At 43.9% G+C, this 144179-nt stretch overlaps 1 protein-coding gene and 1 long non-coding RNA gene across 2 annotated transcripts; both read right to left on the minus strand.

Annotated features, from left to right (window-relative positions):
• Window positions 1–38719: 38719 nt before the first annotated feature.
• LOC127526126 (uncharacterized) lies at window positions 38720–44877 on the minus strand. The gene is made up of 2 exons (XR_007933746.1): window positions 41685–44877; window positions 38720–40578 (listed from the first exon to the last, which is right to left on the minus strand). It is a non-coding gene; the product is annotated as an uncharacterized LOC127526126 (long non-coding RNA).
• A 42-nt stretch (window positions 44878–44919) lies between these two features.
• minar1 (membrane integral NOTCH2 associated receptor 1) lies at window positions 44920–103633 on the minus strand. Its single transcript, XM_028823140.2, has 4 exons — window positions 101665–103633; window positions 97517–99800; window positions 77477–77725; window positions 44920–46043 (listed from the first exon to the last, which is right to left on the minus strand). Exons 2-4 carry the CDS (start codon window positions 99764–99766, stop codon window positions 45846–45848), a joined length of 2697 nt encoding a protein of 898 aa, XP_028678973.1. The 5' UTR covers window positions 99767–99800; window positions 101665–103633; the 3' UTR covers window positions 44920–45845.
• Between the last annotated feature and the right edge of the window lie 40546 nt (window positions 103634–144179).

Consider the following 144179-nt stretch of genomic DNA (forward strand, 5'->3'; position numbering starts at 1 on the left):
GGAGGAGGAGTATAGGGACCTAATCAATTACTTTGTTAAATGGTGCGACTCAAACCACCTACAACTGAACACCAGCAAAACCAAGGAGCTGGTGGTGGATTTTAGGAGGCCCAGACCCCTCATGGACCCCGTGATTATCAGAGGTGACTGTGTGCAGAGGGTGCAGACCTATAAATACCTGGGAGTGCAGCTGGATGATAAATTAGACTGGACTGCCAATACTGATGCGCTGTGCAAGAAAGGACAGAGCCGACTATACTTCCTTAGAAGGCTGGCTTTCTTCAACATCTGCAATAAGATGCTGCAGATGTTCTATCAGACGGTTGTGGCAAGCGCCCTCTTCTATGCGGTTGTGTGCTGGGGAGGCAGCATTAAGAAGAGGGACGCCTCACGCCTGGACAAACTGGTGAGGAAGGCAGGCTCTATTGTTGGCATGGAGCTGGACTGCTTGACATCTGTGGCAGAGCGACGGGCGCTCAGCAGGCTCCTGTCAATTATGGAGAATCCACTGCATCCACTAAATAGTGTCATCTCCAGACAGAGGAGCAGCTTCAGCGACAGACTGCTGTCACCGTCCTGCTCCACTGACAGACTGAGGAGATCATTCCTCCCCCAAACTATGCGACTCTTCAGTTCCACCCGGGGGGTAAACGTTAACATTATTCAAAGTTATTGTCTGTTTTTACTTTCATTTTTATTACTCTTTAATTTAATAGTGTTTTTTATCAGTATGCTGCTGCTGGAGTATGTGAATTTCCCCTTGGGAAAGTATCTATCTATCTATCTATCTATCTATCTATCTATCTATCTATCTATCTATCTATCTATCTATCTATCTATCTATCTATCTATCTATCTATCTATCTATCTATCTATCTATCTATCTATCTATCTATCTATCTATCTATCTATCTGTCTAACAAAGTATAAGATCCACTCTGGCCTGTCCACCCATTCCTCAGTTTTCCAAGCCCCTTAATCCACTGCCAGGCTCCCACCTGGCAAACGTGACCTTTGGCGGGGGGGGGTCAGAGTGCAGGGTCAGCCATTGTGCAGCAATTTTTCTTCAGGTTCAGAGCCTTGCTGACAGGCCCAACAGAGTATAAGGTCCCTTCTGGCCTGTCCACCCAATCCTCAGTTTTCTAAGCCCCCTTTAATCCGCTCCAAGGCTCCAACCCCAAACGTGGTACCATTTGTTTCCTTGGTCTACACCAGCTTTGTTGCTGTAAAGCATATTGTTGATATCTGTTTAGATCACTTAATAAGCCCCTGATAAAAATACACGGAGCACGTGAGAATCCCACCTTTACAACTGTCTCTGCAGCTGCTTCACATTTTTTTTATTCTCCTTTCAATGCCACGACAGTGTTTCATTAAGCAAGTGTACGTCAGGATGGCACCTTTGTACGTGGTAATTGCTCCTATTGTGGAACCTGCCTTTCTAAATGAGGCGCTGTGGCGGGCTGAACGCCGCTCTATTTTTACCAGCAGCTTCACATTCACAGCACAAGGAGAAATCACAACAGCTCATCTCACTCCGGAGGTCTAATGAGCCCAACAACAGTTTCAAGGGCTGAGAATTTTCACTCTGTAGCACACATAAAAAAAAATGTTGTCACAAGTTGTGCAGAATTTCCTGAGGCTCCGGTGTCACCTTGTGTTTCTATTTTATGGGCTTTTGGGCGGCATAACCAACCAAGAAATTTCTTAAGGAACTAGGGCTGCTTCTTGGTCCTGGGACCTGTATGGCTGGCAAAAATGAGAACAAGAGGCCAAGTTTAAACCAGAGTTAAGGGGGTGTGGGACAAAGTGGGCTTTTTTAGTGGCACACCAGCCCTGTTAAGAGAGCAGATTTAACAGGGGTGCAGAAATGCAGGTTCACCAAACCCACACATACATCCTAAACTAACCAGCTGAACTGCAAAGGTGGCCCTTTGTCGCCAATTCTGTTCATCACTTTTATGGACAGAATTTCTAGGCGCAGCCATGGCGTTGAGGGGGCCCGGTTTGGTGGGCTCAGGATTGGGTCACTGCTTTTTGCAGAAGATGTTGTCCTGTTTGCTTCATCAGGCCGTGATCTTCAGCTCTCTCTGGATCGGTTCGCAGCTGAGTGTGAAGCAGCTAGGATGGGAATCAGCACCTCCAAATCCGAGACCATGGTCCTCAGTTGGAAAAGGGTGGAGTGCCATCTCAGGGTTGGGAGCGAGATCCTGCCCCAAGTGGAGGAGTTCAAGTATCTCGGGGTCTTGTTCACGAGTGAGGGAAGAATGGAGCGTGAGATCGACAGGTGGATCGGTGCGGCATCCGCAGTAATGCGGGCTCTGCATCGGTCTGTTGTGTTGAAAAATGGAGCTGAGCCGTAAGGCAAAGCTCTCAATTTACCGGTCAATCTATGTTCCTACCCTCACCTATGGTCATGAGCTATGGGTAGTGACCGAAAGAACGAGATCGCAATTACAAGCAGCTGAAATTTCCTCCGCTGTGTGTCTGGGCTCTCCCTTAAAGATAGAGTGAGAAGCTCAGTCATCCAGGAGGGGCTCAGAGTAGAGCCGCTGCTCCTCCGCATCGAGAGGAGTCAGATGAGGTGACTCAGGCATCTGATCAGGATGCCTCCTAGACGCCTCCCTGGTGAGGTGTTCTGGGAACATCTAACCGGGAGGAGGTCCCGGGGAAGACCCAGGACACGCTGGAGGAACTATGTCTCCCGGCTGGCCTGGGAACAACTTGGGGTTCACCCGGAAGAGCTAGTAGAAGTGGCCGGGGAGAAATGGAAATCTGCGCATCTCTGCTCAAGCTGCTACCCCCGCGACCCGATCTCGGATAAGCGGAAGAGGACGGATGGATGGATGGATGAATGGATGGATGGATGGATGTATGGATGGATGGATGCATGGATGGACTGCAGGTGGCACCAATCTCGGCCTGTACTTCACCGGATAAGAAAGGTGTAAATCCGAGAAGAACGGACATCTTTACACCAGAAGGCCTCAGATAGACACTGTCACACACATGCATTGGAAAAAAGCTTAAGGGCTTGAGTGAGTGTAATTCTCCACCAAGACACGAGGTGGCGCTGTCTAATAACAATCTCTCTTCTCGTCCTTCCGTAGACAGGAAGGGTGGCATCATCTACAACATCACTTCTGGGGTCCGGCCACCTGGACCCGCTTCTTCCTCCCAGAATTCCTTGTCAACGATTTTGGCCAGTCTTCCTGATTCACCAGTCAGAACGACACATTTTGCATTTTACCATTTTTTCAGTTGTTCAACTATACAGGGTTGGCCGCAAGGTCCTGTCTTTATTTTACAGTGGCGTAGTCGGCAGGATCATAGACGGGAGAAGATGGTCTCTGAAACCCAAGACGGAACTGAAGATTAACAATTCATTTGCGCATTGTGATGAGCGCTGCAACAGTGAAGACAGACAAACAACCAGACCAGTAGACCACATGCATTTGAGAAGTCTGCTACGATATCTTTCTGGCATTTTAAATATTTGTAGCAAGAAGATTATCTGAAATTTATTTCACAAATCTAGGTAATTCAGCTGAGATAGAGAGAGAGACAGCCAGGGAGGTTGACAAATGACAACTATAAGTCAGGTTAGGGACATAAGCAGAAAACATGTGAAGGACACTAACATGTTGTTTTAGGAAGTGCTGATGTCCGCTTAAACCAATATGGTTACAGAACCCATCGTGTGTGAAGGTATTAATAACCCGCTGGTTCTGACATGAATTCTATGAATATGTCATTATGTGAGTATTTATAATAATGAAGATCCAGCATGACGTCAGAGGCGTCACTATGCCACCGACATTCTCGCTGCTGGATGGGACATCTGATTTGCCAGCATTCTCCCACTTGGCTGTGATCAGTGGCGTAGCTAGGGGAGGGTGGAGGGGGTGGTCCGCCCCGGGCGGCACATTTTAGGGGGCGGCATTATTAGCCAAAAGGCTCAGAACACTTCACATGTAAGCAGCAGGGTTCGGAAAAATATCACTCATGAATGAATTCTCTGATTTTCATCCACAAATGCTTCAAAAATCATTTTCAGACGGTCCTTCTGTGACGGCATCAGACACGGCAGTTGAAATTTATGAGGCAATAACAAAAATAAACAGAAACATTAGATAGATAGATAGATAGATAGATAGATAGATAGATAGATAGATAGATAGATAGATAGATAGATAGATAGATAGATAGATAGATAGATAGATAGATAGCGTAGTAGGCAAGATTAAAAATTCAGATAAATTTACAAGAAAGATAGATAGATAGATAGATAGATAGATAGATAGATAGATAGATAGATAGATAGATAGATAGATAGATAGATAGATAGATAGATAGATAGATAGATAGATAGATAGAAAGGCACTATATAATAATATAGATAAACAACTAATTCACAATGTATAATTTCGTTTCATTATCAATCCGAATGTGTTCTTGCTCATTCTCACCTATCACTTGTACACCACACCGGTTCTGGTTTTCGCAGCGTAATTATATTAAACTAATAATCAGAACACGGCTTATCAGTGCGTCTATAGTATATTCTTGTCTAGTTGATCCTTATAAATATTTATATGTGAAAAAAATATTGCTGTTTCTCTATATATAAATAAATCTATGCAAAATATATCTTAATTTTTCTCTATACGTCATTTTCTATTTAAATAGGTTAACATATTCAGATACGTTGGAGGGCGGCAAATTGAAGCCCCGCCCTGAGTGGCGCGAACTCGAGCTACGCCACTGGCTGTGATGTCCCAATTCTTCTCTCCGGCCTAAATACATATGTATATAGGGTTAAACGTTATACTTCTGGGAATGAATGTCACCTGTTAAGGCAAGTTAAATACATATATCTCTTATTGTACCATATTTCTCTCTTTTCTAATCATTTTCCGCCGGGTACAAAAGATACAAAGAGCGCTTTCTGCTTAGATGAGCGTTGTGGTCTGTGGATATACGAAATGTTAAAATGCCACAGTTATATTCTGTCATGACATGTTTGCTTATCCAATTAGACACTAATGTTAACTTCTTTTAATTATTCATTTAGACAAGCAGTCAGAAATGCATCCGCACTTTACTGGTGTCGTTAGCCAGAGTTGTGAAGTCCTGAGGCTTTTCGTTATCCGCTCTCTTAACGGCAGTCCTTCTCACTGGGGTTGGCACACCATTTACTTCAAATGCAGTCCATACTTTCACGGTCATAGCTGTCAATTCTTTCAAGCGTGCATCGACTCCGACACCACTGTCGTAACAACAAACAACAGAGAGCACGCACGGCGCCTGTAATCGTCCACATTTAACTCTCGTCCATTGATGCCGTCGATTGCCGACGTATAATCTGATGCTACAGAAAGATTTCCCCTTGCTTCAAATTATGGTGCACACGTGACACACATTTAAATATGGTGGTGGATGGCTGGGGATCCTGCCCAGCTGGGACACCTGGAAGGACCGGGATAGGGACAATACCTCCCCTGGACCTCGAGAGGGCAGCCGCCCTGGTCTGCATTGGGGGCCACGGGATCAGAGCTTAAAAACTCAACCCGGTTGGTGCCCGTGGCCAGGGGGCACATGGAGGATTGTGGAGTCCCGAATGGCAGCACTTCCGGGCAGACTCAGAAGTGCTGCTAGAAGAAATTCCAGGCACACCCGGAGTGCTTCCAGTTTCTCATGCGGCACTTCCACCACACTAGGAAGAAGCACCTGGAGCATTATGCAAGGGGCCGCCTCACTCCATTAGTCGAGCCGGAGTTGGGAGGAAGAGGACGGAGCTTGCGTGTGGAGGAGTGAGGGGGGCAGAAAGAGGAGAAGAGAAAGAACGAAGGGACTGATGTTGGCTATTTAAAGCATTGTGTGGTGTTGTACGTTGAAGAATACGATTGAACGTATGTGTTTTGGACATTTGGTGTCTGTCTGTGTTCGGGGGGCTGAACTTCCACAATGTCTAACATTTGTTTTTAGGAGACAGTTCATCGTAATCGGAAGCTTGCTTTCCATGTTAAGGAGGGCACCTCTGAGCCTTACAGTCCTATATGAGGCGTTGGATTGGTTTAGACATGTGTCACTCAGAGAGCCTCCTATTTGTCCCCGCCCAGTCCACTCAGGGTTGTCTCCAGACGTATCTATGAACTGCATGAGTCAAGCCACTTTTACACGTCCCTCACATGTCTTTGGTTGTTCCCCGTTGTCCTTTTGCGTCACCCTCTTCCCAGCATCACTCCAGGTACAGAGAGAGAGAGATTCTCCACACATGCGTAACGTCTGTTTCAAATTTATCATAATATCCTCCGTACGTTTTCTTCCCGATAAGAATATTACTGAAATCTATAACAGTTACTCCAACTGTTCAAGCAGCAAATTGTTAAACATTAATGATAATTAATTCAAGGGCGCTCTGGTTCTGAGCCGGCGACATTTTTATTTTATTATTTCATTTATTTATTTTTTTGTAATAAGTTACTCAAGAGACAGTGATTTAAGCTCTGCTTATTTTATGTCTTAATTAACCGGACCACACACAAGTAGAGCTCAGTTGGAGACGAGCGCGGCATCCATTAGTATGACAGCCGCGCTTCTTCTCCCGCTGAATCCTCACGGGCCGGCACGTGTGCGCTCGATAGACGGAACATTTCATTCCCTCCTGCGCCAGGTATGAAGATTCTGCCGACAAACGCACCTTCGACTAAATGTCTAAGCAGCATGGGTCACATTAAAACATCGGCGCGGTATTTCACTCTGTAATGCTCTTTTGTCTTTTACTGGAATCCATCAGTTACGGATTTTGTCCTGAAGACATCTAGTGGACCCGTTAAAAACAAAAAAAAAAGAAAAAAATAGAAATAGAAAGGCGTATGTTTCATTTTTTGTTATCAGAGTTGAGTTATTTTTTTAGCTAGATGAATAGTCAACATAATCCAGCCAGCCATTACCACGGGGGTCTGCTGGAGCCAATCCCAGCCATCACAGGGCAGGAAACAAACCGCGGGCATGGCGCCAGTCCACCACAGGGCACACACACACACACCAAGCACACACTAGGGACAATTTAGGATCGCCAGTGCACCTAACCTGCATGTCTTTGGACTGTGGGAGGAAACCCACGCAGACACGGGGTGAACATGCAAACTCCATACAGGGAGGACACGGGAAGCGAACCTCAGGTTTCCTTACTGTAAGGCAGCAGCACTACCCACTGTGCCACCGTGCCACCCAGTCAACATAATCAGTTGTGGTAAATAATCGAGCCTTGACGCAATAAAAAGTTTCAGGGTAGTTTCCTGTATACTGGAAAGTTGGCGGCACGTCCCCAAACTCTGCCCTAAAATTCGTCAGTTATAGTCTTAAAGACTCGCGAGTGTCTTTAAACATGAAAGCTTCTCACCAATGAAACACTACAACAACAACAACAACATTTATTTATATAGCACATTTTCATACAAAAAATGTAGCTCAAAGTGCTTTACATAATGAAGAAAAGAAAAATAAAAGACAAAGTACAGTGGAACCTCAGTTCACGACCAGAATTCGTTCCAAAACTCTGGTCGTAAACCAATTTGGCTTGCCATAAGGATTGCATGTAAATACAATTAATCTGTTCCAGACCATACGAACTGTAAGTAAATATATATATTTTAAGTTTTTAAGCACAAATATAGTTAATTAAACCATAGAATGCACAGTGTAATAGTAAACTAAATGTAAGAACATTGAATAACACTGAGAAAACATTGAACAACAGAAAAAACTAACACTGCAATAGTTTGCACTATAGCGCTACCAACCGCTGGCTAAAAACACTTTTTTTAAATGAGTTTTAAGCACAGGGGAAAAAATGAACATGTGAAAAAAATCCGTAATTTAATAAACCACCAAGAAAAGTAACATTGCAACAATGCAGGCTACTGCCTGTGTGTGTGCGCCCGTCTCTGTCTCGCGCTGCCTGTGTGTGCGCGCCCATCTCTCTCTCCCGCTGCTTGTGTGTGCGCGTCCTTCTCGCGCTGCCTGTGTGTGTGCGCGTTTCTCTCTCGCGCTGCCTGTGTGTGCGCGCGTCTCTCTCTCGCGCTGCCTGTGTGTGTGCGCGCGTCTCTCTCTCGCACTGCCTGTGTGTGTGCGCGTCTCTCTCGCGCTGCCAGTGTGTGTGCGTGCTCGTCACACTCGCACTGCCTGTGTGTGTGCACGCGTCTCTCTCTCGCACTGCCTGTGTGTGCACGCGTCTTTCTCTCGCACTGCCTGTATGTGTGTGCGCGTCTCTATCTCGCACTGCCTGTGTGTGTGCGCCCGTCTCTATCTCGCACTGCCTGTGTGTGTGCGCCCGTCTCTTTGTCGCACTGCCTGTGTGTGTGCGCGCGTCTCTCTCTCGCGCTGCCTGTGTACGTGCGCCAGTCTCTGTCTCGCACTGCCTGTGTGTGTGCACGCGTCTTTCTATTGCACTGCCTGTGTGTGTGCGCCTCTCTCACGCTGCCTGTGTGTGAGCACCCGTCTCTCTCTCCCGCTGCTTGTGTGTGTGCGCGTGTCTCTCTCTCGCACTGCCTGTGTGTGTACGCCGTCTCTCTCTCACACTGCCTGTGTGCGTGCACCCGTCTCTGTCTCGCACTGCCTGTGTGTGTGCTCGCGTCTCTCTCTCGCACTGCCTGTGTGTGTACGCCCTTCTCTCTCGCACTGCCTGTGTGTGCACGTGTCTCTCTCTCGCACTGCCTGTGTGTGCACCCGTCTCTCTCTTGCGCTGCCTGTGTGTGTGCGAGCTCATCACTCTCGCACTGCCTGTGTGTGTGCGCCCGTCTCTCTCTAGCTCTGCCTGTGTGTGCACGTGTCTCTCTCTTGCGCTGCCTGTGTGTGTGCGAGCTCATCACTCTCGCACTGCCTGTGTGTGCACGCGTCTTTCTCTCACACTGCCTGTGTGTGTGCGCCCGTCTCTCTCTCCCGCTGCTTGTGTGTGTGCCCGTCTCTGTCTCGCGCTGCCTGTGTGTGTGCGCCAGTCTCTCTCTCGCACTGCCTGTGTGTGTGTGTCTCTCTCTCGCACTGCCTGTGTGTTTGCGCCCGTCTCTCTCTCGCACTGCCTGTGTGTGTGCGAGCTCATCACTCTCGCACTGCCTGTGTGTGTGCACGCGTCTCACTCTCGCACTGCCTGTGTGTGTACGCCCATCTCTCTCTCGCACTGCCTGTGTGTGTGCGTCTCTCTCGCGCTGCCTGTGTGTGTGCGTCTATCTCTCTCTCCCGCTGCTTGTGTGAGTGCGCGTGTCTCTCTCTCGCGCTACCTGTGTTTGTGCGCCTCTCTCTCTCGCACTGCCTGTGTGTGTGCGCCCGTCTCTGTCTCGCGCTGCCTGTGTGTGTGTGCCCGTCTCTGTCTCGCGCTGCCTGTGTGTGTGCGCCAGTCTCTCTCTCGCGCTGCCTGTGTGTGTGCGCATCTCTCTCGCGCTGCCTGTGTGTGCGCGCCCGTCTCTCTCTCGCGCTGCCTGTGTGTGTGCGCGCGTCTCTCTTGCGCTACCTGTGTGTGTGCGAGCTCATCACTCTCGCACTGCCTGTGTGTGTACGCCCCTCTCTCTCTCGCACTGCCTGTGTGTGTGCACGCGTCTCTGTCTCGCGCTGCCTGTGTGTGTGTGCCCGTCTCTGTCTCGCGCTGCCTGTGTGTGTGCGCCAGTCTCTCTCTCGCGCTGCCTGTGTGTGTGCGCATCTCTCTCGCGCTGCCTGTGTGTGCGCGCCCGTCTCTCTCTCGCGCTGCCTGTGTGTGTGCGCGCGTCTCTCTTGCGCTACCTGTGTGTGTGCGAGCTCATCACTCTCGCACTGCCTGTGTGTGTACGCCCCTCTCTCTCTCGCACTGCCTGTGTGTGTGCACGCGTCTCTCTCGCACTGCCTGTGTGCGTGCGCCCATCTCTGTCTCGCACTGCCAGTGTGTGTGCGCGCGTCTCTGTCTTGCACTGCCTGTGTGTGTGCGTCTCTCTCGCGCTGCCTGTGTGTGTGCGTCCGTCTCTCTCTCCCGCTGCTTGTGTGAGTGCGCGTGTCTCTCTCTCGCGCTACCTGTGTTTGTGCGCCCGTCTCTGTCTCGCGCTGCCTGTGTGTGTGTGCCCGTCTCTGTCTCGCGCTGCCTGTGTGTGTGTGCCCGTCTCTGTCTCGCACTGCCTGTGTGTGTGCGCCCGTCTCTGTCTCGCGCTGCCTGTGTGTGTGCGCCAGTCTCTCTCTAGCGCTGCCTGTGTGTGTGCGCATCTCTCTCACGCTGCCTGTGTGTGCGCGCCCGTCTCTCTCTCACGCTGCCTGTGTGTGTGCGCGCGTCTCTCTCGCGCTACCTGTGTGTGTGCGAGCTCATCACTCTCGCACTGCCTGTGTGTGTACGCCCCTCTCTCTCTCGCACTGCCTGTGTGTGTGCACGCGTCTCTCTCTCGCACTGCCTGTGTGCGTGCGCCCGTCTCTGTCTCGCACTGCCAGTGTGTGTGCGCGCGTCTCTGTCTCGCACTGCCTGTGTGTATGCACGCGTCTCTCTCTCGCACTGCCTGTGTGTGTGCACGCGTCTCTCTGTCGCGCTGTCTGTGTGTGTGCGCCTCTCTCTCTCGCACTGCCTGTGTGTGTGCGCCCGTCTTTCTCTCGCACTGCCTGTGTGTGCACGTGTCTCTCTCTCGCGCTGCCTGTGTGTGTGCGCCCGTCTTTCTCTCGCACTGCCTGTGTGTGCACGTGTCTCTCTCTCGCGCTGCCTGTGTGTGTGTGCGCCCGTCTCTGTCTCGCGCTGCCTGTGTGTGTGCGCCAGTCTCTCTCTTGCACTGCCTGAGTGTGCGCGTGTCTCTCTCCCGCTTCTGTGTGTGTGCGTCTGTCTCTCTCTTGCACTGCCTGTGTGTGCGCGCGTCTCTCTTCCGCTTATGTGTGTGCGTCTGTCTCTCTCACGCTGCCTGTGTGTGCTGCCTGTGTGTGTGTCGCTCTCTTTCGCTCTCTCTCGCTCTCTCTCTCTTGCTCCTGCACAGGAACTGCACAGTGAGAGACTGAACATGTACAAACCAAAAGGGAACCTGGCTTGTTCGTATACCGAGTGTGTGGTCGTGAACCGAGGCAAAAGTTTGGCGAACTTTTTGGTCATAAACTGATTTGTACGTGTACCGAGACGTTCATGAACCGAGGTTCTACTGTAATAATTAAAATAAGACAACATCAATTAACATTAGAATAAGATTAAGGTCCAATGGCCTGGGGGGCCAGAAAAAAACAAAAAAAAAACTCCAGACGGCTGGAGAAAAAAATAAAATAAAATGTAAACTAGCATTACATTAGTTTGTCTAAATTACAAATAAAGACATACAATGTACAAAATTTCACACCACAATAAAAGTCTTCCTGCGGTGGGCTGGTGCCCTGCCCGGGGTTTGTTTCTTGCCTTGCGCCCTGTGTTGGCTGGGATTGGCTTCAGCAGACCCCCATGACCCTGTAGTTCGGATGTAGCGGGTTGGATAACGGATGGATGGATAAATGTCTTCATTTCGAAAACTGGTCATTTCAAATACCTTGGAACGCTTCAGCTGTCACACTACAGCAAGTGACCGAGTGACGCCATTTCATCCCGACAGTGTCAAACTGCTAGAGAAGAAGATGGGCTCGGTGAAAGCCCTGACGCCGATGTTTTAGAAGAGAACTTTTAATGACGGCTTTTGTGAATTAGTAATGCGCTCATAGACCTGAAATGTAAGCAGAAGAAAGAAACACTTAAGAGATGACAGGGAAATAAACGCAGCCAAGTTGCTGACATAACCAGAATGCAGAAAGCAGGTGTTGATCGAATGGTCTTTGTATTGAAACAAGATGAGAACTGCAATAAAAAACAAAAAAAATAAAACGGCTTCACCGACACACCGTATGCCAGTCATAATACTCGGGTAATGAGTGCCCAGGGGAGACGAGAAATGCACACGTTAGGTGGTGAGTGTGGAGGAGGTCACCTCCTTCGTGCCCTCTGGTTAATCTCGCAGAAATCATCAGTTCTTTGGCATGTTAGGAGCGCTCTACCTTGGAATCGCTCTTCATTTACTGATGATGTCATGCAGGGTGAAAAACAAGTAGCTAGAAACAGATGATTGTTCGTTAATCAATCGGGAGCGGACAGAGGGGTCTATTCAATGAGTGAGGTGATGGCGTCGATCCCCTCGGCTCATTGCATTCATTGTCATTTTCTTAAAATTTGTGATGAGCTACTTGCTATGAGCCTATGATATGAACTCTGTCTAAACCGTTGTTTAGACACAACTTAAAATTTGACAACATGCTTAGAAAATAAATTTAATGAAAAATAAAAATTTAGTAACACGGCTTACACGTTATCAGAGGTCATGTCCAAGTGCGGGCGGCACGGTGGCGCAGTGGGTAGCGCTGCTGCCTCGCAGTTAGGAGACCTGGCTTCACTTCCTGGGTCCTCCCACAGTCCAAAGACATGCAGGTTAGGTGCATTGGCGATCCTAAATTGTGCTTGGTGTGTGTGTGTGTGTGTGTGTGCCCTGTGGTGGGCTGGCACCCTGCCCGGGGTTTGTTTCCTGCCTTGCGCCCTATGTTGGCTGGGATTGGCTCCGGCAGACCCTGTGTTAGGATACAGCGGATTGGATAATGGATGGATGTCCAAGTGCCAGTAGGCTAGTAGCTTACACAGTTCGCTGCTTTTAGCAGCCACATCATCATCATCATCAATACTAGATACTTTTCTCCACCGACATCAACATGAACACCTCGAGATGTTCTTGCCTCATTGTGCTTCTCAGGTGGCTTTAGATTCTCTTCACCACAGAGAATGATCTTTCACACTGCACTTGTAACACAGACAGCATTATCACTGAAAAAAGTATAACCTCCATTCAACTTAAAATAATGAAGCGAATGATTCACACTCTGCGGTGGGTTGGCGCCCTGCCCGGGATTGTTTCCTGCCTTGTGCCCTGTGTTGGCTGGGATTGGCTCCAGCAGACCCCCGTGACCCTGTGTTCGGATTCAGCGGGTTGGAAAATGGATGGATGGATGGATTCACACTTAATATTTTCAATCTGAACCAATATAATTCTTTTTATCTTATTGAACCTACAATTTTTAAGTTAGGCAAATCATTTAGAGTGATTGGGGGCAATTCACTTGTTTTATACTGAAGTAAATCTATTTTTTAAGTTGTTACAATTTAAAATGGTTTATTATTCGAAACCTGTTTTTATGCTATTAGAAATATTCTGAACATAACACATTCCAATGCTGTACTTTTTACATTTATTTAAAAATCTAGTGAAAATACACAAGCATTTTTGCAGTGCAAATCTTAAATATATAAAAAAATGATTAAATGTTTCTACAGCTTTCTTGAAAGTATGTTTTATTACGAGTTCTTATACTTAAAATTAACAGTTGAGAAACAGGGTTACTTACCAGAAATCCTCCATTATAAAAGTCTGCTGCTGTAAATGACCAGACCTGTAGAGCCACCACGTCCACTCCACTCGGGAAAGTGTTCTTCTTTTTTGGCAGTCGGAAAGCCAACACGCTGGAAAGTTCGACCGGAGGAATATACAAAAGGACCCTCGCACACAGCACACGAACAACCTAAAATATTAGGTTAACTGAAATAGGATTTTTACATTTATTCCCTCCACCATAACTTATATGTACAAACAAATTTATTTACTTTCATTGAGAACTGAAACCAAATATTTCAAGCTACAACACTAAATGACTAATCTTAAGTTGTTTGAAAGAGAAAATTTACGTTGAATGAACAACATCAATGTTATACAGTGGAACCTCGAGTCACGACTGTAATTCGTTCCAAAACTCTGGTTGTAACCCGATTTGGTTGTGATCCGAAGTAATTTCCCCCATAGGATTGTATGTAAATACAATTAATCCATTCCAGACAGTACGAACTGTATGTAAATATATCTTTTTAAAGATTTTTAAGCAAAAAAATAGTTAATTATACTATAGAATGCACAGTGTAATAGTAAACTAAATGCTAAACCATTGAATAACACTGAGAAAACCTTGAACAGAGAAAAGTAACATTGCAAGAATTCACGCTACAGCCTTACGAACCGCTCGCTGTAAACCCTTTTTTTAATGAGTTTTAAGCACAGAGAAAACATGAACATTTGAAAAATCCATAATTTAATAAACAACCAAGAAAAGTAACATTACAACAATGTATGCTGTGAACCGATCGCTGTAAACAGAAATGAAGTGGAAGTTAAAATCCAATAGAGAAAAGTCTTCATTAAATACAACGAGGTTAAAACAATGCTGGAATCAGTCTCTTTAAAAACCAGCCCGGTGCGTTCTTTAACTGCCATCTCGGCCTTAGGCGGGCAGCCCTCTCTCTCTCTCTCTCTCTCACATGCGCGTCTCTCTCTCTCTCTTGTGTCTCTCTCGCTCTCTCACGCTCTCTCTCTTGCTTGCTCTCTCACACGTGCGCATCGCTCTCTCTCTCTCTCGCTCTCTCACACTCTCTCTCTTGCTTGCTCTCTCTCTCTCACACTCTCTCTCTCGCTTGATCTCTGTCTCTAGAACTCTCTCTCTCGCGTGCTTGTCTCTCTCGTGTCTCTCTCGCTCTCTCACGCTCTCTTTCTCTCGCTTGCTCTCTCTCTCTCTCGCTTGCTCGCTCTCTCTAGCTCTCTCTCTCACACGCATGTCTCTCTCTCTCACTCTCTCGCGCTCTCTCTCTCTTGCGTGCACATCTCTCTCTCTCGCACTCTCTCTCTCGCTAGCTCGTTCTCTCTAGCTCTCTCTCTCATGTCTCTCTTGCTCTCTCGCACTCTCTCTCTCTCTCGCGCTCTCTCTCTCTCGCTTGCTCACTCTCTCTAGCTCTCTCTCTCTCTCTCGTGTCTCTCTCGCTCTCTCATGCTCTCTTTCTCTCGCTTGCTCTCTCTCTCTCTCGCGTGCGCGTCTCTCTCTCTCGCTTGCTCGCTCTCTCTAGCTCTCTCTCTCATACGCATGTCTCTCTCTCTCTCTCTCTCGCGCTCTCTCTCTCTAGCTCTCTCTCTCTCGCATGCACATCTCGCTCTCTCGCTCTCTCGCTCTCTCGCGCTCTCTCTCTCGCTTGCTCTGTCTCTCTCACACGCGTCTCTCTCGCTCTCTCACGCTATCTCTGTCTCTCTCTCTGTCTCTCTCTCTCTCGCTTGCTCGCTCTCTAGCTCTCTCTCTCGCGCGCGCTCTCTCTTTCTCTCTCACGCTCTCTCTCTCTCTCTCGTGTCTCTCTCACTCTCTCGCGTGTGTCTCTCTCTCTTGCTTGATCGCTTTCTCTATCACTCTCTCTCTCGTGTCTCTCTCACTCTCTCGCGCTCTCTCTCTCGCTCTCTCTCTCACTTGCTCGCTCTCTCTCTAGCTCTCTCTCTCTCTCTCGTGTCTCTCTTGCTCTCTCGCGCTCTCTCTCTCTCTCTCTCGCTTGCTCGCGCTCTCTAGCTCTCTCTCTCTCGTGTCTCTCTCGCTCTCTCTCTCTCGCTTGCTCTCTCTCTCTCTCGTGCTCTCTCTCTCACTTGCTCGTTCTCTCTAGCTCTCTCTCTCTCTCGTGTCTCTCTCGCTCCCTCACGTTCTCTCTCTCTCGCTCTCTAGCTCTCTCTCTCACACATGTTTCTCTCTCTCGCTTTCTCATGCTCTCTCTCTTGCTTGCTCGCTCTCTCTAGCTCTCTCTCTCGTGTCTCTGTCACTTGCTCGCTCTCTCTAGCTCTGTCTCTCTCGTGTGTGTGTCTCTCTCTCTCTCTCTCGTGTCTCTCTCACTCTCACACTCTCTCTCTCGCTTGCTCGCTCTCTCTAGCTCTGTCTCTCTCGTGTGTGTGTCTCTCTCTCTCTCTCTCGTGTCTCTCTCACTCTCACACTCTCTCTCTCGCTTGCTCGCTCTCTCTAGCTCTCTCTCTCTCTCGTGTGTCTCTCACTCCCTCGTGCTCTCTCTCTCTTTCGCTCTCTAGCTCTCTCTCTCTCGCGCATGTCTCTCTCTCTCGCTTTCTCGCACTCTCTCTCGCTTGCTTGCTCTCTCTAGCTCTCATGTCTCTCTCTCTCTTGCTCGCGCTCTCTAGCTCTCTCTCTATCGCGTGCGCGTCTCTCTCTCTCTCTCGTGTCTCTCTCACTCCCTCGTGCTCTCTCTCTCTCTCTAGCTCTCATGTCTCTCTCTCTCTTGCTCGCGCTCTTGCTCTCTCTCTCACTTGCTCTCTCTCTCTCGTGTGCGCGTCTCTCTCTCTCGCTTTATCACGCTCTCTCTCTCTCACTTGCTTGCTCTCTCTAGCTCTCTCACCCTCTCGTGTCTCTCTCGCTCTCTTGCGCTCTCTCTCTCTCGCTTGCTCGCTCTCTCTATAGCTCTCTCTCTCTCTCTCTCTTGCTCGCTCTTGCGCTCTCTCTCTCTCTCACTCGCTGTACAGGGAATGCACAAGGAGAGACTGAATGCGTGCGGAAATCATCGGTGCACAAACCAAAGGGAAACTGGCTTGTTCGTCACCCGAGTGTGTGGTCGTGAACAGATGCAAAAGTTTGTCAAACTTTTTGGTCGTAACCCGATTTGTACGTGGTCCGAGACATTTGTGACCCGAGGTTCCACTGTACTTTTTTCAGTGTAGCCGGAGCTTGTAGGCAAACCCAATGCTCTTCTGAGCAATCAGTTAAGAGGTTCAACCGGAGTAGCACCTTGTAGCAGCAGAGAGGACACTCTTTACAAGACTTGCAAGCTGACCTAGTTGTCCCATCTTGTTCACGGTCACTGTCATTGTTATCCTCCGCAGTATAAGTGTCTGCTACTGACTGTTTACGTGTTGACCACTGCTATCCAAAGCTTTGCAGTTCTGTTTGTAGTTGTTCAGCAGTGACGCCATCATCAAATCTGAGCAAATGTCTATGCAGCTCTTCCATAGCTCCCAATGGAAATGGTGTCACCCCCAAATCTTTACCTTTGTCTCTGTTACAATATATATGGACAGCGGAGGACAACAGATGTTTGTTACCCGGCCAGGAGGCCAGGATAATGGGTGGCACATCCTGCCCGGGTGTGTTGATGTTCCATTTTGCCAGTCAGGAAGCCAAAAGAAATGAGAGGTGGTGGGTCTTCAAGTCATTCCCCAGCACACTGGGGTGGTGGGAGGGGCAGCATCATTTGAATGCTTGTTGGGTAGCAGGGGAGTTGTGGTTTCATAGGGTGGCCCTGTTGGGGGAAGCTTTCGGAAAGGGGGATCTCATGTCCCACGGTGGTTCTGCCCAACCTGGAAGTGCTTCCTGGAGATTATGGTTCAGCACTGGAAGCACTTCCAGGTGTGGAGTCCTCCATGTCACTCAGAGAGTCCGAGTTGGGTGTGGAGGAGGGCCAGAGCCCACCAGGGAGGAGTGGAGGAGAAAGAAAAGAAAAGAAGGCCATTGTATTGTGGAAGTCACCTGTGACAAAAGGTATTTTCTGTTCAATAAAAGGGGATGATTAATCCCAGGACTGTTTCCTTTGTATTCGTGTCATGGGTTTGGGGCTCCGTTATGCCCCCTAGTGGCCACCATATATTCTCTTAGCTCCCTGTTTATGTATTTAATTTTGCACAAATGGTATTCCATACTGTTGTCTGGTGTTCTTTGTATTTTAGCTTTTGTTTTTTTGTTTTTTTTTTTTAACTAAGGCTTCATTATAAAATTCTATTTTTACTGCCTACATCAAATGCCCAACCCCCCCCCAACCCGCTTGTCATCCTGTAGACTTACTTTTATAACCACCCACCCCACATTTTGCGACTGTATCCATCTCTGGTCTATTTGTGTGGTGACAGACCCTTGTGTCATCTCCCAAGTCTTCCTCACTCTGTGACGTCTATGATTCATTCCATATCTTAACCGACCCTTTCTCCTTTCCAAGATCATCCAGACTGATTTTCTGAAACATTTGGTAAAGGCTGGAAGTCATTAATCCCACCACTGAGCTGGCATAAGCTTGCAGGTCTTTTAAGAACTAATAGGATCGGGCAGATTGATGGTGAAGCTGCCAGGATGGAGCTCTAGATCTGAGCAGATTGGACTTTTCACTCGCCTTTCTCATTCCCACACCCCCACCCCCAGTGACAAATGAATAAGCGTTAATCCAGTTGAGTTAAAATTTGAAAAGATTGGTCGGCGAGTCTCCAAGATGTTCTGCAAGTTTACGTTTTAAGGAAGACAGACGTTTCAAGGTGAGGTAGTGAGACTGGCCAAGTGTGGCCCGTGTCGCTGTGAGACTGCAGTCAGATTGCTCCCCTGGCTGGTGGTCAAATTCTCTTTTTGGTTCATTTTTGATTCTTTTGTTTATGTAAATATTATTACTTATGCTAACAGTTTGCATTATTCTGTGCTCTTATTTATGTTTATTAATTAATTTCTAGGTAGGTTGTAGGAGAAGAACGGGCATCCCGGCCAGACTGGAGCATAATTCATTACCTGGATGGGAAGCCAGTGCGACAACGCAGACGGATTGGCTGGTGGAACAAGAAAATCATTTATAGTCCGACTGATATAAAATAATGGAAGGGCCAGCTATAGCCAGGAGTCGGAAGCAATTGAAGAGCTCAGTTCCAAAATCAGCTAAGTACAAAAGATAAATATTGGAGATAAATAGGAAAATCTGGGTCCGTAAGCAGATTTTGAAACTAAATCCCTAAAACTATAGCGCTACACTGTTGCAATTAGCAGGTTTTGAAGCTCAAACATATTTTCGGCGCATGACCAACTGCATGAAAAGTCACAATCACGTGTTCACTAAATTTTACCAAACGGTGTAATTAGCAGATTTTGGAACTCACATCTTCAATTCTATGCCCATACACTAGGTGGCAGTGGTCCTCACTTGGGAGGGTGCTTGGGATTTGGAGTACAGAAACACAGCCCTGTTGGGGTTCCATACGTAACAATAGAGAACGCTGTCTTAGGGTGGGGAAGGGGGGGGGGGGTGAGATCATTTTTTAATTATTTCGGGAAGGAGCAAAACTATCATAGCCACCAGTATTTCATTTAAGTCAGGACTTTAATAATTTTGGACTCCGTTTATTTCATTTATTTCAATGGCAGTTTGTTTTTGATCTGTGTTCTGTGTTTCATGTTCTGTGTTTATTCATTTATTGTTTAGAGGCAAGGGAGGGCTTTGTATTATTTTGATATATTTGTGTGCTTGTTATAATTAAGAGATATATATATTGTTTTTCAATGGTGTCTTTGGGATAGTGGGGAATTGTGTGTATATATATATATATATATATATTGTGAAGGACAGCCGGGTCCCATGCCCAGCAGGGACACCCCTGCTGCATCTGTTCCGGGGGAGCAGCCATGGACACTTCAATACCTCCCCCCGGGACACTTGGTGGCAGCCTCCCTGGAGGACGATGATTCCCCAACCTGGCGCATGGCTCCATGGGAGATGGAGTCATCCACAGCCTGGTTGGGGGCTCGGATGGCCGCTAGGGGGAGCTGCCAGTGCAGGATTTACGTATAAGCTACACAAGCTATAGCTTAGGGCCCCCGCCTTCTTGGGGGCCCCCAAAACAAATTGTCTGAGTGAGCAATTGTCATATATACTTAAATATACTACAGCATTATTTGTCCCAATCAGGCCGGCCTTAGGCATAGGCGAAGTAGGCGACCGCCTAGGGCCCCGGCGTCCGGGGGGCCCCGGATCGACTCCTTGGTCTAATTTTCACGCATTCCACAGAGCTTCCAGGGGGGCTCTGCCCCCCTCAGGGGGCCCCATAATACCTAAGACCGGGCCTGGGAGCTGCATGGAGTCTGCAGCCCGGCTGGTTGAATCTTCAGCCCCACCCGGAAGTGCAATTAGAACCAGGTGGTCAAGCACCTAGAACGCTTCCGGGTGGGTTATAAAAAAGGGCCAGCCACCACCACTCAGAGAGCCAGAGTTGGGAGGAAGGAGACAACGCTTGTGGAGGAGTGGTGGGAGAGGAGAAAAGATTGTTGTGTGGAAAAGAGTGCTTTTGGGACTGTGTATTGCCTGTGGGTCACAGGGAAGACGTGCGCCCACAGGTGAAGAAGAAAAATAAGAAGTCCTTGGCTTATACGTGCCTCTGTGTCCTTCTGTGCCGGGTCAGGCGCCTATATAGCACCTTTTCTACAATATATACAGTGGAACCTCGGTTCATGAACGTCTCGGTACACGTACAAATCGGTTTACAACCAAAAAGTTTGCCAAACTTTTGCCTCGGTTCACGACCGCACACTCGGTATACGAACAAGCCAGTTTCCCTTTCGGTTTGTGCGCGCCGATGATTTCCGCACGTATTGCATTATTCTCGGTCAGACGTGCGTGCTTGCACGTGTGTGCGTGCTTTCGCTGTGAACTCTTTGTGCTCTATTTCATTTCCCTTCCGGTTCGTACTTGCCGATTACTGTATTTAAGCACGTGTTCAGCCTCTCCCTGTTCATTGTTCTCAATCAGACGTGCGTGCTTTACCTGTGAACTCTTTGTGCTCTACGGTATTTCGTGTGCTTTTGAAGTTAACCATGGCTTCTAAGCAAGTGAAGAGTGGTGAGAAGAAAGTTTTGAAGAAAATTGAAATCGAAGTAAAGAAAGAAATTATTGAAAAGTATGAGCGTGGCGTTCGTGTTACTGATCCTGCCGCCGAGTACAAGAAGTCAAGATCTACGATTTCGACTATTCTAAAGCAGAAAGAATCTATGAAAGCAGCTGATGTTGCAAAAGGAGTTACAGCGTTAACCAGGCAGAGGCCTCAAGTGCTGGAAGAGGTGGAAAAACTGTTGCTAGTGTGGCTGAACGAGAAGCAACTTTCAGGGGATAGCGTAGGCGAGGCGATGTTATGCGAGAAAGCCAGGAAGATTCATGGTGATTTGCTGCAAAACTATCCTTCTACGAGTGGCGAAAGTGAGGAATTTCTCCACTCAGTTCCTCCTCACTTCCTTCATGTCAGAACTCAACTCATGCAAGGTTATAAAATATTTTATTCTATCTTTTCATGGGACAACACTGAAGATATGACACTTTGCTCCAATGTAAAGTAGTCCGTGTTCACCTTGTGTGAATTTGCTGTCCCCTCAAAATAACTCGACACACAGCCATTAATGTCTAACAACAAAAGTGAGTACACCCCTAAGTGAAAGATGTCCAAATTGTGCCCAAAGTGTCGATATTTTGTGTGGCCACCATTATTTTCCAGCACTGCTTTAACTCTCCTCTCATGGAGTTCACACGAGCTTCACAGGTTGCCACTCCTCCATGATGACATCACAGAGCGGGTGGATGTTAGAGACCTGGCACTCCTCCACCTTCCCCACAGATGCTCAATAGGGTTTAGCTCTGGAGACATGCTTGGCCAGTCCAGCACCTTTACCCTCAGTTTCTTTAGCAAGGCAGTGGTGGTCTTGGAGGTGTGTTTGGGGTCGTTATCATGTTCAGTTTCTGAAGTGAGGGGATCATGCTCTGCTTCAGTATGTCAAAGTACATGGTGATCTTCATGGTTCCCTCAATGAACTGTAGCTTCCCAGTGCCGGCAGCACTCATGCCGCCCCAAACCACGACGGTCCCACCACCATGCTTGACTGTAGGCAAGACACACTTGTCTTTGTACTCCTCACCTGGTTGCTGCCACACACACTTGACACCATCTGAATCAAATAAGTTGATCTTGGTCTCATCAGATCACAGGATGTTGTTCCAGTAATCCATGTCCTTAGTCTACTTGTCTTCAGCAAACTGTTTGCTGGTTTTCCTGTTCATCATCTTTAGAAGAAGCTTCCTTCTGGGACGACAGCCATGCAGACCAATTTGATGCCGTGTGCGGCGGGCGTATGGTCTGAGCACTGACAGGCTGACCCCCCTCTGCAGCAATGCTGGCAGCACTCATACGTCTGTTTTCAAAAGACAACCACTGGATATGACGCTGAGCACTCAGCTTCTCTGGTCGACCATGGCAAGGCCTGTCCTGTTAAACCGCTGTGTGGTCTTGGCCACTTTGCTGCAGCTCAGCTTCAGGGTGTTGCCAATCTTCTTATAGCTGATGCCATCTTTATGTAGAGCAACAATTCTTTTTTTTCAGATCCTCAGAGAGTTCTTTGCCATGAGGTGCCATGTTGAACTTCCAGTGAGCAGTATGAGAGAGTGTGAGAGCGAGAACAGAAAATTTAACACATCTGGGAACACGAACGAGTCACATGACACCGAGGAGGGAAAATGGCCAATTGGGCACAATTTGGATATTTTTCACTTAGGGGTGTACTCACTTTTGTTGTTAGACATTAATGGCTGTGTGTTGAGTTATTTTGAGGGGACAGCAAATTCACACTGTGGTACAAGGTGAACACGGACTACTTGACATTGGAGCAAAGTGTTGCCCCATGAAAAGATAGAATAAAATATTTACAAAAATGTGAGGGGTGTACTCACTTTTGGTGAGATCCTGCATATTAGTTTTCACATTTCAATATATCTTTACTTTATCTATTTATTATTTATATTTATTTATTTATATATTTATATATTATTCAATATATCTTTATCTAATTTTACACTCTGACTTTTCATTGATTGGGGGGAAAAAGGCTACTTGTAAGGGGTACGGCTTGGCATTGTCATTAGATTCCTCAGTTTAGCCAGGCCACGGGTCTTGGTTGTGTAACCAAGGGGTCGGCCATTACAATTTATCCCAAATAAAAAATCTCTATAGAGTTACGTACATACAAAATAAAACCGTCATTATAGTGCGACTCACCACATGCAAGTGAGATTTTCACACATGTCGATAAGCACCCCGTGACCCACGACACACAAGCCACTGAAATGACTGAGCTGCCAAAGGCCTTCAGTACACACACACTAAACAACTCCCCTCCTGGGGTCTGAGTGGTGCCCCCAAAGTGAGGGTCCTGCACCACCGTACCATTCATCGTCAAATGTATTCCCTAAAAAAGAAGAAATTACCAAAATGAACACACAACTTACAGTAGATTGTTTAAATCCAGATTTGACATTTTGCCTGTGGGCCCAGTCTGCCAGGCAGTCGGATTTGCTTTTTTAATAAGTCATCTGAATAAAACAAGCAAGAGAATAAGGCCCAGAGGATCGGTAATCTTCAGCTGCTTCATGGAGGATAAAGTGCAAAGCGTGCACGGGAGACCTGAAACGTGAATTTGAGCGCTAGAGAAAAACTCCATGTGTGTTTGTGTCAGGTTTTATATGGGGTATTTAGCTGCTTGGCGAAGATGGAATATGAAAATGGCAGCAGGCGTAAGTGCAGTGCAATGGAGACAGAAACAAACAGAAAGGTTTGGGGTATCCATCCCATATTTTGCTACAATGCAGTAATGCAAGCAAGCGCAACAGAGTAATCATAAAAGACTGAGACACAACTGAATTGGAACATGGAGTGCTCAGGTCTTATTGGTGTAGGGCAGGAAGAGGCGGGTTCTTAGGTCTGTAGGAGGGCGTGGTCTAGCCACAGAAGTGGGTGGAGTTCTAGTTGGGCTTTCCTTCTGGTGTTCTGTGGAAGGTGGGAGAAAAGGCATCAGTGCAGTAAATCAAACCTTCAGTTAAGTCCTTAGACTGCCTCTCGTGTATGCGTGTGTGACAACCGTGACTCGAGATCTGGACTTGTGGTCCCTCTGGGCTCATCCCAAGTGAGGTTGGAGTCATCCACATCATGACATCATTCAGGTATTTCATTAAATTATCAGGCAGGGCCGACATCCTGAGGGATCTTAGGAATATATGAAGCTGGGTGGTATAGTAGACATAGTTGGAAAAAATGATTCAACATTAATTTTTTTTTTTTGTAAAACTTGAGTTACGTGTGTGGAATGCTATTTTATTTTAATAAAATCAATAAAATTAATTTAAAAAATAAAAAGACATTAAAATTTAGGAATGATCTCTCAAAAAAAGAGCAGAAAGGGAATTAGTTCTGGCACCATGCAGAATGAGGAATTTGCACATTTAATAATTGAATTGGATATATAAACTCACTGAGAAGATTCATAGGAATGCCATGTGGTGGATGGCGGGCATAGACCTGGCATCCCGACCGGGATAGTGTATGATTCATTATCTGGCCAGAATGCCACCATACTGAATGTTCAAGAACAAAGACAGGTTATCCCTTGCCTTTACCAGGAGGTTGGCAGGATGTGGCATCCTTTGGGTGGATATGTTGGTGTGCCAGCAGGGATGGACCAAAGTTTCGTACCTGGCTGGGAGGTCAGTGTAATTGAGGAACTTGGGGAGATGGTGTTTTCATACCATTAGATGGCAGCATCCCTGGGCTGGGATTCATACTGAGAGTTGTAGTCCCATGGAGTAACCCTGTTGGTTTCCAGGAGGTCCACTAGGGGGAGCTGTTGGGATTAGTAATCCCTACTTTGTGGGGCTTCCATTCAATCTGGAAATGCTTCCAATGGGCTATACCCTGGCACCGGAAGTACTCCTGAGTCTATGATAAATGAAGCTCCTCGACCACATGCAGGCGAGTTGGAGTCGGGACTGCTGGGCTGACAAAGCTCACCTGGGAGGAGTGGAGGAGAAGACAAAGAGAGAAGGGAAAGATTTGGGTTTGTGTTGGTGTTTATTAAAAGAAGAGCCTTTGGTAAGGTCATTTATAATAATAAACCTTACACTTGTGTCTGGAGTTTGAGGCTGCTGCAACGCCCCCTACTGGTCACATGCAATAATCTAATCAGCCAATCACATGGCAGCAGGACCACTCATCAAATCCCGCAGATGCAGGTCAGGAGCTTCAGTTCACGTTCCCACTAAACACCAGAATGGGGAAAAAATGTGATTGGAGTGATTTGGACCGTGGTATGATTATTGGTGCCAGGCGGGCAGGCTGGTGTGAGTGTTTCTGTAATGGCGGATAGCTTGATATTTTCATACAAAATCTCACGAGTTTACTGAGAATGTTACAAAAAACTAAAAACATCCAGTGAGCAGCAGTCCTGCAGATGGATACAGCTTATTGAGGAGAGTGGTCCGAGGAGAATGGCCAGACTGGTTTGAGCTGCGGTAACTCGAAGGTGAGCAGAAAAACATTCCAGAATGCACAATCATTTTGAACTTTGTAATGGATGGGCTACAAAAGCAGAAGACCACCTTGGGTTCCACTCCGGTCAGCCAGAAAGAGAAAGCTGTGAATCCAGCGGGCACAGGTTCACCAAAACTGGACAGCTGAATTCTGGGAAAACGTAGCCTGGCCTGATGAATCTCAACTTCTGCTGAGGCACACAGATTGTGGGGTCAGAATTTGGTGCCATCAGCATGAATCAACCAACCACTCTGCCATGTATCAATAGTCCAAGTTGGTGGTGGTGGTAGTGTGATGGTGTGGGGAATGTTTTCTTGGCACACTTTGCGCCCGTTAATACCAATTAAGCATTGCATGAATGCCACAACCTACCTGAGTATTGGACATCCCCTTATGGACACAGTTTGCCCATCTTCTAGTGGTGTCCTCCACCATGATAATGCACCGTGTCACAAAGCAAACTGGCTTCAGTGGCCTTCCCAGAATCCAACAGAACACGTCTGGGATGAGAGAGAATGGGAGGTCTTCAGCGTGAAGGTACACATCTGCAGAAATTGTGTGGTGCCATCATCTCAACATGGAGCAGAACCCCAAAGAAACGTGCCCAACATCTTATGGAGTCCATATCACCAACATCTAAGGCTGTTTTGAGGGCAGAAGGATGTCTCATTCAGTAATTAGTAGAGTGGTCCTAAGAATTTGTGCATATTGAGATACCAAAAGATATGATAAAAAGGGTCCAAGATGGGCTGCTCATTGCTTCTTATAGAATTGAAGAAATAAGTGTGGGATTTTGATCCTTTTTTTATGCCATTAAATTTGAGAAACATGTTATGTCATTTTCGAACTGGAGGGTGCTGGAGCCCATCTTAAGTATCATGGCGCCAGTCCATCGAAGGGCAAACACCTACTGGGGCCAATTTAGCATCGCCAGTCCAGCTAATCTGTGTGTTTTTGGACTGTGGGAGGAAAGCAATGCAGACATGGGGAGAACATGCAAAGTCCATTCAGGGAGCACCTGGGACACGTACTCTGGTCTCCTTACTGCGAGGGAGCAGCGCTACCACTGCGCCACCCATTGGAGTAACATAATGATGGGATATTGATGCCCTTTATGTTTTTACATATAGAAGAAACAGGAACATAGGATGTAAGGCAAGAACAACAACTGGAGAGGGCGTCGGTCCATCACAAGGTGAACACACACACATAAACACACACACACAGGTTAATGTAGAATACTGGGATAGGCACCAGCTGCCCTGAACATATGGCTGAAGAACATGGGTGGATGGATGAATGGATGTTTGTTATTCAATTTATAAAAATTCTTCAATTATAAAAATGTCCATATGGAAGTAAATATTTCTTGTAGATTCAAAATAGGAGAACGGAAATTGACTGGTAAAGAAAAGCTGCCTGCCTGTACCAGTAAAGAAATTCTCTCTTGTTACTTGCCGAACCATTAGATTTCCCACTTCACCTCTTTGTTTCTCTTATTCCCCAAGGGTTTCATTTAGATGGCTGTTTAAAAGGACTTCCTGTGAAGTGGAAGTTATTAAGTGACTCATCCATGTATCTTGTCAAACCGCTTCTCAGTTGTCACCGCTGTTTCATAGTTAACAATGACTCGCAGGGCGGCCTCACACACAGGATGGAGCACAAAAGGGCGCACGGAAAGCTTCCAATAAAATGAACAGCATGAGAACAAAAAAAGCAGACTGTGGGAGGAGAACGACAAAAACCCGTGTCTAGAGCCGGGAGATACAATTGATAACTGTGAGGGAAACACACGGACTTGAAATCCTGAAATAAACTGCAAACCCAAAGCAAGTTCTCTAAACGGTCGCTTCATTCAGCTCCTCCAGAAGATTTAACGTGTTTTATTACTTCAGGTGGCTCATCCAAAGCAAGCTGAACTTTCCTATTTTGGTAGCACATTCTTATGTTTTCATTCTTAAAAAATACGGCTTGACATCAATCATATCATAGATAGATAGATAGATAGATAGATAGATAGATAGATAGATAGATAGATAGATAGATAGATAGATAGATAGATAGATAGATAGATAGATAGATAGATAGCATAGTAGGCAAGATTTAAAAATTAGATAAATTGACAAGAAAGGCATTTTATTATAGATAGATAGGTGAAAGACATTATATAATGAAATGGATAGAAGCTGGACAAATAGAGTTTGAAAATTATCTCATTACATATTGCCTTCCACAATCTATCTATCTATCTATCTATCTATCTATCTATCTATCTATCTATCTATCTATCTATCTATCTATCTATCTATCTATCTATCATATAGTGCCTTTCATTATCTATCTATCTATGTATGTTATAGTGCCTTTCATATCTATCTATCTATCTATCTATCTATCTATCTATCTATCTATCTATCTATCTATCTATCTATCTATCTATCTATCTATCTATCGACAGTTTAATCTTGCCTACTACACTATCTATCTATCTATCTATCTATCTATCTATCTATCTATCTATCTATCTATCTATCTATCTATCTATCTATCTATCTATCATGTAGTGCCTTTCATTATCTATCTATGTATGTTATAGTGCCTTTCATATCTATCTATCTATCTATCTATCTATCTATCTATCTATCTATCTATCTATCTATCTATCTATCTATCTATCTATCTATCGACAGTTTAATCTTGCCTACTACACTATCTATCTATCTATCTATCTATCTATCTATCTATCTATCTATCTATCTATCTATCTATCTATCTATCTATCTATCTATCTATTAATCTTGCCTACTACACTATCTATCTATCTATCTATCTATCTATCTATCTATCTATCTATCTATCTATCTATCTATCTATCTATCTATCATATAGTGCCTTTCATTATCTATCTATCTATGTATGTTATAGTGCCTTTCATATCTATCTATCTATCTATCTATCTATCTATCTATCTATCTATCTATCTATCTATCTATCTATCTATCTATCTATCTCTATCTATCTATCGACAGTTTAATCTTGCCTACTACACTATCTATCTATCTATCTATCTATCTATCTATCTATCTATCTATCTATCTATCTATCTATCTATCTATCTATCTATCTATCTATCTATCTATCTATCTATCTATTAATCTTGCCTACTACACTATCTATCTATCTATCTATCTATCTATCTATCTATCTATCTATCTATCTATCTATCTATCTATCTATCTATCTATCTATCTATCTATCTAATAAGAAGAGTTGCACAATGGCTGAGGAGGTGGCTGTTCAGCCATAAAGTTTACAATTCTAGTCACACCTATAACCTGCTGTGTGACGCCGAGCTCGTCACCTAACCTGCCTGTCCTAAAGTGTTGTGCCTGTACAATACGTTACGGTGGTGACGCTATATACAATTAAACAGCGTTATGCAGACATTAATTGATTTGAATTTCATCTGAAGGAGGATTTGTTTGTTTGCTCCTCAATCACCCCTGGCATCGGTGCCAGTCATGGCTCCAACACTTGAGTGTGATGGGTCACTAAAAGAAGCAAACTCGCCCCAACCTGTGCCCAGTTCCCTGGGGCTGTGAGGCCTCAGTTCGCCACTTTACCTCCAAGTTTCTCATTTCATTTCTCATTTTCTAAAATGCCCCCCTGGTGTTATTTTTATTTTTTTTGCAAACACTGATGGCAGTGGGGTGCTGCATGTGGCTTTGTCAGCCTGAAGGTCAGTAACGCTTACTGTATTATTTCACACAAGCTGAGATGGCTTTGTCAGCATGCAGCTCTAATTAGCATAAATATTATAAAATGTGTATTTTGTTTTCCAAGCCTTTATGAGGGCTCTTTACTCCCAGCCCCTGCCACCAGCAAAATGAAAAAAAAATAAAAAACGAATAAAGTGCATAGAACCATGTATAGTAATCGTTATTTCACTACATCTAAATAAATGCTGAAGGCAGAATGCATTTTTTATTATATTGCTAAATGGTCACATTAATTATTGAAATGCTAAATGAGAGCCTAAAATAACACGGCTCTGATGTTCTGCATTATATGGTTGTGGGTGGCTTTGATGATTGATGTACAGTTGTATCATCATCATTATCATCATCTTCATCATCACTTATAAATCTGTCTTTCCAATTAGAAGGTCATGGAGGGGCTGCAGCCCATCTTGGATGTAAAATGGGAAGCAACCACCGATCACATGAAACTGTCAGGCACAATAAGCCCTGGACTTTCTAAGGGGGAAAAGATGAGGGGGGCAAATGAGAGATATTAAGGTTTAAAACCAATTCGAAAAATCTACCCACCTATTCCTTGGTCTTTTGACTCAGACTTTCAATGGGATTTGGTTTTATAATATTATTAATAATAATAGAGCACCTTTCCATAACTGTGGTAGGTCACGTTGTGTTTCAAAATAATCTGATCTAATGGGAGCAGGTAAATTAAAAATAAGAGCGGGCCCAGAACAGATCTTTGTGGACCACCATATACATATATCATGGATCCCTGAACTACAATCTCCAAAACTAACAAAGACTTTTGTACCCTGTGACCGCTGCCACTGCCACTTCAGAAAACGTTTTTTCAATGGAAAAGAAACTCACTCCTTCAGTTCCTCTTTGCGGGATCAGCTGCCAGTTTGCTGGCTTGCCACGGTACTATTAACATTTAAAAGAACGAGGAGGTCTCACCTGAGGTCTCTCACTCTCCTGTGTTTTATCCCCCAGACTCCCTCCGCTCCGGCCGCTGCCGCCACCCCACTGGATCCCCTTGACGAAGAAGACTTTGTGTTATTTTGAGCAGGAGTCGGGGCCCGGTAAGTCATGTTTGACAGCTGTTCCTTGTGAGTCCGGTTCGCCTCTGTAAGAGACTTGTGTTTGTAACTGGCAGAACAGCGATGAAGTTTCTACTGCTTGAACTCTCCTGTGCAACTTTGTGACCCAAGCTTGACAAATGGTACCAGAAGTGGGGTAATATTTGCTGCTTCAAAAAGTTATAATCCCCAGTTCTACCAAGGGGGTGGTTTTGCAAGACCGGCAGGGCATCCCCAGATAAATACAGGGTGACGATCTGAGCCCAGATCTCATCTGTCCCAGCCTACCCACACCACCGTATACTCAAAGCCGAGGAGGAAACCCTTCATGTCGTCCTTAGGGCCCATCTTCACAAGCACGTCTCTCGGGTGAGTAGCTGGAAGAGGCGGCTGATCCTCTGGGTCTGGAGGTAGGGGAACATTCAGAGGGTCCAACCCTGTTGCGTTCTGAGGATCCCATTCGTGCAACACCCCACCTGGTACCACTTGTCAAGCTTGGATCACAAAGAACGTTTAAAAGATCGAGCCGTGGCCATCCTGAGGTCTCTCACTCTCCTGTCTTTTTTTCCCCCCCAGACTCCCTCCACTCTGGCTTTTGTTGCTGGCCCGCTGGATCCCCTTGATGAAGAAGACTTTGTGTTCTTTTGAGCAGGAGTCGGGGCCTGGCATGTCACATTTGACAGCTGTTTCTTGTGAAGTTAGTTCACCTCTGTAAGAGACTTGTGTTTGTAACTGGCAGAACAGCAATAAAGTTTCTACTCCTTTAACTCTCCTGTGCAACTTTGTGACCCAGGCTTGACAAATGGTACCAGAAGTGGGGTAATATTTGCATAATCCCTAGTTCTCCCAAGGGTGAGGTTTCGCAAGACCAGCAGGATCTCCCCAGATAAATACGGGGTGACGATGCGAGCCAAAGCCAAGGAGAAAACCCTCTTGGTCATCCTTAGGGCCCATCTTCACAAGCACATCTCTGGGGTGAATAGCTGGAAGAGGCGGCTGATCCCCCCGGTCTGGATGTAGGGGAACATTCAGAGGGTCCAACTCTGGAGCGTTCTGAGGATCCCATTCGTGCAACACCCCACCTGGTGCCACTTGTCAAGTTTGGGTCACAAAGAACGTTTAAAAGATCGAGCTGTGGCCATCCTAAGGTCTCTCAATCTCCTTTCTATTTTCACCCAGACTCCCTCCGCTCCGGCCGCTGCTGCCACCCCACTGGATCCCCTTGATGAAGAAGACTTTGTGTTATTTTGAGCTGGAGTCGGGGCCCAGTAAGTCATGTTTGACAGCTGTTCCTTGTGAGTCTGGTTCACCTCTGTAAGAGACTTGTGTTTGTAACTGGCAGAACAGCAATAAAGTTTCTACTCCTTGAACTCTCCTGTGCAACTTTGTGACCCAAGCTTGACAAATGGTACCAGAAGTTGGGTAATATTTGCATAATCCCCAGTTCTCCCAAGGGGGATGTTTCGCAAGACCAGCAGGGCATCCCCAGATAAATACTGGGTGATGATCTGAGCCCAGTTTCATCTGTCTTAGCCCACCAACACTGCTATATACTCAAAGCCGAGGAGGAAACCTTCTGTGTCGTCCTTAGGGCCCATCTTCACAAGCACATCTCTGGGGTGAGTAGCTGGAAGAGGCGGCTGATCTCCCCAGTCTGGAGGTAGGGGAACATTCAGAGTGTCCAACCCTGTTGCCTTCTGAGGATCCCATTCGTGCAACACCCCACCTGGTACTACTTGTCAAGCTTGGATCACAAAGAACGTTTAAAAGATCGAGCTGTGATCATCCTAAGGTCTCTCACTCTCCTGTCTTTTATCCCCCAGACTCCCTCTGCTCTGGCCGCTGCCGCCACCCCACTGGATTCCCTTGACGAAGAAGACTTTGTGTTATTTTGAGCAGGAGTAAGTCATGTTTGACAGCTGTTCCTTGTGAGTCCGGTTCACCTCTGTAAGAGACTTGTGTTTGTAACTGGCAGAACAGCAATAAAGTTTCTACTCCTTGAACTCTCCTGTGCAACTTTGTGACCCAAGCTTCACAAATAGTACCAGAAGTGGGGTAATATTTGCATAATCCCCAGTTCTCCCAAAGGGGAGGTTTCGCAAGTCCAGCAGGCCATCCCCAGATAAATACTGGGTGATGATCTGAGCCCAGTTTCATCTGTCTTAGCCCACCAACACTGCCGTATACTCAAAGCCAAGGAGGAAACCTTCTGTGTCGTCCTTAGGGCCCATCTTCACAAGCACGTCTCTTGGGTGAGTAGCTGGAAGAGGCGGCTGATCCTCTGGGACCGGAGGTAGGGGAACGTTCAGAGTGTCCAACCCTGTTGCGTTCTGAGGATCCCATTCGTGCAACACCCCACCTGGTACTACTTGTCAAGCTTGGATCACAAAGAACGTTTAAAAGATCGAGCTGTGATCATCCTAAGGTCTCTCACTCTCCTGTCTTTTATCCCCCAGACTCCCTCTGCTCTGGCCGCTGCCGCCACCCCACTGGATCCCCTTGACGAAGAAGACTTTGTGTTATTTTGAGCAGGAGTCGGGGCCCAGTACGTCACGTTTGACAGCTGTTCCTTGTGAGTCCGGTTCACCTCTGTAAGAGACTTGTGTTTGTAACTGGCAGAACAGCAATAAAGTTTCTACTCCTTGAACTCTCCTGTGCAACTTTGTGACCCAAGCTTGACAAATGGTACCAGAAGTTGGGTAATATTTGCATAATCCCCAGTTCTCCCAAGGGGGATGTTTCGCAAGACCAGCAGGGCATCCCCAGATAAATACTGGGTGATGATCTGAGCCCAGTTTCATCTGTCTTAGCCCACCAACACTGCTATATACTCAAAGCCGAGGAGGAAACCTTCTGTGTCGTCCTTAGGGCCCATCTTCACAAGCACATCTCTGGGGTGAGTAGCTGGAAGAGGCGGCTGATCTCCCCAGTCTGGAGGTAGGGGAACGTTCAGAGTGTCCAACCCTGTTGCGTTCTGAGGATCCCATTCGTGCAACACCCCACCTGGTACTACTTGTCAAGCTTGGATCACAAAGAACGTTTAAAAGATCGAGCTGTGATCATCCTAAGGTCTCTCACTCTCCTGTCTTTTATCCCCCAGACTCCCTCTGCTCTGGCCGCTGCCGCCACCCCACTGGATTCCCTTGACGAAGAAGACTTTGTGTTATTTTGAGCAGGAGTAAGTCATGTTTGACAGCTGTTCCTTGTGAGTCCGGTTCACCTCTGTAAGAGACTTGTGTTTGTAACTGGCAGAACAGCAATAAAGTTTCTACTCCTTGAACTCTCCTGTGCAACTTTGTGACCCAAGCTTCACAAATAGTACCAGAAGTGGGGTAATATTTGCATAATCCCCAGTTCTCCCAAAGGGGAGGTTTCGCAAGTCCAGCAGGCCATCCCCAGATAAATACTGGGTGATGATCTGAGCCCAGTTTCATCTGTCTTAGCCCACCAACACTGCCGTATACTCAAAGCCAAGGAGGAAACCTTCTATGTCATCCTTAGGGCCCATCTTCACAAGCACGTCTCTTGGGTGAGTAGCTGGAAGAGGCGGCTGATCCTCTGGGACCGGAGGTAGGGGAACGTTCAGAGGGTCCAAACCTGGGGCGTTCTGGGGATCCCATTCATGCAACACCCCACCTGGTACTACTTGTCAAGCTTGGATCACAAAGAACGTTTAAAAGATCGAGCTGTGATCATCCTAAGGTCTCTCACTCTCCTGTCTTTTTCCCCCCAGACTCCCTCCGCAACTTTGTGAACCAAGCTTGACAAATGGTACCAGAAGAGGGGGAATATTTGCTGCTTCAAGAAGTCACAATCCCCAGTTCTCCCAAGGGGGAGTAAACCTCCTTGAACTTTCCTGTGCAACTTTGTGACCCAAGTTTGACAAACCATTAAATGTGACTGAATACAAAAGAGCAGTGAAGGGGTAGCATTTTGCACAAAATTGAAAGGTTGAGTTGTTGTTATTGTTAATACTCTGATTAAGAATAAATGAAAGCTGAGCAGGACTTGAACGTGGCACCTCCATGTATTAAAATGCCGATGAAGGAAGGAGACGGATGAAGAATGATGAGGCAGATTCATCTTGGAGATCTTGGTGGAAACATCTGAATTAAAAGGGAAGGCGTCTAAGGCAGGTGTTAGAGTACAGAAGTGATGACAGGAACCAAGAGGAGAAGTCGGAGTACCTTTAATATGTGAGATGTGCTAAGGGAGAAGAGAATGGGGCCCAGCAGTGGCGTCTTTATCATTTAAGAAGAATAATAAAAAAAACACATTTGCAGTGAATGACTTAAATGTCAGCACTTGAGTTTATTGCAAGCAGGAAAGAGAACGGGATTTGAATAACGTTAGGCTGGGAGCAGAAAAAGATGACATAATTAGCACCTTGGAGGATCTGCAGGAGCTTCACTGCTTTGAGCCGCCTAAGAAAAGCTTCGAGCCCCCCACACATCCTCGGTTTCCAGCTTTAGACGGCGTGTTTACACTAGGGGGTCACTAGGGGTCACGTCCACCCAGAATACATGTCACGCTTTTTACACACATTAAATTCAGCTCAGGGTCACAAGGGGTACCACTGGGTCCTACTGTAAATGTCACTGAAATCAAAATGCCAAACCTAATGGTGTCTTTAAGCAACAATACTGAGCTTATAAAAAGTATTCACCCCCCTTGGAGGTTTTCACGTGTTATTTCCATACAATAATGCAATGGTTTGTTTAATGTGGCTTCTTTGACAACCATCAACAGTGCCAAAGTGAAAACAGATCTCAGCAACATGGCCTAAATTGCTTTCAAATTTGAAACACAAAATAATAAATCACATAAGAATTCACCCCTTTTAATACGACTCCACTAACCCACCACCCGTGCAGCCAGTTGATTTTAGAAGATCCCAGAATTAGTTTGGTGGAGATCACCTGTCTGGGGTTTGAATTGATTGTCGTCTAAATGCACCCAATCTGGAAGCACCGGCTTGTGGTGAGTGAGTGTGGTGGACCCCGTGGAAAGCACAAGTGAGGGGACGGAGACAAGAACATCTGCAAGTCACTGAATATCCAGAAAGAGTATGGCAGAGTTGGCAGCCTATCCACAAAAAATGAAGACGACCAGCAACCATCTCATATGACAGCCCACTTGGAGTTCACCAGACAGAATTTAAAGAGCGTGGAGAGCCTGAGAAGAAAGGAGAGAAGAACTGAACTCTTTGGGCAGAACTCCAAGTGCCAGGTCTGGTGAGGACCAGGCCCTGTTCTGTCTGTGAAGTTCACAACACCCACGTTTCTGGTGCTCAGTTGCCTCCCATTTGCTTGAATTCTCCTGGAGATGTTTCTAGAACTCAATTGGAGTCCACCAGAGACACACTGAATTGATTGGACATCATTTAGAAAGGAACACACATGGACCTCGGGATAGAAGGTCCCACAATTCACACTGCCCGTCAATAAAAAAACCCAAGCTATGAAGTCTCTCTTTGTAGACCGCCATGATCAAATTGTGGTGAGGGAAAGGGATCAAAACATTAAAGATTTGAGTGTTCCCAGGAGCACAGTGACCTCACGACTTGGGAAATGGAAGACATTTGGAACCACCAGGACTCCCTGGCCTAACTGAGTAACCAGGCTAGAAGGACCTTGGTTTAGGCTACACTGTTTGAAACTGTGCTACATGAATAAATGTTCTTGGTACTGGTGGTGGTGGTGGTGAGGGAGGTGCCCAAGGATCCAATGGTCATTCTGAGCAAGCTTCCACTGCCAAGATGGGAGAACCTGTATGGAGGACAACCATCTCAGCAGCAACCCACGAATCAGGTGTTTATGGTAGAGTGGCCAGATGAAGGACACACTTGAGTAAAAGGCATCTTACACTATAAAGGACCCTGAGGAAAAACATTCTCTGGCCTGATGAGACACAAATGGAGCTCTTTGGGCATAACTTCAAGTGTGTGAAGACCAGGCGCTGCTCATCACTTGCCTAATATCATCTCCATGGTGAAGAATGGTGGTAGCAGCACGCTATGGAGGTGCAGGGACAGGCAGACTGATCAGAACTGAGGGAAGGACGAATGCAGCCAAATCCGGAGAAGCACCTGCCGCAAAGTGCACGCCACCTCAGACTGGGGTGTCGGCTCACCTTTCATCATCTCACTGACCTCAAGCACACAGCCATGACAATGCTGGAGGGGCTTCAAGCCAAGTCTCTGAGTGTTCTTGAGCGGCCATGATGTAAACCCCATAGAACATGTGTGGAGAGACCCAAAGATGGCAATTTAAAGACACTGCCCATTCAATCTAACGGAGCTTGAGAGGAACTGCCAGGAAGAAAGGAATAAACTGCCCAAATCCAGGTATGCGAAGCTTGTACAGACTTCCACAAGAAGGCATGATGCTGGAATAGAGGGGCTTCTCTAGTGTAGAAAATTAAGGGGGGGTGAAGGAGAGATTTCAGTTTTTGATTTTGAAAAAATTTGCACACCTTTCTGAAAATCATGTTGTTGCTTTGTCATTATGAGTGTAGCGTGACAGACTGCAAAGGCAAGCGTATCCATTTCAAATGAAATCTCAGGTCAGGTCAGGTCGGGGAGCAGGCACTGGAACAGCGCATTGACACATCCACCACAAGACGAAACAGCTCAGGGTCCCAGTTGGCAACCCCCATAGGCAAACACGTGGTCCGGTGTCACACCCTCTGGAAATGACCGTCTATCAACCACTGCCAGGTGTCACGTGGGCATCCCCTTGGCCTGGTCCTCAACAATGAGGATCCTGCAACCTGGATCATCCTCAGGTAATCGCGCCACATGGCCATAATGCCATAACTGACGCTCCCTCAATATGCAGGTCATGTGCCTCATTCGACACAAAGTCAAACCAGCGGTGTGTCTGACGAGACACAGCACTGAAGGAGCCCAGTCTTCATCTCAGGTCACTGCATAGTGTCCAGAGAGCACCAGGACTCTGAAGACTTGGACCTTCACCCTTTTGCAGAGATATCACACTAACCTTTCCAGCGACCTCATGACCCCCCAACCCCCCCCCCCCCCCACTCATGCTCCCGCAATACGTCTACTAACTTAATAGGAAGAGTTCCCAAAAACCCGAATGTCACTGCTGAGGTAAGTAAACCTCTTGATGAGGTCGACACTCTCACCACAGACAGAGACCCTGCTGATGGCTGTGCCCAAGAGGCCATTAAAGGCCTGGCTGTTGGTTTTTATCCAGGACACTCGCAAGCCCAGACACTCAGACCCCTCGCTCAGCCTGTTGAGTGCCCCGATCAGAGCCTCCATTGACTCACAGCATCCTCGGCAAACTCAAGATCAGCGAATCTCTCTTTACCAAGAGATGGACCCCACAAGCCCACCCAGTCCATGCAAGCATTGAACAGAGTAGGAGCAGAACACAGACCCCTGATGAACCCCAGAATCAAGTGGGAGAAAACCACAGAGGGTCAGCCGCCACTCTACACAGCACTCACAGTACCAGTGCACAGGCCGGCCATGACATCCTTGAGGGGATCCCACAAAGTCTCAGGATGTCCCACAGAGTGAGTCGAACGCTTTACCAAAATCGACAAAGGCTAAATGGAGTCTCCAACACAATAAAGCATGCAGAAAGTGAAAGGGTCTGAAGACTTTCTCAGTCCAGCGCATATACCACCTCATGGACACCGTGATCATCAGAGGTGACTGTGTGCAGATGGTGCAGACCTATAAATACCTGGGAGTGCAGCTGGATGATAAATTAGACTGGACTGCCAATACTGATGCTCTGTGTAAGAGAGGACAGAGCCGGTTATACGTCCTTAGAAGGCTGGCATCCTTCAACATCTGCAATAAGATGCTGCAGATGTTCTATCAGACGGTTGTGGCGAGTGCCCTCTTCTACGCAGTGGTGTGCTGGGGAGGCAGCATAAAGAAGAAGGACGCCTCACGCCTGGACAAACTGGTGAGGAAGGCAGGCTCTATTGTTGGCATGGAGCTGGACAGTCTGACATCTGTAGCAGAACGACGGGCGCTCAACAGGCTCCTATCAATTATGGAAAATCCACTGCATCCACTAAGCAGGATCATCTCCAGACAGAGGAGCAGCTTCAGTGACAGACTGCTGTCACCATCCTGCTCCACTGACAGACTGAGGAGATCGTTCCTCCCCCAAACTATGCGACTCTTCAATTCCACCTGGGGGGATAAACATTAACATTATACAAAGTTATTGTCTGTTTTTACCTGCGTTATTATCAATCTTTAATTTAATATTGTTTTTTTATATCAGTAAGGTGCTGCTGGAGTATGTGAATTTCCCCTTGGGAGTAATAAAGTATCTATCTATCTATCTATCTATCTATCTATCTATCTATCTATCTATCTATCTATCTTGTCAATTTATCTGAATTTTTAATCTTGCCGACTACGCTATCTATCTATCTATCTATCTATCTATCTATCTATCTATCTATCTATCTATCTATCTATCTATCTATCTATCTTGTCAATTTATCTGAATTTTTAATCTTGCCGACTATGCTGTCTATCTATCTATCTATCTATCTATCTATCTATCTATCTATCTATCTATCTGAATCTCTGTGTGGAATCTGAAATGCCCCCCAACGTGTCCATGTTCCTCTCCAGCCAATCCTGTGCACCTCAGACTATCAGGTGACCGGATTCCAGTGGTTGTGCTCCACATCTCCCATCCTTCCCTTGAACTCACTGCTGCCAGGATAGACTGCAGCCCCCCCAACATGACCCTGAAATGGAGAAGACGAGTGCAGACAGACGTGTCAAGCCACCACTTACCTCCTTTCCTCGTGTCAGCGTTTTCTGTAATGAAGGAGTCGGGCGCACGCTTGACCTTTAGAAAAGGTCACAAAGAAATGACCACCCAGATGAACAATCCGTACAGCAAAGGTTTAATAGCCTATTGAAACGCAATGCTTACATAATACATTTGTCATAAATTCAAAATATATTTACAAATTCCTCTATTATGCAACAGATCACAGTTTATTTTATTAAAGGCAGGGTCGCCAAGATTGGATGCAAGGTTTTTGTAAACTTTGGTCGATTCAACAAAAGAAAAAGAAAGAAAGAAAAGGAAAAAAGCCTTTGCTCCCGATGAATGAATAATTAATGGCTCCAGCCAAGGCTGCTCATTTCATCTCCATGTAACGCACCTCTGCGTATTAAAATACTGATGAAGGAAGCGTGTTCGGAATATCGACAATAGCTGGCAGGTTTCATTAAGAACAATCACTCGGATTGCATCGGCTTGTGTGGCTCTGACGGTAGCGGTAGTACTGGGGGAGGGGGGTGGGGGGGTCTCTCTTAATGTGCCGCAGCTGAGATTTGCTGTCACCCATTTTTCATAAGCTTGTCATCGTCCTCGTGTTTTTTTTTTTTTATTTTGGGGACGTTAACAATAACTGTCACCACATGTGCGAAGGGCCAAACGGCGAATTAAGGGGAGCAGGAAAGGCAGAGAAGGCGACTTTGTGACAACCGGGGGCAGTTTTGTCATGGCTTTAAGTGGCACGCGGGCACCTCCCTTTTGAAAACACCACGCCGGTCGGGTCAAAAGAGATTTGTCTGAGAGGCGCCCGCACTTTTTACCGCCGACTGGCATTGGCACGAGTCGCATCCCAGAGAAGTCTGTCAGAATAAAGGAGCCCGGCGGTCAGAGCAGCATCGACATATACGATTCCAGAGACAGACATTATGGGCTTGAGGAACTGGGGTGAAAACGAGTATTTAAGAGAAGAACGTTTAGAAAGCAAACGGCAGCACGTTTGATGTCTGATTGCGGCACTTCATCTTCGGTGTCTGCTATGGTGGAGAATTTCTCAGTAATTGTTATTCACTTAAATTAAAGCGGAGGTCAAGCATTCATAAGAAAACACCTCAGTAGTTGCTGCTGTGCCCCTGCCGTGTTATTCGAGGGGTGGCACGTGTTGGTAGGCACACATCGGGAATGACTCACCCGGCCTTAGAAGTGTCGCTAGCGGGTGCTCACGGTGTACGGTTAAGGACGCGTTTCTTATTATTAGTCCGTAAGCATCGCCATCTATAATGTTACTCGAGTAGGCGTCCGTAGGGTACAGCGGTGTAACTAAGCCCAACTACATCGTTAATTACAGCATAACTTGAGTAATACAGTTAGGGGCACAACTCAAATGACGTGAGATTACTCGGTGGTCTTATTACAGAGTAATAACAGAGCAGCTAAAGCGCAGCTGAGTGTTCAGTGCTCATTGTTCTAATTCCATTGGTATTAATTATCACTGAAGGGTGTAGAAATTCAGTAAGTAACACGCTGACTACACTCGAGCTAAGGCATAATTAGCAGATTAGTACAGCACAACACAAGTGAAGGTGTAGCTAAGCGGACCTCGGCGCTTACCAGCTGAACGACAGTGGAATGTGGCACTACTACTGTACTGGTACTGGGTATAATGAGAGGGCAGCTTGAGTAACTCAATAGGTAAGTAGAGAGCAGTGATTGCCAGCTTAACTACACTCTAACTAGGCATTACTACTGCTAATTAAAGAGTAACATGAGTACTTCTAGAGGTAACTACGCAGCAGTAATAACAGCCCAGTAACCAGGCAAAGGCGGGCATTATCGGGCATCTACAGCACAACTCTACAGTAGTAAAGGAACAGACAGGTGGACTTCTAGTGGGTTTGGCACACTGATAAGCTTGGCTTAGGGCATTAAATGACCTGGCACCAGCACTGGGTACAGGTAAGCAGACCTCTGCAATTGCCAGCTTAGCTACAGTGTAATAGGAACAATTGCTATGTAAGTACAGCAAAATGAGTAACAGTGTGGGTATGTAAATACCAGTGAATGCCATCTTAATTACACTCTAACTAGGCATTGTTACCAGGTAATTAGAGGGCAGCTTGAGTAATTTAATAGGTAAATTGAGGGCAGTTATTACCAGCTTAACTGCACTCTAATTAGGCATTAGTACTGGTAACTAGAGAACGGCTTGAGTAATTTTACAGGTAACTACTCAGCAGTAATAACAGCTTAACTGCATAGTAGCCGGGTATAATTGGGCATCTACAGCACAACTCCAGGAAAGGTACAGGTAGGCAGACATCCACATTTTCCAGCTTAGCTACAGAGTAATGAGGAACAATTTCTATGTAATTACAGCATAACGAGTAATAGTGCGGGTAAGTAAATAGCACTGAATGCCATCTTAACTACACTCTAAATAGGCATTGTTACCAGGTAATGAGAGGGCATCTTGAGTAATTTAATAGATAAGTAGAGGGCAGTGAATGCCAGCTTAAGTACTGTACACTCAAACTAGGCATTAGTACTGGTAATTAGAGAGCAGCTTGAGTAATTCTGTAGGTAACTACTCAGCAGTAATAATAGCCTAACTGCACAGTAGCCGGGTATAATTGGGCATCTACAACACAACTCCAGTACAGGTACAGGTAGGCAAACATCTGCAGACATCCAGCTTAACTTCAGTGTAACGAGGAACAATTTCTATGTAATTACAGCATAACAAGTACTAGTGTGGGTAAGTACAGAACAGTGATTGCCAGGTTAACTTCACTCTAACTAGGCATTGTTACTGAGTAATTAGAGAGTAGCTTGAGTAATTTAATAGCTAACTAAACAGCAGGAGTAACCAAGCTATAGCCAGGCTCAAGTAAAAGTACAGGCAGGGCCGGTGCCACCCTTAACGTGAATTAGGCATTCACCTAGGGCACAGCTACATGGGGTGGGGGGACCCAGCCGCACGGGTCAGCTACCAAACAGTCAGTTAGTGCACTAATAACCTTGGCTTAAGGCGTAAAATGACCTAGCACCAGCACTGGGTACAGGTAAGTAGACATCTGCAGTTACCAACTTAACTTCAGTGCAATGAGGAACAATTGCTACATAATTACAGAATAACGAATAACGGTGCAGGTAAGTAGACAGCAATGATTACCAGCTTAATTTCACTCTAACTGGGTATTGTTACTCGGTAATTAAAGAGGCAGTCATTTTCCAACCTGCTTAGTCCTGAACAGGGTCGTGGGTGCCAGGGCCTATCTCAGCTAGCATAGTGTTGCCCTGGACAGGGCATCAGTCCATCGCAGGGGGAACACACACACACAGACACACACAAAAACCCAACCACACATGAGGGACAATTTAGGATTACCAATTCACCTAACCTGCATGTCTTTGGACTGTGGGAGTAGACCCATGCAGGCACAATGAGAACCTGAGACCTGAACCCTGGGCTCCACTGCACCACCGTGCCACCAATTAGAGAGTAGCTTGAGTAATTCTGTAGGAAACTACGTGGCAGTAATAGCCTAACTGCACAGTAGTCAGGCAAAATCGGGCAATGGCAGGCACAACTCAAGTAAAGGTAGAGGTAAGCTGACCCCCACAATTACCAGCTCAACAACTGCATAAATAGGCATAATTACTGTGTAATTACAGCATCACGAGTAAGAGTGTAGGTAAGCAGATAGCAGTAATTACTAGTTGAGCTATACTGTAACTTAGCATTATTATTGAGTAGTTAAGTTGTAACTCAACTACAGGGAAAGGACAGCAGCCTAGCCACTGAGTAACACGGCCCAGCCAGGCATAAATAGCAATCACCAGTGTTACAGCAGTGTAATTAGGCATAATTACTATGTAATTACAGCATAACAAGTAACGGTGTAGGTAATTACTAGGTGAACTAGACTGTCACTAGGGTACTCAGAGTGTAACTCGAGAAATGAAAATAAACAACAGTCATGACAGCCCGTCCTAATTATTGAGTAATCACACTGTCACTTGAGCAAATAATAATAATAATGCATTTTATTTATATAGTGCCTTTCCATCAATAGGCAGACATTGGTAATTAGCAGCTTAACTGTAACCAGCTATGTGTTACTGGGTAAGTGCAATGTCACTCAAAGAAAGGTGTAGGTAGGTAGACAGAAGGAATTACCATGTTACTTCTGGTGTACAGAGGTTTTATTACAGTGTTATTACAGTACGACAAGTAGCCAAGTAGGGAAGTAGATGGCAGTAATTGCCAGAGAAATCACAGTATAAGTGTAACTACCGAGGAAAAAATAAATGGGGCAGAAGGGCAGGTGTCAGGGAGTGCTGCAGTGCAACTTGGCTTTATTACTATGTAATTACAGTATAACAAGTAAAAGTGTCGGTAGGATGATAATAACAATTACTAGGTTGTTTGTTCTTTATACAATTTCTTGTATTAGGAATGTGTTAGTTTTCACATAGCCCTTGGGCTAAGGGCACAGGGTCAGCCAATCACAGGTTAAGGGTCTTGCTCAAGGGCCCAACAGAGTAGGATCTCCTTTGACAGTAACAGGGATTTGAACCGGCAGCCCTCTGGATAACAGCGCAGATGCTTAGCCTCAGAGCCCCCACTGCGCCCTTAATTGATCTACACCCTAACTAGGCATTATTAATGAATAATTAAAGTGTTACTCAACTTACGCTGTAGCTAACTACAAAGAAAGGAGAGCAGCCTAACTACCCAGTAACACAGCCCAGCAAAGACAACATGGGGTAATTACAGTCAGTCAGTCAGTCAGTCATTATCCAACCCGCTACATCCTAATACAGGGTCACGAGGGTCTGCTGGAGCCAATCCCAGCCAACACAGGGCGCAAGGCAGGAACAAATCCCTGAGCAGGGTGCCAGCCCACCACAGGGGGTAATTACAGCGTAACTCAATTAAAGGTAAAGATAAGGAGACAACAGCAAATCAGCAGCTTATCAGCAGAGTAATTAGGCAAAGTTACTTTGTAATTACAGTATAACGTGTAACAGTGTAGGTAAGTAGCTAATAATAATGACTAGCTGAACTACACGCTAAGTAGGCATTATTATTGGGTAGTTCGAGTGTGGTAGTAATTACCTGCTTAATAACAGTGTGACAAGGCATCATTACTATGTAATTACAGCATAACGAGTAACGGTAGGAGATTACAGTAATTACCAGCTTAGTTACACCGCCACGAGGCATTCTTATTGGCTAATTCGAGTGTAACTCGAGTAACACTACAGGTCAGTAGACAGCAGCATCGATTAGCTTAACTACAGCGCAGCTCAGTAAGGACCTGCAGAGGTGGCGCAAACTTGTTCTCGACCACACAAAGTCTGCCACTTCATGAGGATGAAGATGAAGATGATGGTGGTGTCAAAAAGTAGACACAAGCCTAACTGTACAGAGCCCTTCATGCAGCTCACGGGCTCCGTGAGGCGACACGCTATTGGCTGTCACAAAAAGGGGCGGGCACAACTGGGTTGGACAATCAGCCTGGACAGACATCATCAGTCATTTAAATTAACATGAATCAGCGATGACATAGAAGTCGGGTCATGTGACATCAGTTTTTAAGCGGGTACCAGTGTCTGCTTGTCTAACTACACGGTAACTAGGTATTATTATGGGGTAATGACGCTGTAATTAAGCGCACGACAGTGGTAAGAGCCTAACTACACGGTAGCTAGTCCTAATTACTTATTAATGACAATGTCACTCGAGTAAAGGTATCAGTAGGTAGACATTGGTACCAACTTGAATGTGCCGTAAATAGAAGTTTTTTACCGGGTAAGTACCACGTACATGTAGTGTAACTTGAGTAGAGATGTAAGCAGGTCTTCTTTTCCTTCCTCCTAGATTTATCCTACGTTTGTGCAACGATACAGGTCAATCGCCATTTGTTTCGATCGAGAGGATCCTCAGAAGGCGACATCAACTTGCCGCCTGTCCTCCTTGATTTGGTCAAGTCTTCCATGAGGCCGTTTGCCACGCAGGCCTAATCATAGGGTTGTCTTGGCCCCTGAGATGTCATCACTTTGGACTACGTGACCATACCATTGAAGTCGGGCTCCACGCACCTTCTCAACGATCGGCGCTATGCCTGTGATCTTTGTTCCTGACATGGTCGACCTGGGTGAGGCCAAGGATCCACATCTCCATCACAAGGAGGTGGTGGCTGGCCAGCACCAGTTGAACGATTGATTAGTAGATCTTCGACTTTTGAGGTATTTCGGGATCTTGCGGTCACATAGTACTCCCCCGACTTGACGCCATTTCACGCAGGCCGCGTTCAGGTGGGAATCGTCAGAAACCGGATAAAGGATGGATGGAGTGAAGGCTTTAGGAAACGGTTTTGTAAAGAGGGAGTCTTTTGCAAAAGGTGGGAGAAGTAAGGGGTCATTATGACGTGATGAGCTATGGGCAGACATGTTTAAGGCACACCCACGAGAAATAAATTCTAATCGCCCCCTCTACCCCACCCTACCGCTACAGCCCTTGAGCGCGGAGTTAAGAGGACGAGAACGAGACGCAGGCCAACGTTTGGTTACATTCCACTTAGCTGGCTGCATGGATGTGAAGGTGCGGCTCATAGAGCTTTTCTACGTCAGAATGTGAGAAGAGTTTGATGAGAAGACACCAACATGGCTCATCAGTCCAAGCCCACCTAACGTGCGCAGACCCCAGAGCCCCAAAATGTGGATTTGTCTGTTTAGTTTGCCCGGTCCATGAATTTACAGACGAACAAATCAACAAAACATTGTTCGCCTGTCTAAGATGCGATTTCACGATATTTTTTGTTAAGTTTGGCTTTGTCCCTCTCGGTTTTCTCATTGTTTTTGATGATTAGTCGATTTGCGTTTGTCACGTAGCGTTGCACCAGAGTAATAACAGACATCCTTTAAGGAAATACAAAACATCGAATTGAGTGATACAAAAATATAAATGTAAAAACACGGTTCCTGAAATACATTCCCCAAATGTAAAAGAGACCCCCAAATCCATACATTCTTTGTGAGGCTTTTCGTGGTTTACAAAAATCTTGACACGCTTCTCTTGTCAACCCAATTTTCTTTACAATTTAAAGATGCAGACGTTACGCTTCGGACTACAGTTCAGTTGTATATAATACAACATGGTGGTGGTGGGGGGGGTAGGTTTAAGTGGAGGGTGGGGGGGTAGGAGGGGGGGGGGGGTCTCGCATTTTATGATTTCATAGTGCAAATCGGGACGACGATAACCAGGATGACTGTACAGGCAGCTGCGGCAATCAGGGCAGCGATTTTGCAAACCTTCGCTCTGCGGAATTCGGCTTCCTTCCGCTTGAGTAGAGAATCGTATCCCGGTGTGTAAATGTCCTCCATCCAATATTCCAGATTGTTTGGATTGAGTGATTCTTGAGTCTGTGGTAAAAAATAAGAAAAAAAAAAGGTTTAATTAGCCATGAAAGATGATGTCAAAAATGAAACAATGTTAGACGAAGCATTAATCATCATTTTAATCCCAGAAAATGATTACCTTCTGGCCCGTCTTTACCTGTCAGATGTGGCCTTTACAGCATGTTCATGTGATCCTGGCTAGGGTGCAATGAATCAAAGAAGCCCAGGGTCAGGACTGCAGTCCAGGACCACCCTGTTATGGCTTAGCCAGACTTGTAGCTTTTAGTATTTATTTATTTAATGGTGTTGTTATTTATCAAATCCACCTTGATAAAAACATAAGTGTCTTTATGTCTGTCCAGTTGTTATGTCTCTATTATTCCAACAGTTGGCTCATCACAAACATTCATAGTAATAAAACACACTGCATTTGACATTCTAACAGATGGCGCATCAAAACAATAATACTGATTTTTACAAATCCCATGTCAAATGACATACAGTGGTGTGAAAAACTATTTGCCCCCTTCCTGATTTCTTATTCTTTTGCATGTTTGTCACACAAAATGTTTCTGATCATCAAACACATTTAACCATTAGTCAAATATAACACAAGTAAACACAAAATGCAGTTTGTAAATGGTGGTTTTTATTATTTAGGAAGAAAAAAAAATCCAAACCTACATGGCCCTGTGTGAAAAAGTAATTGCCCCCTTGTTAAAAAATAACCTAACTGTGGTGTATCACACCTGAGTTCAATTTCCGTAGCCACCCCCAGGCCTGATTACTGCCACACCTGTTTCAATCAAGAAATCACTTAAATAGGAGCTGCCTGACACAGAGAAGTAGACCAAAAGCACCTCAAAAGCTAGACATCATGCCAAGATCTAAAGAAATTCAGGAACAAATGAGAACAGATGTAATTGACATCTATCAGTCTGGTAAAGGTTATAAAGCCATTTGTAAAGCTCTGGGACTCCAGCGAACCACAGTGAGAGCCATTATCCACAAATGGCAAAAACATGGAACAGTGGTGAACCTTCCCAGGAGTGGCCGGCCGACCAAAATTACCCCAAGAGCGCAGAGACGACTCATCCGAGAGGTCACAAAAGACCCCAGGACAACGTCTAAGGAACTGCAGGCCTCACTTGCCTCAATTAAGGTCAGTGTTCACGACTCCACCATAAGAAAGAGACTGGGCAAAAACGGCCTGCATGGCAGATTTCCAAGACGCAAACCACTGTTAAGCAAAAAGAACATTAGGGCTCGTCTCAATTTTGCTAAGAAACATCTCAATGATTGCCAAGACTTTTGGAAAAATACCTTGTGGACTGATGAGGCAAAAGTTGAACTTTTTGGAAGGCAAATGTCCCGTTACATCTGGCGTAAAAGGAACACAGCATTTCAGAAAAAGAACATCATACCAACAGTAAAATATGGTGGTGGTAGTGTGATGGTCTGGGGTTGTTTTGCTGCTTCAGGACCTGGAAGGCTTGCTGTGATAGATGGAACCATGAATTCTACTGTCTACCAAAAAATCCTGAAGGAGAATGTCCGGCCATCTGTTCGTCAACTCAAGCTGAAGCGATCTTGGGTGCTGCAACAGGACAATGACCCAAAACACACCAGCAAATCCACCTCTGAATGGCTGAAGAAAAACAAAATGAAGACTTTGGAGTGGCCTAGTCAAAGTCCTGACCTGAATCCAATTGAGATGCTATGGCATGACCTTAAAAAGGCGGTTCATGCTAGAAAACCCTCAAATAAAGCTGAATTACAACAATTTTGCAAAGATGAGTGGGCCAAAATTCCTCCAGAGCGCTGTAAAAGACTCATTGCAAGTTATCGCAAACGCTTGATTGCAGTTATTGCTGCTAAGGGTGGCCCAACCAGTTATTAGGTTCAGGGGGCAATTACTTTTTCACACAGGGCCATGTAGGTTTGGATTTTTTTTTCTCCCTAAATAATAAAAACCACCATTTACAAACTGCATTTTGTGTTTACTTGTGTTATATTTGACTAATGGTTAAATGTGTTTGATGATCAGAAACATTTTGTGTGACAAACATGCAAAAGAATAAGAAATCAGGAAGGGGGCAAATAGTTTTTCACACCACTGTATAACAAATACACGTGCATTGCATTTGTCTTTCCAACATGCAGTGCATCACATGTAGCAAGAAAATGCATTCCATGTGTCATTCCAACAGATGGTGCTTCTCAAACATTAACACTGCTTTAACAAATGCCATGCCAGATGGCATATAACAGAGACATGTGCATTGCATTTGTCATTCCAACAGATGGTGCATCACAAACATTTCTAGTAATGGATTTTTTGACTAGAAATGTTTGTGATGAGCCATCTGTTGGAATGACGACTGGAATGCATTTTATTACTACCTGCATCACAAAATACATTCCATTAGGTGCTACTCTGAAAACATTAATATGGAGGTCTACATTGATTATTTAGATTTCAACCTATCTTAGATGGGTAGTACAGCTAGTAGTGTAATATTGTAATTTGGTAATATAACAGATGGTACAACACAGACATTTCTAGTAATGCATTTTATTACTATAAATATTTGTGATGCTCCATCTGTTGGAATGACAAATGCAATGCATTTTGACACTACATGTATTACAAAGTACATTTCATTATATGCTACGCTGCAAACGTTAATACTGAGGTCTACATTGATTAGTTAGATTTCAATCCATCTTTGATGGGTAGCAAAGCTAGTATTGTAATATTGTAATTTGTCATTCCAACAGATGGTGCACCCTAAATATTTCTAATAATGTATTTAATTACTACAAATGTTTATGATGACACTTCTGTTGGAATGAAAAATGCAATGCATTGTAGCACTACATGCATTACAAAATAAATTCCATTACATGGTGCACTCCAAACATTAATGCTGAGGTCTATGCTGATTATTTAGATTTCAATCTGTCTTAGATGGGTAGCACAGCTAGTATTGTTATATTGTAATTTGTCTTTCCAACAGATGGTGCATCTCCAACATTTCCAGCAATGCATTTTTGACTAGGAACATCTGTGATGCTACATCTGTTGGAATGACAAATATAATGCATTTTGTCACTCCATGTATTACAAAGTCCATGTCATTAGATGCAATGCTGCAAACCGTTAATACTGAGGTCTACATTGATTAGTTAGATTTCAATCCATCTTAGATGGGTAGCACATCTAGTATTGTAATATTGTAATTTGTCATTCCAAGAGATGGTGCATTACAGACATTTCTAATAATGAACATTTCTAATTATGCATTTCATTACTACAAATGTTTATGATGCACCATCTGTTGAAATGAAAAATGCAATGCATTTTAGCACTACATGCAATACAATATACATTCCATTAAATGCACTGCAAATGTTAATGCTGAAGTCTGTGTTGATTATTTAGATTTCAACCTGTATTAGAATGATAGCACAGATAGTATTGTGATATAATTTGTCATTCCAACAGATGGTGCATCCAAAATATTTCTAGTAATGCATTTTATTACTACAAATGTCTGTGATGCACCATCTGTTGAAATGGCAGTTGAAAGGTGAAATAGTGTGGTGGAATGTATTCTCCTCACATTTTGTGCCCATTAATACCAATCAATCATTGCTTGAATGCATTGGCCTATTTGAGCGTCATTGTTGTCCATGTGCATCTCTTCATGGACACAATTTACCCAACTTCTAATGGCTGCTACTATCATGACAATGCACCATATCACAAAGCAAACTGGTCTCATGAACATGACAATGAGTTCAGTGTTGTTAAGCGGCTTTCCCAGTCACCGGATCTGAATCCAATAGATGGATCTTTTGGGATTTGGTGCAGCGGCTTAGTCACAACATGAATGTGCAGTTAATCGCGTGGTGTAATCACGCCAACATGGAGCAGAATCTGAAAGGCATACGTCCAACACCTTGTGGAATCCACGTCAGGAAGAATGAAGGATGTCTGGAGTGCAAAAAGAGACCCCAATCAGTATCAGTGTAGTGGTCCTATGAATTTGTTCAGTGAGTGTATCCTACATATTTGGATATTCTTAGCTTAATAAAATGCCATTTTCTTCTGAGTAAATAACCCCTTTTTGTTTAGTCTGCAGCAATGTATCGATTATTCTAAGGCAACAGCCTCTGCTCACCCATTTATCGCTTGTTTCACTTTGTCAGATTTTGCAGTGTGCAGCAATTCTTTTGTTTTGCTGAAGGCAAAGCAGGTCAGCAATTTGTGCCGCCGACTGCCAGAGAAAATACATTTTATTGGTGGTGCAAAGAGACTCGGACTCTCAACTGGCCTTATAATTCCGGAAGGCTGCTTCTAAATGAGGGCATAAATCACAGCGGGAAGCTGAGTTCTGTTCTGATACTCATATGTCATCTGCTGAACAGCACAAGCAAAATCAGCCATTGCTGGGTCTGCATACAGAGAGCACAGCCACCGCAGCATCTCGTCTACAGACGGCTCTGTGGTGACACCCGTGTGTAAGGGGTGACAGATCTGGAGGTGATGGTCACCTTAAGAGGCCGAAGGTCCACCTCACACTTGCAGACCCATGGGCTTTTTGTTCATTTTTACCATTATTTATGTTAAAATTGTTAGTTATTTTTTTGTCTATGTATTCTATGTCAACATTATCTATTTATTATTTAATTTTAATGTGTGTAATCCTCCTCTGTCCCTTGTATATTATCAGTGAACCCACAAGAGGAAGGGCCACCAATACATCACTGCTCAGGACCCAGCACCATAAAAGGGGGTTGGGAAGTGGAGCCCCTTGTAGTTTATTGAATGCACTTTGATGTTCCTTTGGCGTCCCCTGCGGTTCATTGAATGCTCTTTGATGCTCCTTTAGAGTTCCTTGTGGTTCATTGAATGCTCCTTGATGTTCCTTTGGAGTCCCTTGTGGTTCACTGATTGCACTTTGGTATTTCTTTGAAGTCCCTTGTGGATCATTGAATGCACTTCGGTGTGGCTTAGGCATCTCCTGCGGTTCATTGAATGCTCTTTGAGGTTCCCTAAGAGTTCCTTGTGGTTCACTGAATGCACTTTGGTGTACCTTTGGCGTCCCCAGCGGTTCATTGAATGCTCTTTGATGTTCCTTTAGAGTCCCCTGTGGTTTATTGAATACACATTGGTGTTTCATTGCATTGACATCCCCTGTGGTTCACTGAATGCTCTTTGATGTTCCTTTGTCATCCCCTGCGGTTCATTGAATGCTCTTTGATGTTCCTTTAGAGTCCCCTGTGGTTCATTGAATGCACTTTGGTGTTCCTTTTGGAGTCCCTTGTGGTTCACTGATTGTGCTTTGGTGTTCCTTTAAAGTCACCTGTGGTTCATTGAATGCACATTGGTGTTCCACTGACGTCCCCTGCGGTTCATTGAATGCTCTTTGATGTTCCTTTAGAGCCCCCTGTGGTTCATTGAATTCACTTTGGTGTTTTTTTGAAGTCCCTTTTGATTCATTGAATGCACATTGGTATTTCTTTGAAGTCCCTTGTGGATCATTGAATGCACTTCTGTGTGGCTTAGGCATCTCCTGCGGTTCATTGAATGCTCTTTGAGGTTCCCTAAGAGTTCCTTGTGGTTCACTGAATGCACTTTGGTGTACCTTTGGCGTCCCCAGCGGTTCATTGAATGCTCTTTGATGTTCCTTTAGAGTCCCCTGTGGTTTATTGAATGCACATTGGTGTTTCATTGCATTGACATCCCCTGTGGTTCACTGAATGCTCTTTGATGTTCCTTTGTCGTCCCCTGCGGTTCATTGAATGCTCTTTGATGTTCCTTTAGAGTCCCCTGTGGTTCATTGAATGCACTTTGGTGTTCCTTTTGGAGTCCCTTGTGGTTCACTGATTGTGCTTTGGTGTTCCTTTAGAGTCACCTGTGGTTCATTGAATGCACATTGGTGTTCCACTGACGTCCCCTGCGGTTCATTGAATGCTCTTTGATGTTCCTTTAGAGCCCCCTGTGGTTCATTGAATTCACTTTGGTGTTTTTTTGAAGTCCCTTTTGGTTTATTGAATGCACATTGGTGTTCCATTGACGTCCCCTGTGGTTCACTGAATGCTCTTTGATGTTCCTTTAGAGTCCCCTGTGGTTTATTGAATGCACATTGGTGTTCCATTGACGTCCCCTGTGGTTCACTGAATGCTCTGTGATGTTCCTTTAGAGTCCCCTGTGGTTTATTGAATGCACATTGGTGTTCCTTTTGGAGTCCCTTGTGGTTCATTGAATGCTCTTTGATGTTCCTTTAGAGTCCCCTGTGGTTCTATTGAATGCACTTTGGTGTTCCTTTTGGAGTTCCTTGTGGTTCACTGATTGCGCTTTGGTGTTCCTTTAGAGTCACCTGTGGTTCTTTGAATGCACATTGGTGTTTCTTTGGTGTCCCCTGCGGTTCATTGAATGCTCTTTGATTTTCCTTTAGAGTCCCCTGTGGTCCATTTAATGCACATTGGTGTTCCATTGATGTCCCCTGTGGTTCACTGAATGCTCTTTGATGTTCCTTTAGAGCCCCCTGTGGTTCATTGAATTCGCTTTGGTGTTTTTTTGAAGTCCCTTTTGGTTCATTGAATGCACATTGGTGTTCCATTGACGTCCCCTGCGGTTCATTGAATGCTCTTTGATGTTCCTTTAGAGTCCCCTGTGGTTCATTGAATTCACTTTGGTGTTTTTTGGAAGTCCCTTGTGGTTCATTGAATGCACTTAGGTGGAGTGTTGGTGTCTTTGTAAGAACTGCTGTTGTCCTTGGATTCTCTGGACAGGCTGATAAGGATTATTATTTATATTTGGGAAGCTTCTCACCACTTTGACTTCTTTCCAAGGATTTTGATTTTGTATTTTGCCTTAGGACTTATGTGTTTTCTGTTTTCCTTTTTTCTCCTTTTTTACTCTTTTGAGCATTTTGTTATGTTTTCTGATTTTTGCAAATAAACCTCATTTTACAAAGATGTTTTGTGGTCTCTCTCTCTATAAGCCAGGGGTTTGCAGTAATCCCCTTCTTTGTGTGGCCATTTTGGTTATATTTTGGGACTTTACATATACAGAGTATTCAGGAAGTAGTCAGTTTACTTTTTTTCGTATTTTGTTGTGTTGTAGGCTTGTGCTAAAATCATTTCCCTCATCAAGCAACACTCAACACCCCAAAATGACAAAGTGAAAGCAGGAATTTATAAAGTTTATGTTATGTTGACTCAAGTATTCCGACCTTTTGCTCGGTACTTTGTTGAAGTGCCTAAGGCAGCCATTCCAGTCTGGAATCTTCTTGGGTTTGACACAACAAGCTTCATACACTTGGATTTGGGGAATTTTCTACCATTCTTCTCTGCAGATCAAGTCAAGCTCTGTCAGGATGGAGGGACACCGTCGGTGGGTGCCTATTTTTAGAGTCTCTCCAGAGATGTTGCATTGGGTTCAGGTGCCTGGCAACTCGAGAATATTCTATGAGTTGTCCCCAAGCCTCTCCTGTGCTGTCTTTGCTTTGCTTTGTTCTATTGGACATTGAACCTTTGACCCAGTCTGAAGTTCAGAGTAATGCGAAGGAGGTTTTCATTAAGGGCATCTCTGTATTTTGCTCCATTCAGCTTTTTCTCAACCTTGTCTAGTGTCCCAGTCCTTTATGCTGGAAAACAATCCCATAAAAAGATGCTGTCACCTTGCACTGGACAGGTCATGAGCAGTTCCTGGTTTCCTCCAGACATGACGTTTAAAGCCAGGCTGTCCCATTGTGGTTTTATCATCTCATTTCTCATGGTCTGAAAGTTCTTTAGGTGACATGGGCCTTCATGAGCCATCTGGCCAACTCTTCCAAAAATCCCAGATCAGTGGAGTGCTAGAAGTTTCTCCCAGCTCCAAACAGGTACTGTGGAGCTCCACCACAGAGACCTCTCTTACCAAAGCCCTTTACCCATGAGTACTCAGTTTGGTCAGGTGACCAGCTCTAGGCCAGGTCGTAATTGTTCCAGACTTCTTCCATTTAAAAATTAAGGAGTGAGCTGTGCTTGTAGGAAACAGCAACGATGCGGGATTTTTTTTTTGCATCTGGACCTCGACAAAATCCTGTCTCTAAACTCTGTAGGCAGTTCCTTCAACTCATGAGCTTAGTCTGTGGGACTTTCTATAGACAGGTGTGGGCACCTTTATTATTTGGTGCAATCAACTGAATTGACTAGCGGTGGACTCCAAAGAAGGTGCAGAAACATCTCAATGGTGATCGATAGACTGGAATGCACCTGCACCCAAAAGGAAAAGGGTCTGAATACCCCCTCTAAAGCTGAGCCCAGACTCCCAGCACCCAGACAGTATAAGAGAGCCCAACCCGCACTCAAGAAGTGCAAGGATAGCCTTTTTAGGGCCCTGCTTCCCCCAGAACACTAGATGGCAGCTCTTCCGGATTCCCACAGGGTACTATGGGACTTGGAGTTCTTTATCTCAGCCCGTCTGGGTGCCGCCAAGGGGGTGCTGTTAAAATGGAGGAGCCATGTGGCATGGGGTTTCCGCCTGACCCGGAAGTACAACTGAACACCAGCAAAACCAAGGAGCTGGTGGTGGATTTTAGGAGGACCAGGCCCCTCATGGACCCCGTGATCATCAGAGGTGACTGTGTGCAGAGGGTACAGACCTATAAATACCTGGGAGTGCAGCTGAATGATAAATTGGACTGGACTGCCAATACTGATACTCCTGATGACAGGACAGAGCCGACTATACTTCCTTGGAAGGCTGGTGTCCTTCAACATCTGCAATAAGATGCTGCAGATGTTCTATCAGACAGTTGTGGCGAGCGCCCTCTTCTACGCGGTGGTGTGCTGGGGAGGCAGCATAAAGAAGAGGGACGCCTCATGCCTGGACAAACTGGTGAGGAAGGCAGGCTCTATTGTAGGCACAGAGCTGAACAGTTTGATATCCGTGGCAGAGCGACGGGCGCTGAGCAGGCTCCTGTCAATCATGGAGAATCCACTCCATCCACTGAACAGGATCATCTCCAGACAGAGGAGCAGCTTCAGCGACAGACTGCTGTCACCATCCTGCTCCACTGACAGACTGAGGAGATCATTCCTCCACCACACTATGCGACTCTTCAATTCCACCCGGGGGGTAAACGTTAACATTATACAAAGTTATTGTCTGTTATACCTGCATTGTTATCACTCGCTAATTTAATATTGTTTTTATCAGTATGCTGCTGCTGGAGTATGGGAATTTCCCCTTGGGATTAATAAAGTATCCATCTATCTAGATGGAAGAACAGAAGCACTTCCAGGTTGGCCACTATAAGAGGACTTGCTAGCCTCACAGTGACGCGTCAAAGCCGGGAGGAGGAGTGGAGGTGAAGAAGAGAAAGACAAAAGGAGTGTGTTTTATGTTTGTTTGGTGCTTGTGTCTTGTACTGTGCTGCACTGTGAACTGGGGAGTAACAGAAAACGCTTCCCCACTGAAGAATAAAACGTGTGCCATATTGAACTGGTGTCTTCAGCCTGTCTGTGTCAGGGTTTGGGAAGCGATATGCCCCCCGGTGGTCCACAACAGGTTTCCATGATCTTATTCTTTCAGTCACTACCCAAATCTCATGGCCGCGGGTGAGGGTAGGAACGTAGATCAGCGGGTAAATTGAAAACCAACAGAAAAACAAAATGAAAAAGGGTACAAAGAATCATAACAACTGGGTGGCAGCGTGGCATGGAGGTACCAAGGGTTAGCACCGATGCCTCATGAATCCTCCGTAGATCACCGTTCGCAAGCACCTGCTGTGCCCCTGCAAAGAGGAGATGACTAATAAACCACCCACTCAGGCCTCATCACTTTATTGCCAGCGAGGCAGACCGAGAGACTGTCCTCGTATGGCATGTGGCAGACGCGACTAATCAAACACTTGGTATTCCGTCAGTGTGCGCCTGACAAGCAGATTGCACACCGCCGTCTCCTACAAGAAGGAGTTTTAACAGTCAGTGCTCCAGACCCCAAAGCTGCTCATCACCGGTCCTCCATTCAAATATGCAAGAATTTCAACGGAACTATGGTCAGATTTTATATTGCTCACAAACTAGGTGGCACAGCCATTATAACTCTTAATGTATTATTTCAGATGGTCACACACACACACACACACACCCTAGCCCCCCGGCAGAGTTTAGGCTAATACAGTGGTTCTCAATCTGTAGGGCGGTCCCCCCTAGGGGGCGCAAAGTAACAAAAAGGGGGGCACGAAGAAGTGAAAAAAACAAAACAACAATCACAAATATGAAAAATACATCTAATTAAACCATAACAAATTAACTTAAACTACATTTTGATATTAGAAAAATAAATATAGAGTTAGATAAATGTCAATAAAAGTTAAGTAGGTATAATAAAATATCCATCCATCCATCCATTTTCCAACCTGCTGAATCCGAACACAGGGTCACGGGGGTCTGCTGGAGCCAATCCCAGCCAACACAGGGCACAAGGCAGGAAACAATCCTGGGCAGGGTGCCAACCCACCGCAGGACACACACACACACACCCACACACCAAGCACACACCAGGGCCAATTTAGAATCGCCAATCCACCTAACCTGCATGACTTTGGACTGTGGGAGGAAACCCACGCAGACACGGGGAGAACACGCAAACTCCACGCAGGGAGGACCCAGGAAGCAAACGCAGGTCTCCTAACTGCGAGGCAGCAGCGCTACCCACTGTGCCACCATGCCGACAACAACAAACATATCTTTCAAATGTATATTACTGTGCCATTAAGTACATATTATGAATAAACTACTAAAGGACATACTTCCATTTGCAAATAAATATAAAAGGAAGGATAATGGAGCAACGTTAGGGGCTTCGACTCTAGCGCTGACATCCGAGGTTTGATTCCCGAGAGGGGGTGCAGTGAGTGTGCACGCCTGATGAGCACAGAATTAGGGCGAAACACGTGTCACGTACTCTTATTTTTACGGGGTAGAGTGGTGGCTCTGAGGCTAAGGATCTGCGCTGGTATCCAGAAGGTTGCCAGTTCGAAAATCCGTCACTGCCAAAAAAGATCCTACTCTGCTGGGCCCTTAAGCAAGACCCTTAACCTGTAATTGCTCCAGGGGCGCTGTACAATGGCTGACCCTGTGCTCTGACCCCAAGGGGTATGCGAAAACTAACAAATTCCTAATACGAGAAATCGTGTAAGGTGAAATAAAGAACAAAAAAAAATTAAAAAATAAAATAAAACATACGGACGGTGCTGTCATAAGCATGAACATAAGTAGAGGTGACAGCGGATTGTGACTGTCACAGCAGCCTTCCTGATTCTTCAGCTAACTTCCTGATTACCTCACATGACAGGAAGCAAGGGAAGGGAGGGAAAATGCCAGCTGTACCCACTAGATGGAGCTAAACAGCAAATCTGAATAAAATGAACAGTGTGGCAGATGACCGGATGACCTTTGCCCCACTGGGACACCTGGAGAAGGGAAGGCCCGGGAGAGGAGTAATATCTTCCCCCTGTTGGGGTCTGTGGCCACCGCCAGGGGGCGCCCTGGCAGTCCACACCAGGAAGTTCATCAGGGCACTAGATAGATAGATAGATAGATAGATAGATAGATAGATAGATAGATAGATAGATAGATAGATAGATAGATAGATAGATAGATAGATAGATAGATAGATAGATAGATAGATAGATACTTTATTAATCCCAAGGGGAAATTCACATTTCACTATCTGGAGCACATCCCGGTGCAACATAAAAAGGGGACGCCTCACTCCATTTGGGGAGCCGGAGTCGGGAGGCAGAGGATGGAGCTTGTGTGGAGGGGAGTAGAAGAATAGAGAAGAAAAGACAAAGGAAAGGAACAAGGACTGAGTTTATTGTGGTGGCTGGCGCGCTGTGTGTGTGCAAAAGAAAAATAATACACAGAGTGTGCTTTTGAATATTGGGTGTCCTTGGTGTCTGTCTGTAGCCGGGCTGATCTTTCACAACAGTTTCAACAAGTTGTAACAGAACAGGTTGACTTTTTCAATGTATCTGAACCAGTGGCGTAGCTCGGGGTGGGGCGGGGCTTCAATTTGCCACCCTCCAATGTATCTGAATATGTTAACCTATTTAAATAGAAAATTAAAATGACGCATAGAGAAAAATTAAGATACATTTTGCATAGATTTATTTATGTACAGAGAAACAGCAATATTTTTTTCACATACAGTTAGGTCCATAAATATTTGGACAGAGACAACTTTTTCTAATTTTGGTTCTGTACGTTACCACAATGAATTTGAAATGAAACAACTCTGATGCAGTTGAAGTGCAGACTTTCAGCTTTAATTCAGTGGGGTGAACAAAACGATTACATAAAAATGTGAGGCAACTAAAGCATTTTGAACACAATCCCTTCTTCATTTCAGGGGCTCAAAAGTAATTGGACGATTGACTCTTTGGCTATTTCACGGGCAGGTGTGGTCAAGTCCGTCGTTATGTCCTTATCAATTAAGAAGATAAAAGGCCTGGAGTTGATTTGAGGTGTGGTGCTTGCATGTGGAAGATTTTTCTGTGAACAGACAACATGCGGTCAAAGGAGCTCTCCATGCAGGTGAAAGAAGCCATCCTTAAGCTGCAAAAACAGAAAAAACCCATCTGAGAAATTGCTACAAAATTACGAGTGGCAAAATCTCCAGTTTGGTACATCCTGAGAAAGAAAGCAAGCACTGGTGAACTCAGCAACGCAAAAAGACCTGGACGTCCACGGAAGACAACAGTGGTGGATGATCGCAGAATCATTTCCATGGTGAAGAGAAACTCCTTCACAACAGCCAACCAAGTGAACAACACTCTCCAGGGGGTAGGCATATCGATATCCAAGTCTACCATAAAGAGAAGACTGCATGAAAGTAAATACAGAGGGTGCACTGCAAGGTGCAAGCCACTCATAAGCCTCAAGAACAGAAAGGCTAGACTGGACTTTGCTAAAGAACATCTAAAAAAGCCAACACAGTCCTGGAAAAACATTCTTTGGACAGATGGAACCAACATCAACCTCTACCAGAATGATGGCAAGAAAAAAAGTATGGAGAAGGCGTGGAACAGCTCATTATCCAAAGCACACCACATCATCTGTAAAACACGGTGGAGGGAGGCAGTGTGATGGCTTGGGTGTGCATGGCTGCCAGTGGCACTGGGACACTCGTGTTTATTGATGAGGTGACACAGGACAGAAGCAGCCGAATGAATTCTGAGGTGTTCAGAGACATACTGTCTGCTCAAATCCAGCTCAATACAGCAGTCAAAATGATTCATGATACAGATGGACAATGATCCAAAACATACAGCCAAAGCACCCCAGGAGTTTATTAAAGCAAAGAAGTAGAACATTCTTGAATGACCAAGTCAGTCACCTGATCTTAACCCAACTGAGCAGGCATTTCACTTGTTGAAGACTAAACTTCAGACAGAAAGGCCCACAAACAAACAGCAACTGAAAGCCGCTGCAGTAAAGGCCTGGCAGAGCATTAAAAAGGAGGAAACCCAACATCTGGTGATGTCCAGGAGTTCAAGACTTCAGGCTGTCATTGCCAGCAAAGGGTTTTCAACCAAGTATTAGAAATGAACATTTGATTTCCAGTTATTTAATTTGCCCAATTACTTTTGAGCCCCTGAAATGAAGGGATTGTGTTCACAAAATGCTTTAGTTGCCTCACATTTTTATGCAATCATTTTGTTCACCACACTGAATTAAAGCTGAAAGTCTGCACTTCAACTGCATCGGAGTTGTTTCACTTCAAATTCATTGTGGTAATGTACAGAACCAAAATTACAAAAAAGTTGTCTCTGTCCAAATATTTATGGACCTAACTGTATAATTATTTATAAGCATCAACTAGACAAGAATATAGTACAGACGCACTGATAAGCTGTGTTCTCATTATTAGTTTAATATAATTACGCTGTGAAAACCAGAACCGGTGTGGTGTACAAGTGATAGGTGGAGATGAGTAAGAACGCATTTGGATTGATAACGAAACAAATTATACATTGTGAATTAGTTGTTTATCTTCCTAGAAATTATTATTGGTGTAATGTTTCTGTTTATTTTTGTTATTGCCTCATAAATATCAACTGTCGTGTCTGATGCCGTCACAGTTGATTTTTGAAGCATTTGTGGATGAAAATCAGAGAATTCGACTTTTTTCATTCATGAGTGATATTTTTTGGAACCCTGCTGCTTACACATGAAGTGTTCTGAGCCTTTTGTTCAATAATGCCACCCCCAAAAATGTGCAGCCCGGGGCGGACCACCCCCTCCGCCCGCCCCGATCTGAATGGGCAAAACAGTGCGTGCAGATAAAGGAGACGGACTTGAATTAAAACACAAGGAAACATGGGACTCTTGTAACCCCTTGTGAAGCAAAAGATGTGATGGTCTACCGGGGAATACGCAATACGCTTGAACCCCTTAAGCAGAAATGATTTCTTGTTGGCGTTTTTCCATAAACTGGACTTGGTGAAATTTGTGCCCGCTCACACCTCCGTTCAAAAAACTTCCTTTAGCGTCAAAGATGATTGTGGGTTTCCTCCGCTGCATTTCAAATCGAAACATTTCAATGGAATTCCAAACCAGGCTTGGACTTGGCCAGTCCATAGCCCTCCATTTCTTGTTTCGGAGCCGTTCCTCACATGCTGACGATCTTTGCGGAACGGCACCCGAGGAAGATTTCACTACCATCGAGAATATGCTCATATTGGCATCAAGAATACAGTAATTCCCTCCTCCATCGCGGAGGTTGCGTTCCAGAGCCACCCGCGAAATAAGAAAATCCGCGAAGTAGAAACCATATGTTTATATGGTTATTTTTATATTGTCATGCTTGGGTCACAGATTTGCACAGAAACACAGGAGGTTGTAGAGAGACAGGAACGTCATTCAAACACTGCAAACAAACATTTGTCTCTTTTTCAAAAGTTTAAACTGTGCTCAATGACAAGACAGAGATGACAGTTCCGTCTCACAATTAAAAGAATGCAAACATATCTTCCTCTTCAAAGGACTGCGCGTCAGGAGCAGAGAATGTCAGAGAGATAGACAAAAACAAACAAATCAATAGGACTGTTTGGCTTTTAAGTATGCGAAGCACCGCGGCACAAAGCTGTTGAAGGCAGCAGCTCACACCCCCTCTGTCAGGAGCAGAGAGAGAGAGAGACAGAGAAAAACAAAGTCAAAAATCAATACGTGCCCTTCGTGCTTTTAAGTATGCGAAGCACCGTGCAGCATATCGCTTCAGGAAGCAGCTGCACACAGAAGGTAGCAACGTGAAGATAATCTTTCAGCATTTTTAGACGAGCGTCCGTATCGTCTAGGTGTGCGAACAGCCACCCTGCTCACACCCCCTACGTCAGGATCACAGATAGTCAGCGCAAGAGAGAGAAAGAAAAGTAAGCTGGGTAGCTTCTCAGCCATCTGCCAATAGCGTCCCTTGTATGAAATCAACTGGGCAAACCAACTGAGGAAGCAAGTACCAGAAATTAAAAGACCCATTGTCCTCAGAAATCCGCGAAGAAGTACCTGAGATAGATAGATAGATAGATAGATAGATAGATAGATAGATAGATAGATAGATAGATAGATAGATAGATAGATAGATAGATAGATAGATAGATAGATAGATAGATAGATAGATAGATAGATAGTGTAGTCGGCAAGATAAAATTTAGATTGATTAACATGAAAAGCATATAGATAGATAGATAGATAGATAGATAGATAGATAGATAGATAGATAGATAGATAGATAGATAGATAGATAGATAGATAGATAGCGTAGTCGGCAAGATAAAATTTAGATTGATTAACATGAAAAGCATATAGATAGATAGATAGATAGATAGATAGATAGATAGATAGATAGATAGATAGATAGATAGATAGATAGATAGATAGATAGATAGATAGATAGATAGATAGATAGATAGATAGATAGATAGCGTAGTCGGCAAGATAAAATTTAGATTGATTAACATGAAAAGCATATAGATAGATAGATAGATAGATAGAAAGATAGATAGATAGATAGATAGATAGATAGATAGATAGATAGATAGATAGATAGATAGATAGATAGATAGATAGATAGATAGATAGATAGATAGATAGATAGATAGATAGATAGATAGATAGATACTTTATTATTCCCAAGGGGAAATTCACAAAAATTGAATTCACTGAGAGCCAATTCAACAAAAACACACACAACTGCTTTCCATCGGTGCCACCAGGAAGCAAACAAGAAAACTACAAATTATCTGGAACTAGCTGTCCCCCGTGGCTCTGCCCACTGTGGCAGATGGCTGGGACCCATGCCCATTCGGGACACCCCTTTGACACTAGATTGGGGGGAGCAGCCACGGAATGCACACTACGTCCCCCGGAACGCTCGGTGGCAGTGCCAATATTTTGGAACACCGTTGCTCATTTCTGTTGGGCTCCGTGGCCACCACCAGGGGGAGCTGCACGGCCTTACAAGCCCGTCTGGGCAGGAACGCAGCCACACCCGGAAGTAGGTCAACGACAGTCACCACTCTGGGCACCAGAGTCTGGAGGAGGACGACGACAAAGCTGCCTTGGCAGAGTGGAGGAGAAAGAAGAGTGTTTTGTGGTGGTGTTTTGCTTTGTGCTTTTTGTGTGTTTTTTGGACTGTGTTAGGGCTGAGGGACACGGGGAAGACGTGGCCCCCAGCTGAAGAAAATAAATCTTTCTGTTTCATACTCATAAATAATACACTGATCACTACAATAATCAATCCTCCGCTCCCAGACGTGTTGTCACCCTTCCTCCTGACTCAGCTCGCCCGTCTGGGATCTCCCACAGTCCTTTATAGTCCTTGACCCAGAAGTGCTTCTGATCCCTCAGTCCATGTGATTATCCAGCACTTCTGGGTCAGGTGAAACTCTTCTTCTTCATCCCAGAAGTACGTCATTTCCTCTGTCGCTATGACTAAGATGTACTTCCGGGTTATAGGGAAAATACAAGTCCTTGAGCCTCCCTGTAACGTCCTCTGGTGGCCCCCAGGGTATCCAGCAGGGTTGTGAATAGAGACTGCATTGCCCATGATTCCCTGCTGGTATTCAGGGCACCTCCATGCTGCAGGGAGGGCTCCATCTGGCGGCCTGGGGGTATTGGCCGGCCATATCCCACAACTGGTAGGGGTGCAAGTAAGACCCTAACTCTGGGTGGGACAGATGTCCACCCTTGTGCATATTCAGCCAATGATAAGTCACCAGTTTGCATAATCGGGTGTATAACCTGAAGAAAACCAATTAAGATGGGGGAAACGTACATAAAGTGTGCCACTTCGTGACACGGCAGACCCTGGACCCCCATTCCACCCCAAATTCTCACACTGAACCTACCGATTCTGAGAATTCCCACAAATCTCCCACAACATCTTTTTTAAATTGAATCCAAAATGTGTGAATTTTAATCTCCGCCCTGCCCTTGAGATTCCTTGCGCTTTCCTTTTCGCTTTCGTGATAATTTACAGTACGTTATGCTGGACGAGTCTGAGATCTCATTTCTGGCAGAAGTTGTCATCCTCTAAAGTTCTGAACTAACGTCTCATTGAAATGCAGGCCGATAAATCCTGCCCACACTACCCCCCCCCCCCCCCCACCCCCCCACACTAACACTTTAAAAAGCCGCCCGCTGCAAGCTGCATTGTTAGCAAGTAATTTGAAGAACCGTCCCGCTGGATTTCTCTGTGCTTTGGTGATAATGGAGTTATAAATCTGACGCTAGTATTGCCGTTTTACTACAGCCAGTCAATTTTCAGAATTTTCCGAGAGAATAACTGCGCTGCCTTTTGTGGCAGACGGCTTTACCACGCCAAACGTTTCCTTCAATCGGAACAGCATGTGAAGAGCTTCAGGCTAATTATGAGGCCACAATGACTCAATAGGAGTTTCCTCTAGTCCTCAACTACAGAGGGTTCATATTGGCCAAGCTGAACGTTCTCATTTTGCTATGTGCTTCTGTGTCTTTTGGTCTTACGGTTTCTCACTCTCGCTCTTTCATCACTTTGGTGCAGAGGTCAGTTTGTGTAGGCACTTGTCTACACTTGACACTCAGCAGATGGCACTACTGTCCTTCTTTAACCTTTCAGTGGTCTCAGCAATGCACCTGATGTTCAGCAGATGTCGCTGCAGTTCTTTTCCTTTTTGCCATTTCAGCCACTGGAGGGATTTCTATAAGAAAGATGCAAATCCCGATTGTTATGACTAGGAGTCCCAAGCACTAAAGAGTTCCAAAGCACGTAGGCCCAAAAATGTCCACTAGAGGGGGGTATGTAGCCAAACCCAGCTAGAAACAAGGACAGACACCGAATCTTTATCCATCCATCCATCCATTTTCCAACCCGCTGAATCCGAACACAGGGTCACGGGGGTCTGCTGGAGCCAATCCCAGCCAACACAGGGCACAAGGCAGGAAACAATCCTGGGCAGGGTGCCAACCCACCGCAGGACACACACAAACACACCCACACACCAAGCACACACTAGGGCCAATTCAGAATCGCCAATCCACCTAACCTGCATGTCTTTGGACTGTGGGAGGAAACCGGAGCGCCCGGAGGAAACCCACGCAGACACGGGGAGAACATGCAAACTCCACGCAGGGAGGACCCGGGAATCGAACCCAGGTCCCCAGATCTCCCAACTGCGAGGCAGCAGCGCTACCCACTGCGCCACCGTGCCGCCGAATCTTTATGTATATAAAAAATGTGTTTTTCAAAAAAACTGTTCTGTAATACTGTGAACCTCCGAAGAGCCCATTAAAGGCAATTCCTAAAGCAAATAAAGTCCCAATAAAGAATCAAAAGGAAGGTAGAAGGACAAAGTAGAAGGTCAAAAAATCCAAAAAAAATTTTCAAAAGTGCACTAAGTACAGCAAAAGAGAATTAAACTCACCAACTCCAGAGCGCATTTACAAAGAACCGCCAGGAACGGTGGGGAAACCTGCTGGGGCAGAGACCGGTGATTGGCAGTGATTGGCAGGTGGCCCTGCCTCTTGGGGAAGATTCTCATGTGACATCATTAATTGCGATGGGTGGAGAGGTCGCCATAGATAGATAGATAGATAGATAGATAGATAGATAGATAGATAGATAGATAGATAGATAGATAGATAGATAGATAGATTAGCATAGTTGGCAGGATTAGATAGATAGATTAGCGTAGTTGGCAGGATTAGATAGATAGATAGATAGATAGATAGATAGATAGATAGATAGATAGATAGATAGATAGATAGATAGATAGATAGATAGATAGATAGATAGATAGATAGATAGATTAGCATAGTTGGCAGGATTAGATAGATAGATAGATAGATAGATAGATAGATAGATAGATAGATAGATAGATAGATAGATAGATAGATAGATAGATAGATAGATAGATAGATAGATAGATAGATAGATTAGCGTAGTTGGCAGGATTAGATAGATAGATAGATAGATAGATAGATAGATAGATAGATAGATAGATAGATAGATAGATAGTATTGTAATATTGTGTGTTCACCATTATGAACCATCATATTTAAATCAAACATTTAATATATTATTCTTTATATTAATCCATTCTTAAGTATGGGTTGTCCCTAATTTGGACGTTTTGAACCCAGGACTGTCCATAGGAGAAATAATTTGAATAGAGCACCAGAAGATGAAATGTTAGTCAGGAAACACACAAAGTTCTTGAACCAGGAGCTCAAGCTGCTCTTCCATCAAAAGCACACAAACCCCTAAATCATAGTCAAACACCAAAGCATTTTCTGTAGCACCATCCAAAGAGAGTTTTATGCACAATTTGGACAGAAGTAGACCTTTTATGCCGTCACGTCCAACTGAGACTCATGATGTTCAAGGACACATCCATGACACCTACGGTTAATCTAAAAACGGGCACTCAGAATATACGCGACCCTAAATTAGAGTGCAAACGGCCCCAGAAAATTTAATGATTTCAGTTATTTAAAACATTCCTTCTCGTTTATTTATTTAAAAACTGTGTTCCGTGTCTCAACGCTGTTTGTTGGCGACATTCCATCCAGCCTTGAATCAGGCGATAAGGGCTGTGTTTTCAGACGATGTCGTAAGCGTTTAGTGTTCAAAATTTAATGCAGACGTCTTTTCATTATTCTTTTATATTTCTATTCAGTTGCCGGCTGTCCGGTTGGGTTTCTGCATATACATTATTTGTTTAATTGTTTTTTTTTTTCGTTTTTGCCTTAATTTATTTAAGAACCATGTTAGATGCCTTGTGTGACTGCGTGTGAGCCGAGTCATGGCTGGGTGCGTTCCTGGAATCACCTAAAACAATAACTGAACACATCACCGTTCTAGGTCAGCGCATTTTCTGAACGCCTTGCGGTCGCTATGCGTCTCCATCTCTTTCTTTTTAATTTTTTTGCAAATATGAAGAAGAACAGGGCAAGAATCGGGAAGAGAAGGCTAAAAGGTGTCCACAAAACACCAGTCGGCCTGCTGAGGAAGTTTCATATCCTAACATAACGTAAAGCCTTGTGAAAAAGGAAGTGCGCCCCATGACTGTTATTTTTTTTTTCTTTTTCAACATACGTGGACATATCGAGATTTGTTGTTCATCTAAACAGTATCCACAAATTCATCTGAGGACGCCAGATTGCCTACCTTGGCACCACAGCCGGCTGCACTCGTCCTGACAACGGAGTCACAATTAGGCATAACTGAGGTTTAAGGAACTCATGCGTTTTGGACCTTTCAGACAGAGCAGGCTCGTCTGTCGGACGTCTTGTGTTTTATGGACCGTGACAGAACAGAAAAAAGAAAAGCCGGAGATGGCGGCTGAACTAGCCGTAGCTGTGACTCGTTCGTAGGGCACCTGCCCTGTCGCGCAGTACGTTATTGGCAGTTAGGAAAGGTGGCGACACTTTGCAGATATGAATCTGTACTGTGAAGTCATCACGTGTGATTTGTTACCCCATGCAATCCCCACTCCAGCAATCTGACGTCCTCATATTAATCTATGCATACTGTTTAGATGAACAGCACATCTTGGTATATCCATATGTTTTGAATAAGAAAAAAAAGTCATCGGGTGCACTTACTTTTTCACACGGCTGTATTTTAGGTTTATAAAATGCAATTTCCTCAGTAGGCCGACTGGGATTCTGTGGACACCTTTTAGCCTTTCCAACCCGATTCCTGCCCTGCTCTTCTCCATATTCGCCTCATTAGAATTCTGGCCGCACGTCTCCCGCCGTGACGTGTCTCGCCTCGATCTCCTCCATCCCAGAAGTGACATCTTTATCAGTTTCCTCGAGGCCAGATTGACTGGCGTGTCGAATCACTGAAGACCTGTTCTTTAAATTACCTTCAGCTAAACTCCCCTGGCTGTGCGCGCCGGACGTGCTCCTTTCGACAAAACGCGCACAAAGAAATCAAAATGCAAATGGACTCCAAGAGCGCGCCGCAGTGCTTAACGGCAAAAGCCGAAGAGCTGGGAAATAAAGCGGAACTCCGACCTAAAGGGGGATTCACGCCGCCTTAACAAAAGCAATCCATTCGCCTGAAATAGGATAAGAACAATGGTTAACATACTATGGTTCATTGAGGAGAGTTCTCGCTCGTTTTATTCATTTTAAATCGAGGAAACCCGTGAGCTTTTACACATTAATGAAGTTCAAAACGATTTCAAAATCGGCTTTTTAAAGCTCTTTTATCATTGAGCACGCTGATCTGATTTTAAATCGGCTTCATAAAGCTCAGGTCAGACTACTGTACTGTGTGTTCTTATGTTGGTCAATGCGATGCGTTACACGATCTGCGTCTGGAGTCACGTGCCGATGACTTTGATTAGTTGCCTGGAAAAGACTAAAAGCAATCACCTCTAATGAGATATCGACCCGCACACCAGCAGCCAGCCTTGTGAGGACGCAGAGCAATAGCAGGCTGCCAGGTTAGGGAAAAATAATTGGCAAGAGCCGGCCGAGGAGGAAACAAAAGGAGATGGCGGAGGGGGAAACAACTGACTGGTGGGAAATAAAAGGGCTGGCGGATGGAGATTTACTGTACAAGGCAGCCAGCCATTCACAACACTTACATAATCCAAACAGATACGAGAGAGTGGAGACGGACTCGGAGGACTTGCCATAGCCATGACGGGGCGGGGATAAAGGAGCGCAGACTGTCAAGAGCAGGATCGGGGGCTGCCTTGGGGGATAGATAGATAGATAGATAGATAGATAGATAGATAGATAGATAGATAGATAGATAGATAGATAGATAGATAGATAGATAGATAGATAGATGTGTAAGGCACTACATAACAGATAGATAGATAGATAGATAGATAGATAGATAGATAGATAGATAGATAGATAGATAGATAGATAGATAGATAGATAGATAGATAGATAGATAGATGTGTAAGGCACTACATAACAGATAGATAGATAGATAGATAGATAGATAGATAGATAGATAGATAGATAGATAGATAGATAGATAGATAGATAGATAGATAGATAGATAGATAGATGTGAAAGGCACTATATAATAGATAGATAGTTGTGTAAGGTACTACATAACAGACAGATAGATAGATAGATAGATAGATAGATAGATAGATAGATAGATAGATAGATAGATAGATAGATAGATAGATAGATAGATAGATAGATAGATAGATAGATAGATAGATAGATGTGAAAGGCACTATATAATAGATAGATAGTTGTGTAAGGCACTACATAACAGATAGATAGATAGATAGATAGATAGATAGATAGATAGATAGATAGATAGATAGATAGATAGATAGATAGATAGATAGATGTGAAAGGCACTATATAATAGATAGATAGTTGTGTAAGGTACTACATAACAGACAGATAGATAGATAGATAGATAGATAGATAGATAGATAGATAGATAGATAGATAGATAGATAGATAGATAGATAGATAGATAGATAGATAGATAGATAGATGCGAAAGGCACTATATAATAGATAGATAGTTGTGTAAGGTACTACATAACAGACAGATAGATAGATAGATAGATAGATAGATAGATAGATAGATAGATAGATAGATAGATAGATAGATAGATAGATAGATAGATAGATAGATAGTGTAGTAGGCAAGATTAAAAATGTAAATTGACAAGAGAGGCATTTTTTTATAGATAGATGCGGTATGTGGTGGTCTCCATGATAGATATGGAGCCTAGTCACTGATGCAGAGGCTTTTCCTTGGGAATCGCAGCATCACCTGGATGAGGCAGCACAAAGTTCATGTCTAGCACAGCATTTTCCAGGAATAAATAAGCAGGATGTGGAGAATTGCAGATCTCCAGAGATAACCTTTGCACGGCTCACATGGAAAGCTGAAAATGGCTTTTTCAGTACAGGGTGGGCCGCCGTGTTTGTTTCCATCTGATGTGGTGATGTTAAGGCAGAGTCGGCTGGCCCTGTTAAGGGGACATTTAGGGTTCACGAAGCATACGTTTATTTTTCACCATTGTAGCAAAAACATGCATTGCTAAGTGAACCATTACTTATACATTTTGTAAAAAGTCTCCTCTTGTGATTTAAAATGGCGGCCTAAGAGACAGCAGAAGAAAACTTTACCAAATACATGAACATTGAATCCAAAAATGTTCCCAAATATCAATCCATCTCCTCAGAGAGCTCAGATCAGAAACTGTGTCGCCATGTTTAACTTACATACAGTATATTAATCCTCTGTATGCACAGGTCCCATTCCTGTGGCTTCGCCTATCCTCCATTACTAAAATGTAACCCATTTTGCGATGCCTGCTCTCTAATCACGACTATGCCCACCATCACAGAGTGACACCGAGTGATAACAGCTCTGCGATGCCCTCATGTGACCCGTGTGTCACGGTGACCTGATCCGTGTTTGCTTACAGCAGGTATATCTGTGAACTTGGACCTTTTAACCCACCCATGACCTCCGTAACTCCGCCCATCAACCACAATGGTGTCTCCGGCAACAGGATAATTTGTCTAAAATGTTTCATGTAACGTTGTTTCACTGTAAGTACTATGCTCATTGCTATATTTTATTTATTTGTACTTAGTTTATGTTTGGCTGTTCTGTTCTTTGCTGAGGTGTCTTTTAATGTTATGTCGTAGTCTCTTTATAAAACCTTCTGTTTCTGTCTTGGGACAATAAGATTAAATTGAATTGAATTGCGTATACAAAATGGTGGTGTAATGAGTCCAAAATAAAATGGCGACTTAGCACTGATGTGTGAATTTGATAAGATAAACAGATTTCTTGCTCGAAATAAACTTCAAAAAAACGCCTCTTCATTGGGAAGAAACACGACTTTTCCCTGATGGCAACACGAAATAGATGATCTACACATCTCCGACTTAAAGTTTAAAGCAAAACAATATACATTCGATCTCTTTTCGCTGTTCTTTTATTTCACTGAGTAATAATTTCCATTTGTTTGCTCTCATGCAATCTTTACTATCATTTTTTTGAGACTTTCGAATTGTCTTACTTTCATTATCTCTAACTTGCCCTGCATGTCTACTGCACCAACGTTTCTGAATTCTTTACGACGTTCTATTTTGTCATCTACTCTTTGTCTTTTATTTCCGGCCCCGGGCCCCGTGGTTAAATCTCTTGGCACAAAGTCTTATCTCGCGGGACATGAAAGTGTCTCTCTGAGAAAGTCACGTCTCGCCCCAGGATTTTTTTATTATAACAGGGAGATGCAAATTCAAGAACTTTCAACAGCAAATGAAATGAAATGAATAATATATTGAACAATTATTATAAAAGTAAAGCTGAATAAATCGGACTCTGCAGCTGCATAAATAAAAGCTAAAGTACCCCTTTTAGTGGAAATAGCCCAAAAGTTGATAGAAATCTACATGTTGTACCTAATAATTGTAGGCACAGTTTGGTTGACCGAAGTAAAAGCGTATTCAAGTTATCATGTTTACATACACAGGCACACACACACAGACATAATTCCAAAAATGGTATTTTCAGATTCAGGGATGCCTAAAACATCGAGATTCATCAAAATCTTGAGGTCGAATTTTTGGATGATTGCAGTAGTTTCCCTACGAGAAAGTAAATCGGACTCAGGGAGGATTAAACATCGAGATTCATCAAAATCTCGAGGTCGATTTTTTTGGACAATTGCAGTAGTTTCCCTACCGGAAAGTAAATCGGACTCAGGGAAGACTAAAACATTGAGATTCATCAAAATCCATCCATCCATCCATTATCCAACCCGCTATATCCTAACTACAGGGTCACGGGGGTCTGCTGGAGCCAATCCCAGCCAACACAGGGCGCAAGGCAGGAAACAAACCCCAGGCAGGGCGCCAGCCCACCGCAATTCATTAAAATCTCAAAGTCGAATTTTTGGACGATTGCAGTAGTTTCCCTACGAAAAAGTAAATCGGACTCAGGGAGGTCTAAAACATCGAGATTCATCAAAATCTCGAGGTCGAATTTTTGGATGATTGCAGTAGTTTCCCTACGAGAAAGTAAATCGGACTCAGGGAAGACTAAAACATTGAGATTCATCAAAATCCATCCATCCATCCATCCATTATCCAACCCATTATATCCTATGTACAGGGTCACGGGGGTCTGCTGGAGCCAATCCCAGCCAACACAGGGCTGGAAACAAACCCCGGGACGGGCGCCAGCCCACCGCAGTTCATCAAAATCTCGAGGTCGAATTTTTGGACAATTGCAGTAGTTTCCCTACGAAAAAGTAAATCGGACTCAGGGAGAATTAAACATTGAGATTCATCAAAATCTCAAGATCGAATTTTTGGTTGATTGCAGTAGTTTCCCTATGAAATAGAAATTCAGTAAAAATTAATAAAATATTTATAATTGATTACAATGAAAATTAATAAAATAAAAATATAAAAAAAAAAAAGAAAAAGAAATTCAGACTAAGGGAGGATTAAACATCGAGATTCATCAAAATCTCGAGGTCGAATTTTTGGATGATTGCAGTAGTTTCCCTATGAGAAAGTAAATCGGACTAAGGGAGGACTAAAACATCGAGATTCATCATAATCCATCCATCCATTATCCAACCCGCTATATCCAAACTACAGGGTCACGGGGGTCTGCTGGAGCCAATCCCAGCCAACACAGGGCTGGAAACAAACCCCGGGACAGGCGCCAGCCCACCGCAGTTCATCAAAATCTCGAGGTCGAATTTTTGAACGATTGCAGTATTTTCCCTACGGGAAAGTAAGTCGACTCAGGGAGGACTAAAACATCGAGATTAATCAAAATCTCGATGTTGAATTTTTGGACGATTGCAGTAGTTTCCCTACGGGAAAGTAAGTCGACTCAGGGAGGACTAAAACATCGAGATTAATCAAAATCTCGATGTTGAATTTTTGGACGATTGCAGTAGTTTCCCTATGAGAAAGCAAATCAGACTCAGAGAGGATTTAAATGTCGGGATTCATCAAAATCTGGAAATAGAATTTTTGGAGGATTGCAGTATGTAAATTCACATTCTTATTACATCGCGGTTTGTCTCCTCACTCATAAGATGAAAGGCACTTTCTTGAAAGCAACATCTTGAAGTGAGTCATCCATCCATCCATCCATTTTCCAACCCGCTGAATCCGAACACAGGGTCACGGGGGTCTGCTGGAGCCAATCCCAGCCAACACAGGGCACAAGGCAGGGAACCAATCCTGGGCAGGGTGCCAGTGGCTGCTAATCCGTCGCGTCCGCTAGCACGCCGTGTCGATTGATGAAGTCCACTTGCCGGCTTGCCTCCCATGGATCGACGTCTGTGTACTCCTCCCAGGGCTGACGTTGCCTTAGGCGTGTCGGCTACACGAGCGAGTTCAGCACGACGATCAGCTGATACAGGTGCCTGTCTTTCATTTTCGATTTCCAGCTCATCTGCATCAAAATGGGAGTTCGACAAGTGTCTGTGTACGCCTCCCGGGAGGCGAATGTTGCCATAGGCGGCACAATCAGCTGATGCAGGTACCTGACTTTCATTTTCGGGTCTCCAGATCACTTGCATCAAAATCAGAGTTTGCTAAGTCAGAGACTGATTCCAATAAATAAATAAAAAGGACGCACGGAGTATTCTGCTTTGCACGTTCGTTTCACTCCCTCGCCCGATGTCGAGATGCCATTCTAGGCGTTGTTTTCTCTTTGCTATTCACACACACATGCAGGGATGCAACATGAAGTCAATGAGTCTATCAGTCCTCCCAGCAAAGAGGGTCCCGTCCGCCTTTAGCGTAACGGCGAGTTTTATCATCGTTTACAGCTTTTATCGTCGTCAACCCTTTGTGTCGACCAAAGTCGACATTCGCCCAAAGAGAGTTAAAGAATGTCTCCTTTGTGTCTACAATACCATAGCAGAACATTTCTAGGTTTCCAAAGTACCCGGTGTGGTTTGGGTATATTTGTAGAATGGATTAAGGAAAAAGGGAAAAAGTTTCTAAATGGTGGCCCTGTTACTTTTGCTAGCTGTCCCATCTGTCATCCACAAGGCCTCTCTGTCGATGTCTTTGCTCTTGTGAATGGAGAATTTATTCTTTTTGGGTCCGCTTGGATTCCAGAATTGCGGTAACTCTTTGCTGGTTTGTTACCACAGACGCTGTCATGAAGCAGCACTGCTTCCAGTAAGTCCAGTATGTTAGCAACCACTACAGTCATGTGCGACTCATCCTCTTAGTTCAAGATGGACGGTACATAAGGCTTAAATCTATATTGTAAAAGTCAATGTGTCTATGTATGTATGTTCCAGCATCACTTCTGAACAGCTGGAGCGATTTTCATGAAACTTGGTAGGCTACACACGTTTCTCACTGGTCGACTTAAAATACTGTAGGATTAAATCAACCCTAACCCACCGACTTGTGGGTATGGTGGAATGGTGATCTCACCCTCATGTATGCATGTTATCATCCAGTTGACACTCAGAACAACCACCAGAGGGCGAACTGGAGGTGGCTGCCAGCTTTCTTTGCTTTCTTTGCCAGCTTTGACTTGCCTCCAATGTTTGAGCGCCACCACCGCGCCCGCCTGTTGCTTTTGAAATTAGAATTAGCCAGTTCTGAGCGTCAACTGAATGATAACATACATACAAGACCGCAAGACAAGCACATTAGTGAGTCTTCACTGTTTGCTAATTTATTTTTATTTTTAAAGTTGTGGGTTTTTTTTTTAATTATATTTTTCTCAATTGCAAAACAAACACTTTATATTCCTCCCAGGCAATGCTGGGTATTTCAGCTAGTTATGAATAAAAACTGACAAAGCAGGAAGGAACCCATTTGTGTTGCACTCTCGATCAGGCCTCACCCAACAACCCACCCTGTAAAAGCACACAGTTCTCCATTTTATATTACAATTGACAGAAGCAAGTTTGTTTGATTTGGCCCCGGTTTTATACCGGATGCCCTTCCTGACACAACCCTTGCCAATTTACCCAGGCTTGGGACTGAAAGAAGAAGAAGACAGAAGCAGCACGTGACATTGATCCACTAAGTCATGTCAAGCTCTGGTCATTTTGTCTGCTAGTTTGGCGTCAGTCTGGTTGACTGTTTCACTTGCTCTTAGCCAGCAGGTGGCACTGGTGTGCAAACTGTAGCACACAGGAGAAGAAAAAAAAAAAGAAAAACAAAGGGACCCCTGGGGTCAAACCTTTGGGTTCCAAACCAGCTTACCTTGTCTGTATGGTCCTAGAGAGTAAATTTGCAAAGGGTGCAGGATTGTAATACTTGCTTTGTGCCAGCAGGGGCACTGGTGGGCAAATTATAGCACACAAGGATAAACAAAAAAAATAACAAAAACACAAAACAGAAAAGAAAAGCACTGGGTCCCTCAGGGTCAATATTTTGGGCTCCAAAGTAGTCTGTCTAATCCATATGGTCCTAGAGAGCAACTATGCAAAATCTGCTCCATGTTAGTCAGAAGGTGTAGGATTGTAATACTTGCTATGAGCCAGTAGGTGGCACTGGTGTCTAAATTGTAGCACCAGGGACACCAAAAAATAATAATAACAAAACAACAAAAAAGAAAAGCACCGGGTCCCTCGGGGTCACTATTTTGGGCTCCAAAGTAGTCTATCTTGTCCATATGATCCTAGAGAGCAACTATACAAAATTCGCTCCAGATAAGTCAAAGGGTGTAGTATTGTAATACTTGCTCTGAGCCAACAGGTGGCATTGGTATGCAAACTGTAGCACCCAGGGAAAAGAAAAATCACTGGGTCCCTCAGGGCCAAGTTTTTGGGCACCAAAATAATTTATCTTGTCTACATGGTCCTAAATAATAAATATGCAAAATTTGGTCCAGCTCAGTCAAAGGGTGTAGGGTTGTAATACTTGGTTTGAGCCAACAGGTGGCACTGGTGTCCAAACTGTAGCACCAAGGACAACAAAAAATAATAATAACAAAAACAACAAAAAAGAAAAGCACTGGGTCCCTCAGGGTTAATATTTTGGGCTCCAAAGTAGTTTGTCTTGTCCATATGGTCCTAGAGAGCAACTATGCAAAATCTGCTCCATGAAGGTGTAGGATTGTAATACTTGCTATGAGCCAGTAGGTGGCACTGGTGTCTAAATTGTAGCACCAGGGACAACAAAAAATAATAATAACAAAAACAACAAAAAAGAAAAGCACCGGGTCCCTCAGGGTCAATATTTTGGGCTCTAAAGTAGTCTATCTAATTCATATGGCCCTAGAGAGCAACTATGCAAAATCTGCTCCAGATCAGTCAAAAGATATAGGATTGCAATACTGCACTGAGCCAACAGGTGGCACTGGTGTGCAAAGTGTAGTACACAGGGGGGGGAAAAACACAGGGACTCCCAGGGTCTAAATTTTGGGTTCCAAAGTAGTTTGTCTTAGAGAGTAAATATGCAAAATCTGGTCCATGTTAGTCAGAAGGTGTAGGATTGTAATACTTGCTATGAGCCAGTAGGTGGCACTGGTGTCTAAATTGTAGCACCAGGGACACCAAAAAATAATAATAACAAAAACAACAAAAAAAGAAAAGCACCGGGTCCCTCAGGGTCACTATTTTGGGCTCCAAAGTAGTCTATTTTGTCCATATGATCCTAGAGAGCAACTGTGCAAAATTCGCTCCAGATAAGTCAAAGGGTGTAGTATTGTAATACTTGCTCTGAGCCAACAGGTGGCATTGGTATGCAAACTGTAGCACCCAGGGAAAAGAAAAATCACTGGGTCCCTCAGGGTCAAGTTTTTGGACACCAAAGTAATTTATCTTGTCCACATGGTCCTAAATAATAAATATGCAAAATTTTGTCCAGCTCAGTCAAAGGGTGTAGGGTTGTAATACTTGGTTTGAGCCAACAGGTGGCACTGGTGTCCAAACTGTAGCACCAAGGACAACAAAAAATAATAATAACAAAAACAACAAAAAAGAAAAGCACCGGGTCCCTCAGGGTCAATATTTTGGGCTCCAAAGTAGTCTGTCTGGTCTATATGGTCCTAGAAAGCAACTATGCAAAATCCGCTCTAGATGAGTCAAAAGATATAGGATTGTAATACTGCCCTGAGCCAAAAGGTTGCACTGGTGTAAAAATAAGGTAAAGGTAAAAATAAACACACAGGTACTTCTAGGGTCTAAATCTTGGGCTCCAAAGTAGTGTATCTTGTCCATATGATCCTAAAGAGTGACTATGCAACATCTGCTCAAGATCAGTCAAATGATTTAGCATTGTAATACTTGCTTTGAGCCAACAGGTGGCACTGGGGTGCAAGTGTAGCACATAAGGAAACAAAAACCTCAGGGACTCTCAGGGTCAAAATGTTTGGTTCTAAACTAGTCTATTGTGACCGTATGGTCCTAGAGAGGAACTATGCAAAATTTGCCAAAGGGTGTAGGCTTGTAATACTTGCTCTGAGCCAGCAGGTGGCACTGGTGTGCAAAGTGTAGCATTCAGTGGGAAAAAAAAAATAAAAATAACACTGGGTCCCTCATGGTCAGAATTTCGGGCTCTAAAGTAGTCTGTCTCGTCCGTATGTCCAAGCAACCAACTATGCAAAGTTTGGTCCAGATTGGTCAAAGTGTGTAGGATTGCATGAGGAACATATAGAGAGACAGTAGTGATATTAATCCTCCCGTACGCTGTTTCTCTACTCGGTATCTGAATGTGGCACTTGGTGCCATTGCTGTATTGCCAGGCTGCACTGCTGCATATAGAAAAGTCATCTCGGATAAAGTAGTATTGGAATCATCTTCTATCATCAGATTGGACGGCCTGCACAGCTTCCACTATCGAAAACCCACAGGCGGGCACAGGCGGGTAGGCGGCCAGTCTCCAGGACTGTCACTTTATTTTTGACATTTCTTTTAACAATGTCTTTAAATTAAATATGTTTTGCCTCACCTGCAGATCCAGCGCTGTTAGCTTCCCCTTGTCGCCTGAGTTTCTTTTATATTCCTCTATGGTCCATGATGGCTGAGGTCGCTTTGTCTCCGACATTTCTGTGAGCCTCATATCCGTGTAGAGTGGGTTTCCCTTCATATGGGATTTGGAGGGGAATGGCTGAGGACTGAAGACCTGCTCTATCAAGTAGGTGTCTTTCGATGGCTTTGGAGTCCTATGCACTTGTGGAATTTCATACTGCCGGTCAGTCTGTGAATAAAGAGAGAAATATTTATTTTTCAAGTTGAGTGTAAATGGCTCACTGTGGAAAAATCGATCGATGTAGTGGAAAACACAAATCTTTCTTATTTATTACACTGAAAGCATTAATGAAGGCAGCTACGGGAGTACGATGTCGCCGATTCTTTTAAAACTGAATATTTTTCAGTTCCTGGAAAGTTGTACATATGCAGGGCCACATTTCATTGATGTCTGCAGATCCCTCTCAAAAGGAAGCGAAAGGAGAATGGAAAGGGAAGGCTGCTGTGCAAAAATCTTTCAGCACCTTCAGTATCAGAAGAGCGTAAGGAGAAGGTTTTGATGACAAAAGGCCATTCAGTCCATAAAGTGATCTCAGATCTTACAAAACCAAAACTCAGGTCTCAATATCAGTCTGGTTTGTTCACAAAAGGCAAACCCACGGTTAACAAAACTCCCAGAATTCCAAAAACAGTACCTCGATGAAACCCAGAAAGTCCATAAACCTGAGAAGCCATCTGAAATCTCAGAAATCCAAAAAACAGAGCAGATACAAAGAAACGTTAGCCAAAAAAAATCAGGAGTGGTCTCCCCTCGACTTTCTCGTATACTCAGTGTAGCAGTAGAGGCGTGTGTCCACCTCTTGAACCTTCAGGTATCACTTCAAACACCAGGTGAAAGTACAAGAATCTTTTATTTTCTTCTTATACCATGCACAAAGCACCCTTCACTCCACACTACTCATATAAACAATAAACACTATAATAATCACAATTCTCTCTCCTCCTTCTCCCAGACACTTAGCCACCCTACCTCCCAGCTCAGCTCATTGTCTGGGCTTTCCCAGAGTCCTTTTATACACCCTGACCCGGAGGTGTTCCTGCCCAACAGTCCACAGTTCCTTATTCCTTCCGGGTCAGGGTAAACAGTCCTTATCTTCAACCTGGAAGCATGTCATCTCTCCTTCTCACATGACCAGGACGTACTTCCAGGTTAGAGGGCACACATGAGTCCACGGGCTTCCCGACAGCGACTCCCAATGGTCCCCAAGGTATCCAGCAGGGCTGTGTATAAAAACTACATAGTCCATGAGGCCCTGCTGGAATTCGGGGTCCGTCCATGCTGTCGGGAGAGCTCCTCCTGGCGGCCTGGGGGTGAGGGCCAGAATAGGAAGCCGGAAATCCACCACATCAGATATGGGGATGGATATTTGAGGAGTAAACCACAAGGCGATGATTATATTTTTATATTCTGTACATTAAAGAACCATCAACAACAAATCAAATCAAATTAATAATATATTGAACAATTATTATAAAAGTAAATTTGAATAAATCAATGCAAGAGAGACGCACGCACGCACACACACACGCGCACGAGAGAGACGCACGCACGCATGCACAAACACGCACACACACACGCACGCGCAAGAGAGAGACGCACGCACACACATGTGTACGAGAGAGACACACACGCACACACACGCGCGCGCATGAGAGACACGCACGCCAGAGAGGGCCAGCCACATAATCCACTGTAATCATGTTTTACAACAAAACAACAGAAAAATTTAACTGAAAAAATGAACTTAGCAACAAAAAAATAGACTACGCTCACGCTCACAACTTGCAGTTCTTGTTGCCGATTGATGCAGTTTTTTTTTTGTTTTTTTTTTGCGGTGGGACGTCGGATAATACAGAATGTTGGATAAGCGAAGGTTGGATAAGCGAGACTCTACTGTACTTTCCCTACAAGAAAGTAAATCGGAGTCACTGAGGTCTAAAATGTCAAGTTTCATCAAAATCTCGAAATCAAAATTTAGGACGATTACAATACTTTCCCCACGATAAAGTAAATCAGACTCAGGGATGACTAAAACATTGAGATTCATTAAAATCTCGAAATCGAAATTTTGGACGATTGTAATACTTTCCCTACGAGAAAGTAAATCAGACTCAGAGAGGTCTAAAATATCAAGATTCATCAAAATCTAGAGGTCAAATTTTTGGATGATTGCAATATTTTCCCTACGATAAAGTAAATCGGACTCAGTGAGGTCTAAAACGTCGAGATTCATCAAAATCTCGAAATCGAAATTTTGGATGATTGCAATACTTTCCCTACGATAAAGTAAATCAGACTCAGGGATGACTAAAACATTGAGATTCATTAAAATCTCGAAATCGAAATTTTGGACGATTGTAATACTTTCCCTACGAGAAAGTAAATCAGACTCAGAGAGGTCTAAAATATCAAGATTCATCAAAATCTAGAGGTCAAATTTTTGGATGATTGCAATATTTTCCCTACGATAAAGTAAATCGGACTCAGTGAGGTCTAAAACGTCGAGATTCATCAAAATCTCGAAATCGAAATTTTGGATGATTGCAATACTTTCCCTACGATAAAGTAAATCAGACTCAGGGATGACTAAAACATTGAGATTCATTAAAATCTCGAAATCAAAATTTTGGACGATTGTAATACTTTCCCTACGAGAAAGTAAATCAGACTCAGAGAGGTCTAAAATATCAAGATTCATCAAAATCTAGAGGTCAAATTTTTGGATGATTGCAATATTTTCCCTACGATAAAGTAAATCGGACTTAGTGAGGTCTAAAACGTCAAGATTCATCAAAATCTCGAAATCGAAATTTTGGATGATTGCAATACTTTCCCTACAAGAAAGTAAATTGGACTCAGGGAGGTCTAAGATGTCGAGATTCATCAAAATCTCGAGGTCGAATTTTTGGACAATTGCAATACCTTCTCTATACTTCGTATACGAGAAAGTACAAGAATGTCTAGGTAGCTCTAAAGGTCCTGGGCCCTAGCAGGATACAAGGTTCCCAAAAAGCACCTTTGCTTCCATAATTCTTAAATGGAAGAAGTTTTGGAACACCTGACCAAACTGATCAGGGACTTGGTAAAAAAGATGACCAAGAATCCAGGGGTCAATCTGGGTGGGCTTTTGTGGAGAAGGGCGAAACTTCAACCATCACTGCTGCACTCCACTGACCTGAGAGTGGTCTGACTGAAGCCTCTCATTAGTCAAACATACACGGTAACCCATTTGGAGTTGGCAAAAATCCACCTCAAGAACTCTTAGACTGTGAGAAACGAGATTCTCTGGTCTGATGAAGCCAACGTTGAACTGTTTGGCCTCAATTCTAAGCAACATGTCTAGTGGAAGCCAGGAACCGCTCTTCACCTGTGCAGTGCCATTCCAACAGTGAAGTAGGTTGGTGGTGGCATCGAGGTGTGGGGTTGGACAGGGGATTAGACACAATTGAGGGAAAGCTAAATGGAGGAAAGAAGAAAGATATCCTTAATGAAAACCTGCTCCAGGTTATTCTGGACCTCAGATTGGACCGAAGGTTCAACTTCCAATAGGATAAAGCAAAAACCATGCAGAAGTGGCTTAGAGACAGGTTGGGAGCATGTGCCGGTAATCGGAAGGTTGCTGGTTCGAATCCTGTAAAACGCCAGAAGAGACTCTACTCCATTGGGCACCTGAGCCAGGCCCTTAACCTGCAATTGCTCCATCCTAGGTATGACATTAATCTGCAAGCAGGTCCTCCAACTTACAGGGATATCTTGGGGGATGTTGGCAGGATTGGCTCTCCAGCCACCGTAAAAAAACCTCACACTATTCCAGTGTGGTGCTGAGGCGTCACCCTCTTCCACTCAGGTCCCAAACCAGGTGGTTTGGAGAAACAACTCTGTGAAAATCCTTGAGTTGCCCAGCCAGATCCTGCACTCATACCCAATCCAAAATATCTGTACACCAGTGGTTTCCATCCAACCTGGCAGAGACTGAGAGGATCTGCAAAGAAGAATGGGCAGGGAATTCCCCAAATCCAGGTGGGTGAAGCTCTGTCACGTCAAACCCAAGAAGATTCCAGGCTGGAATGGCTACCAGAGGGGCTTCAACTAAGTACTGAGCAGATGATCTGATCACTTGTGTCAGTGTAATAATTCATTTGTTTTATTTTTAATAAGTTTGCAAAAATGTCTGAAATCCTGTTTTCACTTTGTCATTCTGGGGTACTGAGTGTTGCTTGATGAGGGGAATTTGAATTGAAATGATTTCAGAACAAGGCTGCAGCATAACAAAATGAGGAGAAACTGAAGGGTTAGGTTAGGGGACAATGCCATAAAGGGAAGCTCTAGCACAGGTTAGGGTTACACTTATATCTGAATGGAAGATGTGAATGGAGTGGCATCCCTTCTGGATTGATTGGTGGTACCATTCCTGGTCAGGAGGACACTGGGAGGCTCTTTTGGGGCCGTCAGTTCTCCAAGAATGTTGGCTGGCAGCAGCCATTTTGACATCCTCGGGGCTACATAGTAGTTACAGTTCAGTTGGGCAGCCATGTTTGGGGTACTTGGGTATTGAGTGTGGGACCTACCAAGGCAAGTAGCTTCCCCTATACCGAAGAAGTGTCAAGGTCCCTTCTGGTGAGCTCCTGCCTGGACATCCACAGGGCAGTGTGACAGTTGTGGTTCCAAAAGTTCCATTTCCCTGTTGGGTACACTGGATGCTACCAGGAGGTGGGAAGTGGTAAGTGAATCCCTAATCCCAGGGTGGTTCTACCTGACCCCAAAGTGTTTTTTGAAGGAAATATTGTGGCTCCAGGAAGTACTCCCAAGTCCGGTTTGAAAAGGAGCCCTCCTACCATCCTAACTGGGAAAGTTGAAGTCGAGAGAAGAAAAGGAGGACAAAGCTGGCCTGGAGAGGAGCAGAGGAGGTAAAGGTTTTAAGAACAAACTGAAAACTGTGGTGATTGGTGACTGAAACCTGTTAACGAAGCAAAATGAAACTAAAAGAAGTCTATTTGCACCTGGTATTGCTGACAGTGCAGTTGTGTCTGGGATTTGGGGGCTTTAGACACCCAAAACGTGGTCACAATGTATACAGAACATTCTGAACTGAGGAATCACCCAGAAACGTTCAAGTGTTTGATAGAAATTGATACTTTGTTCGTTCAAGGTACCATTGAATTGATTTCAAAATACAGCCAAGCATATTTTGCAATGTTGCAAATATCAATTCCTACTTGAAATGACTGATTGATTGATTGATTTATAAATCAATAATATCCTTTACCACCTGCACCACCCTCTGCTGTGGAATATTTTAATATGGAACTCAGCACGTATGGTGAAGTTCTGTATAGGCAGCCGTCAGGCCAAATCAGCACCCGCTGTAGTAAATGTGATGGAAGCAGCAGCGCAGAAAGTCCGTAATAATGACAGAAGGTTGCTTGTGTCACAGTTCTTGTCATGCTGGTGGCCAACAGCGAGAGAAAAGCAGGAAATTCAGCTCTGCAGAGGACCCCCTGGGATGCCTAATGTGTGAAAAAGTGAATGTGCCAGCTTCATGTTGGCTTTGAGGGAGCGGTGAGGGGTAATTAGGACACGGTAAATAAGGAAATGCCAATTAGTGCAGAGGGCATGGAGCAAAAGCGCCAACATGAAAGGGACCCCGCTAAAGATTCGATTGGTTTAACAACAAACCCCACGCTGCATAAATGAACTGTAAACTTTATGGCTGAACAGCCACCTCCTCAGCCATTGTGCAACTCTGCTTATTAGATAGATAGATAGATAGATAGATAGATAGATAGATAGATAGATAGATAGATAGATAGATAGATAGATAGATAGATAGATAGATAGATAGATAGATAGATAGATAGATAGATAGATAGATCGAAATTTTAGTATAGTAGGCAGGATAGATAGATAGATAGATAGATAGATAGATAGATAGATAGATAGATAGATAGATAGATAGATAGATAGATAGATAGATAGATAGATAGATAGATAGATAGATAGATAGATAGATAGATAGATAGATAGATAGATAGATAGATAAAATGCCTTTTTTGTGAATTTATCTAATTTTTTAATCTTGCCTACTATCTATCTATCGATATATAGTGCCTTTCACTCTATCTATCTATCTATCTATCTATCTATCTATCTATCTATCTATCTATCTATCTATCTATCTATCTATCTATCTATCTATCTATTATATAGTACGTTATCTATCTATCTATCTATCTATCTATCTATCTATCTATCTATCTATCTATCTATCTATCTATCTATCATAAAATTCCTTTCTTATCAATTTATTAATATTTTTTTAATCTTGCCTACTTCACTATCTATCTATTCTATTCTATTCTATTCTATATAATGTCTTTCTGGTTAGTCTATTTAAATTGTTAATCTTGCCTACTATGCTATCTATCTATCTATCTATCTATCTATCTATCTATCTATCTATCTATCTATCTATCTATCTATCTATCTATCTATCTATCTATCTATCTATCTATCTATCTATCTATCTATCTATCTATCTAAAATAAAATGGAAGCTTCCAATGAGGAAGATGACGCTCTACAGGCAGTAGCTGAGGGAAGTCAGCTTAGGATTGTTTCGCAATCTCCATAAGAAAAAAATTCCAATTAACTCAACTCTATCTATTTATTTCAATTGAGACATTTTGCTGATGCGACAGGAAAGCCTGAGTTATTAAAACAGATGAAGACAGAAGAATTCCAGTGAATTCTCCAGCACACAATATTAGATTGGACGCCTTCCCTTTAATCATCGCAGATCCGTTTAAATACCTAGGGGTAAATATCACGAGTAAACATAAAGCTCTTTATCAACAAAATGTTGCTGTCTGTACGGAAAAAATTAAGCAAGACTTGCAGAGGTGGTCTACCCTTCATCTCACTTTAGCTGGAAGAATTAACGTTGGCAAGATGAATCTCCTTCCAAAGCTTCTTTTTCTATTTCAAAACATTCCAAATGTGGCAGACGGCCAGGGTTAGGGAGAGGAGAGGAGAGGACATGTCAACAGCAGCACCTTCCCCGGAACACAAGAGGGCAGACCCCTACCCCCACCCCCCATGGATGGCATCAGGGCCACGGGCTTGGAGCATGGAAACTCAACCCTGCTGGGGCCCGTGGCCACAAACAGAAGGCACCTGGACAGTTCGGGAGCTTTGGTCTGCAGCACTTCCTCCACACCCGGAAGTTTTAGCGGAAGAGGATCGGGGAGCACTTCCGGGTGAGGTATAAACGAGGCCACCTCACTCCACTCAAGGAGCCGGAGTCGGGAGGTGGAGGACAAAGCTTGCAGGATAGGAGTGGAGGCGGCAAAGGAAAAGAGAATAAAGACAATGGAGTTGGTCTCGTTCATCACGGGAGATGGACATCTGAAGCGGAACTCTGTAGGCAACTGTGTTATTTTTCTCTTATTTTTTTATCATCTTGAGGTTTCCAGTATTTACCCAACCGCAAGGAGGTTATATTACAGTATATGCAAGCATATGTAGACACGAACGGCAGGAAAGGGGCTCGGAAAGAAACGGAAAAGAAATCTAAAGCCACATCCAAGCCTAGACAGGCATCAAGTCCAAGTTCAAGGTACGGCCTTACAGAGACTGACCTGGAACAGAGGGGCAAATGCACAGGTTTCCCGGGGCCGCTGCATTGTCTCCAGCCGAGAGCAAAAGTGGGAGCGATGAATATCCTTCCTAAGCTTCTTTTTTATTTCAGAACATTCCGATATAGATCAATAAATCATTTTTTAAGAAATTCGATTCAGCCATAACCTCATTTATTTGGAATTCAAAACATCTACGCAGCCAAAGGGCGACCCTACAAAGACCTAAGACAGAGGGTGGCACGGCACTACCTCACTTTCAGTTTTAGTACTGGGCAGCAAACACACAAGCAATAAAAAACCTGGACATGGGCACAAATAGATGAACACACACACAGGATTGGTCCACAATAGAAGTAAAATCCTGCAGCACCTCTTTATAATCCATGAGAGAAGTCAGCTTAGGATTGCTTAACAAACCCCATAAGAAAAAAAAATCCAATTAACTCAACTCTTTCTATTTATTTCAATTCAAACATTTTGCTGATGCGACAGGACAGCCTGAGTTATTAAAACAGATGAAGACAGAAGAATTCCAGTGAACTCTCCAGCACACAATATCAGATTGGACGCCTTCCCTTTTATCATCGCAGATCAGTTTAAATACCTCGGGGTAAACATCACAAGTAAACATAAAGCTCTTTATCAACAAAATGTTGCTGTCTGTACGTAAAAAATTAAGCAAGACTTGCAGAGGTGGTCTCACTTTTGCTTGGAAAGAAACGGAAAAGAAATCCAAAGCCACATCCAAGCCTAGACAGGCATCAAGTCCCAAGGTACGGCCTTACAGAGACTGACCTGGCATAGACAGGCGAACGCACAGATTTACCGGGGCCACTGCATTGTCTCCAGCCGAGAACGAAAGTGGGAGCGGTGAATATCCTTCCAAAGCTTCTTTTTTTAATTTCGGAACATTCCAATATCCATCAATCCATTTTCCAACCCGCTGAATTCGAACACAGGGTCACGGGGGTCTGCTGGAGCCAATCCCAGCCAACACAGGGCACAAGGCAGGAAACAATCCTGGGCAGGGTGCCAACCCACCGCAGGACACACACAAACACACCCACACACCAAGCACACACTAGGGCCAATTTAGAATCGCCAATCCACCTAGCCTGCATGTCTTTGGACTATGGGAGGAAACCGGATCGCCCGGAGGAAACCCACGCAGACACGGGGAGAACATGCAAACTCCACGCAGGGAGGACCTGGGAAGCGAACCCGGGTCCCCAGGTCTTCCAACTGCGAGGCAGCAGCGCTACCCACTGCGCCACCGTGCCGCCCAACATTCCAATATACATCAATAAATCATTTTTTAAAGAAATTACATTCAACCATAACCTCATTTATTTGGCATTCAAAACATCTATGCAGCCAAAGACCTAAGACAGAAGGTGGCACGGCACTACCTCACTTTCAGTTTTATTACCGGGCGGCAAACATACAAGCAATAAAAAACCTGGACATGGACACAAGTAGATGAACACACACACAGGATTGGTCCACAATAGAAATAAAATCCTGCAGCACCTCTTTATATTCCTTGCTTTGCACCCCAACAAATACAAGTCATCGCCAACGTACTAACAACAAAATAGTGCTTCACACACTCAGACTGTGGAACCAATGGAGGAAGCATTTTAAGATCGAGAAGCTTTTATCTGTGGCACCTCTGCACGAGAAACACCTTTTCTAGGGGGTTGCCAACCAGGATCCCGAGCTGTTTCGTCGTGTGGTGGGTGTGGCAGGGAGCTCTACCGGTGCCTGCTCCCTGACCTGACCTGACCTGACCTGTTATGCCAGAGGCAGAAAAGGCAGAGAAGGAATCAAAATCCTAATAGAAGTCGAAATCACCAAAGACAATTAGGTCCAATATGGTGCACAGTAGATCGAGAAAGACTTCGGACCCCTTCACTTGACTGTGTTGTAGATTTGATTTGAATTGGAAAAACTTTGCCGTTGTTGCCTTTCAATCTGCGCTTGATAACCCATAATGACAAAGCAAAGGTGCGATGTTTTCAGTAAGGTCTGCAAAAAGTGCAATCTCTCCTTCCTGGACGTATTCAGACCCTTTTGCCGTGGCACCCCACATTGTGCTCAGGCGCCCCCTGCTGTCTACTTTCAATCTCCTTGAGATGTTTCTAGAACTTGATTGGAGTCCACCTGTGGCAAACTGAACTGATCGTTCATCGTCTAGAAAGGCGCACATGTACCTGTGGATAGAGGGTCCCAAAATCCACACTAACCAGACCATGAAGTCCAAGGAAGTCCCTGTAGAAACTCCGTTATCAATTGTGGTGGGCATACGTCCGGGCTAGGAGATACAGTAAAGTCATTTCTTAAGCTGGAATCATAGTGGCCTCAAGAGCTGAGAAACTGAAGAAAATCGGACCCACAGTAGACCCCTGTGATCCTGTAGTTAGGATATAGCGGGTTGGATAATGGATGGATGGATGGATGGATGGATGGATGGATGGATGGATGGATGGATGGATGGATGGATGGATGGATGGATGGACCCAAACTAAGTAACTGAGTAAGAAGGGTCTTGGTCAGGTGGCCAAACACCCAGTGCTCACTCTAATAGAACTTCAGAAGTCTTCTGCTGAGATGAGAGAACCCATCAGAAGGACGATCATCTCAGCAGCACTCCACTGATCAGACGTTTATGGTAGAGCGGCTTGACAGATGCCACACTTCACTGAAAGGCGTATGGCAGTTTAAAAGATTCTGAGAGCACAAGGAGAAATGGTTTCTGGTCCGGTGAGACAGTCTGTGTGGAACGCCGAGCACTTTTTTGGTGAAGACCAGCACTGCTCATCACCTGCTGAATGTCATCCCTACGGTGAAGCACGGTGGTGACAGCATCACACTTTGGAGCTGCAGGGACAGGGAGACCGGTCAGAAATGAGGGGAGAATGAGTACAACCGAATCCAGAGAGGGCCTTGAAGAAAACCTGCTCCAGGGTACACACCACCACAGACTGGGATTTCATGGAGACAATGACACAAAGTACACAACCAAGACAATGCTGGAGTGGCTTCGGGACAAATCTGTGAGTGTCCCTGAGTGGTCCAGCCAAAGACCAGACTCAGACCTCATATAAGATGTGTGGAGAGACCTGAAGATGGCAGTTTACAGACAATTCCCATCTAATCTAATGAGAGGATCTGGCAGAAAGAATGGAATAAGCTGCCTAAACCCAAGCGCAAGTAGACTCCCAGCTGGATCTGCTGCCAAAGGGGCCTTTTCAAAGTGCCGAATTAAGGGTCTAAATGCTTCTAGGAATAAGAGATTTCAGTTTTTAATTTCTAAAAATATTTAGACCTTTCTGAAATCGTGTTTTCACTTTGACATTATGGGCTTAAAACTGATAAATAAACAATAAAGTGTGCTAAAAAGTGAAGGGGTCTGAAGATTTTACGGAATCCACTGTAAATACTGTATATAACCTTTTTTTTCCTGCCACAATTAATAACGCTTTGATGGCTGTGATGTGTTTCTTTTACATCAGTACATTAGCAACTAAAACACCAAGGCAGGTAATTACAGGTTCTGTCAGCCATACTGCAAAGTCAATTACCTTCTCCTGTTACTGTTAAAATTAGTGGTGGTGCTACAGTAGGTGCCCTTTCTGCTCTGGAAGGACACGGCACTCCGACTCATCACGGCACTCCGACTCATCACAGAAATACACAGCGACAAGAACATCATGTGCTTCAACCTCGACAAAAGACAGGAGCTCAGCTCCATGTCACAGGGCAGAGTGACCTTGTGCGATAGCAAGAGTTTCATCTTTAAAATCACGAAGATACCAGTATGTAATGAATTTTATTACTACAAATTTGTGTGAAGCACCATCTGTAGGAATGACAAATTCAATGTATTTTATTACTACAGATGCTTTGTGATGCACCATCTGTTGGAATTACAAATGTATGCATTTTATTACTACAAATGTGTGTGATGCACCGTCTGTTGGAATGACAAATTCGGTGCATTTTATTACTGCACATCTTTTGTGATGCACCATTTGCTGGAATGGCAAATGCAATGCATTATATTCCTACAAACATTTATAATATGCCATTTGTTGAATGACAAATGTAATGCATTTTATTAGTACAAATGATTTGTGATGCACCATCTGTTGGATCGACAAATGTAAAGCATTTTATCACTACAAATATGTGTGATGCACCATCTGTTGGAATGACAAATTCAGTGCAGTTTATTACTACACATGTTTTGTGATGCACCATCTGTTGGAATGAAAAATGCAATGCACTTGATTAATACAAATGTGTATGATGCACCATCTGTTAGAAAAATTCAATGCATGTTATTACTATACCTGTTTTGTGATGCACCATTTGTTGGAATGACAACTACTACGGTCTGTTCTGCACCAACCCTGAATCTGAGCAGTGATTGTGCTTTCACTGGAGTTTGATCAGCCTGCCCCTCTCAATGTGATTGGCTCCCACATTTGATTATTTTATGCCACATTTATTCACTTGTTTGTATGTCTCACTGACAGGCTAATTTACCACTGTTGTTTTATTCTCTGAATGTGTTTGTGCTTTGACGGTTCTTAGCTCTCGGGCATTGCTGTAAGTTGTATATTAGTTTTGCCTTTGTTTTTTTTTTTTTCCTTTTATTCTAATGTATTATGTTTTCACTCTTTTTCTTATCTATTGTTGTAAAGCACTTTGGCCAACTTTGAGCTGTTTTTAAAGTGCAATATAAATGAACTTAAGAAGAAGAACACAAATGCAATGTACCTGTATACTACAAATGTTTGAAATGTTCCATCGGTTGAATGGCAAATGCAATGCAATTCATCACTTCAAATGTGTGTGATGCACCATCTGTTAGAATGACAAATCCAATGCATGTTATTATTATACCTCTTTTGTGATGCACCATTTGTTGGAATGACAAATGCAATGTATTGTATTACTACAAATGTTTGTAATGTTCCATCTGTTAAATGGCAAATGCAATGCATTTCCTCACTTCAAATGTGGGTGATGCACCATCTGTTAGAATGACAAATGCAATGTTTTGTATTACTACAAATGTGTGTGATGCACCATCTGTTAGAATGACAAATCCAATGCATGTTATTACTATACCTCTTTTGTGATGCATCATTTGTTGGAATGACAAATGTAATGTATTGTATTACTACTAATGTTTGTAATGTTCCATCTGTTGAATGGCAAATGCAATGCATTTCCTCACTTCAAATGTGTGCGATGCACCATCTGTTAGAATGACAAATCCAATGCATGTTATTATTATACCTGTTTTGTGATGCACCATTTGTTGGAATGACAAATGCAATGTATTGTATTACTACAAATGTTTGTAATGTTCCATCTGTTGAATGGCAAATGCAATGCAGTTTATTACTAAAAATGTTGGTGATGCACCATCTGTTGCCTGATGCAATGCATTTTATAACTATGCGCATAACAAAATACACTCCAATCAACGGTGCAGTGCAATCAGTCTCAGCCAGGTAACACAGCTAGTAAATACAAAAATGGAGACACCTGATCAGCTATACCGTAAATGACATAAATGTGCCAATTAATACAAAAAAAAAATCTCACCAGTGACCAACTTATCGTGGTAGGAAGCAAAACTACCGAAAGGCTGCCCATCCTGAGAATGAGAATGGAGAGACAGAAGAAGAGAAAGACGTTAATAGGCACCAGTAGAAAGGAAGTTTTTAAAAATCTCTGCCCTCAGACTTAAACAATTCCCGAGCGGCAGGGAGGGGACGCGCTCAGTGTGGATTTTTTTCAATGATTTGTGTCCTTGACTGTGATTTGAATTTTCAAGGGAAGCATAATTGCATCCCTCCAGGTAAGAATACATTAATTTTCTTTCTGTTCTGTGTGGTTAGGAAATGTATGTGAAGTGCTAAACATAGAATGGTCTGCTCCGAGTCAGTGCCTGAAGTAAATCTATAAAATATTTTACCTCGTTATTATTATTATTATTATTTTGCTTTGAAAATCCATTCAACAATAAAAACAGCAGCACTCACTCATAATTTAGTTTTGGATCCATCAGCTGTTTAAGCCATTATATGGAAAGAAGGAAAAAAAAGATTAAAGTCCCTTAATGGATTCTACAGTGTCATTAACGGGACTTGCGTTTATTTAAACGGGATTTTTGGACACATTTCCGTTAATTTACAGGGCTGATGAAGCGAAAATCCACTCAAAATTAGTTTCCCTATTGATTTCAATGCAATTCAGCGACTTTCGGCGAACATTTCCTTCCTTGCTCTACGGGTTTTGCGGGTTTACTCATCGCTCTTCATGAAGCATTTCTTGTTTAGTCAGGAATATCATCAACTCCTCCCACTAAAAAAATATATTATTTTATTATGCTATTTATGCAGGAGTGGATCTACCGTCAAGGAGTCCTGGGTGCGCACCAAGGGTTCTGTGACGACAAGGAGCCTTTTCATCAAATCCACTCCCCCTACTCTGACCTCCCACCCCACCCATGAATCTCTCGTGTGTTGTTGCAATAAAATAACCGAGGGGGGTCCCAACTCCTGAGCTTAACGAAGCGATTGCAGTGTCCACGCAGCAGAAATTACCGGGTGAGGGGGGGACGGGGGGTGGTGCTAAAAGCTCGATGAGACGACGGCGTGTCCACTCAGCAAATGCAAGAATGGAATTTTACCGTGCTGCATTAAATGGCTTCATGATCAACTCTCAGTTAAGGCGCTATATTCATGAAGCCTGCACTCAGGGGCCGGTGAGGGTCTCAGTCCAGGATTGTATTCACCCCAAGCAGTTCTGTAGTGTTGGCCAATAAGTTTTTTCATTTCATGATTTTGTACAGAATGGAGACGTCTAAGGATTTGATATAACAGGCGTTGTAAGTAACAGGCAGGATTATATGGCATTTTATCCAGGATAGGTATGGAGTCCTTATCTAGACTGGAAGAAAAAAAAAACAGAGGAGCACTGGGGGGCACAGCCGGGGGGGGGACAGGGATTTATGTTTATGCCTCATCATATGTTAATGCTTAATCCACTAGATGGCAGCATCCCACAGACTCAGTAACCATGTGGATACCTGCAGAGCATGATGGGAGTTGTACGAGCACTGGGGGGGGCACTGAGGGGTAGAGCGGGGGGGGGCGCTCCTATTTTAGAATATGTTAATGCTTAATCCACTAGATGGCAGCATCCCACAAACTCAGTGACCATGCGGATACCTGCAGAGCATGATGGGAGTTGTAGGAGCACTGGGGTAGAGCGAGGGGGGGCTCCTATTTTAGAATATGTTTATGCCTCACCCACTAAATGGTAGCATCCCACAAACTCAGTGACCATGTGAATACCTGCAGAGCATGATGGGAGTTGTAGGAGCACTGGGGGGGGGGCACTGAGGGGTAGAGCGGGGGGGGGGGGCTCCTATTTTAGAATATGTTTATGCCTCACCCACTAGATGGCAGCATCCCACAACTTCAGTAACCATGTGGACACCTGCAGAGCATGATGGGAGTTGTACGAGCACTGGGGGGGGGGGGCAATGGGGGAGAACAGGGGGCGCTCCTATTTTAGAATATGTTTATGCCTCATCCACTAGATGGCAGCATCCCACAAACTCAGTAACCATGTGGATACCTGCAGAGCATGATGGGAGTTGTAGGAGCACTGGGGTAGAGCGAGGGGGGGGCTCCTATTTTAGAATATGTTTATGTCTCACCCACTAAATGGTAGCATCCCACAAACTCAGTGACCATGCGAATACCTGCAGAGCATGATGGGAGTTGTAGGAGCACTGGGGGGGGCACTGAGGGGTAGAGCGGGGGGGGGGGCTCCTATTTTGGAATATGTTTATGTCTCACCCACTAGATGGCAGCATCCCACAAACTCAGTAACCATGTGGATACCTGCAGAGCATGATGGGAGTTGTAGGAGCACTGGGGGGGGGGGGCAATGGGGGGAGAACGGGGGGGCTCCTATTTTAGAATATGTTTATGCCTCATCCACTAGATGGCACCATCCTACAGCCTCAGTAACCATGTGGACACCTGCAGAGCATGATGGGACTTGTAGTGCTATGAGTCAGCACTGCTGAGTTCCATGGGTGCCACCAGAGGGTGCAGCAGAGATTCATGCTCCCTGATTTTTAGGACTTCCACTTGACCCGGGAGTGCATCCATCGGGCTGTATCCCGGGTCTGACATAAAAGGAAGCCATCCAGCCTCTTCCAGTTGGGACAAAGGAAGGTAACACTCGCTGGGGGAATGTGGACAGAGAAAGAAGAGAAGGAAGGAAGGAGAATTTGATCATAATTGTGCTTGTGCAACATTAGAAGAAGCCTTTGTGAGGTATTTTTTATAATAAAAACCCCTGTGTTCTAAACCAGTTACTGTGTGTCCAGGGTTTGGGGCTCGGTGGTGCCCCCTATCTGTCACAGTGTGTATGGTGACTAACGCTGGATATCAGCAAACAATAATAAAATGTCCATTAAAAATGTAAAAAAAATTACTCATGTCGCATAATCCCTGACATGTGCAGTTTTACTTAAGTGTTAACCACATTGCAAAAAAAATAAACCAAAAATACACAAAGGGTACAGAATGAATATGCAAAGTTCCAAAACTTCGGCTCATAACAAGAGTGTTACTATTTTCTTTTTAATTTTTCTTGCTTCTGTTTAAGGATTGCGTATCAAGACCTGTTTTCTTTGGATTTCCTTTTAGGCAACAACTCCTTTTGCAATTTTTTTTTGAAATGTATTATTTTTTGTGTGTGTGTGTGAATAAATACTAATTTATACAAATCCCTTGTCTGCAAGTCTGTGCACAAACCAGAGCTTTACAGTCATCCTCCTCCCTGTTTGCTTTGCTCGTGGTATTTTGCCCACTCCCCTTGGCTGGAGCCTGCTAGGCCAGAAGCCTGCTGCTAGCAGTTGTGACACCAGCTGGACACGAGTTGAGTCTCCTCGGGCAGGCTGCATCGGGTACTGCCCTGCCCTTACGGTCCTTTCAGGAGGCCTCACACCGAGCTCCTCATCACAACAGCTATTAAATACAACAGAATCAGCAAAAAAGAGCAGCGGCCTCTCCTGGCACACAATGTTTGATCTGAGGAACTTTACTGCTTTGATTTCAGATTTATTAAAATGGTGGTTTACTGTGCATTACCTGTGTATTTATTTTTAAATCAAAAAAGAGCACATAACATTATGCTGTCATTAATGGCAAGTGTAAACAACAAGAGGTGACATTACAGCATTTGACTGATATGTTTATATAACTCCATTACTGTCTTGCAATAAATCAGACATCTGCAAGTCTGTCAGACAGCAATAAATGAAGAAACCCCTCGCACGACGCGCCACCCAAACGTTCAGCGCACTCAGCTCTTGGCTTCATTTAAAGCAGCACGTTTAAAGTCCTAAATCTAAACAGAATCCGCTACTGTCTCCATCAGCCGAGTCACCCTTATTTTATATCATCCGCCAGCACAAGCCACCAGTCATCAAAGTCTGCTAGCACTTTAACACCTGAGCATCGCACAGCCCCCCAGGCCCAGTAACCGACACTACAAACATTTAAACAATGAGGTCTGCTTCAGAGGGGCATCGGTCAGAAATGGCATTTAGAGCTGGGGGTGAGAAGTACAGCACATTGGGACAATAGGTGACATGATGAGCGTTAAAGGGGACTGCATGGCTAGGAGGAGGTTAAAAATAATGCAGCGTGTATGCGTTACATTGAGGAAGAATAACGGCAGGTAGGGGGCTAAGCTGTCCGTCTACTCATTCTGTACTGTAGTGCTCCTCCATATCAGCCTTTCACCTATCTATCTATCTATCTATCTATCTATCTATCTATCTATCTATCTATCTATCTATCTATCTATCTATATGCTTTTCATGTTAATGAATTTAAATTTTATCTTGCCGACTACGCCATCTATCTATCTATCTATCTATCTATCTATCTATCTATCTATCTATCTATCTATCTATCTATCTATCTATCTATCTATCTATCTATCTATCTATCCAATATAATGCTTTTCTTGTTAATCAATCTAAATCTTATCTTTTCGACTATGCCATCTATCTATCTATCTATCTATCTATCTATCTATCTATCTATCTATCTATCTATCTATCTATCTATCTATCTATCTATCTACATTCCATTGTGGGGTCTGCAGGTAACTCTTTCAAAATATTGGTGTCGAAAGTGCATGCATCTACAAACAAAAGGAGATTCCACAAATGTGACCTGCATGGGCGGTGGGTCAGGAAAGGGCCTTTGATGTCTAACATGAATAGCAGACCAAGACTACAGGTCACCATTGAGCATCTAGGCAAAAAGCAGGCCTGCTGGGACAATGTATTCTGGACCGATGGATCAAAGATGGAGTTGTCTGGCCACCATACCCTTGGACATGTTTGGTATAAACCATAGGCAGCTTTATCAGGAGATGAACTTCACACCAGCTATGTAGTGTGGTGATGGAAATGTTCTGGTTTGGGCAGCTCACATTCATCGAGTCGACTGTGAACTCTGCATCACATCAAAGTGGGCTTGAGTAGCATGTGAGGCCATCTGTGCAAATGTTTGAGGGGAGCCATAGATGGACCTTTCAATGTGGCAATGATCTGATTCACACTAGGAGCAGCTCCAAAAGAACAAATAGAGGGCTTTGGACTGGCCAAGTCAAAGCCCTGATTTGAATTCCATTGAAATATTGTGATGGTGTTGCAATGAGCAGGACATCAAGAAAACTCAAAAATATCTGGTCAGAATGATGCATTGTGACAGAAGCAGCCATATAAAAGGATATATATATATATTGTCACACATGTGTGCTTGGGAGTCAACCAAAGGGACCAAAAGACACAATTCCACACCAGACCAGGGGGCAGCGGGTTGCACTAAACCTCCTTCTTTACTCTCTGCAGACCAGACATGAGAAATTCCGCCTGAATCCAAGGATGTCACTTCTAGTTCTGGTCCAACGACATAATTTCCTGTTCTGGAGCCAAGGACATCACTTCCTCTCCCCACCCCTACGACATCACTTCCTGTCCCTGCCCCAAGGACATCACTGGTAGTTTCCAGTCCAACGACATCACTTCCTGTCCCAGCACCAAGGACATCACTTTTTGTCCCCGTTCCAAGGACGTCACTCCCAGTTTCCGATCCAACAACATCACTTCCTGTCCCGAACCTGAGGACGTAAATTCCACTTCTGGTCCAATGACATCACTTCCTGTCCCCACCCCAAGTACATCACTGCTGGTTTCCAGTCCAACAACATCACTTCCTGTCCTAGCACCAAGGACATCACTTTCTGTCCCCACCCCAACGACATCATTTCCTGTCCGGGTGCCAAGGACATCACTTCTTGTCCCAGTCCCAAGGACGTCACTCCCAGTTTCCAATCCAATGACATCACTTCCTGTCCCCACCCCGACAACATCACTTCCTGTCCCCACCCCAAGGACATCACTGCTGGTTTCCGGTCCCACGACATCACTTCCTGTCCTGGCACCTAGGACATCACTTCTTGTCCCCGCCACAAGGATGTCACTCCCGGTTTCTGCTCCAACAACATCATTTCCTGTCCACACCCCAAGGACGTCACTTTCTGTTACCAGTCCCACGACATCACTTCCTGTCCCCACCCCAAGTACATCACTGCTGGTTTCCGGTCCAACAACATCACTTCCTGTCCTAGCACCAAGGACATCACTTTCTGTCCCCACCCCAATGACATCATTTCCTGTCCGGGTGCCAAGGACATCACTTCTTGTCCCAGTCCCAAGGACGTCACTCCCAGTTTCCAATCCAATGACATCACTTCCTGTCCCCACCCCGACAACATCACTTCCTGTCCCCACCCCAAGGACATCACTGCTGGTTTCCGGTCCAGCGACATCACTTCCTGTCCTGGCACCTAGGACATCACTTCTTGTCCCCACCACAAGGATGTCACTTCCGGTTTCTGCTCCAACAACATCATTTCCTGTCCACACCCCAGGGACGTCACTTTCTGTTACCAGTCCCACGACATCACTTCCTGTCCCCGCTCCGATGACATCACTTCCCCTGACCGACCTTAAAAACCCGCCATCTTCCCTACTTGGATCAGTTCGGTTTTAAACTCCAATCTGTAACCGTCTGTGTTTACGGATTTACCTCATGCAGCCAGGGACGAGCACACGGGTGGCTGCCCCCGACCTTCGTTGTGTGTGTCCCACTGTTTATGTCACAATGTATACATTTATAGGAAGACAAAAGGGAGCGTACCTCTTTGGATTTCCGGTGCCATTCTTTGCTTTCCCGTTCCTTTTCCTTCATGTCGTCCCCAGTCTGTCCATAGGGGGCAGACTTCCAGTCCCTTGGCGAGTTCGAGATGCTAGCAATTTTGGACTCGGTGGCGCTGTTCTCCTCTGTCAGGGACCTCGAAGACCTCCTTGTAAATAAATTCTTTTTCAAAGCTTTGACCCTTAAACTTTCGCTGTTGCTGCCACTGGCGTCCGAGCAGCACCACTCTGGGTTGTTCTCCAACTTGGTGGCGTGGCCCGTGGTGTGGCACTGAAAGATCCTCGGTGACACGTTGTTATCCGAGGGCTCCTCACTGGCCAGGTCCATCTGGCTTTGCCTGCTGTTCACTTCCGGCTGTTGGATCTTCTCGTCCAGCTTGGTCAGCTTGGAGAGGACTTGGGAGATTTCGTTCCGCACGCCCGAGAGGGTCTCCAGCTTCTTCTCAATCTCGCCGATGCGCAGGACCAATTTGCAGACGCTGGCTTTCAGCTCATCGTCGGGGCTCTCTTGGGAATGAAACACTTTGTCTGCCTTGCTGCCTGCTTTGCTGTGTTTGACGGATTTTCGCTCTGGTGAACTGTCGCCGTCCGACTTCATCACCTGGGAGAGGGAACCGTTGCTGTTGTAGCGGGAAGACTGGATGACTCCGCTGGAGTCGCAGATGCTCATGTCGTCCAGAAATCGGAAAATGTCGCTAATGTCATCGCTGACCACTTCCGAGTCCTCGTCCGAATGTTTGAAGGGGCGTCTTTCCCCGTATTTCATGTGGTTTCCGCCGAAGTTTTCCTTCGCCTTTTTCGGTTCCAACTGATCCGTCTGGGTTCCCACACTCGAGGTGTTGTCGATGCTTACCGCCTGAAAAGACGTGCAGTTGATACTTTTATCCTTGTAGCGTTTCAGGCCTTCTCTTTTCTCGACCGCTGGGCCGACGGGGATGCAGATGGCTTCTTTGGTCTTCTGACAGTTCATTTTTAAACCGAAGCCCGATGGGGAGATGGCGGCATGGTCCTTGGAGCACTGATAGGTCTGAACTTTCTCCACGCCGCTCACATTGGAGCGATGGCACTCCTTGGACAGATTCCCGTTAAGAAATGACCGCTCGAAATCGGGCCCTTCTTCCGTGTTGAGGCTCAGACTCTTCACCGGCCAGGCGGTCTGCTTGTTCAGTTTTCCCGATGAGCGCCTCGGGTTTGACACCTCCGTCACGGTGGTGGGCCCAAAGTAAGTCGAGGCCTGGAGATCATCCAGACTCTCGTGTTTCACGCGCCGTTTGTCTTGGACAGGAGATGCTACAGGCTCAAAGTAGGGATTACTGTATGGTAGCTCAAAACTGTGGTTGAAGAAAGTCGTGGATTTGTGGGGATCTTTTCGGCCGTGTCCGCTGCACACCTTGTCGTCCGGCTTTGACTCCACGGAAATGATGTGTGTGGCAAACGCCGGAAGGTTATGGAAATCCTCTTTAAAAATATTTCGTTTCTGAGTACACGAGTGGACTGGAAAAGGTTCGATATTTGAGATGAAGGTCTCTTTAATCCCCGGGTTCATGGGCAGCGACTCGTCATACGTTGTCGACTCGCTGTCGATGTCCATGGGGAAGTAGGTGCTCTGCATTTCACATGGAGGAGGGCTGTCATCCGAGAACTGCGGGAGCATCTGGAGTCGGTCCAGGGAGGCCGCGCGACTTTTCATTTCCTTGTTAATTCCCAGCAGGAAATTGGGGTCGGTGGCGGGAATGAATTGGGGAGAATCCGTGCAGTCGGACTTCACACAGGGGGACATACGGGATGAGGGGATGTGCCCTCTGACATCTAAGAAGTCACAGTTTGCCACACAGTCGGAGAACTTGCACACTTCCGTGTCAGAGCGACAAGACTCAAAGGACTGGTTTTTGTGAAATTTATGCCGTCGTCCCAGAGGTAACTTCTCCTTGGCTGCTCCACCATTCATCTGAATCAAATTAAACATCGTGACTATGTCCGCGGCCACCATTATCTTCTTGGATTGCTGGCTGTCGGCCGAACATCTCATCTTGTCTTTGAACAAAGTGGCCGGGAAGCTGGGATCCAAGCAGGCCGTGTAGAAGAGAAGACTCCTCAGTTTGGCCAAGTGGGCCAAGTCAAACCGGGAGCAGAGCGATTTGCACAGGTCCTGGTAGGACACGCTGCTGTGCTTGGTGTCCAACTCCTCCAGGATCTTCACCAGGAAGCGGGAATACTCCTGAGCCGGATCCATGGCGGAGATCGAAATGAAAGGGAACCGAGGGATTCTGCAGTGAGAAAATGTGATGTGATCAGAAAGAGCCGAAACTGGAGAGAAACACAACAAGAAAGCACGGCTAGAATGAGCATCGCTTGGGCTTCTGCACACGCTGACATAAAACAGAAGGCCATCTTGACTTAAGAAGTGTGCGGGGATCAACTAAGAAGGCGTTAAAAGACGGAACGTTTGACTTAAGAGTGCCTTATAGTGAGCTGCCGTTTACTTACATGAATTAAAATAAGCAGCAACAGATAAGCCAGTTTACAGAATCAGAAACAAACAAATAAATACAAAAATAAATAAGGAGTACTGTATCTATCTATAAGTTTAAGATTACTAGTGAAGGTAGATAGATAGATAGATAGATAGATAGATAGATAGATAGATAGATAGATAGATAGATAGATAGATAGATAGATAGATAGATAGATAGATAGATAGATAGATAGATAGATAGATAGATAGATAGATAGATAGATAGATAGATAGATTTTAGTATAGTAGGCAGGATTAGATAGATAGATAGATAGATAGATAGATAGATAGATAGATAGATAGATAGATAGATAGATAGATAGATAGATAGATAGATAGATAGATAGAGTAGGAAAGGCACTATATGATAGATAGATAGATAGATAGATAGATAGATAGATAGATAGATAGATAGATAGATAGATAGATAGATAGATAGATAGATAGATAGATAGATAGATAGATAGATAGATAGATAGATAGATAGATTTTAGTATAGTAGGCAGGATTAGATAGATAGATAGATAGATAGATAGATAGATAGATAGATAGATAGATAGATAGATAGATAGATAGATAGATAGATAGATAGATAGATAGATAGATAGATAGATAGATAGATAGATAGATTTTAGTATAGTAGGCAGGATTAGATAGATAGATAGATAGATAGATAGATAGATAGATAGATAGATAGATAGATAGATAGATAGATAGATAGATAGATAGATAGATAGATAGATAGATAGATAGATAGATAGATAGATAGATTTAAATTAAAACCAATTATATATCAAGGCACTTTAAAAGATCAACAGATAGACAAATTGAAAGGTAAAAGCACTTTATGAAATAGATCTGGAAGACATTATGAAGTAGATAGCTAGATGATTAAACACTTTATAACAGCTTAATTTATTGATAGATAAAACACACTACATGAAATAGACAGATATAAGGCATATATTTTAATTTAATTATAAGGCACTATATCAGATCACTAGATAGACAAATTGATAGGTAAAATTGCTTTAAATGAAAAGATGGACATGAAGGGCATTATAAAATAGATAGGAAAGGCACTATATTATACATAGCTAGATAATTAAACACTTTATAATGGATACAAATAAAGAAAGATTAAAGACACTATATAAAATGACTAGATGAATATATATGAAAGATGCTATGTAATAAACAAATAGAATGCACTATATAAGATCAATAGACAGACAGAATGATAGGTTAAAGGCACTATATCAAATAGATACGTAGATTTGAAAGGCAATATAAAACAGATAGACAAATAGGATATAATTAATAGATAATGAAAGACTTTGAAATAATAGATAGATAGATAGATAGATAGATAGATAGATAGATAGATAGATAGATAGATAGATAGATAGATAGATAGATAGATAGATAGATAGATAGATAGATAGATAGATAGATAGATAGGGAAGGCACCATATAAAGCGTAGATAAATGTTTAAATCATATGCCTATTCTTGTTTATATCTTACCAGTCAAATATATATTGCAACGTACACAAATTGTCAACCCAATTTATATTATTTACAATTTAAAAAAGGAAAATACAACTTCCACTGCACCTGAGCACGCCAGTAATGCGATCCGTGCAATGTGCCCACACTGTAATTCCAGGGAATTGTTAACCGCTCCGCTGTGTTATTCTGCGGCTGAGTTTTAATTCCTGCCGATCTTCCGCCCTCTGATCTCTAACACTTCGGATGATTTCATGTTCTATAACGTGTCTATTTGCCCGTCGATACTTAAGTGTGCGTTGTTTCTTGACCTTCCGAAGTGTTCAGATTTGAATGTAATTATCTACTTTGACACAACATCGTAATCCGGTCCGGGATACAGCAGATGAACATCAATGAAGGAATTGCTCCATTGAACCTTTTCGCGTTGCCCCTAACTGGGGCTTTTCGAATGACAGATTCATCTTTTCAACGCCTAGAGTGCGTACGCGGGTGGAAGACGAGAAGCTCGATGAGTGATTTTATGCAGTGGATGTCCTGCTGCTCCAGCCTCTGCTCTGTTTACGGAAATAATCCTTAATTAAATTACAGCTACATATGAAACCTTGAGGTTCCACGATCAATGCCGCGCCACTTTTGTGTCCATCTGAAAAGCACGCACAATAACAATGCCATTCTTAATTACCTGATGCGCTATCCCATTTGAAGCCGCAGACGCCTTAATGAGACCACCACCATCCCATGGACTTTAGTTTCGCGGTGCTTAATGCAAAGTTTGCCGTGTCGCGGGTGTTCATTAGGGCACAGATGACGGTTTCGTTCCCCATTTGCATATTCCTACTGCATGTACAAAGGCCAGCTCCTGAAATGTCTTAGAGCTCACGCGACGGCCACTTTGTCGCCTGCCTCGTCGTTCACGATATCCTGATTTCATCCGCTAGTTTGCCACGGAGCTGTCCATTGAGAGAGTGCCAGTCTGGTGCTGAAAGACAGCAGCGCTTTGTTTCGGCTCGGAATGACGTCATTGGGCTTGAAGCTCAGCTGCAGAAGTGGAGTAACAGAGTGAGCGCGAGACCCTCAGCCCGCAGCCGCGAGTGGTGCTGGAGAACGGCGGCGATCTGGAGGTATTAAACGGTCATGTTTAAGAATTAGCACGGCGCCTTGAATGACGGCTTCATACCAATTTCAGTTATTGATTTTATTTCCCATCTTATGCAAGACGCTTTTCTTCTTTTGAATAGAAAGTCAGTATTATTTATAAAGTATGATGACGATGAACGCGACATGCTGTGTAATGATTAATTAGCGGTCTAAAGCGGCAAATTGAATAATGTAAGTCTGAGATTGAAATTTCAATGTGGAGCTCCAGTCCGCGCATCGAGTCTTTACAAGTAGCCACGTAAAATGTGAGGCAGATGTGCGAAATGCCGGCGTGTGGACGAAATGTGGAGAAGCAGCCAGCCGAGTGACCGCCGAACTGACTCTGAATCTTTTGGCCATCTTTAATCGCTGAAGTGTTTGGACCGACGGGCTCCGTCTCAGCGATAGTGAGTGCCGTTCGTGAAACGTACAGAGGAGAGCCGACAGATGGAAATGCGCACACCCGCCATATTCTTCTGATTTAGTTTACCTTGTTTTTCTTATCACGTTAGAATTTCTTTCAGGCGGCCTTCACTACCTCTGCGAATAGCAGTAGCAAGTTGTGAGCTTTATGATATGCGCAACATTGAAGCAGATTTTAAGGAGGAACCGACAATCCGAAAAACGCAGCAGACAAATAAGCAGCCAATTTCAGCCTAGTGCTTTATTTTACAGTAACATTTGGAAAGACGAATTACCTTCACCTTAAATAATAAAAGCAGTAGTTATAATGCATGTAATTAACCGACATGTGTGACTTTTAATGTGGGGCGAAAGTGAAGTATACAGGAAAATGTGAGAGCAAGCAAAAACCAAAGAGACACGATAAAGAGCAGGACTCTAGAATGGTGAGGCAGACGAGCTAACCGCTGTGCCACCATGCCGTCCCTTAACCGACATCTTTAAACTGGGGTGGTCACTTGGAACGGTCGTGAGCAATTGGCTATCTATCTATCTATCTATCTATCTATCTATCTATCTATCTATCTATCTATCTATCTGTCTGTCTGTCTGTCTGTCTGTCTGTCTCTCGGTCTGCCTTTTATGTAGTCTTTTTCATCTATATATCTATTTCATACAGTGCCTTTTATCTATCTTGTAATCCAACTATCGGTCTGTCAATCTGGTATAATGCCTACTTTCATATATTTTCATTTGTCTCTTCCATATGGTGCCTTTATTCTATCGATCAGTCTGTCGATCTAATGTTGTTCTTTTATCTATTTTATAATCCATTTCATATCAATAAATCTATTTCATATAGTTTTATTTAATGAATCTATTTATCTAACTATCTACCTGTTGCAGTGCCTTCTAATGTGTAGAACATTTCATACATGTCAATCTCTATTTTTTATAGTGCCTTTTATTTATTTGTCTGTCCATCTGATTTAGTGTCTTATACCTCTTTTAGAGGGCCTTTCACATTTGTTTGTTTGTTTCAGATAGATAGATAGATAGATAGATAGATAGATAGATAGATAGATAGATAGATAGATAGATAGATAGATAGATAGATAGATAGATAGATAGATAGATAGATAGATAGATAGATAGATAGATATGGATGATAAAATAACATATACAGTAGATAGAAAGACCTTCAGCACTCCTTCCTGTAGCTCCTGATGTCCTATTGAAGCTGACCTTTAGGAAAGTCTCACGTCTATACATGTACTTTTCTTCGCTCACCATTGTGGTCCTATCTATCTATCTTTTACAATGCCTTTGCCGTTAAACCATCTAAATATGTAATCTTACCTACTACACTATCTATCTATCCATCCATTTTCCAACCCACTGAATCCGAACACAGGGTCACGGGGGTCTGCTGGAGCCAATCCCAGCCAACACAGGGCACAAGGCAGGAAACAATCCCGGGCAGGGTGCCAACCCACCGCAGGACACACACAACACGCACTAGGGCCAATTTAGAATCGCCAATCCACCTAACCAGCATGTCTTTGGGAGGAAACCGGAGCGCCTGGACGAAACCCACGCAGACACAGGGAGAACATGCAAACTCCACGCAGGGAGGACCCGGGAAGCGAACCCGGGTCTCCTAACTGCGAGCTGTGCCACCGTGCCCATACTATCTATCTATCTATCTATCTATCTATCTATCTATCTATCTATCTATCTATCTATCTATCTATCTATCTGTCTGTCTGTCTGTCTGTCTGTCTGTCTGTCTGTCTGTCTGTCAGTTGCACCTTTTATTTATTTATTTATTTATTTATTTATTTATTTGTCTCGTCTAGTCCTGTGTTCAATGACTGCATCATATTTATGTATTCTTGCATGACAATCGGATGACAGATTGTTTACTAATTTGCTTGATAAATTAAACTTGCGCTTACATTCATTTTACAAATGTCTAAATTCCAAGCTCGTTTTTTGGGCGTTTACTCAGCTCATACATCACATGTGTTTCTATCAAGCGCACACTTGGTCCGTGTCAGTGTTATTAATGAGCGCTTGTCTTAAACATTCTAAGATTTACCACGAGATCATTCAGACTTTGCGCCGTTCGACTGTGCAGTTTTGTGAGTTCTCTAAACGTGACATCGCACCTTCCCCGTATCGTGACAGCGAGTTGGGAGTCGCGCAGGGAGCGCTCAATCCAGTGCCCGGAGCCGCGGAGCGCGCAATTCATCGTTGGGCACGTTGCGCGCGCACCAGTATCGGGTGCGGGAACGCGCAGTTCTGTGTCCGATAACAAAGTGGCTGCAGATCGGCGGGGCTGCCTGCTGTGCTCTCCAGATTTCCACCCAACGCGCTCTTGTTTGGCAGCCTGCTGTGATGTGCAATTACTATGGATGATCGCTTAATAAAGGAAACGCTGTATTAATTATAGAAGTGTGTGCTTGCTGGTTTTGTTTCATTTTGATGTGTTTTAACTGTTTGAAGCCTTTTAATTAGCAGATTAGTGGCACCGTGCAGTACTGAAGTTGCTTTTGACTCCTTAGAATTAAATAATATATAAACACATGGGCAGGACCATTTCCTGGCATATAAACTAAATTAATTCTTAGGACCCCAGACCATTGGAGGTCTGTAACCTGCACTGAGAAAATAATGTTTTTGCACTTCACCCATTGAACAGATATAGAAGTAAGGAGGCATGAGGGCGCAGTGGTCTGCACCAGTCCAGCATGGTACGTTCACATCCTATACCAATTGAATCTGTTTAGTGCTGAGCAGAAGACCTAAACCAGATTTTCAAAATCCTCAAAGGTATTGATAAAGCAGGTCCAGCAGAATTCTTTCAACTTAGTCATGAATCAGCCACACATGGGATCCACCATCAAAATGCTGACACTCATAGGCTGCATACAACCAGAGACAAGATGTTGGACGCGGACTCACAGAGCTGGAGTTTGGCAGTAGCTCCTCCATCGTTGGGCTCAATGACTGTTTCCAGTTGGGCAAAGACAGTCTCAGGACGAGGGTGTGTATCACACACAATCCACAATCGAGGACCGAGAACATTTCAAGAGTCTACAAGTGTACATTTGACATCCAGCCAGAAAGAGGCACAAGGAGGCAAGACTGAAATGAAGAGAAGCCAGTCAGAAAAAGAACTGGTCAGTTCTTTAAGGTGCTAGAAGAACTGCATGTCTATCAAGAAGCATCTTGCACATGGCTTTGAAGCTTGGGACTCAAGGGAGAGAGGGGGGAGACTCATATTTGCATTACAAGATCACACACTCAATACTCAACTCCATCAAAATGCCATTCTTAAGATGAACGTCGATAGCAAGATCAGAATGCGCCTTGCATTTGCTGAGCACATACGCCACATGGTGGTTGTCTTTCCAGTGTTAGTGCCCGCTGATTACTTGGATAAGAAAGTGATCAGCTATCTGCCTCGGTCAATGTGCAAGGAACTCAGTCATGAAATACCTGATCTCTGGCTCGATCACAAGCCACAAGGGGTCACAAACTGCCGTGATGTCACCATCATGTGGGAGCAATGGCAACCAATTGAGCAGAAATATAGTGCACCATGACAGAAAGGCAAAATTTGCCTTCTTAGTGATGTTGCTATCCTAGGAGATAATAATCTTCTATCGAGATCTGAAGACAGAAATCAAGCGAATGTGGAACACAAAGCTGAGAACACTGCCAGTTGTCTTTGGAGCACTCATCACCCTTAAAAAGGGGTGCAGTATCAACCTTGAACTGCTCCCAAGAAGTTCTGAAGATTGCACTCATAGGCACAACACACATTCTGGGAAAGTTTCTTTTGTGATATGATCTGACAGAGCGCCTGGGAGCAATACTGTATATTAAAAGCTCTGCCAGTCCTTCTGCATAGGTCCATTTGCAATTGGATTCATAGCAGTATTAATAATTGTGATGAGCCATCTGTTGGAATGACAAATTCAATGCGTGTGTCTCTGTTATATGCCACTTGGTATTGGATTCATAGCAGTGTTAATGTTTGTAATGTGCATCTATTGGAATGAAAAATGCAATGCAGGTGTCTCTGTAATATGCCATTTAGTATTGGATTCAGTGTTAATGGTTGTGATGCACCATCTGTTGGACTGAAAAATGCAATGCATGTGTCTCTGTTATATGCCATTTGGTACTGGATTCATAGCAATGTTACTGTCTGTGATGTACATCTATTGGAATGAAAAATGCAATACATGTGTCTTTGTTGTGTGCCATTTGGTATTGGATTCATAGCAGTGTTGATGTTTGTGATGTTAATCTGATGGAATGAAAAATGCAATGCATTTGTCTCTTTAATTTGCCATTTGGTATTGGATTTATAGCAGTGTTAATGTTTGTAATGCACCATTTGTCGGAATGAACAATGTGATGCATTTTATTACTACAATTGTTTGTGATGCACCATCTGTTGGAATGACATGATATGTTATCCGTTTACTGATTTATTTATTCATATATATTGAGAACTCTGCCAATTCAGGTATGGTGGGTTTCCATTTTCACTCAATATTAACAGCAGAGGGGTGGCACAGTGACACAGTGGTCAGTGCTGCTGACTAGGGTGCTCTCTGGGTTTGTGTCTGGTCTCCTCCAGCTCCTGTAGTTTTTCTTCCGCATCCTTACAATGTAGGGATTGCTGGTTGGCATTCTAAACATGCTGACCAGGGCTGCATCCCGGCTTCCACCCATTTGTGCCGGCCAATTGTGACCCTTAAGCGTTCTGAGACCGTTATACTACTTTTTTTTTAATTACACCAGCATAAAGTTACATACATGATGACAAATATGTCGGAATTAAAATAAAGTGACCGGTCAAGTGTGTGAAGAAAACACTTTTGTGATGTCTCAGGAGCGACGCTCGTACGCCCTGCACAATTAGGACAATGATGAGGAGCGGAGAAGCACAAAATACAAAGCTGTAAAAATGAAAGTGGCGTCTTTAATATTTGATGCTTTTACCACATTTCATTTTTTATATCATTTTTCAGGGAACTGCAGAAATAGAGCGATGAGATTGCCTGGAGTATTTCTGGCAGATGTGTACGGGATACAGTGCAGCCGGAGAGCTATGGGAGCAGAATAACCTTCTGGAAATTGTTTGCTTAATTGTCTGTTAAAATTACATTTTCAATGAGAAACCCCTCAAATGTGAAATGAAATGGTAACTAACGGGAATCTATTCTAACCATCAGGATGACACGCTCGCATTCCCGAATCGGAATAATACAACTGTACACGCAATTCATCTTCCGTCGGCCCCAACTCAGCCCACAGCTCCAAACTTTCACCAGGGGCTTTCAGAAACTGCTGACCTCTGCTGGCAGTCTGGAGTATTGCATCAAACTCTGTAAATCAGTTTTTGTCAAAAAAATATTGTGGACATGTTTAATTTGGGTGTATTACTTATCCGAATGAGAATTAAAAACTTTTTTTTAAAAATCCTTTAATGCATTTCCTAAATTTTCCTTTGATATTTAGGGGTTTCACAAAAATCAGGCTTTCCATTATCAGGGGTTTGGTAGAAATGCGTGAGATGCCATCACATCCTGTGTCTGCATGGCTTTTTAAGCGGATACACATGGTGTTCCTCTCACATCTCCAAACATCTTTAATACCTGGAATCAGAGGCGGCCTTAGGGATGAGTATGTGTGGACTGTATAAACGTTTTTCACTATTTAATTAAAATAATGTTAACATACCCCGGATTTTCTCGTTACAGTATTCAGCTAAATTTTTGCAAGATAACACGCGGACTTTATCAAAATATAACTGGAGAATATAACTTGACAAATCAGATGAAATCGGACACGTGGACCTCAAAAGTGGGGCCCCCTTAGGCGTGGGGCCTGGGGCAGTTACCCCACTTACCACTCCCAAAAACATCGCTCTTGCCTGGATTGGCCCCAGTGTGGGGCGGTGTGAGATGGGTGTGCCCTGTGCTGACTGGCACCCCAATCGAGGGTCATTGTGTTACAAGTGCTGCCAGGATTGGCTTCCGCTTCCTGCAACCTCAAATTAGATTTAGAAGTTTATTTTTGTGTATACACACACACACACACACACACACACACACACACACACACACACACACATACATATATATATATATATATATATATATATTGTGGCAGGCGGCTGGCGTCCATGCCCAGCTGGGATGCCCCTGCACACTATATTCAGGGGGAGCAGCCCTGGACAGTGCAATACCTCCCCCTGGACATTAGATGGCCTCCTCCCTGGGGTGGAGCAGTGCCTCGGTTTCCCACAGGGCTCCCTGGGAATTGGAGTTGGGTGCAGCCCTGTTGGGTCCCGCAGGCACCGGCAAGGGGTGCTGTGTTTGGGACTCCTGAGCCCATGTGGGCAGCATATTCATCACACCCAGAAGTGCAACCAGAACTCGGTGATCAAACACCTGGAGCACTTCCAGGTGAACTATAAAAGGAGCCAGCGAGCACCACTCAGTGGCCAGAATCGGGAGGAAGAGGACGAGGTTGCCAGGGAGGAATGGTGGTGCCAAGGAGAAGAAAAGTGCTTGCTGTACTGGTGTGCTTTATTTGGGACTGTGTATTGCCTGCGGGTCATGGGGAAGATGTGCGCCCACAGGGGAAGAAAATAAAAAAGTATTTGTTTTATTTTACACGTGCCTCCCGTGTCCAATCTGTGTCGGGTCAGGCGCTATACAGCGTCCAGTCTTACACTATATATATAATGGTTATACATTGTGACCAGTAGGGGGCATTGCAGTACCCCAAAACTCCAAATGCAACCAAAACAACACAAGGCACAGTTCCCAGCATGCCTTATGAGTGTCCAAACTGGAAGCATCACCCCACGGATGCTGCCCCCTAATGTGTCGGGTAAGCATGTAGCCCAGACTGGTCCTTTTATCACACTGGCCTCTTGGTCAGATATTGTTTTTTGAGCCAACCTTGCTGAGATACCAGCATACCTAGTTTCAGACTGGCATCTTCTGCCATCTTCCTGGCTAAAGCAGTGAATGCCATGCCTTTCTTCTTGTACCTCCAAAGGGCTGGCCTCCCATCCAGGTAAGGAACCTTCTCCATCCTGGCTGGGACACCTGCCCATGTGTGCCATCCTTTATAAGATAGATAGATAGATAGATAGATAGATAGATAGATAGATAGATAGATAGATAGATAGATAGATAGATAGATAGGAAAGGCACTATATAATAGATAGATAGATAGATAGATAGATAGATAGATAGATAGATAGATAGATAGATAGATAGATAGATAGATAGATAGATAGATAGGAAAGGCACTATATAATAGATAGATAGATAGATAGATAGATAGATAGATAGATAGATAGATAGATAGATAGATAGATAGATAGATAGATAGGAAAGGCACTATATAATAGATAGATAGATAGATAGATAGATAGATAGATAGATAGATAGATAGATAGATAGATAGATAGATAGATAGATAGATAGATAGATAGATAGATAGATAGATAGATAGATAGATGGGTTGCAATGGGTTAAGAGAAAGTTATTATTATTATTTTTTAATTAGTTTTCTTTAAAATTATCCACTTTTTCAGACTTTATAACAGCATTGCTATTAAAATAGAATGTATTCAAAAGTCCGCCGCCATGCTTTGTGTTGCTATCTTGAGTCTTTCCACCATTTACATTTGCAGTGGCTGTTTGTGCCCACGTGATTCCTGACTGGCTGTCGTCTTTAACTCATGCCCGTGTTTAATTGATGCCACAGAGGAAGCAGCCACACTTTTGACATTCTGCTCACTGAATGAAAAACTGGCAGCAACAAGCCCAGCGTGCTGTAAAACTGCTTATGCTTCAAAAGTGCGCTTGGTGATTTGTATCGTAAATGTCAATATGACATTTTCCCTTCCATAACAGCCTTGCTCGGCGTACATGCAGATAAATTGTGGTGCAGCTCATCAGCACACGAGTCAACCACAAAAACAGATGAGCATCATTTTGCGTCCCCTTGGCACTGGCCAGTTCAGGGTCTTTTCTGTTTGTGAAGATGTTTTAATTGTCCACAGGTTCTGATCCTTTGGCATTTCCACTTGTCATCATTTTGAAATTTGAATTTGACAGGAGTTTTTGCGTTAAACACAATCGTCCCAGAGTCTCTCCTTAGCCAGCTCTCCAGTGCAATCCTGGATTGTGCCACATACTGTATGTCTGGGTCAGTGTCTTTGTGTGAAAAGGCTTTGGGGGGCTCATCTTAGTGAAACATACATCCTCTCTTAACTGTACAGATGCCAACAGTGACACTTCCTGGTCTCCTTTACTCTGAACGTCCATAGCACTTGTTGTTTACAGGCCACAGGTTATTGTAAGACTTGCTACCATATTGTTTGTATAGAGCCCTGGCAGAATTCTTTATCATGCTGCCTTATCAATTATATACTATATACTATACACACATTATTGTGTATTGTGCTACTGTATCAATTATATACACCCCACTTGTTATTCAATATCAGGATACAGTCAGTTAGTCAGGAACCCACTTAGTCCTGATCAGGGTCACAGGGGGTCTGCTAGAGCCTATCCCAGCCAGCACAGGGCGCAAAGCAGGAACAAAATGATAAACACGCACACACATCCACCCCAACCACACACCAGGGACAATTTACCATCACCAGTTCACCCAACCTGCGTGTCTTTGGTCTGTGGGAGGAAACCAGAGCACCCGGGGGAAACACAAAGGGACACAAGGAGAACATGCAAACTCCACGCAGGGAGGACCTGGGAAGTGGTCTCCTTAATGCAAGGCAGGAGTGCTGCCACTGTGCCATTGTGCCACTCTGCCACCCCATATCAGGTTACAGTATCAGTTACTCTGTATCTTACTACCATATTAGTTGTATACAGCCCTCACAGTATTCTGTATTGCGCTACTATATTAGTTATGTACAGTCCACATGTTATTCTGTATCAGGTTACAGTATCAGTTATGTACAGTCCACATGTTATTCTATATCAGATTACAGTATTAGTTATGTACAGTCCAAATGTTATTCTATATCAGGTTACAGTATCAGTTATGTACAGTCCACATGTTATTCTGTATCGGGTTACAGTATCAGTTATGTACAGTCCACATGTTATTCTATATCGGTTACAGTATCAGTTATGTAAAGTCCAAATGTTATTCTATATCGGTTACAGTATCAGTTATGTACAGTCCAAATGTTATTCTATATCTGGTTACAGTATCAGTTATGTACAGTCCACATGTTATTCTATATCGGTTACAGTATCAGTTATGTAAAGTCCAAATGTTATTCTATATCGGTTACAGTATCAGTTATGTACAGTCCAAATGTTATTCTATATCTGGTTACAGTATCAGTTATGTACAGTCCAAATGTCATTCTATATCGGGTTACAGTATCAGTTATGTACAGTCCACACATTACCCTTCATGCCACTGTATCAGTCTACCACGTGCTGTATATTGTGCTACCATATTAGTTTATACAGCTCACGCATTATTCTATATTGAGTCATTGAATCATTTATGTACAGTCCACATGTTATTCTGTATCGGGTTACAGTATCAGTTATGTACAGTCCACATGTTATTCTATATCAGATTACAGTATTAGTTATGTACAGTCCAAATGTTATTCTATATCAGGTTACAGTATCAGTTATGTACAGTCCACATGTCATTCTATATCGGTTACAGTATCAGTTATGTACAGTCCAAATGTTATTCTATATCAGGTTACAGTATCAGTTATGTACAGTCCACATGTCATTCTATATCGGTTACAGTATCAGTTATGTAAAGTCCAAATGTTATTCTATATCAGGTTACAGTATCAGTTATGTACAGTCCAAATGTTATTCTATATCTGGTTACAGTATCAGTTATGTAAAGTCCACATGTCATTCTATATCGGTTACAGTATCATTTATGTACAGTCCACATGTTATTCTATATCGGGTCACAGTATCATGTATATACAGTCCACACATTACCCTTCATGCCACTGTATCAGTCTACCACGTGCTGTATATTGTGCTACCATATTAGTTTATACAGCTCACGCATTATTCTATATTGAGTCATTGAATCATTTATGTACAGTCCACATGTTATTCTATATCTGGTTACAGTATCAGTTATGTACAGTCCACATGTTATTCTATATCTGGTTACAGTATCAGTTATGTACAGTCCACATGTTATTCTATATCAGGTAACAATATCAGTTATGTACAGTCCACATGTTATTCTATATCGAGTCATCGTATCATTTATGTACAGTCCTCATGTTTTTCTATATCAGGTGTGACAGACGACCAGGGTTCTTTCCTGGCCAGGAGGCTGTCATAAAGGAAGGACCAGAGGGTCAGATGTGCACAGGGTGCTGCCTCCCCCAGAGCACTAGATGGCAGCAGTGCCTCAAATTCCCAGAGGGCTCCATGGGAGTTGGAGTTTGGCACAGCCTTGTTGGGTGCCGCCAGGGGGAGCTGCAGAGCCCTACTTTGTCAGGCTTCCACCACACCTGGCTGTTCTTCCAGATAATGCTGATGGACCACATGAAGTGCTCCCAGGTGAAGGATAAAAAGGACCACCTCACTTCACTCGAGGAGCCAGAGTGAACAGGGTGAATGAGGAGAGAGGGGGACAGAAAACAGAGACAGAGAGTAGAAGAAGACGAAGAAGAGGAAAACTGTTTATACTCTTTTACTGGGTGCTGGGACTGTGCAGGGGTAAACGCTTTGGGAAGTTTTTCCTACATTTAAATAAACGTGTGATGTGCTGGACTTGTGCTGAGTGTCTGTCTGTGTCAGGTTTGTGGAGCTGGTGTGCCCCCTGGTGGCCACACAGGTTATGGTATCTATTCTACTTCACCCACATTACTCTTTATCGTGACACTATATCTTTCTATATAGCGCACACGTTACTCAGTTAAATCCACTACCAAAACGTAAGCGCTGGATGAGTTCAAAGTCCAAAGGGACTTTCTAAAGGTTAAAAAGCCAGATTTCACTGTACTAATATTCATGACACTTTTAGGTTGTCTACAATCTCGGACAAACAGAGAACAGTAACCCTGCTATTTAAAGCATCACATTGGTGATGTCAGAGGCCACGACCATCAAGACCTCATCCCTTAAGAAACGGGAGCCACATCTTGGGTAATAAGAAACCCGAGGTGGCATCGCCCATAACTAAAACAAAATGGCATCGCACTACGAACAAATCTGTCAACATCACTAATACACCAAATAACAACTTAGAAACCATAACCTACAGAGTTCTAGGGATTCAAAAATATTAGAGAGGTGGCAATAAAAACTTTTAGAAAACATTTAGAAAAAGTCTCAATCGCACCTGTGTCGCCCAGACACACAGGAGCACCAACTTGAATTCCGTTCTGAGGTGGCAAGAAAGAGTAGCCTGGCATTGTGGCACCTTTAGAAGCATCCTAGTCACACCGTGCAATTGTCTTACTGACACTCCTGCTGCAGAAACGTTTCTGTTTTGTGCCAAAGAGAGCTGCAGAATGACGATGACAAAAGTGTAGGAATTATGGAGTCTATTCTTTACGGCACATCAAGATAAAGGTCAGAGCCCAGGAGGAACATTTCTAACTTGATCTGCTCAAGCACTTTCACCAGAGCCGCACACCGCCGCTTCTCCTGTTACCAGCTACAGTGACACGGCACGGGGTCTGCCATCTTAGCGAGTGCCTTCACAGGAGATGAAGTGGAAGAAGAACGAGATCCTGAATCAGATCACGTAGGCTTGAGAGGTTTACATTACCTGATACTCTTAACAGTGGACTAAGAAACCCTTAAGACCCTACGCTTTCTGCACCATTTATTGTGTTGTTGATTTCATTTGAAATGAGTGGATTGGCCATTTTTGACCATCAATCTGCACACATTAGCCAATGATGGCAAAGTGAGAACATGTCTACTGAAAGGTTCATTACAATGAATTCATATCAGGACTCAGAACCTTAATTCAATACTTTGTAGAAACCCCTGAATTCCAGCTTCAATTCTTGTTGGGTTAGTCTTTACAAGATTTGTACAACTTGTTTGTGGCAGAGAATCTCCTTCATCCTGGCCGATCCTTCAACCTCCAGTAGACCTGATGGGAACATTCTGTCCATGGCCATCTTCAGGTCAGTCCTGTGGAACTTCGGCTTTGTGCTTGGGCTTCTTGTCTCGTGGGGAGTGTGACGGATGGCCAGGACCATTACCATTATCTATCTATCTATCTATCTATCTATCTATCTATCTATCTATCTATCTATCTATCTATCTATCTATCTATCTATCTATCTATCTATCTATCTATCAATCTATCTATCTATCTATCTATCTATCTATCTATCATAAAATGCATTTCATGTTAATTTATCTAAATTCTTAATCTTACCTACTACACTATCTATCTATCTATCTATCTATCTATCTATCTATCTATCTATCTATCTATCTATCTATCTATCTATCTATCTATCTATCTATCATGCCTTTGTTGGTAATTTATCTAAATTCTTAATCTTGCCTACTACACCATCTATCTATCTATCTATCTATCTATCTATCTATCTATCTATCTATCTATCTATCTATCTATCTATCTATCTATCTATCTATCTATCTATCTATCTATCTATCATGTCTTTGTTGGTAATTTATCTAAATTCTTAATCTTGCCTACTACATCATCTATCTATCTATCTATCTATCTATCTATCTATCTATCTATCTATCTATCTATCTATCTATCTATCTATCTATCTATCATGCCTTTGTTGGTAATTTATCTAAATTCTTAATCTTGCCTACTACACCATCTATCTATCTATCTATCTATCTATCTATCTATCTATCTATCTATCTATCTATCTATCTATCTATCTATCTATCTATCTATCTATCTATCTATCTATCATGTCTTTGTTGGTAATTTATCTAAATTCTTAATCTTGCCTACTACATCATCTATCTATCTATCTATCTATCTATCTATCTATCTATCTATCTATCTATCTATCTATCTATCTATCTATCTATCTATCTATCTATCTATCTATCTATCTATAATAAAATGCATTTCATGTTAATTTATCTAAATTCTTAATCTTACCTACTACACTATCTATCTATCTATCTATCTATCTATCTATCTATCTATCTATCTATCTATCTATCTATCTATCTATCTATCTATCTATCTATCTATCTATCTATCTATCTATCTATCTATCATGCCTTTGTTGGTAATTTATCTAAATTCTTAATCTTGCCTACTACACCATCTATCTATCTATCTATCTATCTATCTATCTATCTATCTATCTATCTATCTATCTATCTATCTATCTATCTATCTATCTATCTATCTTAAAATGCATTTCATGTTAATTTATCTAAATTCTTAATCTTACCTACTACACTATCTATCTATCTATCTATCTATCTATCTATCTATCTATCTATCTATCTATCTATCTATCTATCTATCTATCTATCTATCATAAAATGCATTTCATGTTAATTTATCTAAATTCTTAATCTTACCTACTACACTATCTATCTATCTATCTATCTATCTATCTATCTATCTATCTATCTATCTATCTATCTATCTATCTATCTATCTATCTATCTATCTATCTATCTATCTATCTATCTATCTATCTAGTGGATGACAGCCATGAAGTCTATTTGCTCTGCTCTTTCTCTATCACTTCAGTTGTTCCTCCCCATTCTTCTTTGCCAGACTGTTCATGCTCTGTTAGGTGTCATGGTGGTCCCGAGCCTTTGTCAGGTTCATTCATGTGGACTGTGATCTGGACTCTGACTCGGCCATTCCATGGCATTCACATTGTCGTTTTGAGACACCAGGATGGGAGTTAGACACCCCTGAACTAAGGGGTCTGAGTCATGTCAGAGGCAAAACAAGTTGATCGGCAGCAAAAACAGCTCACTAATTAAGAAGATGGTTAGAATGAACACCTGAAGCCGCTGCAGCCCACCAGGACCGGAGTTGGACATCCCTGATCTACAGTATACCGCCGCACATTCGATGTGGCCAGGAGCTGCTGGGTTTGGGTTGGGCTTTCCTTCTTTGAATCCAAGGCCCACCAAGGTGGGTTTTTTTATTGGCTAAGGTACCCTTCCTAATTTTCACATGATGGAAACTTTTTTAGCCCCCCACAATCCCCCGGACAGGAGTTTTTCATTTTCCACTTGAATACCCCGAGTTTAATTGAAGCCAAAGTTGTTGTAGTGAGCGGTGGAAAGCCAGTGAAGATGCCAGAGGCAAGTAAATAAAGCCGCCTTTTTTCTCTGCTAACCCAGCTGCTAGAAATTTTCCTTCGAATCACAGAGCAGACCATCCCGAAGACGACGAGCCCCCCCCCCCCCCCCACCCCCTCCAGCTGCCTGACAAGTAGCATATTTCACGTCAGTGTTGCTGTGATAAATGGAGAGCGTGACTGGTCGGCGCTTGGTGACAGAAAAGAAAAGCAATCAGAATGCCAGTGTGTGTTTACTCACTTATACCCGGCACCATTGATGAAGGGCACAGGTGGCCAGGGACTTGGAGCTTTTCAGGTGTCAGCTTGTGTCTGATCAATAATTGATCATCTGAAAAAGACACGAAGGCTGGTGGTGGGCCGGGGTGGAGAGGGGGGCTTCTCATTTGAGCATCACATGACACCTGCCTGATCAGCCAGTTTGTGCCTGAGTGTCACCTTCAATATCTCCAAACACGGAGCCTGAGACAAATGGAATGAACGCAACGACAAACCAGATGGCGTCGCCTGAATTCTGGATGCATGAAAGTGTGGCTGCGTCGTGACCATTCAGTGAAGAGACGACTCACCCAGATTCCAACGGGTGTAGTCAGAACACGAAAGCTCTGAGGTCACTAAACTTCTTCAAAGTGCCATATTGAGCTCGAACTTGAAGACAATTAATACTTGCCCAATCAATATCACGAATCAAAGTTTTTAGACCTCCTAGATTGGACATAATGTCGTTGACCGAAAGCAATGAACGAGTCCAAATGAAATGTTGGGGTGTCATCACATTTACTTCAGTGATAAAGTCAAGCAAATGTACTATAAGGCCCAAAAGGTAGAATCAGCCATTGGCTGGAGGAATAAAACTTTGAAGAGCAGTCAGGCTTTGGTGGGTTGCTCATCCCCCAAAAATGAAATGCCCTGCACTTACAGCACATGAGTCAGAAAGGGGTGGAGTCAGTTGCCCTGCACTTACAGCACATGGGGCAGAAAGGGGTGGAGTCAGTTGCCCTGCACTTACAACATATGTACCAGAAAGGGGCGGAGACAGTTGCCCTGCACTTACAGCATATGGGGCAGAAAGGGGTGGAGTCAGTTGCCCTGCACTTACAGCATATGGGGCAGAAAGGGGTGGAGTCAGTTGCCCTGCACTTACAGCATATGGGTCAGAAAGGGGTGGAGTCAGTTGCCCTGCACTTACAACATATGTACCAGAAAGGGGTGGAGTCAGTTGCCCTGCACTTACAGCATATGGACAAAAAGGGGCGGAGTCAGTTGCCCTGCACTTACAGCATATGGACCAGAAAGGGGCAGAGTCAGTTGCCCTGCACTTACAGCACATGGGGCAGAAAGAGGCGGAGTCAGTTGCCCTGCCCTTACAGCACATGGGGCAGAAAGGGGTGGAGTCAGTGGCCCTGCCCTTACAGCACATGGGGCAGAAAGAGGCGGAGTCAGTGGCCCTGCACTTACAGCACATGGGGCAGAAAGGGGTGGAGTCAGTTGCCCTGCACTTACAGCATATGGACAAAAAGGGGCGGAATCAGTTGCCCTGCACTTACAGCATATGGACAAAAAGGGGCAGAGTCAGTTGCCCAGCACTTACAGCACATGGGGCAGAAAGGGGCGGAGTCAGTTGCCCTGCACTTACAGCACATGGGGCAGAAAGGGGTGGAGTCAGTTGCCCTGCACTTACAGAATATGGACAAAAAGGGGCGGAGTCAGTTGGCCTGCACTTACAGCATATGGACAAAAAGGGGCGGGGTCAATTGCATCTTCTCCAAGCTGTGGGTGGGTGGAAAGAAAAGACAGTTAGTGATGGCACCCCCTGGCATTTCTTTTTGGTAGTGTTTCCCTCTGACAAGCCTTGGAAGGTGACCCTCTGATGTGCATGCCTGAGAGTAAATTACTGTGATTTTTCTCATAGGTGAGATTTGCCTGCTGATACCCGACTCTGACTCATCTAAGTGTGGCCAGATGGCTCCTTTTTTTGTTGGACCCAATGTCACGATGCTCCCCAAAGTAGCAAGACCTTCTTACGGTACCCAGGGAATCCCGGACAGGGCTGCCCTTCCATACTACCGGTCCCATGAAACACTGCAGGAGACCAAAATGGGACCACACACCAGAGCAGCACTGCCACCTTTGGCCCCAGAGGGTAAACTGTTGCCAATAATCAGAAAGCTGAGGGTGCAGTGGGCACGGGCTCACCCAAACTGGACAGTCGAAGACTGGAAACATGTAGCCTTGTCTGATGAATCTCAACTTCAGATGATAGGGTCAGAATTTGGCACCAACAGCATGAAATCCATGCACCCAACCTGCCTTGTACCAAGAGTCCAGTCTTGTGATGGTTTGGGGAATGTTTTCTAGGCTCACCTTGGGGGTCTGTTATTACCAATCAATAATCGCTCGAATGCCTCACCCTGTTTGAGTGTTGTTGCTGACCAAATGCATCCCTTCATGGCCACAGTTCTTCTGCTGGTTACCCCCAGCATGACAAACCCAGTATGTCACAAAGCTAAAGTCATCTCAGACTGGATTCATGAACATCCCAATGAGCTCAGAGTTCTCCACTGCCCTTAACAGAATCCAACAGGAGACCTTTGGGATGTAGGAGAACTGGAGATTCACAGCATGAATGCTGTAGGAGGAGAACGGGCATCCCAGGCAATTCACTTAGGGTTGATTGGCAGAGCGAAGATGCCAGCGAATCGGCTGGCGGCAGAGCCTGTAAGGATGTAGCAGTGCTACTGCTGAAAGGACTTCATTTCCCAGAAGCCCCAAAGAAGATGGCCCTCATTGGATGGCAGAAACGGGAGCATGGACTGCTAGGAACAAGAAACACCAGCGGGAAACTTGAAAAGGGGCCCACGAAGCAGCGATCTGCGTTTCTGTGTAACCCGTGTGTCCCGTCCAACGCGTAAAGTCATTTGAACCCAGGATCGCTTGGATGAATGGACCGTCTCGGGCCTGCCTGTCGGGTGACTAGTGCTGGATTAATGGTCGTGCGTCTTAAGGAGGGAGCGCTCCCGCAAATCTCACCCCATCGCCGCTCAGGGCTACAGGTAGGACTGTTTAATTCACTTATTACGGAAGCGGTTCCCGGGATCGCCATCGTCATCTTTACTCCAAACCATTTCACCCGTTTCTGCCGCATTGGAACTGTGATATGGACATTGTCGTGAGTGTTTATCGTCGGGATTGATTGTTGTGTGTAATATTTGTATCGCCGAAGGGGAAGAAGAGGGTTGTCTGATTTTTGACGTTGTTAATTGATTCTCACTCAATATATTTCACACTTTTGTTTGATTCATGTCTCTGTCTGTGAGTGTGTGCGGGTCGGGTCAAGGCTGCGGGTGCGTTCCTGGATTCCCCACCGAAAAAATAAATAAATCCCCGTCTTATCAACAGTGCATGCGCAGTGGTGGCTCTGAAGCTAAGGATCTGTGCTGGCCCTTAAACTGCAATCGCTCCGTCCTGGGTACATTAATCTGCATCCAGCCCTGCAAGCAGGTCCCCAAACTTGGGGGTTGGTGGCAGGATTGGCACACCAGCCACAGTTAAAAAAAAAAACAAAAACAAAACACAACTCCCACTGCTGGCGCTGAGGTGTCTCCCGTTGCACTGCTGCTCTCGGCTCTCATTCCGGGTGGGAGCGGCAACGAACTGTAATCAGCGCATGCTCCCATCTTCCACCTATCAACGGAGGGAATCTGCAGCGGCACCGGACTGCGTGTATTTATCAATAGCGCTTGGTTCACTGACCCAAATGTCTTACTTGTGTTTCTGAATGGATGAGGAGTAATTTTGGTACTTCCCCCATAGAGCCCAACACTATGGGTAGGGGGAAAACTTTAAGCAACCTCCCCTCTTCAGTTTGGTGCCTCAAAATTGAAACGTGGCGGCGCAGTTAGGAGACCTGGGTTCGCTTCCCGGGTCCTCCCTGCATGGAGTTTGCATGTTCTCCCCGTGTCTGCGTGGGTTTCCTCCCACAATCCAAAGACATGCAGGTTAGGTGCATTGGCGATCCTAAATTGTCCCTAGTGTGTGCTTGTGTCTCCTGCCCGGGGTTTGTTTCCTGCCTTTCGCCCAGTGTTGGCTGGGATTGGCTCCAGCAGACCCCGTGACCCCGTGGTTAGGATATAGCGGGTTGGATAATGAATGGATGCAAAATTGAAACGTAATAATAAGTTCAAATTGAAGGTATGAATTTCTATAATATTCCAATTTTTGTAAATTTCTATAGTACTAGGGTGCTGTACCGTGTTAGCCATTATGAATGTAGAGAAAAGCCAAGCAAAATGACACCTTTTATTGGCTAACTAAAAAGATTACAATATGCAAGCTTTCGAGGCAACTCAGGCCCCATGCATATAAATGAAACTTCAGTTTCTGTATTACATCTTGCCTAAAGAAGGGGCCTGAGTTGCCTCGAAAGCTTGCATATTGTAATCTTAGTTAGCCAATAAAAGGTGTCATTTTGCTTGGCTTTTCTGTAAATTTCTATATATTTTTTTATCCCAATAAATATATTATGAAATATATTATATTATGAATTCGTCAAAACACTTCTGTTTTCCTTTGTCACGCCGTCCGTTTAGTACACAAGTACCGTAATGGAAGTACCGTAATTTTCTCAAACTAAATAAGGAGAAATCGGAAATCTTAGTGATTGGCAAAAATGGATATAACGATGGTAATTAGAAATAAACTTGATCCCTTATAGGCAGGGCCGCTGCTGGCCAAATGGGTGCCCTAAGCAGAAATTTACTTTTGTGCCCCCTCCCCCAAATATTAGTTAGACAGCCGTAACAGAGGTGAGGGCGCGCGCGTCATCACGTGTGCTTAGCCTACTCTGCGTTCACCGTAAAATGCAATATAAACGTTTATATTTTTGTTTATTTGTATATGTATATTATTAATATTAATTTATTATTATAATATATAAAAACGTTTTTTTTGAGCAGCTGGGATGGTGCCCCCCTGGGAGTTGGTGCCCTACGCAGACTGCGTACTCTGCGTATAGGGAGCGGCAGTTCTGCTTATAGGCTTGAAAGTTTAAGAATTAAGGGGTAATTATTGACTCTGACCTACATTTTAAATCAAATATTAATCAAATTACTCGGACAGCATATTTTCACATAAAAAATATAGCAAAAGTTAGACCTCCTTATAACTTTGCAAGATGCTGGCTAGATTACCGTAACACACTCCTCTCAGGACCACCCAAAAAAAGACATCAGTGCAGAAAGCAGCGGCCAGAATCTTAACTATAGGAAAAGAAAATCCGAGCGCATCAACACCAGTTTTGACGTCGCTACACTGGCTGCCTGTGCCATTTAGAATTGTCTTTAAAACACTGCTTATGGTTTACAAAGCCTTAAAGCATCTTCTCCGTCCTATATATCTCGGAATGCCTGTTACCTTACGCCCTTAGATCTTCCAATGAGGGTCTGCTAAACTTAAAAGAAGTGGTGAGGCGGCCGTCTGCTGTTAGGCACCGAAAATCTGGAATAGCTGACTGATAGCTGATACGGCGGAGTGCTTTAACTACGGATAAAAACCCGTATTTTGAACACGGATAGCTTCATTTTAAGCGTAACCCTGATATTCAGTATATGCATTGAATTATCGTTTTTATCATGGCTCCACAATCCGTACTAACCCCTACTATTCTCTCTCCGGTTTTCTGTGGGGGTGATATGCGCCCCCACCACCTGATCAGGGCACCGTGCAGTCCCCTCCATTGATAGATTGAAGGCCAGCGGTCCACAGGACCATCATCATCATCGAATTGTGTCACGTGAAGCCTGAAAACCCATGAGGACTGATTGAGATCATTGATTTTGGGGGGGTTTGCTGGGTGGTCTCGTAGCCTTGGAGCCCCTGCAAAACAATTTTTTTCTCCAGCCCTCTGGAGTTTTTTTTGTTTGTTTTTTTCTGTCCTCCTGCCCATCGGCCCTCATTTTATTCTTTGTTACTTAGTATTGCCTAATCTTATTTTAATATTTTTCTTTTTTCTTTCTTCATCCTGTAAAGCACTTTGAGGTACGCCATTTGTATGAAAACGTGCTCTAGAAAGAAATGTTGTTGTTGTTGTTGTTGTGTGTGACTTTCTAGATGAGGTCCAGTCGATTCAGTTGGCCACAGGTTCACTCCGCTGAAGTTCTGGTCACTTCTCAAGGTAGAATTAAAGCAAACAGGAGGCACCCGGGCACAATCTGGAGTGCCATACGGCAAGAGGGTCTGAACGCTTGTAGGAATGAGAGATGTCGGGGGTTTGATTTTTTTTTAATCCATTCACAGACCCTTCTTTAAAACATGGGTTCACTTTGTTATTATGGGCTACTGAGGAGAGCGTGACGGGCAAAAGAGGGTTAGATTTTTGCCATTGCCAATGTCAATAAAGTGGGCAGCAGGAGAACGTGAACGAGTCTGAGGACTTTCTGAATCCACCGTAATTCGAATATGAGGGGACGTCGCGTAAATCGGCAAAACGGTTCATGACGGGACAACCTGAAATTACCAGAGTGTAAAAGTCCAGCTGGTGGTGGTTTGTCCCTGGCCGGCTAGTTCACATGGGGTGACATAACGTACACAGTCACAAGGGGACAGTTTTCTGCCTTCAACAGTGTGTGATCAGACTGGGGCGGTACGGCCGACTTCACATAGCAGACCTTTAGGACCAAAAAGTCACCAATTCACTCATAACTTCCTGACTCCGTAACTTCTCGTCTTACATAATCCATCCATCCATCTCCCAACCCGCTGAATCCGAACACAGGGGTCTGCTGGAGCCAATCCCAGCCAACACAGGGCACAAGGCAGGAACCAATCCCGGGCAGGGTACAAACACACCCAGCACACACTAGGGCCAATTTAGAATTACCAATCCACCGAACCTGCATGTCTTTGGACTGTGGAGGAAACCCAGGGAGACACGGGGAGAACATGCAAACTCCACGCAGGGAGGACCCAGGAAGCGAACTTGGGTCTTCTAACTGCGAGGCAGCAGCGCAACCTACTGTGCCACTGTGCCACCCTTCTTACATAATCCGTCTGTCGAGTTAAACAGTGCAGCTGGAGCAGAAACCAAAACGGCTGTGAATCCGCGTCGCTGGATTGGACTTGTCCCACTGTGACTGCCTATTTGACTGACCCCCCAATCCCCCCAAAAAAACCAGGATGTTTCAGGCGGCTTTCAGCTCGAATGAACTCTTCATGACTCTGGCCTCTTGACGTGTGCACCTGTCTCTAATATTGAATCATTTTTAATGGGAGGGCATGAAAACCGTTTATACAAACTGTCCAAATGCAGAACACATGTTGGTCATTGTGACGTCGCCAACGTTTGCCTGCAGAGTGAAAAGAAAAAATAAAATCAGCAGAGTCTCAGACTTTCCAGGTTTCAGCTGCTGCCTCGATGGGTTCCAAACTGTAAATACAAAAAAAAACAAAAAAAACGAAATGTTCTGTGGCTTCATTTCCGTACCTCCTCCTCCTCCTCCTCCTCTTCACTGCGATTAGCAAAACTAACATGAAGAAAAGCTTTACAGCCCTACTGGGGCAGGCAGGCAGGCCTGTGCTGAGACTCAATAAACGCGCTCACCTCATCAAGCCAAAAATCTGGAATGGCGTTCACATTAAGCGTCCAGACGTACGGGACGCTCTGGCCGGCTGACGGATTTGACATTTTCACTGCACGCCATATAATAACAAGTATGAAAATGAACACGTGCCGTGTGACATTTTGTGCAAGCACCGCGGCCCTCAAAGGACTGACTTCAATAATCGCTATTGCTGATCATATAATCGCAGTAGGTGGGTTCTAGAACCTTCTCATTCCATTTTAGGGTTGTGGGGGCCTAGGACTGTCTAGCCAGAACACGTCTCGGTGGGATTCTACTTCCGTCACATAGACCACTCTCACTTACACACACACACACACGCAATATGGGCAAAGGGAGAACCTGGAATCTCCAAACAGACAGCAGGATGCTGGGAGCTGTGAGGCAGCAGCCTTACCCACCCACCCAGTGTGCACTGAGCTAAATGACATTCAAATCAAATTATTTTAGGACAATTTGAATCAAATTAACAAACTGATATTCAACATCCTGCATTAATTAATAAAATAGCTGTGTTATCTGTCTAAATGGGTTGAAATGTAAGCAATCAATCCTTCTACTGGAATGTATTTTGTAACGCAAGGAGTAATAACATGTATTCCATTTGTCATTCCAACAGAGGGCACATCACAAACATTTGTTAAAATCACAAACAATGAAATGCATTACTACAAATGTTTGTGATGTGCCTTCTCTTGGAATGACAAATGCAACAAGCATGTCTCTGGTGTGTGCCATTGGGTATGGGATTCGTAAAATCAGTGTTAATGTCTGTGAAGTGCAATCTGTTGGAATGACGATTGCAATGCATTTTCTTCTTACAAATGTATGTGACATGTCATCTGATGGAATGACAAATGCAAAGCATATGTCTCTGTTATGTGCCATTCAGTATGGGTTTTTTTTAAAAACAGTGTTAATGTTCCTGAAGCGGCATCCACTGGAATGACGATTGCAATCCATTTTCTTGCTACAAATATAGGTGGTGTGTCATCTGCTCCACTGACAGACTGAGGAGATCGTTCCTCCCCCAAACTATGCGACTCTTGGGGGGTAAACGTTAACATTATTCAAAGTTATTGTCTGTTTTTACCTGCATTTTTATTACTCTTTAATTTAATATTGTTTTTGTATCAGTATGCTGCTGTTGGAGTATGTGAATTTCCCCTTGGGATTAATAAAATATCTATCTATCTATCTATCTATCTATCTATCTATCTATCTATCTATCTATCTATCTATCTATCTATCTATCTATCTATCTATCTATCTATCGAAAAGACAAATACAATGCACTTTCTCATCTGAAATGTTTGTGAAGCGCCAGCTGTTGGAATGACAAATGCAATGCACTTTCTAACTAGAAGTGTAAGTGGTGCACCATCTGTTGGAATGAGAAATGTCAAATGCAATGTATTTATCTCTGTTACATGCCATTTAGTATGGGATTCATAAAAGTAGTGTTAATGTTTATGAAGTGCCATGTGTTGGAATGGCAAATGCAATGCATTTTCTTACTACATAGGTATGTGATGCACCATCTGTTGGAATGACAAATGCAAAGTATATGTCTCTGTTATATGCCATTTGGTATGGCATTTGTTAAAGTGATATTAATGTTTTTAATGCGTCATCTGTTGAAATGACAAATGCAATGCATTTCTTAATACAAATGTATGTGATGCATTGTGGAAATGACAAATGTAATGTATATGTTTGTTATATGCCATTTGGTACACTACTTGTTAAAGTCGTGTCAATGTATTTGACGCACCATCTGCTGGAATGACAAATGTAGTGCATTTTTTTACTACAAATATTTGTGATGCACCATTGGCTGGAATGAAAGAGACATAGCATAGCAGGTGAATTAATCACACATTTGACATTTGAGACACCAGGGCTCAAAAAGATCTCCTGAGATGGTATCAAACTTACTTAGTTACTTGTCTACAGAAAGCAGCCCCCTAATAACTGGACACGTCTGACAAAGCAGGAGGACAGTTGAGACTGAAGCCAATCGCAGCAGCGCTGGGTGCAAGACAGGAACTATCTCAGGGTGTAAGGTATACAGTAATACACCGCATATGTAGAATCAATATTTTGAAAATCACTAAAAAGAAAATGCGTAAAAGCTGTCAGTGCCTGCTGTCATGGAGCTGAAACAACAGCCACAGGCTAATTCATTATGTTTTTGTGCTTCAAGCAGCAGGATTCTGTGCTGAAAATGTCTTTGTGTGTGTGTGTGTGTGCGTGTGTTTGTGTGTGTAGATCTCCCTTTAGACACAAAGCTTCTTTCCTGTGTCTTGTGCTCTTGAATGCCATGCAGATCTTAAAAGCAGAAGAGACGCACTAAATGCACGCCAGAGATTTCCTTTATGCTGTTTCAGTCTGACAGCAAATCTATTTTATCACAAGCAGCTTATTGCTGTGCGGTGGTCTCTGTCATCATTTTGCTGATGGTGTTCTGGTAAAATTTTTAAATATACGAGAAAAGCCAAATCAGTTTCCTGAAACATTTTCAGTTTAAGAGAAGGTAAATGATAGCAGGAGTTTAATTCTAAAACAAAATGCAGGACAAGTGTCCGTGTGTCTGTTTATTTGTGTGCCCATCTGATTGCTATGTCTCTGTCATTCGAACAGATGGCGCATACCAAACATTAACATTGCTTTTACAGTGTGTATCCCATAAGAAATGCCATACAACAGAGATATATGCATTGCATTTGTCATTCCAACAGATGGCACATCCCAAACATTAATAATGCTTTTATGAATCCCGTACTGAATGTCATGTAAGAGAGACATACACATTGCAGCAGAAGATGCATCATAAACATTTTTAGAAGCAAAAAGCATTCCATTTGCCTTACCAACAGATGGCATATCTAAAACATTAGCATTGCTTTAATGAATCCCATACCAAATTACATACTGTATAACAGAGACTAATGTATCACATTTGTCATTCCAACAGATGGTGCGCCACAAACATTTGTAGTAACAAAATGCATTGCATTTGCCATTCCAACAGATAGCACATAACACACATTTGTAAACTGATGGCACATCTAAACATTAACATTACTTTTATGAATCACATACTGAATAACATATAATAGAAATATACACATTGCATGTGTCATTCCAACTGAAGACGTATCATAGACATTTTTAGAAGCAAAAAGCATTTAGTTTGTCATTCCAGCTGATGATGTATCCAACACATTAGCATTGCTTTAATGAATCCCATACCAAATGTCATACTGCATAACAGAGACATATGCAACATATTTGTCATTCCAACAGATGGTGTGTCACAAACATTTGTAGTAACAAAATGCATTGCATTTGCCATTCTAACAGATAGCACATAACACACATTTGTAAACTGATGGGACATCTAAACATTAACATTGCTTTTATGAATCACATACTGAATGACATATAATAGAAATATACACATTATGATGCGTCTTCAGTTGGAATGACACATGCAAACATTTTTAGAAGCAAAAAGCATTCCGTTTGTAATTCCAACTGATGGTGTATCCCAAACATTAACATTGCTTTTTTTGAATCCCATACCAAATGACATGTAACAGAGACATACACATTTCATTTGTTAGATGAACAGATTGCCCATCACAAACATTTGTAGTAACAAAATGCAACAGATGGCATATCACAAATGGTAACATTGCTTAGATGAATACCATATTAAATGGCGTATAATAGAAACATATGAATTGCAGTTGTCATTTCAACAGGTAGGCACATCACAAGCATGTAGAGTAATAAAATGCACCGCATTTGTCACTCCAACAGATGGTGCATCACAAGCATTAACACTGCTTTTATGACTTCCACATCAAATGATATATAACAGGGATAAATGAATTGAACTTGACATTTCAACAGATGGTGCATCACAAACATTTGTAGTAATGTCTTTTATTGCCACAGATCTTTGTGATGCACCCTCTGTTGGAATGACAAATACAATGTATTGTTTTATCATACGCATTTAAAAAAAAAACACATCCCAATAGATGGTGCACTGTAGGCGTTAATGCGGAAGTCTACGTTGATTATTTCAATTTAAACCCATCTTAGGTGGGTAGCACAGTTACTACACCTGTAGTGTTTAACCTCCACAACCCTGAACTGCTGAAGGACCAGCATTCTTCTCTGAAGGGGGATCCAAACTGCCTCACGCAGACATTAATGGAAGGCTGGGTTGAAAAGCCAGTTGTGCAGCTTCTTTTACAGGCAGATATTTATTTTGCATGGTCAAGGGCTTATTGTTAAGCTCGAAGCTCCATTTCTGAATAAATAAATTATCCAATGTGGTCTTTAGCTTTGGCGTAGTCCTTCCATTGGCATTTCCTGCCTGCATAATATCCAAGATGCTGTGGTGGATTTCTGGCATCACTGGGTCAGTTTTTTTTTTTTCCCACCAAGTGCTGTGAAAATTCATGTAAAGCTCCGGGTGAGTTGAATTCTAATGACCCCCCCCCCCCCCCCAACCCCCCCGGAGCCATGTTGCCTTTGGATTTACTGGGCAGCCACAATTCTATGCCTTTATGGGCCATATTAGATACATCCATCTGTGCTGGGGAAAGAAAAATAAAAACCTCTGGCATGGGAATGGAGGAAACGTAAAGAAGAAGACTGAATGTCAGGAATCTGAGGCGAGGTTAAAGCAGAACGCAGGGCTATGACGGGCGGCACGCTGAAGAATCCAAGCGCAGAAGCCCGCACGGACTCTGTCTTTTGTTTTTTTTCTTCTTTTCCTCTCCCCTTTCTGTTAAAATCTTTCTGCGTTTTCTCAGGATGCTTGAATGACCGAAGCTTGGCAGTGCACCGTGTTCACAGTTTATTTGTGCTGCCTGTAATTATCCCCCCATGTCTTGCCGGACCACTCAGCGCCCACCAATCACAGCATTTTGAAACTGATAACGAAGCGTGGCTGAGGCTCACAGCCCAGAGGTTTGTTTTGGGTTTAAAGAACGTTTCAACAAAAGTCCAGCAACTAATCAACTGACCCTCCAAATCTGTGAAGGTCGCTCAGGTGGCCCTTTGTCATAAATAAAATGAGGCTACAAGGCTCACCTAAGACCTTTAAAGGCAGCGCGGCACCCTCACCGCAACAATACGCAGTCCACAAGTTCAATAGACTCACTCTCTGGACGTAAAATCTTTTAAAATCTCCATACGATGAGCCTGCACCCCAGGGGTTCAAATCCTGATGTTACGTTTTGGAGTTTCAAACAAAGCAAAAATGGTGTGAGACCTCTGAAATAAGCCACAAAAGCAGGGTGGGACCTTTACTGGCCTGCCTAGAATAGGCTTAGACTAAGGTGGAAATACCCCAAACTGCTACCAGCAGGCTTTGGCCTACATAGGCCTAAAAGTTAAAAAAAACACAATAAAGTCCCAAAATTCAAAAATACTCTTTTTTTGGTAGGCATATTTCTAATATCAATATTCTGTTTCACTCTCATGTTGACATTGGTGTTCGTCGTCATTTTCTGGTACTGTTGCTACATCCTCAACGTGGTAATGGGGTTGGAGGTCACAACAAATGGGTTCAGGAGTAAGATGGTATAAAAGCTGTGCTCTTCATGTCCTCCGGAAAACTGTTGACTTTTAGCACTCTGTTCTTCTCTGTCAGTTTTTCTGGCATCTGATTATTTGGCAACGTTACTGTCATTAGGATTTAGGGTTTGTGTGCTTTTGATGGGAGAGCCCCCTAAGCTCTTGGTTCAAGAACTTTGTGTCTTTCCTGACCAAAAGTTCATCTTCTGCTGCTCAATTCAAATTATTTCTCCGATAAGCAGTCCTGGGTTCAAAACATCCACATTACGGACAACTTAAGAATGGATTGATATAAAGCCTATTATATTGAACATTTAATTTAAATTTAATGGTTCATAATGGGCAGCACGGTGGCGCAGTGGGTAGCGCTGCTGCCTCGCAGTTGGGAGATCTGGGGACCTGGGTTCGATTCCTGGGTCCTCCCTGCGTGGAGTTTGCATGTTCTCCCCGTGTCTGTGTGGGTTTCCTCCGGGGGCTCCGGTTTCCTCCCACAGTCCAAAGACATGCAGGTTAGGTGGATTGGCGATTCTAAATTGGCCCTAGTGTGTGCTTGGTGTGTGGGTGTGTTTGTGTGTGTCCTGCGGTGGGTTGGCACCCTGCCCAGGATTGTTTCCTGCCTTGTGCCCTGTGTTGGCTGGGATTGGCTCCATGCAGACCCCCGTGACCCTGTTCGGATTCAGCGGGTTGGAAAATGGATGGATGGATGGATGGTTCATAATGCCGATCGCACAATATTACAATACTTTGTGACATTCGTGAAAACATTGCGTGGCTTCAGCAGTTTGTTGACTCTGTTATCTATTAAATACAGTACTACCTTTCTCACCTTTCCATATCCATCTGTCATGTACAATTCAAAGGGTACAACTAAGGTGAAACAATACATAGGGGAATAAAAACATATATCTAAAGCGTTACAATTTTAAATCAGATCTGAGCTGTGTGCAGATGGAACAGAATAGAATATCAACGTGCCATGAAGTGCAGTGTGCTGGTTTGCTGAATAAAAAAGACGTAAATGACGTGGTGGCAGCGGAGACACAGAGAGTCTGTGTATTGAAAAAACAGTGAGGTGACGATATGTCCAGGTAAAGAAGTCTGGGGATAGAAGCCCATCTTGAGCCCCCCAAGTCCTGGCCATAATACTCGCCTTTCTTGTTAATCTATGTAAATTTTTAATCTTGTTGAGTACACTGTCTGTCTGTCTGTCTGCCCTATATAATGTTTTCTTGTTAATCAATCCAAATTTTTATTTTGCCTACCACGCTATCTATCTATCTATCTATCTATCTATCTATCTATCTATCTATCTATCTATCTATCTATCTATCTATCTATCTATCTATCTATCTATCTATCTATCTATCTATCTATCTATCTATCTATCTATCTATCTATCTATCTGTCTGTCTGTCTGTCTGTCTGTCTGTCTGTCTGTCTGTCCTATATAAGGCTTTTCTTGTTAATCAATCCAAAGTTTTATCTTGCCTACTACGCTATCTGTCTGTCATATATAAGGCTTTTCTTGTTAATCAATCCAAAGTTTTATCTTGCCTACTACGCTGTCTGTCTGTCTGTCCTATATAAGGCTTTTCTTGTTAATCAATCCAAAGTTTTATCTTGCCTACTACACTGTCTGTCTGTCCTATATAAGGCTTTTTTTGTTAATCAATCCAAAGTTTTATCTTGCCTACTACGCTGTCTGTCTGTCTGTCCTATATAAGGCCTTTCTTGTTAATCAATCCAAATTTGTATCTTGCCTACCACGCTATCTGTCTGTCTGTCTGTCTGTCCTATATAAGGCTTTTCTTGTTAATCAATCCAAATTTTTATCTTGCCTACTACGCTGTCTGTCTGTCTGTCTGTCCTATATAAGGCTTTTCTTGTTAATCAATCCAAAGTTTTATCTTGCCTACTACGCTGTCTGTCTGTCTGTCCTATATAAGGCCTTTCTTGTTAATCAATCCAAATTTGTATCTTGCCTACCACGCTATCTGTCTGTCTGTCCTATATAAGGCTTTTCTTGTTAATCAATCCACATTTTTATCTTGCCTACTACGCTGTCTGTCTGTCTGTCCTATATAAGGCCTTTCTTGTTAATCAATCCAAATTTGTATCTTGCCTACCACGCTATCTGTCTGTCTGTCCTATATAAGGCTTTTCTTGTTAATCAATCCAAATTTTTATCTTGCCTACTACGCTGTCTGTCTGTCTGTCCTATATAAGGCCTTTCTTGTTAATCAATCCAAATTTTTATCTTGCCTACTACACTATCTATCTATCATAAAATGCCTTTCTCGTCAATTTATCTAAAGTTTTAATCTTGCCTACTATACCACCCATCTTTTTTATTCCCACTTTATTTTCCTTTTCTTTGATGCATCACCAGCACTTGCATCGGGTTTTCACTTTGGACTCTTGGTTATAAGGTTAAATAAGACAAAGCTTTAAGCTAAATGCAAAGTCAAGCACTCAACACAGTGTTAATGGCAATGAGATTCAACTTCCTTCCTCAAGTCGATGAACCTCTAAAGCTGCGCCACGTTGTCACGATTGTCACGAAGTACAGGTAAAATTCCATTACAACGAACTTCCAGGGACCTAAAAAATATTTTGTTGTAATGAGATTCTGTATTTGTCACCATAGTGCTTTCTTTAACTTGCGTCCAGGCATCTGTAATCATTTCAAAAGCTTCTTTTGCTTTAATTTTAATCTCCTCCTGTCTACAAGTTATGCTGATGAGAATTTTTTTCAGCATTTCCTTGTGATAATACACTTTCAGGGTGCGAATGATGCCCTAATCCAATAGCTGAAGCACTGCTGTGCAATTGGGTGGGAGGAATTCAACGCGAATATTATCTAAATGCGGAAGCATGTTGTGGGTGGCACAGTTATCAATCAGAAGCCGAATCATCCTTTTCTTCTTCTTCTTCATACTGTGAGGTTTCTGAACTCTTTTGGGAGCCCCCAATCCCCCCACCCTGGGATACCCCCCCGAAAACAGGAACGTCATGCTGAAGTGCGATTGCCACGTCTCTAGAAGATTGTTTGTCTATTGCCAGGGCAGGGCAACTGCAGGCTCACCGTGGTGAAGTGAGGTGACACAGAAGCGAATCCTAACAGATCGGGGTCACACTCTAAGTCCCTGTCTTACACCCCAAAACACGAGGCGGAGTCTCAGTAATTTAGCAAAACCAGCTTTATTCAGCTTGAAACAGGAACAGCAGGGTTATTTATTGTAGCGGGATCTGCCACTCTGCCAGTCAGGCAGGGTCCGGGGCCAGGTTAGTGGCCAAGTAATCCTGTGCCCTCCATTCACAATGTTCCTTGCATCACCCATCGGAGTTTGCTTTGGCGGAGAGACGCAGCAGAGCTGTGAGCCCCAGCAACATATAAACAGTCTTTCCACAGACACGGTGATCACACTTCAGGACGCTCTTCGGCGTGTTGTCCACTTGGAGGAGGTCCCAAGAGAGTTTACAAACCTCACATTTTCTTGAATGAGCGCCGCATTAATAGGAATGTTTCTTGAACGAGCGTCACTGAACCACATAAAAACGGCTTTTTCTGCGTCTTCAAATGCAGCAGTTCGCATACGTTTGCAACCCGAGATTTTTCTTCTCTTTTTCGCTTGGTCTTTCAAGAAAGTTTACCGTGTCGAGAAATTCCAAATTCACTGGCAACGTCTTTTTTTTGTTTTTGCTGCAATCGAGGTTGCTGGATAACATGGCCGGCCTGTACACTGGTACTGTGAGTGCTGTGCAGAGTGGAGGCAGGACCCCTGTGTTTTTCCCCAGTTGATTTTGGGGGTTCGTCAGGGGTGTGTTCTGCTCCTACTCTGTTCAATGCTTGTATGGTCTGGGTGTTGGGCAAGGTTGTGGGGTCCAGCGGTTCTGGGGCCTCTGTTGGTGAGGAAAGATTCACAGATCTTGACTTTGCTGACGGTGCTGTGATCTTCAATGGAAGGTCGGATGGGGGCTCTCGAGAGACTGAGTGAGGGGTCTGAGTGTCTGGGCTTGTGAGTATCATGATAAAAACCAACATCCAGGCCTTTAATGACCTCCTGGGCACGGCCATCAGCAGTGTGTCTGTCTGTGGAGAGAGTGTCGACCTCGTCAAGAGGTTTATTTACCTTGGCAGTGACATTCATGTCTCTGGTGACTCTTCCTATGAAGTCAGTAGACAGATTAGATGGGCATGGGGGGTCATGAGGTAACTAGAAAGGGGTGTGTGGCACTCCCGATATCTGCAAAAGGACGAAGGTCCAAGCCTTTAGAGTCTTGCTATATGGTTGCGAGACATGGACGCTATCCAGTGACCTGAGATGAAGACTGGACTCCTTCATGTGTGTCTCTCCGGAAAATCCTTGGGTACCGCTGGTGTGACTTTGTGTTGCTCGTGGAGTCCAGAATGAGGCACATGACCTGCACTGTGATGGAGTGTCAGTTTCGGCACTACAGCCATGTGGCGCGATTACCCGAGGGTGAACCGGCTCACGGGACCCGAGTGGCTGGACCAGGCCAAGGGGTCGCCCACGTAACACCTGGCTGCGGCAGATAAGAGGGTCATTTCCAGAGAGTGGGACACTGGACCGCGTGTCTGCCTTTTGCTAACCGGGATCTCGAGTTGTTTCGTGGTGTGTGGTGGGTGCGGCAACGTGCTGTACCAGTACCTGCTCCCCAAATTGTCTTGACTTGAGAGCTGCAAAAATGTAAAGTTTGTTTTTCTAATATGAGCTGTTATCGTTTTTTTCGTGTCTGCCGTGACAATGAGTTAAATTCCAGTGGATGTTTTTCAAAGCAATAAGCAAAAGGTACCACTGAAAACCAGCGAAGTTCGAAGAAAGAATTTTACGGTGTTTCTGTTTGGGGGATCGTTTGTGCCCAACTGAGCTGCAGCCAGATGATTCATTCTGGCATTTCAAGGTCTTTTGGGCACTTCATTGTATCTGCTGAATGTACTTCGTCGTAACGAGATTTCTATAGACTCGTGTCATATGGGGAGACTGTCGGGACCATAATAATACTTCGTTGTAATGAAAATTTCGTTGTAGAGATATTCGTCGTAACCGATCTTTACCTGTATTTGCAACACGTGTGTTCGTCATTACGATGCTTCGTCATTGTAATAGGCTTTATGGCAGGCTGTTTTTCAATACGAGTTGTCTGTTAGTCAGATGTCCTTAACCAGGAGTTTGCCTGTTGACAAAAATAATTTGAACTGAGCACCAGAAAATGAAGTGTAAGTCGGGAAACACACAAAGTTCTTGAACCAGGAGCTCAAGCTGCTCTTTCATCAAAGGTGACGTGAAAAGCATTCAGCTACAGTCAGTCCACAATCAGAATGGACTCTACAAGTGCAAGTTGTCCGCGTCGTGTGCCCAGAAGGACCCCAATACCATGAGAGATGCTAACTTTTGGGCCTGACGCTGATAACGGCCTGCATGGTCCCGGGGAACAGGACAGCTGGTTTTGTTTTTTATTCCCCCAAGCACTATTTCTGCTACTTTCTGTCTCAGATGAGACCGAGCCCAGAGAAGCTGGTGGCACTTCTAGACAGGGTTGGTGTACACCTTCTGCCTTGCCTACTACAGCCTTCACTTTCTCTGCTGCCAAGCTGTTTTTTCCACCCATTGGAAAGACATCTGAGATACCAGAAGCCTTAGAATCAAAAGATGACAAGATTCTGTCATCATGTTAGACAGCTTAGCACAAACTGATACTGTAGAATAGCCAGGAGGCGGTGGGTGGCCAGTTGGTGGAGGTCTCCAGGACTGTGGTCTCACACAGCCAGATGCCATCCTTGGGATCAGAATGCATGTCTGGGGGGAAATGGCAGTAGAGGAACTGCCATTGAAAAGGCTCCACCCATAGGGTTACTTTGTAAAAGCCCGCCCCCAATTTCCTCCAATCTGTACACTGTAAATATTCAGGGTACGCCCACAAGTGAAGCAACATCTCGATGTAGCAAAATTTATTATATTTGTTCAGGAATCTGGCAACATCCTCACTTGGGCTCACTTAGACCCTAATTAGTCCTGATTGCCAACCTGCCTTTAGCAAGTGGCAATTAGTAAACCAATTAACTTCATGTTAGAGTCAAAATGCTGGCAGCTGCTTCCCTGAAATTCAAAAAACAAGATTAAAGTCAAGTATTTAGAAAAATGAAGGTGTAAGAAACTGGGATTAGAAATAAAGAAATGAATGAATCAATAAGTGGTGGCTCTGAGGCTTAGGATCTGCGCTGGTATCCCGAAGGTTGCCAGTTCGAATCCCCGTCACTGCCAAAAGTGATCCTACTCTGCTGGGCCCTTGAGCAAGACCCTTAACCTGTAATTGCTCCAGGGGCGCTGTACAATGGCTGACCCGGCGCTGTGACCCCAAGGGGTATGCGAAAACGAACAAATTCCTAATACAAGAAATTGTATAAGGAGAAATAAAGAACAAAAAAAAAAGGCAGAGGTGGCACGGCGCTTGGCACTGCATGACCATATCTCCAAGGACATGGGTTCAGTCCCCACCCTGGTCACTGTCTGCACTGTTTGCACTGGACTTACTTTCATGTCCTACCAATGGTGTTGACTTGCTGAAGGTGTGATGATGGTATGGACTTGCTGATGACGAGAGTGACCAGACAGACTTGAGAGCCTAAGGTGTTGGCAAAGATACTGACTTGCTGGTGGTGTGATGGCGGTGTTATCTTGTTGATGGTGTGGCAATGGCTTTGACTTGTTCATGGTGAGATTGAGCTAATGGACTGGTGGACCCAAGCTGCTGATAATGGCATTGACTTGCTGATGGTGTGATGATGACTTTGACTTGGCATTGACATCTATCTATCTGTCTATCTGTCTATCTGTCTATCTATTATATAGTGCCTTACACATCTATCTATCTATCTATCTATCTATCTATCTATCTATCTATCTATCTATCTATCTATCTATCTATCTAGTTGGTGTGAGTGAGCTAATGGACTGGTGGGACTAAGCTGTTGACAACGGTGCTGACTTGTTGATGGTGCGATGATTGTATTTATTTGTTACTGGTGTGATAATGGTATTGACCTCCGGATTTTGTCTGTGCACTAATGGACTGGTGACCATAAGGTGCTGGTAAAGATATTGACTTGTTGATGCTGTGATGGTGTGGCAATGGCTTTGACTTGCTCGTGGTGAGATTGAGATAATGGACTGGTGGGTCCATGATGTTGACAATGGTGCTGACTTGTTGCTGTTGTGAAGATGACTTTGGCTGGTGTGAGTGAGCTAATGCACTGGTGAGCCTATGGTGTTGACTTGCTGCTGGCGTGAATGAGCTAATAGACTGGTGGGACTCCGCTGTTGCCACTGGTGTTGACTTGTTGGTGGTGCGATGATTGTATTTACTTGGTATTGATGTCATAATGGAATTGACCACCCAATTTGGTCAATGAGCTAATGGACTTGAAAGCCTAAAGTGTTGACAAAGATACTGACTTGTTGATGCTGTGATGGTGGTGTTATGTTGTTGATGGTGTGGCAATGGCATCAACTTGCTCATGGTGAGAGTGAGCTAATGGACTGGTGAGCCTATGGTGTTCACTTGCTGGTGGTGCGATGGTGGTGTTAAGTTGTTGATGGTGTGGCAATGGCTTTGACTTGTTCATGGTGAGATTAAGCTAAAGGACTTGTGGGTCAATGGTGTTGACAATGGTGCTGACTTGTTGATGGTGTGATGGTGGTGTTAACTTCCTGATAGCCTGAGTGAACCAATAGACTGGTGGGCCTAAGGTGTTGACAATGGTGCTGACTTGTTGATGCCGTGATGGTAGTGTTATCTTGTTGATGGTGTGGTGATGGCATTGACTTGCTGATGGTTAGATTGAGCTAATGGACTGGTGGGTCCGTGGTATTGACTTGCTGTTGAATAAATTAATGGACTGGTGGGACTAAGCTGTTGTGATGATGTTGACTTGATGATGGTATTAACTTGTTGACAGCGTGTCAATGGTGTTTACTTGCAAATGGTGTGAGTGGTGGGCCTATGGTGTTTAGAATGGGGTTGACTTGCTGAAGGAGTGATGGTGGTATTGACTTGTTGATGATGTGGCAATGGCTTTAACTTGTTCATGGTGATATTGAGCTAATGGACTGGTGGGTCCATGGTGTTGACAATGGTGCTGACTTGTTGATGGTGTGATGGAGGTGTTGACTTCCTGATAGCCTCAATGAGCTAATGGACTGGTGGGCCTAAGGTGTTGACAATGGTGTTATTTTGTTGATGGTGCGGCAATGGCATCAATTTTCTCGTGGTGAGACTGAGCTAATGGACTGGTGGGTCCATGGTGTTGCCTTGCTGGCGGTGTGCTGATGCTGCCTTGTTGAAGATGTGACAGTGGCACTGACTTCTTGATGATGTTAATGGATAGACTGGTGGGCCTGCACTGTTGAGAGTGTTGTTGACTTGTGGATGGTGTGATAATGACTTTGACTTGTGTAACAGTGGTATTGACTTCTTGCTGGTGTAACAGAGCTAATGGACTGGTGAGCCTATGGTGTTGACTTTCTTGTGGTGTGATGGTGGTGTTATTTTGTTGATGGTGTGCCAATGGCATCGATTTGCTCATGGTGAGATTGAGCTAATGGACTGGCAGGGCTAAGCTGTTGACTTGCTGGTGGTGAAATGATGTTGACTTGTTGATGGTATGACAATGGCATTGACTTCTTGATGGCGTAAGTGAGCTAATGGACTAGTAGGTTTTGGTGTTGACGATGATGTTGACTCTGCAGTGAATCAAGCAGGTGCCCTACCAGGATGTGAAACCATCAGCGAGAATGGACTTGACCGCACGCCTGCAAAAGTTCTTGAAAAAGATGGGGAAATGTGGGCTGCCCTCAAATGTCTGAGGAAGTAAAGGAGCTGGTGGTCATTTTAGACAAGCGCTGGAATGTGTTGTGCCCACTTCGGTTCTTCAGTGATGGTCACTCCATCTAGTCTGATCTGCGTTTTGCTACCAGAAGTCCCTGACCAGCTCCTTGGTTTTGCTGGCATTAAGGGTGAGGTTGTTGTCCTGGCACCGTTGAGTCAGAAGATGGACCTCTTTTGCCTGTAAGCCGTCTCATCATTTTTGGTGATCCAGCCCATGGTGGTGGTATCTTCATCATAATTAATGATGGAGATGGAGCCGTGTCTGGCTACACAGTCATAGCAGGAGATTCAGCACCCTACCCAGTGGAGTGCCCGTATGGAGGATGTGACGCTGCCAGTTTGCTCTAAATTCAGTTACAGAAGGTGGTGCTGAGCACTAAATTGAGGTGCTTGGTGGTCCCACAGTGTTAATTGATGAGAACTCTGGCAGAACAGATGTTACTATCCAGATGTGCCATGATGGTATGAAGTGTATGGCATCGGGCATCTTCTGTGGAATAAGTAAGGCCTAGTAACATATAGACAAGTGCATGCGCTACAGACTTCTCAACTTTACTTCACCCGTACAATTTTTTACTTAGCATTGCTTCAGAATTGTGCCGGGAGAGAGCTATTGACCTAAAGCCCCCTCATAGATGGCCCCTGCAGATACAGACAAGTGGTACTTTTCCTCCTGTAGAAGACTTGTGCTGCCCTGGCAGCTCTCCGAGACACATGCTTGAAGATTCTGCTCATTTAAAATCACATTAGTGTCAAATAGCAGGAATCCAATCAAACTGAAACCTCGGGGATCGAGAAGCCATCCAGACGAATTCTAGTAAGACGCTTCCAAGTACTTCAGTTGATGATATTGATATGGTGAGAAACAATCTCGTCTTAATAAATTGATTTTAGATACAAACAGATACTGAGATTGGTGCTAAATGTGGAGAGTTGTTAAGCGGCAGCCCCTTACAGCTCATGTTGTACTTATAATTACGATGATGGCATTGGCGGCCTGCCAGTGTTTACTCATTATCCGGCTTAAAGAGCACTATGGAGAGATCGGGAAAAGCACCGTGTCAAAAATGTCTGGGAGTGACCATCATGGATGAACTGAAGTGGGCACCACATCTCGTCTGCTGCCAAGAAGGCTCATCAATGCCTCAAGTATTCACGTATTCAAGATTCTTAATTTGTCACATACACCGTTATATAAGTACAAAACGTAGTGAAATGTGCCCTGAATCAGCCATGAGACCGGGCAATGAAGTTAACAAATAGATAAACGAATTAAGTTGAATTTAAATTAAAAAAGAAAGAAGACATTTCAATTAAAAAGAAAATTCAAAGAGTACAACTAAGGTGATACAATACATAGGGGAATAAAAGTATATATCCAAAGCGTTACAATTTTAAATCAAATCTGAGCTGTGTGCAGATGGAACAGAATAGAATATCGACGTGCCGTGAAGTGCAGTGTGCTGAATGAAAAGGACGTAAATGACATGGTGGCAGCGTAGACAGAGAGAATGTGTGTAGTGAAAAAACAGTGAGGTGACGACATGTTCAGGTAAAGAAGTCTGTGGATAGACGCCCCTCCTGAGCCCCCCATGTCCTGGCCAAAATACTCGCCTTTTGTGTTAATCTATCTAAATTTTTAATCTTGCTGACTACGCTATCTATCTATCTATCTATCTATCTATCTATCTATCTATCTATCTATCTATCTATCTATCTATCTATCTATCAATCAATGCCTTTCTAAATGTCCTTCTTGGCAATGGAGGTGATGTCAGACGATCGAGTGAGGTCCAGTTTCTAGAATTGCGTTTTGTTTCGATGATCGATTTTTGTCACCTTGTCCCATCACACTTGTTCCCAGACAGTCCCCTAGGCTATCTATCTATCTATCTATCTATCTATCTATCTATCTATCTATCTATCTATCTATCTATCTATCTATCTATCTATCTATCTATCTATCTATCTATCTATCTATCTATCTATCTATCTATCTATGCCTTTCTAAATGTCCTTCTTGGCAGTGGAGGTGATGTCAGACGATCGAGTGAGGTCCAGTTTCTAGAATTGCATTTTGTTGCGATGATCGATTTTGTCACCTTGTCCCGTCACACTTGTTCCCAGACAGTCCCCTAGGCTGACATTTACTCGATAATGCTGAGCCGTTTTGTAAGTCACTTTGGACTCTCTGCTAAATGAATTAATGTAACTACCAAAGCCCGAGCCCTGTGAATGGGCTCCAATATTGACCTGTCTGAAGGTACAAGTGGATCATTTTGTGGCCGTCTTTGTTTTTGCAATCTGTGGCTTTCCACCATTTTAAGAGGTGTTAGTTTTCACATAACAAGCTGCTATTTCCATTAAATGATAGTCTGCGATGTCAAGTGTGCTCCTGTGTGCCATTGCCATGAACTACAATATTGAAAATAGAACTATCATGAGTGAATACGAAGGTCAAAACCCTCTGTTGCGATGTAAGATTCTGCATATAACTTGATAAATATTTTGTATATCTTTATTTGTATGTTATGCAAAGCAATGTAATTTAGTGTAACATTAGTGAGAAGTGGCGGCACAGTGGCGCAGTGGTTAGCGCTGCTGCCTCGCATTTAGGAGACCCGGGTTCGGTTCCTGGGTCCTCCCTGTGTGGAGTTTGCATGTTCTCCCTGTGTCTGCGTGGGTTTCCTCCGGAAGCTCCGGTTTCCTCCCACAGTCCAAAGACATGCAGGTTAGGTGCATTGGCGATTCTAAATTGTCCCGTGTGCACGCCCTGCGGTGGGCTGGCGCCCTACCTGGGGTTTGTTTCCTTGTTTGTGTTGGCTGGGATTGGCTCCAGCAGACTGCCGTGACCCTGTAGTTAGGATATAGTGGGCTGGATATTGGATAGTGAGAAGCATTGATGTTTACCAAAGGGGGGGGGGGGCCTTTACGACTGAGTCTCTTTGAATTTTACGACTGAGTTTGGAGGAAGTGCCTGAAACAAGTTTGGCTAATGTTTCTCTGAAGTCTTTCCCTTCAACCCCTGCAAGAAAGCCAGGCTGCCTAACTGCTAAGCTTTACCTTAACATATGGTTTGGGGGCAGGTGTTGAGATGTTCTGTCTCCCCATTGGTCTGAAGTATGGCTGTTTGGAATTGGCTTGTGTCAGAAGCCTTTAAGTACCACGACGCCCTATTGGCTGTAGGGGTTGGACTGAACATCTACACAATTTACTTGGTTAATCTCTCTCTCTCTCTTACCAAACTGATGAACTGAAAGGACAACACAATGGAGACCACAGCTCAGCAGCCATATTGAAACAGGCATGCAGCCTGTTCTGAAGAAAGCTGAGCATCAATGATGCCTTAACTAGAGACATTTTAAATAACTACAAGTCTGTGTGCCGCCTGAAACTACACATCACCATTTAATCCGGTTGTATGGTTGCCAATATTCAAATGTACTTTGCATATTGTTATTATTTATGAATATTATCAACAATACATTGTTTAAATTTTAACTTAACACCTGCTTGTCTTTTACTACACCTAATTGCCTGAGGTTATAGATGTAGAAGGGAATGTGGGGAGAAGTTATATACTATAATACCTTATAAATAGTGGTAAGTCTGTGGGATATGAGGCGTTCTGACAGAGGCTACACATTAATAATACAAAGGGGAAAGTAGAGCAATATATTACTCTACCAAGACAAAACACCCTCTAAATGGCGTTTATTGTGGATTAAGAACACATAACAGACTAATAAATTTAGCGTTTGGGTCCTATGCTACAGAATGTAATCGCCATACTAAGCGTTTCACAAATTTCTCTTGTGGAACTCGACCCGGACACAGACAGGCAGGCACGTTGTAATCACCCCACACACGTTTATTGAGGTGTTCCATTATTACAATTACTTGCTCAATAGTCCCCAAAGTCCTGGCCAACACACACAATGCCTTCACTTCTCTTCAGGCCGCCTCCTCACCTCATCCGTCTTCCTCCTGATTCAAGTCTATGTATGAAGGGAGGCGGCCCCTTTTATTATCCCCCAGATGTGCTCCAGGTGTGTTCCGGCAATCTCCCACCGACGCGCCCCAGTGTGACGGAAGTGCAGGCTGCATCCCCGGAAGCACTCCGGGTGTCCCTGCTCGTCTTCCCCCCAGAACTTCCGGGTGTGGCGGAAGTGCTGAGGTTCAGGGTCCCAAAGGCAATGGGGCGCCCCCTGGCGGTGGCCATGGACCCCTACAGGGTTGAGCTTCCCAGCTCAGTACCCGTGACCCCCAAAGGAAACAGGGCGGTCATCCCCTCATGGTCTGGAGGAGGCACAAGCCCTCCTCCAGTCTTCCTGGGCGTCCTGGCTGGATGCCACCCCCATCCAGGTGCCACACTCTGTAATAACCAAAAGCCTGAATTGATGGAGGCCTGGAGCGTTAGGGGTCTTGTTGAAAAAGAGTGAGTGCCAAGACCCGTAGTGAAACCCGCTCACCTAACCAGAGCCTTGAAGACGCCTCCTATTCATGTGTGCTTGATGATATGTATTGTAACCAGTAGGGCTCATCAATCCCCAGGCATAACCACCATGACACAAGTCCCGGGT

Source organism: Erpetoichthys calabaricus, chromosome 17, assembly GCF_900747795.2.
Source record: "Erpetoichthys calabaricus chromosome 17, fErpCal1.3, whole genome shotgun sequence".
NCBI lineage: Eukaryota > Metazoa > Chordata > Cladistia > Polypteriformes > Polypteridae > Erpetoichthys > Erpetoichthys calabaricus.

Excerpts from the sequence above, each read along its gene's own strand:
- minar1 (XM_028823140.2), bottom strand. The coding sequence starts at position 99,766 with ATGGATCCGGCTCAGGAGTATTCCCGCTTCCTGGTGAAGATCCTGGAG. Across the intron at positions 77,726-97,516 it reads GGCACCGGAAATCCAAAGAG|ACTGACCGGCAGTATGAAAT; the intron begins GTACGCTCCCTT and ends CTTTATTCACAG. Across the intron at positions 46,044-77,476 it reads TAACAGCGCTGGATCTGCAG|ACTCAAGAATCACTCAATCC; the intron begins GTGAGGCAAAAC and ends TTTTTACCACAG.